Genomic DNA, 134,848 nt, shown 5'->3' on the forward strand with positions numbered 1-134,848 from the left:
GAGTCCACCCCAGCCTAGGAACTTCCATACACAGGGGGTGTGGGAGCAGATGAGCCCACTGGTGGGGGACAGGCTGGCGGTAGCGAGCCAGGTGGGGGAGCGACTGTGCGTCTGGAAGCTTCCACCGCCGCCGACGGATGGAGGCGATGCTGCACGGCGATGACGACGCTGGCTCCTCCGAGCTCCCGCCCTGGTGCACACATGCGTGGGTCCTTGCACCCTCAGCTCTTAGAAAGAAAGGAAAGCTCCCTGCATTCCCTCCTGCCCTCTTTTTCTTCAGCTTGTTACAGACTCGACTCTGCAGAAGATTTATAAACATTTTAGATCTTGTCAAAACTGTGGGAGGAAAATGAGAGAGAAACAGTCGCCCTTTTAATTTTTAGGGAAAAGACTCTGGAGAGCAAACAGTCACCAGCAGATGAAAGAAACGTACAGTCTACACGAGTGATACTATTACAAGTTCTCAGCCATAAAAATAAAGGCCTTTTATTTGGTTTTTCTATATGCCATTACAGGAACACGTGGCCACACTCCTGAACCCACGGTGACCCTGGCCACACCCACACCTGCCACGGCATCTGCTGAGGAGCTCAAGTGTCACGACGCAGGCCAGGCCCCGCCCGGGACGAAGCTCTACCTGGGTCACGGGGTCACCTTCTTGTAGGTGACGTGCAGGTGCTGAGTCATGGGCTGGGTAGTGGTTGCCATGGAGACTGTCTGTTCGAGCTTGCCTTCGGAATTCAGCCTGAATTTTCGGGTAATCTGAGCAGAACAAACAAGCACAGAGCACCTTAATTTTATCCGCCAAAGATTCAGCAACCGCTGAGGTCCTGCCACAGGCCAGGCGCTCCCGCGGGGGCCACAGCACATCCGCTGGTCATCGGAGGCCTGCGAGCCGGGCAGCGTCCCTGCTGTGGGTGACAGACACGGCCCGAGGCTGCGAAGGGGTGTCCTGACCGCTCGCTTGTGCCCACACGCCCCAAGGTGAGCAGGCCATTGGTCTCATCATAGACACCCTCCGAACAGAGCTGGCTGCCACAGCTCAAAGGACGGCCCGTGTGTTCTCAAAACCTCAGGAGCAGCACTTCAGGAACCCCGAGCCTCTAGGACAGACGGTGGCAGCCGCTTCTAAGGAGGATGCAGACCTGCAGCCGCTGGGCCCCGAGGAGAAAATCGATTTGCTGGGCGGCCACTGCAGGCGCCACCGCCACCCTCTGGCGCCCAGAGCTTGGGGTGGCAGGGACTCCGCGAGTTGTTCAGGCCACAGTCAGCTACTCTCTCTGACCAGCCCTCTGGCAGAGAGAGAAGACAGAAAAGCTGGACCCCCAAAGAGTCTGTTTAAAAAGGGCTGCAGATGGAGTTCCCGTCGTGGCGCAGTGGTTAACGAATCCGACTAGGAACCATGAGGTTGCGGGTTCGGTCCCTGCCCTTGCTCAGTGGGTTAACGATCCGGCGTTGCCGTGAGCTGTGGTGTAGGTTGCAGACGCGGCTCAGATCCCGCGTTGCTGTGGCTCTGGCGTAGGCCGATGGCTACAGCTCCGATTCAACCCCTAGCCTGGGAACCTCCATATGCCGAGGGAGCGGCCCAAGAAATAGCAACAACAACAACAACAACAAAAGACAAAAAATAAAAAAAATAAAAAGGGCTGCAGAGCCACGGTCTTGGGGAGAAGGGCGTAGGGCCTGGCCCAGGGCGCCGCCCGCCTGAGGCCTGCGCTGCCTGCAGGTCACGCAGAGGCTGGGGGCCAGGCTGGGGAGTGGGCGCCAGGCTGCCGCCCCCTGGGACCAAGAGTTACCCAGAAACAGACTGGGAAGCCCAGTTTCAAAAGAGCTCCGTCTCCAATAAACAGGCCTGCCCCCCGGCCCAGCCACCAGAAGCACAAGAACTGCTCTCTGGTGGAAGACAAGATCGAAGCCTCAAGTCACCTGTGGTTTTTCAAACGCGATACTTGGAATTCAAGAGCAAACATGAAAACTGGAAGACAACGGAATTCTATCTTCCAAGTAATTAAAATAAATAACGGTCACCCCAGCATTCTAGTTGCAGGGAAAATACCCTTCAAAAATGAAGGCAAAATAAAGACATTTTTAGACAAAAACATCCATGGAGAATTCAGCACCAGCAGGACCCCGACTCCTTTCTGGTTTGGAGAAGATGGGGCCTGACAGAAGCACCTCTCTCGGTGCTTCCATGCAGAGGCCACAAGGGGTGGCCCGTGGAGCCTGCAGAGTCTGGGGCAGGCGCAGGCCGTCACTCACGCATCTGGGGCTGCAGCGCGTGTGCCTTCCCCCCGCGCCCCCCGGGCCAGTGAAAGCAGAGGCAGCAGGAGGACTCGGAGCCGTGCTCCATGTCTGCCTCTCAGGGGCTCCGAGCACCCCCCGTGGCAGCACTGCCCAGAAAATGGCTGGAAATGCAGAGGCCCAGGCTGCCTGGGCCCGGTGCCCGGGTCCTGGGAGGCCCGTGGGACATGGTCTGAGCTCTATGTCCCGTCAAACTTCAGCCGACTGTACCGGCCAGGCCAACACGGAGGCCGGGACAGGACGGGACGGGCCCAAGCCAGTGAGGCGGGGCGGGGCAGGGGAGGCAGGAGGGGCACAGGGCCGGACAGGTGGACAGACCGGAGGTGGAAGTTCTCACGTGACGCCCACGTCTCCAAGTTACAGCATTCACGCCAGAACTTTCTTTAAAACGTCAAGGCTATTTTTTTTTTTTTTTGGTCTTTTTGCCTCTTCTAGGGCCGCTTCCTGCGGCATATGGAGGTTCCCAGGCTCGGGGTCTAATCCAAGCTGTAGCCGCCAGCCCACACCACAGCCACAGCCACAGCAATGCAGGATCCGAGCTGTGTCTGTGACTCACACCACAGCTCATGGCAACACCGGATCCTTAACCCACTGAGCAAGGCCAGGGATCGAACCCGCAAGCTCATGGTTCCTAGTTGGATTCGTTAACCACTGCGCCATGACAGGAACTCCAAGGCCGTTAACCTTGAAGCCACTTTGCAGACGAGACAGAAGGGGGAGAAACAAAGTCCCACGTGTCACTAGAGATCAAAGGGACAGTGGCCGCCTGTCCTCAGAGCCCATGGTCTGCAGGGCTGCTCCTTGGAAGGGACACGTGGCAGGTGACACTGGCTCTGGCCCACACGCTGGATGCCCTCCCCGTGAGCCCATCCTACCCAACGGCCCCCCCAAAGATGATACCCGAGGACAACCTGCCCCCGAGGCCTGTGACATCAGTGAGAGCCATCGGCCCGCAGAGCAGGCAACTGGGCCTGAAGAGGCAGCGGGAGTCCTGGGAGGGCCCTGGGTCCCAGCAGGGCAGGTGGGCACGGTGACGGCGGCTCAGCACCACAGCTGGAGGGATCCTTTGGGCTCCGAGGCCCCTTGGATGAAATTTCTCATGCCATTTTCCTCTCCAAATGAACGCTGTTTGGACGGCTGGTTAAAAGTTGAGGCCAGTGGCCCAGATCCGGCTCAGGCTCAAGAACGGACCCTGCCAGGGTCTGCAGCCACCAGCAGCCCAAGCTCTGGGGGCCTGTCTCAGGCCTGGCTGGCCCTGAGGTACAGAGGGGGCCCAGAAGCAACCGTGTGCCTCTGAAACGCCCAAGAGGAGCTTGTTCCGGCTACAGGGCCTCAGAAGCTGTGGGAGAGGAGCCTGGGGCCCCGGACACGACACATGCTCACTGCAGCCAAGCCATCCCGCTTCCCACGCTGCGGAGGCCACGAGAAGCACTGGGGCGAGGGGGTGGGATGCGAGAATTCCTTGCGGTTTCAATGCTTTTTCTCAAAGTGGTTTTCTTCTTGTTCCCATCTTGGCCTGTCCAACAGGGAAAGGTGGAGAAGGAAAGGCCGGGAGAAGCACCACAGCTGGGTGACTTCCTCTGGGCCACCCTGTGGCATTTGGAGGGCCCGGGCCAGGGACCAGATGGGCCGCAGCTGCAACCCACACCACAGCTATGGCCACACCGGATCCTTAACCCACTGTGCCAGGCTTAGGGAGCCAGCCCATTTCCTGGTGCTGAGGCACTCTGCTGATCCTGTTGTGCCACAGTGGCCACTCCAAGACGGCTTTGATTTTGTTTTAGGTCCCTAAGTAGAGAACCCAGAAACCGCCCACACAACATGCGAGGCGCCAAGGAGATGCCGAGTCAGGAAGAAAGGGGTTGAGTCTGACAAACAAGAAAACGAGCAGCTGTCTGGGAACCTGCGAACTCTGCAGGCCTCGGATGCCAGCCGCTGCGGTCAGGAATAGGACAGGCAGGCAAGTGCTGCAGATGCAGGCCCCTTCCTCCCGCCCCTGCCACGCTGAGATAAACTGATGGCAACAGCATCCAGACGTGAGGATCTGATAGGAGTGTATGTGGCGAAACCGCCACCACAGGGTTAGCTCGCGCTCCTGTCGCCTCGCTGCTGCCGTCTTTCCTGTGTGTGAGGAGGTCTCTTAAGGTCTGCTCTCCTCGCAAACTTCACCGATACAAGGCAGTGCTGTCACTAGAGGCCTCACGCTGGGCACGAGTCCCAGAGCCATCCCAACTCCTGGCCACGCGCAGGGGCGCCTTCTCCCCGATTCCCCGCCCGAGCCCCCGGGAACCACCTTTCTACTGTTTCTGTGAGTTTTCTTTTAATTTGAAAAAAATTTACAGGAGCTCCCATTGTGGCTCAGCGGTAATAAACCCGAATAGTACCCATGAGGACGCGCGTTGGATCCCTGGCCTCGCTCAGTGGGTTAAGGATCTGGCGTTGCCGTGAGCGGTGGTGTAGGTCGCAGATGCGGCTCGGATCTGGCGTTGCTGTGGCTCTGGTGTAGGGTGTCAGCTGCAACTCCGATTCGACCCCTAGCCTGGGAACCTCCACATGCTGTAGGTATGACCCTAAAAAGAAAAAATAAATGAGTTTCACATATAAATGAAATCATGCACTTAATTAACATAATGGCCTCGAGGTTTCTCCGCAGTGTTGCGAATGGCAGGACGTCCCTCTTTCTGCAGCTGCATCACGTCCCTCTGGGCACCTGCGCATCTCCCTGGGCATCTTGCTAAATGCAAGCTCCTGGCTCCTGACCCGGCTGAAGGTGGACCCCCGCCCCCGCAAGTCTAGTGAGGGGAACCTGGTCTATAGCTGCGGAGACAGCTCGTGGTTGTAAGCAACCCGCCTCCGAGCTCTGCATGGTGACACAGTCGGGTGGTCGCGAGAGGGGAGGGAGAGGAGCAGAGGGGGTAAACCAGGGGAAGGGCGCCTGAGTGACGCGCAGAGACAGGTGAGAAACTCACTTCATGGCTCAACAGCAACCTGGAGACGGAAGCAGACATGCAGTGGACCTGAAAACAAGTCCATTTTATAAGACACCCAAGTTGGATCATATGGGAAAAAAGATGGAGAAAAGTGAACAGAGTCCCAGGGACGTGGGGGACAAAAGGAAGCAGGCCCATGTGTGTTGTACAGGAATTCCAGAGGGAAAGGAGGAAAATCAAGGCAGAAAGGTAGTCAGAGAACTAAAAGTTAAACCCCCAAGTTAAATGAAAACATCTCACAGATGTTAGCGTCCTGAGCTCCGACCACCAGCTGCTGCTTTGGATCAGACGTGCTGGCGAAGGTGAGCAGCTGTTGTCACCCAGCCCCTCCAGCTCAAGTAACTGCCAGGGGCTTTATTTACTTTTATTTTTGTTTTTGTTTTTGTTTTTGTTTTGCTATTTCTTTGGGCCGCTCCCGCGGCATATGGAGGTTCCCCGGCTAGGGGTCTAATCAGAGCTGTAGCCACCGGCCTATGCCAGAGCCACAGCAACGCGGGATCCAAGCCACGTCTGCAACCTACACCACAGCTCACGGCAACGCCGGATCCTTAACCCACTGAGCAAGGGCAGGGACCAAACCCGCAACCTCATGGTTTCTAGTCGGATTCGTTAACCACTGTGCCACGACGGGAACTCCTACTTTTATTTTTATTTTTTTATGGCCACACCCACTGAATATGGAAGTTCCTGGGCTAGAGGTCAAATTTGAACTGCATCTGCAACCTACCCTGGGTCCTTAACCCACTGAACAAGGCCAGGAATCAAACCTGCAGCCTCATGGACGCTACATCAGGTTCTTAAGCCACTGAACCACGATGAGAACTCCTGCTGGGGGCTTTAAAGGGGCAACACCCTTTCCTCCCTTCATCCCCCTCCCCCTTTCGGGAGTCAGATGTGAAAGGCTAGGAGCCTCCTAAGCCGCTGAACTGAGGGAAACGCAAAAGCGACTGTGCTCAGGGGAAGCTCAGAAAGGGCTGCCAAGGCCTTAGGTTTGTGCCTCAGGCACCTGATGAGCAGCAAGAAAGCCAACAACGGTGAAGACAGACCCCAAACAACCAATAATAAAACTCACCAAACCTGGGAAGTTTGAGTCTCACTTCTAGAGTCATCTCACCATTAGGTCCAATGTCCAGTTTTTAGCAACAGAAACTGCCCCTCACACACCAACCAGTGAACTTTCTAGACCAAGACGTTATTTATTTTGTCTCCATATTCTATTTACCTCCTTAACTACTACTATTTTTTTTTTTTTTGGCCATGCCTGGGGCATGTAGAAGTTCCTGGGCCAGGGAACTAACCAGTGAAACAAAGAAGAAATCACAGGGAAATTATAAAATATTTGAGATGAATAAAAACAAAACCACAGAGCCCATCAAATTATATCATTTCCAGAGTTCCTGCTGTGGCACAGTAGGTTAAGGATCCGGTGTTGCTGCAGCTGTGGCTTGGATTCGATCCCTGGCCAGGGAACTTCCACATGCCATGAGTGTGGCAAAAAAGAAAAAAAAAATCATTTTCTTACAGCATGCAGCAAAAGCAGTGCTAAGTGGGAGATTTATACTTATGAATGCTTACCTTTTTTTTTTTTTTTTGTCTTTTTAGGGCACCAACCGCAGCACACGGAGGTTCCCAGGCTAGGGGTCTAATAGGAGCTATAGCTGCCGGCCTACACCACAGCCACAGCAGTGCTGGATCCGAGCCGTGTCTGAGACCTACACCACAGCTCATGGCAACGCCAGACCCTTAACCCACTGAGCGAGGCCAGGGATGGAACCTGTGTCCTCATGGATGCTAGTCGGGTTCATTAACCACTGAGCCACGACGGGAACTCCAACGCTTACATTTTTAAGAGGAAGAAAGATCTCAAACCAATAATCTAAGTTTGCAATTTAAGGAACTAGAAAAACAAACTAAATCTACAGCTAACAGAAGGAAGGAAACAATGAAGATTAGAGCGGAGATAAATCATTGAGAAATCAATAGTTGGTTCTTCAAAAAGATCAACAAAATTGACAAACCTTTTAGACAGACTAAAAATAGAAGACTCAAATTGCTAAACTCAGAAGTGGAAGTGGGAGCACTGCTCCTGGGATTATAAATGAGTGGTATGAACAAAGCTGACAACCTAAATGAAATGCAGAGTCCTAAAAACACAAAGCTACAAGAATGAATCATAAAAACAGAGAAAATCTGGGAGTTCCTGCTGTGGCCCAGCAGGTGTGGAATCCAAGGGCAGTGGCAGGTCGCTGTGGAAGCTCGGGTTCAACTCCCAGCCTGGTGGAGTGGGTTAAAGGACCTGGTGTAGGTGCCACAGCTGTGGTATAAGTCACTGCAGCTGTGGCATAGGTCGCAGCTGCAGCTGTGGGGTAGGTCACAGTGGTGGCTCAGATTCAGTCCCTGGCCTGGAAACTTCCACATGCCATAGGTACAGCCGTAAAGATTAAACAAACAAAGCTACTAAAACAAATAAGTGACTTTAAGAAGGTTACATGATATAAGATCAATTTAACTGTCAATTTATTTCTATATACTATCGACAAATAATTGGAAAATAGAAAAATCATTTGTATCAGTATCTAAAACCATGAAACAGAAAAAATAAAACAGATTATGTGTACCACCTATACACAGAAAACTCCAATAACTGCAGCGATCTGTCAAGATACTGGATCACAAGGCTCAGTTTGCTGAAGATGGCACTGCCTAAGTTGCTCTAGAAACTGAGGCAATCTCAACAAAATTTTTTCTAGAAATTCACAAACTGATTTTAAAACTCATATGAAAATGCACGAGATTCTTAGCTAGCCAAACAATTTTGGAAAAAGAGGAAGAAAAAAATCTGGGCAACGTATCCAATTTCGAGGACTCAGAAAAGCTACAGCAGCCACATCAGGCTTGGAGGCCAACAGAATGGACACTCCCAGAGCGAGCCACAGGACCACGACCCACCGTCACACAGGCAGGCCCCCACGCACGCCAGTGAGTCAAGGGCAGTTCTTTCCTGCTGGACACGCACACGGGAAACACGCTAGCATCCTGACCCAGCCCCACAGCGAACAAAGCATCAACTCCAAAGTCACCCTCCCCAGCATAAAGGGGACATGGATGGTTCTTGAAGAAAACGCAGGCGAAGGCCTCTGTCTGGGTCGGGCAAAAGCTAGGACGCCACCAGCGCCAACTCTACGAGAAAAACCTGGTAACAGAACTTCACCAGAAGTAAAACATTTTGCCAAGGAAGTGAAACGGCAGAAGTCTTAGGTTGAGAACTCACTCTTGACACGTTCTCCGACCAGGGGCCAGATCCAGAACACAGAACAAACCCTTCCAGCTCCGGGACAAGACAAACCACCCCTGGGGAAAAAGGGCCAAAGGATCTGAATGCTCGCTTCGCGAAACAAACAGCTCACTGAAGGGGTGAGCCCCCATCATCTGTCATCAGGAGACCCCATGATGAAATGCCACCTGGCAGACGCTGGGGCAGCTAGAGCTAGAGGACCAGCCTGGACAGGGTGTGGGATGGCTGGCCCCCTACGCTGCTGTGCACGGGGCAGCACAACTACGCAGCACGCGAGCCCTGGCCTTACCACGGAGTGTCCAAGTCCTGCAGGGTCAACACTACCGGAAGCACAAAACAAGACTGGAAGTCGCTACACAGACCACACGCTGTGATGTTTTACTTTTTTTTTTGTCTGTTTGTCTTTTCTAGGGCCACACCCGCAGCACATGGAGGTTCCCAGGCTCGGGGTCCAATTGGAGCTGTAGCCTCCGGCCTACACCACAGCCACAGCAATGCGGGATCCGAGCCGCGTCTGTGACCTACACCACAGCTCACGGCAACACCAGATCCTTAACCCACGGAGCGAGGCCAGGGATCGAACCCACAGCCTCATGGTTCCTAGTTGGATTCATTAACCACTGAGCCATGATGGGAACTCCTGATGTTTTACTTCTGATGAAATTCCGTTATCAGTTTTTTCTCTTACCATTGGTGCTTTTTGTGCCTTAACATTTTTTGTGTCAAATCTGAGGGTCTCTGGTCACCACTGAGAGAAAACTATCCAGTACCTCGTGTACAGACAAACCTGAGAGAGGCTAACCGTCTCAGTCTCCAAAGGAAAGCTTTAAGAACATGAGAAAATGGAAGAAGAGCCATCGTTCCAGAGCAGCACACTCCTCCCTGAGCCAGAAGCCACATTCAGAGAGCATGAAGGAGAAGACCCCCAGAGGCGGCTGCTGCGAAGTTTACAGCCTGTGCTGGAACATGGCATCAACCAGGCTGACAAAGCCACCAAACGCAGAAATGCTGTCACACGCACAGCAGACGACAGGCTAACATCCGCAGCACACGAAAATCTCCTAAGTAAGTCAGCGAGGGAAGACAACCTGCAGACAGACGCAGTGGCCTCGGACACCAAGTTTACCGAACAGGAGATGCTGAGGACCCGGGAGCATGGGGGACGCCCCCACCCCGTTCAAAAGTTAAATTTATTTATTTATTTATTTTTTGTCTTTTTGCCTCTTCTAGGGCCACTCCCACGGCATTGGGCGGTTCCCAGGCTAAGGGTCCCATCGGAGCTGTAGTCGCCAGCCTACGCCAGAGCCACAGCAACGCCAGATCCGAGCCGCATCTATGACCTACACCCCAGCTCATGGCAACGCCGGATCCTCAACCCACTGAGCAAGGCCAGGGACCGAACCTGCAACCTCATGGTTCCTAGTTGGAGTCGTTACCCACTGCGCCACGACGGGAACTCCCATAAGTTCAATTTAAAACACAAATGATAAAACACAAATGAGATACCATCTTTGACTTATCAGACTGAAAAGACCAGCCTGAACCGCCAGTGCTGGTAAAGGAGGAGAGGACCAGGCCTCCGCGTGCAATGAGGGTGGGAACGCGGCCGTCTGAACCCGCGGCCGCCAGTGCCTGCGAAGAAGGACCCAGGTCGGGCCAGGGGGGAGGGCGGACTCAGCCTGCCTCCGGGCGACTCACCTGCTCCACGTGGGGCTCCCTGGCGAAGGACATTCTGGCGACGGAGTGGGACGCAATGCACAGCTCCTGCCCGTTGACCTCGCCCTCCTCCACCTCCACGATGCCTGCAAGGGGCGCTGTCAGCACATCCTCTGGGGCTCCCGGCCTCCCCGGAGAGGACAGCTCTGACCTTTGCAGCCAGCGAAGCACTGTAGCCCCTTGCCTGCAGTCAGCCCCCAGGAGTCAGGAGGGAAGACACACCTCCTCCTATGGCCGGGCAGATGACACCCCTACCCCGGTGATCTGACGGGAGGGACACAGGGCCTGGCAGGTGGACGCCCCCTGCTGCCCAACCCACGGATTTCCAACCCCCCCCCCCCCCCCGCCACCCCGACCCCGGTGAGCTGGGCTCTTCTGGGAAGTGAGCCCTCCCGGAGCCAGGGAGCAGGATCGGGGGGCCCCTCCGAGGTCTGGGCAGTTTCTGATTCCTGAACCTGGTTAACTATTTCAGGATCGACTCCCCCCTGGGGGCAGAGTGGACTTGCCGGCAGAACTTTCGCTGGACAGCGGCTGGCTGGTCTCTCCCAGGGCCCCACCCACACAGGAAACCCCGAGGCAGTCAGCCTGCTCCGGCAGGGCGGCTCCCCTGGCCCGCCTGCCTGACGGCTCCTGGGAGAGGCGCCCATGGGACCACAGCCGAGGGGAGGGAGGCCACTAAGAAAGCGGGAGGCAGAGCCTGCCTCACCTGCGGCCACGCCCTGGCTGGCTCACAGACGTGCAGGTGGAGGGCAGGCCGGGCGGCCGGGCCAGGGCGTACCTGTGTTCTGGGCGCTGACAAAGGCCACCTTGTTGGTGTCAGGCTCCAGGCGGATGAAGCCACACTCCCTGTGCAGGGGCTTGTGGGTGTCTGGGTGGAAGGCGTTGAACCTGGACGGGCAAGCAGACAGGTGAGTTCCAGGCACCTGGTGCCAGGCTCTGCGGACGCTCTCTTCTCACCTGGCAAGTGTCCCAGCTGCTCAAACAGGGACACACAGGGGCCACTTCCCACCTCCCACCAGAAGCCCCTCCGCCCACCCGCCCTCCCCGTCCCCACTTCCTCCTGATCCTGGACCCGGGGCCTTGTTCTCTGCAACCCCGACCGGGACCAGGACACAGTAAAATCCCACCCAAACCCCAGGTCTTCCCTCTTTTTTTCTTTTTTTGGCCTCCCAGAGGCACACAGAGTGCTGGGACCAGGGATCGGCTCTGAACCACAGTTTCAGCCTTCACCACAGCTGCGGCATCGCCAGATCCTTGAACCCACGGTGCCAGGCCAGGCATCAAATCTGCATCCTGGCACCGCAAAGACACCCCCGATCCCGTTGAGCCCCAGCAGGAGCCCCAGGCCAGCCCTCTTCTGAGTTAGGATCTTGCCTAGGGGTCTGATCAATTCACATGGAGAGACGCAGGGCAAGCCAGCAGGCCAAAGGCAGTGTCTAGTCACCCGGCCATCCCTGCAAATGCCTGGTGGTGAACATGGAGCTGTGTCCCAACCTGGGAGCACTGGCTCACCACCTAGGGCCACCCTCCCGTGTCACCAGCACTGCGAGCTGAGGCAGGAGCTACAGCAGGAGCTAAGGCTGAACTTCTGGGAGTCTGGAGGAACAGGTGTCCTCTCTACCGGGACCTGTCCCCCACGTAATTATATCTACCAAAATGTATATTTTCTTTCTTTTTTTTTCTGCTTTTTATGGCTGCACTGCGACATATGGAGGTTCATAGGCTAGGAGTCAAATAAGAGCTATAGCTGCCAGCCTACACCACAGCCATAGCAATGCGGGATTCGAACTGCATCTGCGACCTACACCACAGCTCATGGCAACGTCGGATCCTTAACCCACTGAGGGAGGCCAGGGATCAAACCCATGTCCTCATGGATTCTAGGTGGATTAGTTACCTGCTGAGCAGGACGGGAACTCCCCAAAAGGTGTATGTTTTTATCCTATTTCACTTTTCTTTAATGTCAAGTCAAAAACCCAAGTGACAAGAGCTGAAATGAGATTAATACTAGTCACACATTTCTCTAATGGGGTATAACCCACACTTTAAAGACTACTTTATGTTGTGGGTTGCTTATTTTTTTATTTATTTTTTGCCCCTCCCCGCCCCGCCCCAAGGGCCACATCTGTGGCATATGGAAGGTCCCAGGCTAGGGGTCGAATCAGAGCTGCAACTGCTATCCTACAACAACACTGGACCCAAACCATGTCTGTTACCTACACCACAGCTCATGCTGGATCCTTAACCCACTGAGCGATGCCAGGGATCAAACCCACATCCTCATGGATCCTAGCTGAGTTCTTAACCTGCTGAGCCACAATGGGAACTCCCTATTGTGGGTTATTCTGCATTATCCAGAATTTTCCCTTTTGGTTTACATGCAGGATACGACTTTCCTCTCGTCCATTCAGTCAACAATAACACAAAACGGCATGAGGTAACAGACCCTCAGCGACCTGCCGAGCCCCAGCGGTGGCCCCTCCGTCTAAAAGCCTCAGGGAGTGGGACAGGGAGACACACCGAGGACCCTGCCTTCTGTACGGTAGGGATGGAACCACCGGCCTCAGCGGGGTCTTGGGGGTGGGGTGGGCAGGAGCCTAGAGGAAAGCCTGGCCTCCTATCTGCAGTAGACCTGGGGAGACTGGCTCCCACGCGGGAACACAGCGTGAGATGACGGTTTAATCGAGCACACGCACTTTTTTGGCTGTACCCGCATGTAGAGGTTCCCGGGCCAGGGATCAGAGCCTTGGCACCAGCTGCCCGAGCCGCTGCAGAAACAGTGCTGGACCCTGAACCCGACCGCGGGGGGCTCCACGCGCACTGACTTTTCTGTTTGGATCAACAAGCCTGATGCTCCGCGGTCAGCTCCAAGTTTCCAAAAGCATGAGGAAGGACCACTTTCACCTATAGCCTGTCTCAGGAACCTCCTGGAAGAGGCCCCCCCCGCCCCACCCCTCGTCGACCTGACTCTCGCTTGTCCTGTGGGGCAGGGGGCGGGCATTCTTACGAGAAGCTCAGCACGGGCTGGCCAGTGTGTGAGATGCACGCCTCCTCCAGGTACCGGAAGGGCTGCAGCGTTGGAAAGGTCCCGGCTCCCGGCGGGTCCGACAGCCAGGTGCCCAGCATCCAGGACAGCGGCTCCAGCACGGGGCTCATCTCGGGGGGCTCTGAGGACAGAGAGAGGAGGGTCAGCGCCCGGTGTCCCCTGCTCAGCCTCCAGTACCGGCAGAGCTCCGTGAGGACACGCACTCTTTCGAGCGGCTGTCACCTAATCCTGGGGACCATCAACCCACCACCAGCCACCTGTCAAGAGGAGAGAAAAAGGCCAAGCAATTAGCAACATCACCTTGCCAGACCCAGCTTGGGAACCCTCCCCGGAAAAGAGAACGAGCGGGCCTGGGGGACAGGGAGGCTGGCAGGGCCCCCCCAGGCCCGCCTGAGATGGGGAGGAAAGCAGGGCAGAGGGTTTCAGGGCAGGTAAAGCGCCAAGGGCACCCTCTGCAGACAGGCGAGATCCCACCGTGAACTCAGCTTCCCAGGGGAAGCCTGGGTCTTAGCCCACAGCACCAGGAAACCCCTTCAGCCTGGAAGGCACAAAGGCACCCACGGTCACTGAAGTGAGACAGACAGCAAGGCCTCGAAGAGAGAGGCGTCGGGGGAGCGCCCCAGCGACGGGACCTGGGACTGCAGGCCAGGGGCACCCAGGAGGCAAGCCCACGCCCACGGCTGAGCGTCAGGGTGGAGCCTGGCTGTGGACCACATGCTGCTGGGCGACTCTTCAGAAATTGGCTCAGGGGAACCTCATGTGTGCAGTGGACTTGTCTGGCGGGGCGGGGTGGGGGGTGCATTGGAACAGGAGGTCTGATTCCCCGATGCAGCCAAGACGCCCCTCCCAGCAGGGCCACTTCCCACGCCTTGTCACCCTCAAACCCAAGTGTGCCCATGTGAGCAGAGCAAACAACACGAAAGGGAAAGCATGAGAGGGAGGCAGGCGGCGGCTGACTCGTGCAGGAAGCCAAGCCGTGATGGGTGGGTTCTAGCAACAGACCCCCAAGTGCCGGGGCAAAGAGACCCGCTTTCCAGTCCATACAGCAATGGGACAGAGTTCCAGAAGCAGCCTGTCCTGAAATCCCTGAGCCCGCGCGCAGGGAGGAACACCGTCTGGGAGGACGACACCCCGAGGAGAGGAGCTCAAAGGCCCTGGAGGGAGGACCAGGGACCAGAGGGCGGAGACGCGGCTCCTCCAATGCTGGGCCCGGCCCCACCTGGGGCCCGAGGGGGTGTGAACTGGGTCGGAGTGGAGTGTGTGTGCAAACCCACTCCCTTCCCGACCCGATGCTCTCTTCCAACTGCCCGTGGAAAGTGCGGATGTGAGGCCGGCAGCCTTGGAGCTCCGATGCGGGAGACGGTCATAATTAGACTGCAAAAGAAACTGAAATCAGGACTTGAGTTACTCTCTTGTACAACAGAACAAAAGCTTCCAAATCTCAAGTCCCGGCTCCAGCAGATGCTGCTGCTGCTCCTGAGCCGCGCGGGTTACACGGAGTCCCAGCCATCACTGAGCCGGGGCCAGAGGCACACGGGCCAGGAGGGAGGCGGGCGCTCAGAGACATCAGGGGAGAAGCAGGAAGCGGGGTGGGCACAGGGAGCGCTTCCTCGGAGGGGCAGGGATGCCCTGGAGGGGGTGTGGAGACCACGGCGGCCACGAGAGCCTTGTGGGCCCTGGAAGGGCCGGGGCCTTGGCTGCAGGAAACAGCTGCTGGTGGCGGCAGGGCCTGGGCCCCACGCAGTGACGGAGGTGGAGAGGGCAGGAAGCAACACGGCGGCAGGCCCACCCGAGAGAGACGAAAACTCGGCCACACGAGGGCTGAATGTGATGCCCACAGCCGACACCCCAAAGGCCTCCAGCGATGAGGGGACCTCAGAAGGAGCAGATGGAGTGGAGCTCGGCCGAGAGAGAAGCTCTGACACAGCGACGTGGATGGCACTGAAAACGGGTGCAGCGAGAGGGAGGCGGCCACTAAAGGCCATGCACTGTGCCATCCACCTGAAGGGAATGCCAGAGGGGCAAGTGCACGGGCAGAGAGCAGGGCAGGGCCCCTGCCACACCGGGCGTCACCTCACTAGTGCACAGGGAAAGAACACAGGCGCCGAGGGCCCTTCTGGACGTACAGGCTGCCCACCTGCCCACCGCGGCCATGAGCGGCCTCACGTGCCCGGGAAACGGGGCTGCTCTGCTGACAGGTGCCACTAGTGTGACACGCGGGATTTCAGAAACTATCTCAGCAGCTTCTAGGTACTGCTGGTTACGTGTTCAAGTGACGACGCTCCACACGATACCGTTAAATGACTGACGTTAACGTCCCCTTCGACGCGCTGCTGTTGAAGACAAAAGGAGGCATGGGGGTCCCGTGACGCTCCCGCTGGACAGCCCTGGAAAGGAGTTTTCAAGGCTCAGGGCTGTCCCTGTGACTCCTCGCCGAGGATGTGATGGGGAAGAAGGACACCGAGGGTGGCAGGAAGGACTAAACGCCTTCCGGAGAAGCAGGTGCGAGCTCTGCGCACACGAACCGCATGAGGGGCGGGGGTCAGGGCGCAGGGCGGCCCGCCGGTCCCCGATAGCGGGCCCGTGTCCCCGAGGCTGACCAAGACCGTGCAGGGCAAGACACACAGCAGGCACACTATCGAACAGTCAGTCAGAACTCATCCCAGACACACGCGACAGCACGTATTCGGAGAAAGAGCTTTTCACCTGGATCACAAAGCAAGACCCCCAACCCTTGATGTGAAGAAGAGACGCGCGGACAATAACCTGGAAAAGGCATTTCGTACGTGGGGCAAACGCAGGCGGTAAGAAAGCAGGCTTCACATCCTCGCTTCAAGAAAAAGAAAGTTTAGGCCAAAACGCACTCAACTAGACAAAGAATAGATCTTCAGAAAGCTAAGGGTGCAGGAAGTCACAACGGAGACTCACAACTACGAACACACACACCAGACACGGGAGCAACACTAACACAGCACTGAAGACACACAAGTTGATGGAAAAAATCAAAGGAAAGCTCGAGGCACGTCCATGTCCAAGTGAGTAACGCTCACATCACGAAACGGAACACCCGCGCGACACACCTGCGCGACACACCTGCGCGACACATGGCAAACTCTGCAGCTGAAACGAGAGAATATTCCTGAAAGACTCATGAAAACCAACCTTGCAGGTGGTCAGACAGAACCTTTAAGCTCCCAAACGTGAGGAGCTCCCAGCACACCTCTGATCACAATGCAAGGGGACCAGGAATTCGAAGTGTCCCCTAAAAATACCGCTAAAGAGATGCTGCACACGAGTGCACAGTCCACGATTCCACCTGCACCAGTGTCTAGAAGCAGCCCGCGTCCGCCAGCCCGGCCGCCAGGGCATCAGAGGTGTAAACGCCGGCTCAGTGAAAACGTGAAGAGGCAGAACTTCCATAAAACAAGCAAGCATCAAGAGAAATGAGAGACACGGCCTTTCTCCGGATCCGCTGACACTCAGAGCAGCACAGGGCCTGGTGAGCGCGTCACCTCACCTCCTGGCCTCAGGGCTATGGGGACGGGCCCTCCTCTGGTGCAGATCTGGTATCCCGAGAAAAGCCAGAACACTCACCTGGAGGGTGGAATATCCACTTCCTACAGGTGTTCAAATTAAAACGATAGGCACAGGTGTAGGCCCCCATCCCTGGCTGTCCTGTCCACCAGCTGCCACAGCCTTGGCCTGGAGTCACAGGGCATGTGGAGGGACAGCGCTCTCCTGGCATCGTGAGCCCGGCTCCCAGGTCAGGAGGGCGAGGCTGGTGGCACACTGAACCCCTGCACTCTCAACCAGTGACTTCTAGAGCTGAAGAGAAATCTTTACTTTTTTTTAATTTTTTTTTTTTTTTTTTGGTCTTTTTAGGGCCGCACCTGGGGCATATGGAGGTTCCTAGGCTAGGGGCCGAATTAGAGCTACAGCTGCCGGCCTATGCCACAGCCACAGCCACACCGGATCCTGAACCCACTGAGCGAAGCCAGGGGTTGAACCCACAACCTCATGGTTCCTCGTCAGATTCGTTTCCGCTGCGCCATGACAGGAACTCCTCAAGAGAAATCTTAGCTGCCCCCCATCCCGGGGGTTTCTAAGCGAGTAGTTTCTGTGCTGAGATGCACAGGGAGCCGCCCTGGACGTGGAACCCCTGAGGATGAACCCCTGAGGACTCACACCTGAGGGCCACACCTGAGGGCTCTGCACACTGCTGGCCGCAGGGGACCTGCCTGTGCACAGACCATGGGGCATGAAGCCAGCAAAGTGCAGGTGGAAAGTGACAGCACCCTGGCTGCACAGATTTGCGAGCAGGGACAGTGGATCCAGCAGAAGAACCAGGCTCCCAGAGCCTGCGAAGTCCGCCTGGCCAATTCTCCCCCAGTCCCTCCAGGGCAGCTGGGACTGCTGGAAGCCCTGCACCCCGAAGGTGGTGGACATGGAGCAAAGACGGATTACAGATGGTCCTGGGGTTCCCTCGCACCCTCGCTCACCAGGAGGCCAGGGAGGATGTGTCTGTATCTGTAAGCGACTACAATCAGATGCAGAACACGTCAGGGGACAGAGGAGGACAGGATGAGCTGGGAGGAGCGGGGGAAGGGGCTCCTCGGAGGGTCCCAGCAGCTCTTGAACAGGAAGCTCAGGGCACAGGGGGTGACTGACGACAAATGCAGAGCCCAGCCGGTCCTGGTGGTTGGGGCTGGTGGGCCTGAGCCAGGCCTGGGCCATGCCTGTTACACCTCACGGGGTTAATCAACACAGGGCTTGGACCGGTCTGAGCGAAGGGGAGCAGGGGTTCAGGCAGGGGAACCAGGGTGCACAAACCATAGCTGGTGAGGTGCAAGGAAGGGCTGACCAGTCCTGGGCATGGGGACCAGGGAGGTGGCCCAGGGGACTGCAGGAGGATTCAGAAGCCAAAACCGTGGGAGTTCCCAGCGTGGCTCAGTGGTAACGAACCTGACTAGGATCCATGAGGATGTGGATTTGATCCCTGGCCTTGCTCAGTGGGTTGGGGATCCGGCGTTGCCGTGAGCTGTGGTGTAGGCTGCAGATGCAGCTTGGAGGTGGCGTGGCTGTGGTATAGGCCGGCGGCTGCAGCTCCAATTCAGCCCCTAGCCTGGGGACCTCCATGTGCTACAGGTACGGCCCTAAAAAAAGAGGCCAAAACCGGAACATGAGGAGGGAGGCTTAAGATGCGCCATAGATCAGCGAGGTGGGTGAGGACAGAAGGCAGGGCAGCAGGATGGGACAGGCGTCCCTGGGGGACCAGGGCCTCGAGGGTGACAGTGTGGGCCACACGGCCAAGGTGGACACTGCTGGCAGGACAGGTTGGAACATCGAAGAGAGGTGGACTCAGCCGGTCACAGGCCCTTGAACCGAGGGTGGAGGGCGCTTTGCGAAGGGCAGGGAAGGGCAGGCGGGCAGCGGCGAGGCGCTGAGGCCCAGTTCCCCGCCTCTAAGAGACCCAACCCCGCGCGGGTTTGTGCGCGGGCTCTGCAGGGGCCGGGCCCACCTGAGGCCACGCGGAGGCCTTTGGAAACAGAACCCCCAGCTGTTTCCGAGGCCCACAGGGCGCAGGCGTGCCAAACACTCTACCACAGTCAAGAAAGGGGAGGGGGACACCGTGTGTTTACTCGGCGGGATCTTAAAAAAGACGGGGAAATTCTGACGATGCTTCCTTTAAAAGCCAGAAGATTCTGACAGAAATGCAGCACTTGCTCCGGAAGGAGGAGCGGCTGTCCAACAAACACCAGGAGACCCTCGTGTCCCCGAGCGCCGGGTCTGGCGCCACAAGGCACCTGAGACGGCTGGCTCTGCTCTGAGAAACACGTCGGAGTCCGTCCTCCCGGCGCTGTCACTGCTCAGGACGCTGCCAAGGGCTTCAGTATGAACAAGAGCAGCGGAAAACAGTCGGGGTGGGCAGGTGCGGCCAGGCTGCCCCGCCTGGCAGAGCCCAGGGCCTGCAGGCGCTGGCTGGTGGCCCCCTTGCTGCACCTCTAGGCGGCACCCATCCTGGAACTGCTGTCAGCTCCACGGCCATTGGCCCCCTCGTCTGGCTGAAGTGCTGCTGGGGAAGGACCACGTTACTCCAAAACTCCTAACATCAAGCTACACGAGCCCATACCTACGCCACAGCCATCAAACCACATCCTTAAGACTGGGGTGTTTTACCCTATGCAAATCATGCCTCATTACGAAAACAAAAATAAAACACACGGAAAGCATAATAAATAAGAGATCTGACCTACTTGCCACTTTCAACCTCTTCAAGTAAATTAGACATGCTTTTTTTTCTTTCTTTTAAATGCATTTTTATTTATTTTTTTGGCTGCACCTATGGCATGTGGAAGTTCCTGGGTCAGGGGTCAAACCCAGGCCACTGCTATAACCAGATCCGCAGCAGTGACAATGCCAGATTCTTAACCAGCTGAGACAAGAGGGAACTTTTTCCCCTTCTGATTTCATTTTTCCTTTATGAAGATCTCAACCAAAATGCAAAAGCAAAAATTTAAATCTTCTCCAAGAAATTTAAATTTTCATTTTTTGGTTCCAGACAGTGAGTGCAGGCTTATCCATCCCTAAGCTTTCTAAACTCTGGACACCGTCAAGGTTCTTCAAGGTTGTTTTCTGCCAAAACACGGGAAATGTTTGCACCTGGCTGTTAACAGCTTGGCAGGAAGTGAACGCCAAACCTGCAGAATGCATTCTGGGAACTGTAGTTCCAGGCCAGGAGAGGCTTCCCAGGAAGACGTGGGAGACACAGCAGGCAGGAGGTGAGGGCGTCTTAGAGCTGGGAGGGACGTGGAGGTCAAGTCTGGCCCGAGTGTCTGCAGCAGAGCGAGGAGTGGGGCCTGCACCCGCTGCCACTCCTGCCAGCGACCCAAGAGAACCCACTTGCTCAACAGGGGCAGAGCACGGGGCTCGGCATAGCAAAGGCCTTTCTGGAACAGTCACTCTGGAAACTCCCGCCTCGGTCCCTTTGAGGCCTGCTGGCCGACACACCAGGACCCCATGGCAGGAAACAAGCAGACACGTCCACTGGGACCTGGGGCCAGCTCCCTCCCAGGCCACCCACCCACAAATTGCTTTCCACTGGGGACACAAAGTGTCCTCACCAGGCTCTGAGAATGACACCACCCGCACAGCACAGCGGGGTGGAGCACTTGGTCCCCTGCCTAGTGCTGGCACTGGGAGTCTGGCTGGCCCCGACTGACACACCAGAGGAAGCTCTTCCCTATTTTATTTGACTTTGGCTTTATAGAGCCGTGCGCGTGACATATGGAGGTCCCCAGGCTAGGGGTCCAGTCGGAGCTACAGCTGCCGGCCTACCCCACAGCCGCAGCCACAGCAACGCCAGGTCGGAGCCGTGTCTGCGACCTACACCACAGCTCACGGCAATGCCGGATCCTCAACCCACTGAGCGAGGCCAGGGATCAAACCCGCAACCTCATGGTTCCTAGTTGGATTCGTTTCCACTGCACCACAACAGGAACTCCAGGGAAGCTATTCTTTTAAAATGACAGCAAAGCCCTCACTTTATCACCCATGAAATGGAAAGGCACCCACGCACATCCTGGGAAAAAAGAGATGACAAAAAATAGAGCAAATTTTCTACAAAATACAAAAAGACATAAAAAGAGGCCAGTTACTATTTGCAGATAAATATTATCGTTGGTTATCTAGTTAATCTAAAAGTCTCAACTGAAAAAGTAAGTGAATTTATAAAATACAGCACAAATAAACCTACGTACAGAACAGAAGCAGGCTCAGAGAGAACACGCCTGCGGTTGCCAAGGGGGAGGGGGCTTGGGGTCAGTAGACGCCAACTATGACATTTAGGATGGAGAAGCACCGAGGTCCTGCCACACAGCACAGGGAACGGTACCCAATCTCCTGGATCAGACCACGATGGACGAGAATATAAACAAACAAAAAAGCTCACTGAAACAGAAGTGTATTTATGAAGGTGGGAGTTGCTAAAACTAGCAGCCTTCCTGCACCCCAGCCACAACCACGTTGATCCTCACAGGGAGGGGCTTCCACTCAGCCCTGATGCCCAGAGCTTAGAGGACTTAAGTCCTCCTTCACAGCAAGAAAAACACTGGAAGAAGTGCCCATAATGACTCCTCAGACCCCCCCAGGGAGGTGAGGCAAAGAGGTCTCCCGGGGAGAGGCTGACATCACAGGTCTGCTCACCTGGAGCAGAAACTGCTGGCGAGGCTGCTGTGGGAAGCCTGCTGGGACAGGAGGCTGGGGCTGAGCGGGCGAAGCCTGGGTGTGAGGGTCTCCGGGGGGCTGCAGTCCCAGGGGCCCCACACTTTCATGGGTTTCACTTCCAAGAACCCTACCACGTTCTCACCATGCAAAGCCAAGGAACAAAATCACCTCCAGCCCCTGGGAAGGGAGAGGAAGGAAAACTCCACAGAAATAAGCCCAGGGCTTTCTCCAAAACAAAGGCCTGTCCTCCGCAGCTTCGTCTCACCTGGGGGAGGGCCTTTCTCCAGTCCAGCCCGCCAGCCTTCCCTCACCCAAGGGAGGGGAAAGAAAGGGGGGAAACCCTCTGGAGGGCGCAGCCCAGGAACACAGGCTACTGAAAGACTGAAATTTAATTCTGATTATAAAAAGCTTCCCTCCCCCAGAGCACTCCTCAGGGCTCCCACATAACAGGAGGGTTAGAGGGGCAAATGGCCCAAGGCACAGACTCCATGAAAGGAGTCTTTTGAGAAACCCAAAGACAACAGGGGAGACAAAAAAAATAAGGACATCGGAGGAATCCGAAGCCCTGGCATGTACCGCTGCAGCTACAGAGGAGACTGGATGCAGCCCAACCACTTGTCAGGTGCACTGACACTTGGAGCAAAGGCCCACCTGCCTCAGCTTCTACGATGACACATGCCTGCCTTTCCAAAGAAATTACAAGGCTGAAAGGCAAGAAAAAGTGTCTGAAGAGACACAACCTCAGATACAGTGGAAATTCTGGAATGACCAGACTTGGGTTGGAAACAGCCGTGATCACAATGCCAAGGACTCTGATGGGAAAAGTGCAAGAAGAGACCCTAAGAGCGACGTAGGAAGAGAGGAAGTGTGGGCGAAGAACCGCGACACTGACGGCCAGCGCCGCTGGGAGGATCAGGGAACCTGGAGACAGAGGAACAGAGACGTTCCCGACGGAAACGCAAAGAGAAAAAAGAACAAGGGAAAACCCCCGTAACATCAGGGAATCGCACCCTAAAAGTGATACATATGCACAGTGAGAACAGAAGAAGGGAGGGGAGGGAAAGAAAAATATGTGAAGTAAGAATAGCTGAGAACATCTCACAATTACAGACAGACACCAAACCACAGATCCAGGAAGCTCAAAGACCATCAAGCACAATAAACACCAAAAAATCCACATCCAGGCATAGCCCACTCGACTACAGAGAACCAGAGACCAAGAGAGTCTTGAAAGAAGCCAGAGGGAAAACCCTCATCTGCAGTAGACCCTCTCAGAAGACATGCAAGCAGGAAACCAGAGTTCTACACCCCAAGAAATCACCCTTCAAAATAAAGGGGAAGGTACTGTGTCAGTGAGGCCGAGGAGCCCGCCAGCCTCATGCTCTACAGGGCCTGCAGCCCCCAACCCTCTGTCTCCATGGGCAAACTCATCAGCATCCTGCACTTAGAGGACTCACCAGTCTCCATGTATACACACACACACACACACACACACACACACACACACACACACACACCCCTACAGGCTTTATTTCTTAGAGAACCCCGACTAACACTACATCACACATTCTTCTCAAGCTCCAGCTCACAAGAAACATTCACCAAGACAGACCACATTCTGGGCCATAACACACACTTTAGCGAATTTAACAGAGCAGAAATCACATAAACTATGCTCTCAGACCACAGTGGAATTAAGCTAGAAATCAGTAACAGCAAGAGAGCTGAAACATCCCCAAATACTTGGAGATTAAACAAGACACTTCTAAGTAAAAAGTGGGTCAAGAAGAAAGCCTCAGGAGAGATAAAAAAAACCTACTTAAATCAAATGGAAATGAAAATACAACTTATCACATTTTGTGGGAATCAGTAAAAGCCCTGTTTAGAGAGAAATGCACAGCACTGAATGCACGTAAACTGGAAAAGAAAAAATATCTGCAATTAATCATCTAGGAGTTCTCATCGTGGCTCAGCCATTAGCGAACCCGACTAGCATCCATGAGGACGTGGGTTTGATCCCTGGCCTCGATCAGTGGGTTAAGGATCTGGCATTGCCGTGAGCTGTGGTGTAGGTCACAGACAAGGCTCAGATCCAGTGTTGCTGTGGCTGTGCTGTAAGCTGGAGGCTACAGCTCCGAATGGACCCCTAGCCTGGGAACCTCCATATGCCACGAGGGCAGTCCTAAAAAAAAACAAAAAACAAACAAACAAACAAACAAAAAATCTAGGTTTCCACCTTAAGGAAATAGAGTAAGAAGAGCATCAAGTTGGGAGCAAGCAGAAGAAAAGAAAAACTAAAATTCGAGCAGAAACTAGTGAAATTAAAACCAACAAAATCAAAGGTTCCCCCTTCCCCCAAAAAAGATCAATAGAACTGACAAATCTTTAGCTTAGCTAACTAAGAAAAAAAAAGGACCAAAAACACACATTACCAATGGCATGAATAAGAGGTTTATCACAGAGTTCCCACTGTAGCGCAGTGGAAACAAACCCGACTAGCATCCATGAGGACACAGGTTCAATCCCTGGCCTCACTGGTGGGTTAAGGATCTCGAATTGCCCTGAGCTGTAGGGTATGTTGCAGACTCGGCTCTGATCCTGCATTGCTGTGGCTGTGTAGGCCGGCAGCTAAGGTAGCTCCGATTCGACCCCTAGCCTGGGAGCCTCCGTATGCCTTGAGTGTGGCCCCCAAAAGCAAAAGCAAAAGAGGATCACCACTACTAATCCCACGGGCATTAAAAGGCTAATAAAGGAATACCATGAAACGCTCTACGCCTACAAATTTGCTACTTTAGGTGAAATAGATCACCGCCTTAAAAGACACAGACTACCAAACCTTAAGGAGAAATGGATAGCCTGAATAGACCTACATCAATTTGAGAAATGGGATTAACAGGCAATAACCTACCAAAACAGAAAACACCAGGCTTAGATGGGTTTCTAGAACATCAGTGAACTCTACCGAACATTTAAGGAATAAATTCCCCCTTTCTTTACAATCTTTTCTGGAAGGCAGAAGTAGAAGGAAGACATCCTAACTCAATCTACAAAGCCAGCATTATCCCAACACACCCCAAAACCAGAGACACTGCGAGAAAGGCAGAGCACAGATCAATCTCTCCCATGACCACAGACGCAAAACTCCTTCGCAGGAGCAAACGGCATCTAACACTGTAAAAAACAGAATATCACAACCAGGTGGGTTCACTCCAGACCGCAGGGCCAGTTCAGCTTTCTATACACTGCCACATCAACAGGCCAAAGAAAACCCCTGGGACCATATTAACAAATGCAGAAAAAGTGACAAAAATCCTACACCTATTCATGATAAAAAAACCTCTCCACAGGGAGTTCCGCTTGTGGCTCAGTGGGTTACAGACCCGGCTACGCGGTCCGATCCCTGGCCTCGCTCAGTGGGTTAAGGATCCGGCATTGCCGTGAGCTGTAGATCCTGCGTGGCTGTGGTGTAGGCCGGCAGCTGCAGCTCTGATTCGACCCCTCGCCCGGGAGCCTCCATATGCTTTGGGTGTGGCCCTAAGAAAACAAAACAAACGAATAAAAAACCCCAGTGCTAGTGCCAGCCCCATGGTGGGCAACTGCCAGCTTCCTTACTATGATCAGGAACAAGGCAAGGATGCCCCTTGCCACTCGCATCTTGCAATGAACTCAAGTCCCAGGTGGTGCTACAAGAAAAGGAAATAAAAGGTACACAGAGTGGGACCAAAAAATAAAACGGTCTCTGTTCTGTTCTCAGAGAAGATGGCCATCTAGAGGAAAACCCTACAGAAGCCACAGAAACTCTAGGAGTTGGTAAGTCCTCCCAGCAAGGCTGCAGGGCCCCAGGTGGAAGTACACGGCGGCTGTGTTCCTGAGGCCAGCACTAAACTTAAAAATGTAGCAACGTTTATACTTACACCAAAAAAGAAAGAACTGTTTAGATATAAATCTAACAATATGTAAAGATATATGAGGCAAACTACAGAATTCTGAGGAACAAAATTAGAAGGTCTAAATAAGTGGAAGGGTGTCCACGGCCCTAGACTGGAGGGTTCGACATCGTTACGATGTGCGCATCTTCCCCGCTTCTCCCGTGGATTTGGCACCATCTCCAGCAAAAGTCTCAGCACGGCCAGCACCGCCCTGATGGAAATGACCCTGCAGAGCTCCCAGTGCCCTATTTCAAGACGCACTAGGAGTTCCCTGGTGGCACAGCGGGTTAAGGACCTGGCACTGTCGCCGCAGCGGCTCGAGACTGATTCCTGGCCGGGCAACTTGCACGTGCCGCTGGCGTGGCCTAAAGAAGACTTGCTGAAAAAGCTACAATAATCAATAAGACATGGTACTGGTGAAAAAATGGATTCATCAATCAGTAGAACAGAACAGAGTCCAGAACCAAAGCAACACAGATACAGGCAACTGGTTTTTTTTACAAAGGAGCAAAGGCAACGCCAGAGAGAACAGTCTGTTCAACAGATGGAGTAGAAACCGTGGATGAGGAGACACCTTCCCCAAAGTTAACTCAAGATGGATCACAGACCTAAACGGAACGCTCTGGAGCACAAAACTCTGGGGCGACATCGGAGAAGATCTGTGTGACCTCACATCTGGCAGCGAGGTTGCAGACACGCCACCAAAAGCAGGAGCTGCGTGAGAAAAGAACTGATGGGTGGACGTCACTGAAAGTAAAAATGCCTGTTTTGCAAGATGCTGTTAACAGAACAGAGAGAGAATACATCAGGCACCCGTCTCCCTCCCCCACCTCCACAAGCCGCACCCCGTCTCCCTCCCCACCTCCTCTCCGCAACACATCTTTGAGTTTTCCTGGTTTTGGAAAAATTCATCTTCCTGAACCATTTCTATTTCACATTTATTACCTAAAGAATTAAAACAGGAAGTTCCCTCCCTGGCCTCGCACAGTGAGTTAAGGATCCACTGTTGCCGTGAGCTGCGGTGTAGGCTGTAGGCACAGCTCAGATCCTGCATGGCTGTGGCCAGCAGCTGCAGCTCCGATTCGACCCCTAGCTTGGCAACCACTGTATGGCACGGATGTGGCCCTAAAAAAAAAAAAAAAAAAGAAGAAGAAGAAATGACCCACTAGAGTTCCTCATGTGGCAAGGTGGGTTAAGAATCCTACTGCAGCAACTTGGGTCACAGCTGCGGCTCAGATTCAATCCCTGCCTGAATCCCTGGCCCAGGAACGTCCATATCCCTCGGGACAGCCAAAAAAAAGGGGAGGGGGGAGGAAAGAAGGAAGGAAGGAGGAGAGGAAGGAAGGAATAAAGAAAGAAATAAGCTTTAAAAAGACAGAGGAACTTAAATACACGTGGCCAAGTGAAAGAAGCCACCTGCAAAGGCCACTTGTTCTAGTCCACGGTCCACACTGCCAATCGTGAGACACTCTAGAAGAGGCGAAACTACACAGAGAGTCTAAACATCACTGGCTGCCAGGGGCTGGGGGGAGGCATGCACTGGTAGAGCAGAGCAATTCTCAGGGCAGTGAAACTGCTACAGAAATGTCTATTTCTAAGGGATACTGTAACGAGTGTAAGGTAGGAACTTAGCTGACACATCAGCATGGGTTCACAACTTGTAACCAACACAAGTGGTAACAGTCCCTGAAGGAAACTGGGGGCGGGGGAGGGTACACTCCCCATTCTACCTGCTGAACTTTCTGTCCACCTAAAACTTTCCTTAGGAGTTCCCGACGTGGCGTAGTGGTTAACGAATCCGACTAGGAACCATGAGGTTGCGGGTTCCATCCCTGCCCTTGCTCAGTGGGTTAACGATCCAGCATTGCCTTGAGCTGTGGTGTAGGCCGCAGACTCGGCTCAGATCCCGCGTTGCTGTGGCTCTGGTGTAGGCCGGTGGCTACAGCTCCGATTGGACCCCTAGCCTGGGAACCTCCATATGCCGCGGAAGTGGCCCAAAGAAATAGCAAAAAGACAAAAAAAAAAAACAAACTTTCCTTAAAAAAAAATCCATTCATCAAAAAATACTGTGGAAGGTAGGGAGTCGGCAAAAATACAGATGAAACGAGAGCATCAGGACATTGATAAACGCTGAAGGTGTGGCCCTAAAAAGAAAACTTTTGTGTGTGCGTGCTTTTTAGAGCCCCACCCGTGGCACATGGAGGCTCCCAGGCTAGGGTTCAAATTGGAACTGTAGCCACCGGCCTACACCACAGCCACAGCAATGCAGGATCTGAGCCCTGTCTGCAATCTGCACTGCAGTTTATAGCAATGACAGATCCTTAAGCCACTGAGTGAGGCCAGGGATCAAACCCAGGTCCCTCATGAATCCTAGTCGGGTTCATTAACCTATGAGCCACAAAGGGAACTCCTAAAAAGAAAAAAAAAATTTTAATTAAAAAAAAAAAAAAAAAAAAAAGGCTGCACTGAGGGAATGGCTGAATCACAGGTGACAGTGGACAGCCTCGTTACATCAAGAAGGGAGGTGGCAACAACAGGCAGGGGACAGGGAGGGTACACTGAAGCCTTTGTCCTCAGTGGCTCCCAGGTGGGCCAGCCCTGTCTCTGGGCAGAGCTGACCCAGGATTGAAATCAGAGAACCCCACCCGTGGGGACGCCAACAAGCACCAGCTTTCTGGAGGCCACTGGCCCAGATGCTGTTGCAGGGTTTCTGTCCCCCAAAAAGGGGACTGAATAAACATGGGCACAGTCCCTTCCACATAAAGTCCCTGAAAACAACCAAAAGATTCCTTCACTGACGACCGAAAAGTCATAAGCACACTAGGAACCTTCCTGAGGGCCGTCATTCTGAGGAAGACATCACAGGGCCCTCGGGTGGGGCTGTGGCGCCCCCTCCCTCCACTGGGAGCCCGGAGCAGAGGGCCGGCACCTGCCTCTGACGTGCCTCTGGCCCGATGGCTCAGCTCCTCTGGGCCACCCCAGCAGATGGCTGCTCCCCGGTCCCCACCCTACACACCCACTCTCCCTGCCGGCTATGCCCACTTTGCCAACACCCCTGACCACAGCTGTGCCTCCTGAACAGGGCGCCTTGTCCCCGGCCACCCTCACGGCCCCCTCCCTTCACACGCTCTCCCTCCAGCTCCAGTCCCGCTCCAAGGAAACGGGTCACCAGTGACCCCATGTGGCTGCGTGCAGCCATCTTCCTCCACAATCAAAGTGTTGCAGCCCAGCCGCCCCATCCCTGCCTTTCCCTGCCCCCGCTGTGGCTCCAAGAGCTGGGCACCCCCTTTCCCCTCCTCTCCTGGATCCCTCCAGCTGCATGTCTTACAACCTGGCCTGCGCCCGAGCCCAGCACGCTCCCAGGAAAACTCACTCAAGTCCGTGGCTTCCAACAGCTCTCCCCTACCTGACACTGCAAACGCACAGCCCCAAGAGCCCAGGTGCCGACATCTCAAACCCCATCCTCTCAAACTGCACTGTCATGAGTCCCCCCAATTCATTAAAAATTTCCCAAAAGGAGGGGAAATGTGGATGTAGTCAATAGTGCTAAATAAAGAAACCAATCAACAGATGCGTACGGCTAACTATGGTTGGTTGATGGGAAAAGCCTTAGAGCTAAGATCAGAGACGCTCTAGACTGGGCAGCAGGGGGGCAGCACAGAACTGATCACCTCCAACATTTGCTGAAAGACAAGACGAAGCAGATTGTTTTTAAAAGCTGAAAGTGGAGTTCCTGCTGTGGCACGGTGGGTTTGGGTTAAGAATCCAACTGCAGCAGCTCAGGGTACTACTGCAGAGGTGTAGACTGGACCCCTGGCCTAACGCAGTGCGTTCAAAAGGAGCCGGCGTTGCTGCAGCTGCCACTCGGCTTCAATCCCTGGCCCGGGACCACCACGTACCACGGGTGCGGCCACTAAAACACGTACACACAGGTCAGTGGCTACGAGAAGTTAGGAAACAGATGTGTTGACTAATAAAATGAATGAGACCCAGCCTCAGCCAGGATGGGAGCCACCAGTAAGAGACGAGTCCTCCGAGGTCGCAGTCAGACTGGCAGGGACAGTGCGCTAGGCCACGACGAAGCCTGGAAAGAGGCCACAAAGCAGGCACCTTTAAGTTACCGTGTCACTCTGCCTTAAAACAATGACAATTAGCTCCCTTTCCCCAATCTAATTCACTTGAAAACCAGTCACCACCCTTGAAAATAGCTCAGGTTCAAGGGGGGGAGTCAAGACGGAAGCCACAGACCCTTTAGCCACGAGCAGCAAGAGGCAGAGCTGTGATGTGGAGCCAGAGGGGCAGGAGGAGGGGATCCAGTCACACCGTGGGGACCAGGAAACACCCACCACACCCACCGAGGCTGAGCACGTCCCCCCAGGAGCCAGAAAGACCACAAAGGCCAAGAGCGCAGAGAGAAATGAGGATGAATGAAAAAGCAGCAACCTCTGAGACCAAGGCAGGCCGTCTGCAAAGATCTGCAAGAGGGACAGACTCCGGGGCGTCGGACCGAGAGGGAGAGAGAAGGAAGCAACAAGTTAACATCAGCAGCGAGAAACGCAAGAACAGCTTCGAGATAACAGGAGAATGGAGCACGGACTTCCAACCATCGTGCGTCAGGATGGGCTTTGGTTCTGCCTTGTGTCTGGAGTGCTGACGGTGGCTGTCCTGGGGTCCACGAGGTCCTGAGCAGCCTGTCACACAGGAGCCTCTTCTCACCAGAAGTGAAAATTATAACCCGGAAGACCATCCCTGATTCAGACCAAGTGAACGATGAGCTGGAAAACGGTTTCCACCTCCACACACAAGACGCGTGAGAAATACCACCCTCAAGGCGTAAAGAGATGACGCTTACAAGAAGCAGCACGCTAGGAAGAAGAGCAAAAACAAAAGCAGTAACGCATAAAACACACACTCAACCTATCTCTGTACAGACGCACAAGAAACAGTCTAAGGTCACACACCAAACGTCAACAGCAACAAGGAATAAAAGTTCGCAGGTGAGGAAGAAGTAGGAATCTTCACCACTTCTTGGCCTACGTATCCCTGCAGTGTTTTTACAGAAAGCATACGCCACTTAAACAGACGTTGAAACCTTTAAAGAAAGCGTTATTAATGCTGGAGATCATTTAGCTTCAAAGACGTTCATTAAAACACAAATGGAAAGAACTGCCTCATGACTTTAAGGGGCTCCTACAATTTTTCTGAAGGCCCACCCTGTCATCCTCCCCAACCTGCCAGGAACCTGCAGGCGAGGGAGGGCACTAGCCCCGGTGGCTGTGGCTTTCCCAGGGTATGTGAAACGCTTCCTTTCTCAGCAGCTAAACCCCCACAGCCACAGCCCCTTCCCGAGTGCGAGGGACCGGCCGGGGAAGCTTGCCACCCCAGCTCCCCTCTCCCGAGAGGTGGGGGTAGGGCCCCCTCGCGATGCCCAGGCTGCGTGGGAGCCGGGGCTCGGGTACTGACCGCGGCCGGGGGGCAGCAGGCTGCCCAGGTGGGGGAGGCTCAGTCTCCGCAGCTGGTCCAGCTTCTCCCGCAGCTGGCGAACCTGGCTGTCCGCGCGGCTGACCCTCTGGCGCAGGGTCCTCAGCTCCCCGTTCTTCTTCTCCACCTGCTCGCGCAGGCAGCACACCTGGCTCTTGCTCTGGCGGGAGGAGAAGCAGTAGGAGTGCAGCGAGTCGATGAGCTTGCAGGCCCCTGACGCCGACAGGATGACTTCGTTGATGGACATGGGGCTGGCGTCGCTGTGCTCGCTCTGCACAGCCTCGGACGCCGGCTTTGGGGTGACGTCTGTTGGGGGTGCCGAGGGGCTCTGCGAAGGCTTCTGTGGCGTGGCCGTGAGGGATGAGCTCGGGGGGCTCTGTGCCAGGCCCTTATCGGGCCCCAGGCTGCTCCCACTGCAGCCAGGCTCCACGTCCCTCTTCGGCCTCTTGCGGTCGACAGGCTCGCGGGGCACTGACGGCCTCTCGCGGGTGTGCTTGGAGGAGAAACTGTAGGAATGAAGCGAGCCGATAAACCTGCAGGCCCCCGACCCAGGGGGAGTAAAGTCATCCACGGAAATGCCACTCTTGTCTACCACGTCCCCATCGGGGGAGGTGGCGCGCTCGTCGCCAGCATCCACAGCGGATGCATTCGATTCTGCCTGGCTGCCAGACACTGTGGCCAGACCGTCCTCCGGACTCCCTTCCAGGCGCTGCCGGGCCTGCTCCGGACCCTCAGGGCTGGCGGCTTCCTGGGCAGCCCTGGGGGCCGGTCTGCCCTGCAGCACTGCCCGCTTTAGCTTGCGGGACTCTGGCTGGGCCATCGGGTTTTCGCTCGAGGACGATGACGACCCTGCCGCTGCCTTCCCGTCCGCGTCACCTGCCTGTGCCCTCAGGCTCCCTGAGGCCTTCCTGGCGTCCTTTCTCCTGCTGCGGCCATGGCCTCCGGCCCCCCTCTTCTTCTCCGCTAGGTGGAAGATAGAGGGCACGGCCGTGGGCTTCAGCAGGCGGTGCTGGTCCTCCAACCTCTTGGAGAAGCTGTCTTTGGTGAAATGTTCACTGCAGAGGAAAGAGTACTTCGTGGGGGTCCAGTTATCCCTCTGAACAGCCTTTAACCACTGGATCAGACGCTTTGAGTCCTTTAGGGGGAATCTGCAGGACAAATGACAAGTAAAGAAGATATAATTAAACACCTGCTCCTAAGACTCTTAGCTATAAAAGCACGACACCCAAATCTGTGTTGGCTTTACCTGTTTGATAACCTAGTAGACACCTGAGGAACCCCTACTGAAGAGTTACTACCAGAACAGAAAGCCGGGAGATGCACTGCCTGCCCCTGAGAAGCTTACGGTCTGCAGGGTAGGAAGGAAGGAAGGAAGTGCCTGCTCCAGGCGGGGGGAAATGCTCCAGACGCTGGCACCTTGGGCCTCACCGCACCAAGGTTTGGGGAAGCCCTGGAAAGACCTCTAGAAGCTCCCAGATGGACAACCTCCCGACGTGCCTGGATGCGCAGGACTCTGGGTGCTAAAAGCGCATGTCAGGCCAGGTGTCAGTCAGCAGAGATGGGAGCAAGAAGCCAGGAGAGCACCCCAGACACCACACGTGCCCAGCTGCGGCTCAAGCAGCTGAAGTGAGACCAGCTCTAAAGGAGCTGAGTCTCAAGGGCTGTAGTCCTGCGTTCCCCAGGGCACGTCCACCTTCAAAGAACAGTCAGCCCCAGAATATACTGAATAAGATTCTTAGTAATCATTTTTTTTCTCATTTTTCTCATTCAGGCAAGCTCTGTATTTAAAGAACCCCCACAACACCGCACCTGCAGGGGTGGGGTGGTCATTCTGGAGGGCTGTTTGCTCCACCTGGGGTCACCAATCTAACCCACTGGGGCTGCTGTGACCCAGGACAGGCGGATGCCAACTCCTCAGAACATGCCCCTAAATTTCCTCACTGCTTTGGGAGCCCATTTCATCATGACTCCCCAGTTTCCACCTCCCCTGCCCCAAACCGGTTTGACCTTAGGAAGGAACGAAAGAACCCAAGAGCTCTTCTGTACAACACTCTGCTTCCATTTTCAGAAACAGTAACAAAACGACTGGCTCTGAAGGAAACTCTAGAAAACTTGGTGGAGGATCTGAAATACACGATATCACTACTGGGAAAGATTGTAACAACTTAACGACCCAGAGCAAACCACTGTGAACCTTCAATAAGACTATATGGAACGACTGCCAGCCACTTCTTTAAAACTTCAAAAACATCCTGCAACATAGGAAACGTATCCCCAAGAAGTTTTTTAAAGCAGACCTCCTTCTCTCTCCTGTTCTGGTACCTCCAGCGCCGAAGATGCAGAAAAGGATTTGCTGAAATGGGCTGGATTCCAGAGCTTTCACGAAGCGGGCCAGGCCAGAGAGGCGACGACCGACCCCCCCCGCCGCGCCCTTCCCCGGGCCAGTTTCCGCGGGCGCCCACGGAAGGAGGCCCTTCCACGACTCGCAGGTGAGCCCCCGGTGAGGCGCGCGCCGGGCGGACGACGCAGGAGGCTGTCAGACGCCTCCTCGGACTCACCTCCACGCGGCAAGGCTACCTTCCCTGGGGCTGACCGCGAGGCCCCTTCTAGCGAGAGGGCGTCGGGAGCGCGTGTTAATCCACGAAGCACAAGTTGCATTTGCACGGCCACATCCCCGATCGCAGAGACCAAGGCAGGCTCCCCCAGGACGAAAGGAGCAGACAGAAGAGTCACAGCAAACGCAAGACAACAACTGACCTAAGGAAGAGCGTTTCCCGAACACACCGTTTCTGGAAATTGGCGGCGCCCACCCGAATCAATGGAGAGCAGGGCGGCCGCGCGGTGGGGGAAAAGGCGGCGGAGGCCACGGGCGGCCGCCGGCGGCCGGGGGTCGTGGGGGACGGGTGGCCGCGGGGCGGAGGCCGCCGGCCGCGGTGGCCCGAGGCGCCCGGCCCAGAGACGGCGGCCCGGCCAAGGTCACACAGCGCCCGCGCTGACTCACTCCCAGGACCGGCCCGAGGCCCGGCGCCCCGAGCGTCCCCGCGTCCGGCCGAGCCGCGCGGCCTCAGTCTCCCCGCGGGGCCGGGCCGGGCGGGGGCGTGGCCCGCGGGCCGCGCGGGCGGCGAGCAGGCGGCGGCGGGCGGGGCCCGGTTACCTGTGGAAGGAGACGGCGCGCTTCTCCCCCTTGCCCTGCCGGTTGGAGCAGTTCGCGGCCGCGCAGCAGATCACCATCTCGGGCCTCGGGCCGCCGCGCCGCCGCTAGACTCCGGCCCTCGCCTCGCCGCGCCGAGCCCCGAGCGGGACCGCCCCGAGGGGAGGGCGCGCGGCGACACGGCTGCGGGACGTGGGAGCCGGCCCCGCGGCTCCCGCCGTACGGCAAGATGGCGGCGCCCGGCCGCCCGTCGCCCCGCAGCCCAGCCCGGCGCTCGGTGCCCCCGGGGTCCCTGGCACTCTGCGGCGCGCAACCCACGGCTCGCCGCGTCGGTGGTGGGGGCGGGCGTCCCGGGCCGGAGGCGCCTTGCAGTGACATGACGCGCGGGGCGCATCCGTACGGCAAGATGGCCGCGCTGGCGGGCCGGCGCGGACAACGGGCTCACGCGACCGCCCCGGGGCCCTGCTGCTCGGCCGCGTCTGTTTCCGCTTCCCCGACGGGTGGCTGCCGGGGTCCTGGGAGGCACAACGCAGGCCTCCCGGGAGTGGAGCGCGCGGGCCCCGGCCTCCGTGCTGGGTCCGCCGTACGCCAAGATGGCGGCGGCGCACTTCCGTCGCGTACTTCTGGCCCCGCCCACGCCCGCGCCTGCTCGGCCCGGATTGGCCCCGGTGGCGGCCCGTCGCGTCGCGCTGCGGACCCGTCGGAGCGACGCCGCGCTCAGTCGGCAGCCCTAGAGGGAAGATGGACGCAGGTGAGGGCTCGGCCCGGCGCGGGAGGAACCCGGGCGGTGCTCGCCGGTCCCCTCGTAGCTGGGGACTCGTCTGAGGCCTCTCCCGGCGCGGCCTGGCCGCGGGGCGGAGCGGGGCCGCGGGGCGGAGCGGGAGCGGGCGGCGTCCGTGGGAGGCCGGCGCGGGTCTGACAGCCAGTATTTGCGCGTCTCGCGCTTTTAAGGGCCGCCCGCTGCGCGCAGGCGGCAGGTCCCCCGGTCATGAGGCCGGCTCCGACGACCCGGGGGGCAGCCTGGTGGCCGGGACGGGAGGAGGGGCACCAGACGGTGCCGAGGCTCGGCGTAGCCGGTCCGAAAGGGCGGTGGGAGGATGCTTTTGTGTCCCCCGCGAGGAGTTGAGGAAACTAACTCTTGTAAAGTTATGCGGGCAGGCTGGAGGCGAGCGGTGAACTCCAGCACACCAAGGACACGCATATGTATATATATTTTTTTAATTCAGTAACCCGTAGGTGATCCAAGCTGTTTCTCTTTTGTGATTGAATAGGCAGGCTGGATCCATCTCGTCATCCCTTAACTTCCCGGGGTCTTAATACAAAGAGCGGGGACCAGGGTGGGCAAGTGTGTGTATAGAAAGTGTACAAGTGTATATACCTGTATATGTGCTCTTTTGGTCTGTTCCATCATGCTGCTGCTCCAGAGCAGACAGTTGCTTAATTTTTGCTGGCACTGTAATTCGGATCTTTGTCCAGTAGCCTTGAGACCATACTTACACTGTGAAAAGCTCTCTTTTTCACCCACAGCAGAGGTAGTTCTTTCATACCTTGTAAGGAGTGATTTGTCTTCAGGTATCTTCTCATCTGTAAATACTTCCGCTGCTTTAATTTTATCCTTCATCCTGGATGGCATTGTTTTTGCTTCATTTTTCTTTTTCTGGCAGCTGCAATGTAAGTTTATTGACCTCTCAGTTTGAAAATTGGAAACTGTAGTAGGGATCTGTATGGCCAATACTTTGACAATTTGTGGCATCTTGTCCCTTAAGTATGTTGGATAGCAGAAAGAAATGGTAGTCTCGGCTCCTGGAAGGTGATGTATTGTGCAGTTGTTTAAAACAGATGAAGGAGTTCCCGTCGTGAGGCAGCAGAAACGAATCCGACTAGGAACCATTAGGTTTCGGGTTCGATCCCTGGCCCTGCTCAGTGGGTTAAGGATCTGGCATTGCCGTGAGCTGTGGTGTAGGTTGCAGACATGGCTCGGATCCCGCGTGGCTGTGGCTGTGGTGTAGGCCAGCAGCTACAGCTCTGATTAGACTCCTAGGCTGGGAACCTCCATATGCCGAGGGTGCGGCCCTAAAGAGACAAAAGGCAGGGAAAAAAAAAAAAAGATAAAGAGTTTGGCAGAGGTGGGGGAAGGAATAGAATTATGTATTTTTTTAGGTTGCTACCATTTTAGTGCCCAGGACCATTCATTCGAGAGACTTGGCTAAGGTAGAACGCACAGTGTAAAGTTGGTCATGTTACCTTAAACATGAAGTTCTCATGTTAAAATTGGGAGTTCTCACATGATGATACTCTGTCGGGACACTGATCACTGCTTCAAAGCAGAAAAGTGTTTGAAGGCCTCTGCTGATGCTAATAAAATGTGTGTGACATTTGCAGGGTGTTGTCAAGAGCTTTTTTGATGTGCTGTGCCCTTTGGGGTGACTCATGGCCCAGCCGCCCTGATCCCTGAGTCCTAGAGGCTCTGCCTTCCTCACCAAATGTTAGGAAGTTCCTGGTGGTTTTCATGGTCATTCGTTCAATAACTACATTTATTATTCAGTGCAGGCTTGTGCCTGGCATCGTTCTGACCTGGGGCTAGGGATGTGAACAAAATGGATACAAACCATGTCCTGGGGGAGGTGCCGTCGTGGCTCAGGGGTAAGGAACCTGACTAGGATCCATGAGGGCATGGACTCTATCCCTGGCCTCACTTGGTTAAGGATCCCATGTTGCTGTGGCTGTGGTGTAGGCCGGCAGCTGCAGCTCCCATTTGACCCCTAGTCTGGGCACCTCCATATGCCACAGGTGCGGCCTTAAAAAAAAAAAAGCAAAAACAAAACAAAAAACTTTGTCTTGGCTGACGCACTGAACATGACACCCATGGTGTGTTTGGTGGGAGAGTGATGTGGGCAAAGCAGGAGGGGTTGGAGTTGCCAGGATGGCCAGGAAAAGTCTCAGCACAGAGGTGAGTTTGGAACAAGACTCAAAAACAGTGCGGGTGGCCTGTTCCCAGAGCAGCCAATGGCCACTGTGGCCAGGAGGAGACCCTGAAGGCACAGCAGCAACATGGCCCAATCGTGGGCCTTGTTGCCTCTCGCTGAGGGCATCTGAATGAGATGGGTGCTTCCAGAGGTTTTGAGAGGAGGAAGGACCTGGCCAGCAGGCTTACTCTGGCTGCTTTACTGAGGCTACAGCTGCAGAGGGGCAGCAAATGGTGAGGCCGGGAGACCAGTAAGGAGGCTGTACAGTGCTCCAGGCATGAGTCCTCCAAGGCCCAGGTCAGCGTGGGGATGAATTCTGGGTGTGTTTGAAGGTGGAGACAATAGGACCATACAGATGGGAAGTGTTGAGGGCTGGGGGTGGATAGGGACGAGTTTGAGGTGGTGCTGAGGTTCGTGGCTTGAGCCGAGAAGCTCAGACCGGGAGGCTTGGAGAGTCTGCTTGGTGGGGAGCTGTTGGGAGTTTGGTCTTGCACGTGGTGACTGTGAGGTCCCAGTTAGACGTCCCCGTTGTGTTGTCCAGGGCGCCTTTGAGTCTGTAGGCCTGGCCGAGGAAGCGCCTGGACCACAGGTAGAGGAGTGCGGGGGCCACTCCGAGTCAGGTCACTGAGGGTCTGAGTGGGGGGAGAAGAGGGCCGGGCTGGGGCCCAGGGCTGCCGGCGTGTAGAGGTTGGAAGGCCTTAGGCCGCCCCCCAGACACTGTCCCTCAGAACATGCTGCGGTTGACACTCAGGCACACTGTCTGCTCCCCGGGGACAGAACGAGTGTCTTGTCCTGTGTCACCAGTGTTTTACACTGTGTCTGGCTCGTGGTTGATCGTGGAAGAAGCAGAACTTGAATAGTGATGACTTAGGCATTTCTGAGTTGTAGGATTCGTGTCGCGTGGAAATCCGGTCTCTGGTGTAAAGTGTACCCACGGTAGGGGCAGTGGGGTTCTGGGGGCCTTCTTTCCAGTGTGTTCACCACAGCAGTGTGTTCTGCTGTCCTGATGCTGCTCAAGGGCTGGCTCTTCTTCCCTTTCCCTCTCCTTCCTCTCCTCCTTTTTTCCACTGAGAACTGAGCCACCAGCATCTTCACATAAACTTGTTGGGTTTTGAAAAAAACGGCTTGCGGACCTGTTACCTATGTTTAAACATAAGCTTTTTCTGAGGAAGGGAAGATTCTTCCTTTTGATTTTACTTATAAAGTATATATACGTGTAGACGTTTATAAAGTGTAATCTCAGAAAATAGGAGCATTTTAGGGAAGGATGTTTGAAGTGTGGCACATTACAGTAAGCTCTAGAAGAAATGTAACACTGCTTGTTTTTTGCAGTTCTCTCTGTTGAGTTATATTTTTTTTCTTTTGTTTTTTTTTGTTTTTTTGTTTTTTTTTGTTTTTTTGAGGGTCACACTCATGGCATGTGGAGGTTCCCAGGCTAGGGGTTGAATGGGAGCTACACTTGTCAGCCTACACCACAGCCACAGCAACATCAGATCTGAGCCATGTCTGTGACCTAGCTCATGGCAACGCCAGATCCTTAACCCAATGAGCGAGACCAGGGATTGAACTCGCAACCTCATGGTTCCTAGTTGGATTTGTTTCCTCTGCTCCACAACGGGAACTCCTTCTCTGGTTGAGTTATGGTGTAATTGAGACTAAGTTATCTGATGACGTTTGTTGAGTACAGCTCACCATTTTTCTGTCATATTAATAACATTAAATTGAAACATTTTGTAAAAAGGAATTGCCAGCAGTTCCCGTCATGGCACAGTGGTTAATGAATCCGACTAGAAACCATGAGGTTGCAGGTTCGATCCCTGGCTTTCCTCGGTGGGTTAAGGATCCCGCGTTGCTGTGGCCGTGGCATAGGCCGGCAGCTGTAGCTCCGATTTGAGCCCCAGTCTGGGAACCTCTATATGCCGAGGGCGCGGCCCTGGAGAAGACAAAAAAAACGAGAAGGGTGAAAAGGAATTGCCATGCTGTTAAAGGGCCTCTGCTTCCTCTTCTGGGTGTGACCAGGGACGTCATAGGGAGCAAGACATGGAAAATCAAGCGTCTGGAACCCGGGTGACCAGATGGGAAAGGCACTTCTAAAAGGTGGACCGTGCTGTCTGTCCTGCTTCTCCGGGCTGTTGTCTTATTTCAAATTAAAATCATTACCTGGGGGTCTAAGGACCGGCGTTCTTTGGGAGTTTGGAGTCCTTTTAACCCAGGAGGTGTGTAAACTTCAGAAACGAAATGCCAGCGGATGTGGATTGGAGCTGGTCACTCCGAGGACGGGGTCAGCAAAGGATCCTCAGAGGGGGTCTCCTCAGCCTCATGAACCTTAGTGGTTGTGAACCTGGTTTGGGGGGTTTTTATTTTTATTTTAATTTTTTATTATTCATGTATTTTCTTGGCTGCACTCGCAGCCTGCAGAAGTTCCCAGGCCAGGGATCAGACCCGAGCCACAGCAGTGACAGCGTGGATCCTCAGCGCCTGGGTCCCTGTCGCCCAGCCGGCCAGGGCTTCTCTGGTCTGAGCACAGTGGTCACGGGGACGGCAGGCGCGGGCTGTGGGGGGCCGTCTTCCCTTCCTCCCGGCCGTCAGCGCTGAAAACCAGGGGCCGGGCCGGCCCCCACCCCTGGCCCGGAGACGGGCCTGTCCTTGGGGCTTGGCGTGAGGAGAGTCAGTTCCCAGTTGTCTCCGCCAAGTAGCTCCTGCGTTGGGTCCTCCCCGGGTCACACCTCCCTGGGTGCTGCACCTGTCTGGTTCTACAGTGTGGGGTCTGTGTCTCCTGCGCTGTGCGTCCTGCTGTCACCCGTTTCACCGGCCCCGAAACGTGCTGTCACCACCCAGTAAGGATCCAGGTTGTTCACATTATTGACGTGTTTCTTCCTCCCGAGGGACCCCCTGCCTCATTGGGGGGCGTGGCTGGGCAGGTCCAGACCCCTGGCTCCCGGCAGCGACAGGGAGCAGGGTGCCATCCCAGGACGGGCCTCTGGAGGCGTGCGGGCGCTGCTTCCTGCTGGCTCCATCCCCTTGGACGCTCGCCCAGTAAAGAGTCTGAGGCTGCACGAGATGGGCACTGCTCTAACTTAGTAGCGGCTGTGGCTGCCTTCCCTCCGAAGCTGGCTTTGCTGCCTGGAAAGCTTGCTCGTTAACCTGGGAAATGGCCTGCCTTCCGCTTGGCCTTCAGGAGGGCCGCGCTCCTCTTCTGTCCTCATCAGCTTGTCTCCATCGTCACTGTCGTGTCCTGCGCAGAGTCCTGAGGCAGGACAGGGCCTGCGGGCTCAGCCTTCCAGCGTTTAGAAGGCGCGTTTGCCTTCAGTGAGGAGCTGTGGCCTTAGAGGGTCTCAGTCCAGGGGGATGCACATTGTTGTCGGTTGAAATCAGACAGTCCTGCTTACATGCTTTTCTTGGGGAGTGAGCTCTGTGGGTGTGCGTGTAAATACTGGTTTAGGCCTCGAGGGCAGTGCTTTCTGAAGAGGTGGTGGCTTTGGAGAGGTGGCGCCAGCACAGGATGCTCAGCTCCTTGAAAAGATAGAAGCTCGATTCATCCCAGCTCCGTTTTTATAATCACGTGCGGAGAAGAGTAATCTTATGTTGAGAGGGGAGAGGGAAGTTTGGGTGTTAAATCACTTCCCCCCGACCCCAAGGCAGCTTGGGAGTCAGCTGGGTGTGGAAATCTGGACAAGGCAGACAGGGTCCCTGCCTCATACCCAGGCACTCCGGGGGCTCAGGACAACTCTGACCCTTAGGGCTTCAGGGGGAAAGAAGGGAGAGCTGGCTCAGGGTTCCCAGCAGCTCGACTCGCTAAGTGGCAGCCTCGGGCCTCTGCTGCAGTGGGCCTGTTAGTGCAGTGAGCGCTGCTTTCCTGGCGCTGCAGCTGGGAATTTGCTGTGCACCCAGTTAGGCCTTTTGGATGCCGTGGAACTGCTCGCCTTTGAGCTGCCGTCCTGCGTTCTTGACATTGGTGACCCCGGCTGACCCGGAGCCCTCTGTCTGCAGCGTCCTGGTGAGCACCTTGGGGGAGGGTCTCAGGGGCACAAGCTGTGCTGCAAAGAACATCCTGTTATGTGTCCCTTACTTTAGGTGGGGGCTTTCCACACCCAGAGGTCAGGGTCCAAGCTGGGGTTTGAGCCCCGGGCTTGTGAAGAGCCGGCCCCCTCCCGGGGGTTGTATGGGAACCCCCAGGCGCATCTCGGGCCCTGGAGCAAGTGCTGGCGGCAGAATGCTGGGCCTTTCGCCGTTGGGCGGAGAAGAATGAGGCGCGCCACGGGGCGGGGTGATCCCATCACAGGTCGGCACTTAGAGACCTTGTTGGGCGCGAGGCTGTGAATGGTTCGTACATCGTGTCGCCTTCGGGGTTTTGAAGTAAGGAGCATATGCTGTTTTTACTTTTTTATGTGCCATGTGATAAGGTAGGGTTATTGTTGAAACATAAACTCAGATGTGGGAGAAACTCATGATATTTTTGATTTTCCCAAGAGTTGAGTGGAATTGCAGGTGAGGGGCTGGGGCGCTGTGGAAGCTGGAGAGGTGGAGTCCCTGGAACACAGCGTGTGCCCCTGGCCTCGCGGGCGGCGTGTGGGGCCTGTTGTGGGGGGATGGGGGGGTTCCTCAGCTGTGGCCCCTCCCTCCAGCTTCTTGGTGGAAGCAACACGAGAAGATGGTGCTTGAGTCCTGGCGGGCCCGGGAGCTGGCCGTGGCCCTCGGGATGCAGCCCTTGATCTCCAGTTCTCAGTCCCTGGGGACTTTGCACTGCAGTTTGTCCTCCCGTTTCTGGAGGTCCATGTGCCACCCAGGAGTAGCACCCCGCCCCTCTGCAGCTCACCACTCCTAACCAAGAAATGGGGGGAGCTGGAACCCCCACTGTCCAGTGTTCCTGGGCCCTGAAGCATCCGGCTCTAGCACGGCGGCTGTGAGACCTTGTGTGGCCTCCTTGTCCCAAGATAAAGCTGGTGGGTTCCTCTCTCTCTGCCCTTCAGGTTTTAGTCTGACACGGTTAAAGGTGTCTTTTTGTTCTCCTCTCTGTCCCCTGGGCCTGGCCCCCAGCTGGGCTCTCAGCCTCGGGTCTGCAGATACTCTGGCTTCGACCCTGAAGGGGCACAGGAAGCTGGTGCAGAGCTGCTGCTGCCCTGCCCGAGTCTGGCGTTGCGAGTGTCGTGTTGAGGCAGCTCTGAAACGCAGAATGCCCTGGGGGGCCTTTGTGCAGAGATGCTGGCAGCGCTCTGTGGCGTGGGCAGGTGAAGTTACAGGCCTGTCGTTGGTCCACAGCTACTCTGACCTACGACACCCTCCGATTTGCCGAGTTTGAAGACTTCCCCGAGACCTCGGAACCTGTTTGGATCCTGGGCAGAAAGTACAGCATCTTCACAGGTAGCGACCCCGCACGCGGCCGCAGCGAGGCTGGGTGGTGATGGATTGTCTGCTCGCTGTCACGTGGTCCCTCAAGACTTAGGGCTGCGTGTGCCCTTGTTTGTTCTCTCGTGCGCCCTCCAGAAAAGGACGAGATCTTGGCTGATGTGGCGTCAAGACTGTGGTTTACGTACAGGAAGAACTTCCCGGCCATTGGTGAGTAGCGTCGTTACAGCGAGGAAGGCTCAGGCTGTAGTTTTCACTCAGTGGGTCAGGCCCCGGCACTTGGTTTGGCCCTCAAGAAACCCTAGTTAAGTCGGCCAGCTGATGGCAGCTGCTGGGGGCCTCATGGCTAGGAGCCAGCATTGTCCCTGGCTCGAGGACTTCCACATGCCTAAGGTGCAGCCAAAAAACCAAAACACCGGGTGGGGGTCTGGGCCCTGGTTGTGGCAGAGCTGGAGGCCCCATCCCGGCTCCCGAGTTGCACTGAGGGCGGTGCTTTTTCTGACTCTAAGTGGCAGCTTATTGGGGGCCTAAAAGGAGGAGCTGCAGGAGGTTGCCGTGTCCCGAGGTGCCGACCCGGGCAAGGCTGCTGGGCGCACTTGCACTGCGGGCCATCGCTCTGTATCTTTGTCCTGCCCTTAGTCCAGGGGGCTGGAGGGCAGGATGGCAGGGAGGCGCATCCCCTTGAAGTGGCTCTCCCTGCTGTATCCAGGCAGGGCATGGCGGGGACCCGCTCTGGGCCTCACCTGTGCTAGTTGGAGGACTCAGGACCAAGAGAAGTGGCCCCTCCTTGGTGGCTGGTTCGGCCTCTCCTGGAAGTGGTTCTGTCTGTCGCCAGCATGCGACATTCGGGAACACAAAGGCAGGGATGTGGTCCCTGTCACCAGGGTTGGCATTGGGGGATGGGGCTTGTCGGGCTGCTTGTGGAACAGGCAGGTGGCTTGGCCAGCGGGGCGGGCTGTGCGGTGCCGGAAGGTCAGATTCTGAGCTGCGGGAGGTGGACGAGCCGGAGGGCAGCGCTCTGTGGGTCCCTGTTTTGTCCCAGGCCCCGGAGACAGCCGTGTGAGGGCCCTTTCTGCAATCAGCTCTGCGGGCTTCCCTGGTCCCACTGCTGCCCAGGGGCAGCGCGGCTGGAGCCCTGGCCACCAGGGAGGGGGCTGGCCTCGGGTCTTCCTGGTCGCAGCCTGGGGGCTGGAGGTGCTGCCATTTCTGCCCTTACTCGACCTGGCATTTTCTGCCTTAAGAGGCTGAGCATCTTTTCACTTGTCCGGACATTCGCATCCCTGTGCCTCGTTCACAGAAGTGACTCGTTTTGTGGGGTTGGGCGGTCCGCCTCCCCGCAGACGCAGCTGGGGGTGTGTGGGTTCCAATGGTGTGTGTTGCCTGGGATGGAGGTGACGCCTGCAGTGTGGCACTGCCTCTGGCATGTCCCGTGATGCCTCCTGCTGGCCGGCTCCTGGCCTTGGTTGGCCTTGGTCTGACACCGAGGGCCTCTCTCTATCACGACAGGGGGGACGGGCCCCACCTCGGACACAGGCTGGGGCTGCATGCTGCGCTGCGGCCAGATGATCTTCGCCCAGGCCCTGCTGTGCAGACACCTGGGCCGAGGTGAGTCCTTGCCGGGGATGCCCACATTCTCGGGGACAGAGAGCCAGCAGGGCGAGGGGTCAGGGAAGGTGAATCACCGTCCAGCACTTTGGGACTCAGGGCTTTCTTGAGTAATGATCCAGCGGTTTGTATTGATTTTAAAAAGTGACTTTAAGAAGTTCCCGTTGTGGCTCAGTGGTAACGAATCTAACTTGTATCTGTGAGGATGCAGGTTCGATCCCTGGCCTTGCTCAGTGGGTTAAGAATCTGGCTTTGCCGTGAGCTGTGGTGTAGATTGCAGATGCGGCTCAGATCCTGTGTTGCTGTGACTGTGGTGTAGGCCGGCGATTACAGTGCCGATTAGCCCCTTGGCCTGGGAACCTCCATGTGCTGCAGGTGCAGCCCTGAAAAAAAAAAAAAATAGTAACTTTAATGAAATACCAATAAGTGTTTTGTCTTTTAGAAATTATTTATAAACTCCTTTCTGGGCGGATTTTTTGATGTGTTGGGGTGTGTGTGTGTTTGAAATCTTGAAGAACTTGGGGTTTTTGGAAGGGTCGCAGAAGGCGTGGGTGCATCTGTCTTAAGCATCTTAGAGACGCGAAGGCTTCTTTCTTGTATCTTGGTGACACTGACCTCGCGCATCTGTCTCTGACAGGTTGGAGGTGGACGCAGTGGGAGAGGCAGCCGGACAGCTACTTCAGTGTCCTGCACGCGTTCATGGACAGGAAGGACAGCTACTACTCCATCCACCAGATAGGTGTGTGCCCAGGTGGCTGGGGTGGGCCAGGCCCTGTCAGCCCGGCCTCGCTCGCCCACGGGCTGTGCTGCTCCGCGTGGCATCTGAACGCCAGCGTGGCGGCCTTGAAGGTCGGTGCTCCCCGGGCTCTGGCGGGGGTCTGAAGGCGCCTGGGTCAGAGTCCAGCTTCTGACGTCACGGTTCATCCGCTGGCCGGAAGTGCGGGGTGGACCGAGTTGGCTGACCCAGGCCACGTGCTCAGTCCTGCTGCTCTTTGTCCGTGGGTTGGTGAGGAGGAGTCTGTCCCTCCCGGGGGCCCCTGCCCGAGGCGGGCGCTCTGTGCCGCGTCCCTCTGCCCCGTGCTGCCGGGACGGCTCCTGTACCAGGTGGTGGGATGGGGAGCAGGAGGGCGGCCGCACACGTGTCCCTCACGGCTCTGTTTCCTGCAGCGCAAATGGGAGTCGGCGAGGGCAAGTCTATCGGCCAGTGGTACGGGCCCAACACCGTCGCCCAGGTTCTCAAGTACGTGCCCGGCCCATCCCGCCCCTTCCCTGGCCAGCAGGGGCCTCTCCCTCCTCAGCGCCCTCAGGGTGCTCCTCGCAGCTGACCAGGCCCAGGGGAGCGGCTGGCTGCTTTCTGTTTGCTCGTTGTATCCGAGCGCAGTTGAGTTCCCGTATCGTGTTCCTTGCGGGTGCCCGGCGAGGTGCGTCGGTTGTGCGCAGACGCTCCTGTTCTTTCTCAGACCCTTTTCCCGTCTAGGTGGTCAGGCGGTCGGGTCGGTCTCGCCGGGCTGTGCAGCAGGTCCTCGTCAGCGTCCGCCTCCTGCGCCGTAGCGTGTGCGCGTCCGTCCCAGCCTCCCAATGTACCCCCCCCCCGCCCCCCGCATTTCCCCTTTGGTAACAGCGTAAGTTTGTTTTCTGTGTCTGTGAGTTTGTCTCTTTTGTAAGTAAGTTTACTTGTATCCTTTTTTTAGGTTCCACGTGTGAGTTATATCACATTTACCTTTCTCTGATCTGCTTCGCTCGGTATGATGATCTCTAGGTCCATCCGTGCTGCTGCAGGTGGCATTCTTTGGTTTTTATGGCTGAGCAGTAGTCCGTCGTATACACACGTGCTAGATCTTTTATCCACTCGTCTGTCGATGGACGTTTCGGTTGTTCCCGTGTCTTGGCTGTGAATAGTGCCGCAGTGAACATAGGGGTGCATGTATCTATCTCCTGGGCTAGATGCCCAGGAGTGGGATTGCTGGGTCACATGGTACTTCTACAGTCAGTTTTTCGAGGCATTTCCGTACTGCTTTCCATAGCTGCCTGTCGTACCAATTCACAGTCCCACCAGCAGTGCAGGAGGCTCCCTTTCCTCCACAGCCTCTCCAGCATTCGCTCTCCGTAGCCTTTTGACGCCGGCCCTTCTGGCTGGTGTGAGGCGGTGGTGGTTTCGACTTGCGTTTCTCCACTGGTCGCAGCGCTGAACGTCTTTCCGCAACGGCCCCGTGAGGCAGAGCTTGTGTCTGAGGAGATGAGCACCCTTGCTGTGCGTGTGTCCGGACGGCGCCCCGGGTTGTGCCTCTGCTGCTTGTCTGTCCCTTCCCATCCCTTAGGGGCGAGTCCGATGGCCTGGGCGGTGGAGCCTGAGCAGGGGGGGCAGGCCGCCTTCCTGTCCCTCCTGCCCCCCCTGTCCCCGTTGCCAGTGCCTCCTCCCGTGTGGGAGCACAGTGTGCTGGGCGCGGCCTTGGTTGTGGCTTCGGCCCTTGTCCATCCAGATGCTCCTCACGGTGCCCCTCAGACGTCCAAGGCCCAGGTGACCGAGCCCAAGCCCGTCTCCCACCGCAGCCTGTGGGTCCTCGGGGCACAGCAGTGCCACCCTTCCCAGAGCTCAGTCCCCTCGCAGGTCATGCCAGACTCCCACGGGTGCCCAGACTCTGCCCAGTACTGCTCGCCCCGCGCCCCGCCCTGGTCCAGGCCGCCCCTGGCCTCCTCCTTGGCCTGCCTTCTCTCCTTTCCATCCTAGCGTCTTTCCACAGCAGCAAGGTCATCTTTGTAGAATACAGGTGGGCCTCTGTTCCTCTTCTGCTCGGAGCTGTCCTGGGGCCTCCCCACTGGCACCAGGGAGTGCTACAGGCACGCGCCGTGCTGTCCCCTGGAGCCTCTTCCCCCAGCACTCCTGGCACTTACTGTCCCATGAGATCACTTCCCTGGAACGTCAGCCTCTCCAGGGACTGCTTTGTGTCCCGGCGCTGGGAATGGTCCTGGCCCTCGGACAGCTTGAGGTGGGGGGCCGGGGGGCCTGTGCAGCCCCGCAAGGGCGGGGGGGCAGCTGCTCAGGCCTTCCCTCCAGGAGGTCCACTCTCACCAGGGGAGCCCCTCCTTCCCATCCCGTTCCCGGAGTCCCCCTCCGGGGCCCTCCCGTCCTGCTTTCGGGTGCATCTGCTCTTCTTTAAGGACCTTACTGCTGGGCACAGTTGCTCACTGCCATGGTGACTTCCAGCTGTGCCATCTGTCGACTGCTGTGGGTCCTAGGGGATGAGCTGGGGCCGCGCCTGCCTCAGAGTCCACGGAAGTGCCGGGGACCTGGCTCGCGTTCTGATGCCCACCCGCGTGCCAGCCCGATCAGGAAGGGATGCCCCCGAGCAGCTGCCGTGGCAGCCTCTCTGTCCACAGCGGCGGCCGGGGGTCGGGCCTGAGGCGTGGGGCTCACCGCCGTCCTCTGTCTCCCTAGGAAGCTTGCCGCCTTCGACACCTGGAGCGCCTTGGCCGTGCACGTCGCCATGGACAACACGGTGGTGATGGAGGAGATCAGTAAGTGCCTCCAGGGGCGGCCCGTCTCCGCAGCTGCGCCACCCGGTGCCCTGCACGTGCCGTCTTGGCGTCTGCTGCACACCACTGGCGCAGGTGTGGTGGCTCAGGCCAGGGGGTGGGGGGCACTGGTGCCCGCACAGGCGAGGCCGTGGAGCGGTACCACCGCACACGGTGTGGGGTGGACAAGGACCCCCCCCCCATCCTCTTTCTGGCGGGTCCCTGAAGCCCTGATGGCATCGGGCAGGTGCACAGCAGGGCTCCTGTGGCCAGCAGCCTGCAGTGAGTGGGTGTCGAATCCATGCTTTGTGTTGCGTGATGCCCCCAAGCTGACAGAACTCGCTTCATACATCATTAAATTATTGCTCAGCAGCACCTTTTCCCAGAGACGTCTCCAGAGCTGCCTCCCCTCCGCTTCCATCGACGTTCCACCCAGAGGCGGTTGCCCGGGACCCTGTTTTGCCTAAGGGAGCCCTTGAGAGCGGGCCTGGAGTGCAGCCTGCGGCTCCCTGGGGCGATGCGGCCAGAGTGCCCCTCCCTTTTCTTCATCGCGGGGATGTAGGGTGACAGCATAAAAGCTGGGTGCCAGGGTGTGACCCCTTGATGCAGAGCCCCATGGATTCGGCGGCTGTGGGCGCCCGCACGGGCTCCCAGCGCTGGGACTCCTGCCCCCTGAGCTGACTGGCTTGGGACTGCGGCTGGGAGGGTGTGTTTCTTCTTTCTGCCTTTTCCATGCTCTGTTTCATGAAGTTTTTGTAAAACGTTGGAAACTTGCAGAGCATACAGCAAAGGGAGAAAAATGGTTTGATTTTCTGCTCAGAAATAACTCATGTTAACTTTTATGTGTACTTCCTTTCAGTGCTTTTTGTTTTTTAAAAAATACTTCGTGGGGTTCCCATAACGGCTCGGAGGAAACAAACCCAGCTAGGAACCATGAGGTTACAGGTTCGATCCCTGGCCTCGCCCAGTGGGTTAAGGATCCGGCATTGCCGTGAGCTGTGGTGTAGGTCACAGATGTGGCTCGGATCTGGCGTTGCTGTGGCTGTGGTGTAGGCCAGCGGCTGTAGCTCTGATTTGACCCCTAGCCTGGGAACCTCCATGTGCCATGGGTGCGGCCCTAAAAAGCAAAAACAAAAACAAAACGAAATAAAAACCACTTGGCGTCATAAGCATTTTCCCGTCTGTGGAAACATTTGGCTGTTTCACCTCCGGCTACACAGCGCTCTTTCTCTCTCAGCTCCTTTTCTCCTATCTTTCCTCACCCGCCTCAGGGGCTGGTCCAGGCACTTGTCCAGCCCTGGCTTTAGCCTGGAGGGCTGGTTGCCCGTTGCTGTGGCCAGGAGGGGCGAGGGGCAGCTCCTTTCCAGAACCTCCAGCCCCCTGGAGGGCGTGGTGCTGTCGGGGGCCCTGGAGGCACCTGGACGTGGGCTCCTTCTGTTCTGGGGGTCCCGGGGCCATCGGAGGCAGCGCTGCTGGAGCTGTGACAAGACGTGAACTTGGGGGGCTTGTCTGGGGAGGATGTGGGTCTGGCTCTGGGGAGAGGCCCTTGGCTGTGGCCATCATGCTCCTTCCCCAAGGCAGGAGGGTGTGTGCCCGTCACAGGTACAAGCGGGGTGTCTGACGCCCAGGTTTAGGATAAAGAGCTTTGCAACACGACCCACAGAGGCTCTGGGGCTGCGAACGGTGCCCGAGGTCTCACATTCGGCTTGGGGAGGTGTCAGAGCCTGTCGTTAGGCTTTTGGCTTCAAGGCCCAGGAACGGCACCGAGGGCTGCAGTAAGCACAAGCCAGCAGGCTTTCTGGTCCACGTCGGAGGTGTCCACGCTCGCGGGCTTAGCGGGGAGGTGAATGGTAGACGGGCAGGGGCTTTCCTCCCTGGTTTTCTCAGCTGCTTGCGGGCACTGGGTCAGGGAGAGACCCCTCCTGTCAGATCTCTCCAAAGCCCCCTGGGAGCGCCGCCTGCTCCTTGGGACGCCCCCCTGCCCCGACCAGGACCAGCCGGGCCTCAGTGTCCGTAGGCTTAGTCCTGCATCAGCCCCATGGACAACAGGAGCCAGGGAGCCGGGCAGAGGTTGCAGGCAAGGAGGGCAGTCTGACCCAGTCAGGCAGGCGCGGGAGCCACGAGTGCTGAGAGCAGAAAGGGAAACCTGGGGAAGCCGAGCAAAGCGCAGGCCACTGTGGGTCCCGGTTCATGAGGGCAGGACAGGTGGACGGTGGCAGCACAGGAGGAAGCCCGCGAGCCGGAGGAAGAGCTCCGTCTGCAGGACCAAGCCCTCCGGGTTGTTGGGTGGCAAATGCGTAAATGTCCCTGGTGCCGCTTCCACAAAGATAAAGACTTGGATGGCGTCCAGTGTAGTGATAGTAGCACACGGCCTTGAGGAAGGGCGGGCACACTGGCCCCAGCCACCTCCTCCTCCGGCCGTGCCTGGTGTGGCCAGAAGTGTTCGGAATTCTGCGAGGGACCGGGGTTTGTGAGGCTGGAGGTGAAGACACTGTTTGGTTGTCACTGCTGGAAAAGTAGAGAATTCAGACACGTGAACAGTGTCAAGGGGGCCTGAGACTACAAATAGGGGCCCGATTCTGTAGCCAGAAACCCACCCCTGGTTAACAAGATGCTGTGTGGGACGGCACACGAGGACCCCGGCCCACGCTCGGCCAAGACAGCTCTGACCCCAGAGGGGCCGTGCTTGCAAAGAGCCCCCGCGTACGTGAGGCGAAACTGTAGTAAGTTAAGAGAGTATACGGCAGACGAGATATGGAAAAAATCAAGTTACAGGAACCCAGGTAACAGTAAGAGTCTTTTAAAGGGTTCATGGGACATTTATATAAACCAGTGCAGAACGGTAGGAAACAGGACAAAATCCTATTACCTAGACATTTCAAACTTGTCTTAGCTTCTGGGTCCAAAAAAGTCAAGGTTGTGGATTACATACCAGAATCTGCTGTGTACTGGACTCAGGAGAAAGCCCATACTGTTCATCCTGGTGCACAGATGATAAAAAGGGAAGACGAATGAAAGAGCAGTACTCCCCAAGAAGTTAGGAAAACAACAGCAAAATTAACTGAAGACATCGAACAAGGATGGCGTTAAGACAGACAAACGCAGAGAACAGTGGGTTTTTTGTTGGTTTGTTTTTCTCCTTTTTTGGCCACCCTGCCCCTGCGGCAGGTGGAGTTCCTGGGCCAGGGTCAGATCCCCGCCGCTGTTGTCACCTAAGCCTCAGCTTTGGCAGCGCCTGAGCCTTAACCCACTGAGCAAGGCCAGGGATCGAACCCACATCCTCAGGAATACTAGTTGGGTTCATAACCTGCTGAGCCACAAGGGGAACTCCTAGAGAACAATGGTTTAAAAGAAAAAATGGTAGAACGAGTACATTCTAGACTGGCTCTTTGAAACAATAATGGGCAGGTTGCCAAAATGGAGAAATGAAAAAACCCAGAAATCTGTGTTTAGAAGTTAGAAGTATCCAAACCTGGGGGTGGGTAGCTTCAGATCCGCGGTTAGGGCGGAGCCGCAGGTCCCTCCCCCTCCCAGCTCGAGGCCCCAGTCACAAGGCCGGGTTGTCGTCCCCTGTGCTCCTGACAGACGAGGTGGGAGGCTCCGTCGGCCCTCTCCACAGCGGTCTTGGAGGACTCGCAACACGTGGCAGCTTTCAGGCGTGTTTTCAAGGAGCGGCCAGCTGGAGGGCGCCAGGACAAGGCGTGCGGGGGGGGGGCGCCCGGTCCTTGCGGGTTCATGGAGGGCTGAGGGCCAGGTCATCGGCCATCGGCGATGGAACGCAGCCTGGAGGTTGTGGGGGGGGCTCTCCCGGCCTCCAGCCCACAGGCCGCCCCGTTGACACAGCAAAAGACGCGCCTGTGGTGCCGATCACTCGGGGAGCCCGGGGTCTTAGGCCCTGTGCCGGGGTGGGGAGGAAGACCGGATGCCTTTCTTCTCGGGACGTCGTGGGAAGGTTAGGTGGCTCTCCCGCACGCCGGCTCCCTCGCCACTCCTCCCTGTGGAGCGGCGCGCCTGGCGCTCTGGCGGGACAGGGTGGGTGATGGCAGCTAGTCACCCACCTCGGCAGCCTCCCTTAGTCTGGAACATTCTCCCTGCGTTTTTCCTGGCTTTCCGCCGTGTTGGCATTTGTAGACAGTTGGGTAGACGGTCCCGCACTCGGTGGGCTTGTTTCTCGCGATGAGGTCCAGGTTAGACGTGACCCAGAGTGAGAGTGCCTGGTAGCCGAGTCCCCCTCAGGGAGTCCAGCAAACTGCTCGGGTCCCCTTGTGCTCCGGGAGTGGCCGAGGGCGAGACGTGCTGCCTGGGGCTGAAGGGCGGTGTCTGGGGTGGCTGTCCCGGCCAGGCTGTCTCCCGGCCCTCTTCTCCTCTTGTTTCCTTTGAAAAACCCATCTTGAGAGCCAGTGAATTCACGGGTTCGTTGTGTTTCCCTCCCAGGTGTTAGCCCTCATGGTCCCATCACCTGTCCCGAGTCTGCTGGTTCTCTGACACGCTCCTGTCGCTTCTGTGGTTTTCACGTGTCCTCTCTGGCACTAAGTAGACGTGGACTCACCCTGGCCTTCCCGCCTGCGGTGGACTCACGGCTTCCCAGGGAGCCCAGTTCTTTCCATGGGAGGGCTTTGAGGAACCACAGGTGGCAGCTGTGTGCTTGGAGCCCCCGGGGCCCCCAGGGCCCCTGAACCCTGTCGTTAGTCCGCTTCCTGAAGGTCCACAGTGTGCTTGGGTAGACGGAAAAGGAAGGAGAAGCGTTGCAAATCCCTGATGCTGTCCTTGCTGAGCGGGACCCGGGAACCCGGCCCCCGGGGTCAGTGCTGCATCTCGCTCGGCTGGCGGCTCCCAGGTGCCCTTTTCCTTATTGCCGCTGAGGTGCGTCATTGTGCCCACCTGCTTTATTTCACAGCAAAAACTTAAAGTTGAACACACATGAGGAATGTGTGGGTTTTTTTTTTTTCCCTGCAGTTGTCAGGATTAGTGTTTTTTGGTTTTGGTTTTGGTGTTTGTTTTTTTTTTTGTCTTTTGAGGGCTGCACTCACAGCATATGGAGGTTCCCAGGCTAGGGGTCTAATCGCAGCTATAGCCACCAGCCTACACCACAGCCACAGCAATGCCAGATCCAAGCCATGTCTGCGACCTACATCACAGCTCACAGCCAATGCCAGATCCTTAAGCTGCTGAGAGGCCAGGGATTGAACCCGCAACCTCATGATTCCCAGTTGGATTCTTTTCCACTGTGCCATGATGGGAACTCCTCCTTTCCACGTTTGATTATAGGTCAAGCACTTGCTTTTTCCTCCCCGTTTCCTGTTACGGTGTAAGTCCGTCCCCGTTTCTTTGGGGTGAACTTGCGCCTGCTCTGTTCAGCCCGTGAACGCGTGTCTCCCTTTCTCAGGAAGACTGTGCAGGAGCAGCCTTCCTCGTGCGGGGGCTGCAGCCTTTCCCGCAGATTCCGACCGGCACTGCAACGGCTTTCCTGCCGAGGCCGAGGTCGGCCCCAGGCCGGCGCCCTGGAGACCCCTGGTGCTGCTCATCCCGCTCCGCTTGGGGCTCACAGACATCAACGCAGCCTACACAGAGACCCTGAAGGTGGGTCTGCATGGCCCGCTGTGCCCGCCCGTCCCCCCCACCCCGACTGCCCTGCCAACTCCTGGCCTCAACCTGGGCAGGTCCGGCTGGCCCTCCAGGGGCCGCTGTGCTCCCACCAGCGGGCCCTTCCCTGCCACCACCTCGTGGGCCCCTCTGCTCCTCCTGCGGCCCTGGGGGTCCTGCTGGCCTTCCGTCTCCGCATCCGGTCTGCGCTGTGCCACCACCTCTTCGTGCCCCACTCTGGGTTTCTAGTCCTTGCCTGCCTGAGCCGTCAGGACCCCGTCTTCACACCCCTCCTCCCCCGGCCCCAGTTGTGCTGTCTGTCCCTGAGCCTGCGGGGTGCCCCGCGAGCCCTGCAGCCCACGCCTCTCTTCGCAGCACTGTTTCATGATGCCCCAGTCTCTGGGGGTGATCGGAGGGAAGCCCAACAGCGCCCACTACTTCATCGGCTACGTCGGTGAGTGGGGGGTCGGCAGGGCCGGCGGCTGCAGCCGAGGAGGAGGGGGGTGGTCTGGGGCGGCCCCCCGCCAGCGCGTGGCTTTGGGTGCGGCCGCTCTGGCCCCCGCTGACCTGCTGCCACCCACCCAGGTGAGGAGCTCATCTATCTGGACCCCCACACCACGCAGCCGGCCGTGCAGGTTACTGACAGCTGCCTGATCCCGGACGAGAGCTTCCACTGCCAGCACCCGCCCCACAGGATGAGCATCGCAGAGCTTGACCCGTCCATCGCCGTGGTGCGTCCTGCCCCGCCGCCCTGGACGCGTGTGCCCACTTCAGCATCCTGGCACTGGTGTGGCATTCACGTGGCTGGGAGTCAAAGCATGCCCAGAAGGGTGGGGGGCGTTGGCCTGGGCGTGGCCCCCGCCTGCACCACGTCTCCTGGGCGTCTCGGGCGTCGCAACTTTTCGGACCTAATGTGTCTGCAAGGTGGTCCCTGAGAATGAGCTTCCTTGCTCTCTGATGACTGGGCTGGAGGTTTGGGTTGTGATTTATGTAAAACTGCCTGTCAAGATGCATTGGAAAGAGGCCAGAAGCACCCAGGCCTCGTGATGTCCCTGGGGCCGTGTTAACCGAGCCCCGGCCTCAGCGAGGCATTCGGGCCTGAGAAGGGACGTCCCCAAGCCCACTGCCTGAGGGTCTCACGTCACATTCTGAGGTGGGGGGCTGCTCTCAGGAGCCCATGCGTGAGCTTGTAAGAGTGAGGTCACATCAGAGGGCCAGCAGGGAGCACGGCCCGAGCGCTGCAAGCGCCATGACCTGCTGTCCTTTCCTGTCCCCGCTTCCCTGTGTCTCTTCTCTTCGCGTGGACATTGCTGCTGGCGGGCTGGGCACCCCAGCGCTCACTCACCACAGATGGCAGCCCTGCGGGGTGTCCCCTCAGCGGCGGGAGGCCGCGCCTCCTATTAGGCCACAAGCGGTGGGCCTGGAGCTGCTAGGGGGCGGAGGTCAAGGTGGAGCCTCAGACCCCCATCCCAGCCCCAGGGGCAGAGGCAGGGGTGGAGCGGTGGTGGGGGCATGGATGGCGGTCCTGGGGGCGCTTGCGGGGGGAGGTCACGGCTCGGGTCCCTGCTTCACCTCTGGTTTTTGTCCCAGGGCTTTTTCTGTCAGACTGAGGAAGACTTTAACGACTGGTGCCAGCAGGTCAGAAAGGTGGGTGGGGGTTCCCGTCGCCCTCGTAGGGCAGCAGCTGAAGGCTGGTGGGTGGGTGTCTTGGGTTTGGGGTCCCTGCTCATCTGGTCTCACCTGGTCCTTGCTTCTGATGCCGCCCTTTTGATCAGAGAGAGCGTGGGAGCCAGACCCTGCTGGGACTCAGCCTGGGACTTCCAGCCCCTGGTCTCGGGGTGGGGTGGTCAGCCTTCTGCGCGCCCCCTCCATGCTCAGGCGGGTCCCTCTGGGCCCAACGGCCCACTTCCCTGTGCGGCCCCTGGGCTCTGCGGGACCCCCTGACAGCTGTGTCTTGCTGGCAGCTATCCCTGCTCGGAGGTGCCCTGCCCATGTTTGAACTGGTGGAGCAGCAACCTTCCCACCTGGCCTGCCCAGACGTCCTCAACCTGTCCTTAGGTGAGTCCCATGCCTGGGGCCACATCTCACTGGGGGGGGGGGGGGCCCACATCTCACTGCGGCGGGGATTGTGGCCTGGGTCAGGCTTCGTCCTCCCTGTGCCTCCCCCAGGGCCCCCGTCAGTTGCTTTGAGCTGTAACGTTTCCTTGAACCCAAGACGTGGTGCCTGTGGTCACTTGCGGGGACCAGGAGCGCTGCTGAGTGTCACCCTCCTCCTGGGCACGTTCCCCCCACGAGTGCCACCTGCCAGGCTTTGCAGCGCTGCAGCCCGGGAGCCAGGCGGCTGAGGCAGGCTGTGGCCGCAGGCGGGCTCCACTGCCGAGCCCCACGGCTCAGTGGCTCTGGTCTCACTGAAGGCCACCGTGGGGAGGACGATGACAGACACTGCCTCACGGGGTCAGGGTCAGGTGCCGCCCAGGACTCAGCACAGGTGCCAAGCAGAGGCAGGTGGTTGGGACGGGTCTGGCCAGCGATGTCTGCCCTCTCCCTCTTTCTTGCTCCGCCAGCCCTCACCCGCCAAGGCCCTCGTCCTGGGCTCTGGTCTCCCAGCTTAGACCCCCAGCCCTGGAGCGGGCACCTCAGCTGGGCAGTTCTGGCACCCTCTGGCCTCCCTCCCCACCGAGGATGCCCAGACTGCTGGGTGCCAGGCAGCCCTGCTCCGGGGGGCGGGGGGCGGAGGGGGTGCACACGGGGTCCCTGTCCTTTGGCCTGCCCGCCCCATAGTGGCCCTTGCCAGGTGAGACTGGCGAGCTTCTATCTTGTTCCTTCCAGATTCTTCTGACGTGGAGCGACTGGAAAGATTCTTTGACTCAGAAGATGAAGACTTTGAAATCTTGTCCCTTTGAAAATGTGGCAGTTGGGGACAGTCCCACTGGCCCTGCCGGGCGCCTTCAGAGCCCAGCCCCGCCTCGGGGTGCGGCCACCACATCCCGTCGGCCCGGACAGAGCCCGCGCTGCTGGAGGTCTGACCAGGAGCAGGGCTGTGCACCCACGAGGGGCCGCCGGCAGGAGCTCCAGCGCGGGCCCCGGCCTCTTGCCACGCGGCCAGCCCTGCGCCAGCGCGCCTCCGCCCTGCTTCCTCCTGGGCGCCAGCCTGGGTTTGCTTTGGAATTAAAGTCCTGTTTGAAGTTCCGTGACGGACATGAATTTCTGCGGGGCGAGTCCCCGGCCAGGCTCAGAAGATGCGTGGAACGCTGGCCTTGCCACGGTGAAGCCCCGGCGGGCGCCTCCTGGCTTTGGGAGGAGAGGAGCGGGGCGCCGAAGGCCAAAGATGTGCCCAAGCACGAGACACGGGACGGCGCTGGCCTGGAGCCGCAGGTGAGGCCCATGTGCTGCTTGCTCCTCGCCCCGGCTTGCAGGCTGGGGCTCCTGCCACCCCGTCCTCAGAACCGCCTGCTGCTGGCAAGGTTTCACCCGAGGGTCGGGTGGTTTGGGGCCAGAGGGCAAAGCTGAGCTGTGTGTGGGCCGGGCCACTGCTCCCACTCGGGTGCTTCTTGGCACCGGGAACCCAGCCCCCACGCAGGCTCGCATAAAGGGAAGCACATACCGGGCTCCGGGGAGGTGGTGGCCTTCCCTGTAGAGGGACCGCAGCCCCCCGGGGCTGCCCACAGAAGTTACTTCCCCCGGCTCCGCCCGCCCCTCGTCCCTCGGGGAGTTGGGTCAGGGAGGTGGCCTGGGACACTCTCATTCCTTCCGCTGCGCCACCGCCGCTGGTGGGGCGGGGTCTCACTGCAGCTCCTGCTGGTGCAAGTGGGTGACGTGGACCAGAGGGCTGTCTCGTGTGTTGGAAGCGGCTCGCTGAAGAGCGTTCGTCCTTAGTCGTGTAGTTTGCAATTCTTAACAGCAAATAACAAGTTTCAATAGAAAACAAAGTCAGTCTGTGTCTGATTGTTCCCGGAGCTGTGGTTGGACATGGGAGGAACAGAGCAAGTGTTTCCTCGTCTCGTGGACGGTCTGAGGAGGGACTTGGCAAGCGGGGCCCGTCCTCCTCGGACCTGGCTTGGAACTCGATTTTACGGAGACCTGTAGCTCCCTTTCCTCAGCCTCGGTCGGGGGCCGCCCACCCTGCCCAGGAAGCCCTGGTGACCCACTCGGCTCCCCGCTTCCTCTCTTTGCCAGCCCAACCCTCCAGGCTGGGTGCAAGGGGGCCAAAGCCAGGAAGACCGGGTACGGCAGCCCGGAGCCGCAGTGGTGGCCTCTAGAAACAGCCATCTCGGCTTCTTGAGCTCTGACAAACCCCAAATGGTGGCTTGAGACAGCAGGCTGACCCTCTCGGGACCTTGGAGGGCAGAGGTCAGCACAGCTGTCCCCCTGGAGGGCTCACCTTCCTCGGCCCCAGAGGCGCGTGCATCCTCTGGCTCAGCCAGCACCCATCCCTGCTGACCAGGCCCCTCCCACCCCATCGAGGGTGATCTGCTTCCCTGTCCCTTCTGCCAGCAGGCACCCTCTTCGCAGGGTCCAGAATCAGGACCAGGGGGTCTTTGGGGGCCGTTATTCTACTGGTCAGTGCCCAGCAGGCTTGACGGGGAGGCCAGTGGGTCCAGGCACAGGGACAAGTGTTCCCCAGGCCATTCCTGCTGCCACAGTGCTGGCTGGACGCTCAAAAACATGCTGGGTTCACTGAAGGAAGTTTAAGTGGCCTTTGAGGCCTCCTGGACCGTTTCTGCCTCCGCCCTGTCCAGCTGCTGTCACCTGGGGGCCCCGTGTGGCTCTCCCTTGCTCCCCGGCTCAAGCGGCCCCTGACCTGGGCCACGGCAAGCTTACGTCCAGTCCCGGCTCCAGCCTCTGGCCTGGGCCCGGCCGGCTGGCTCCCGACACCCACAGGGGCGTGACAGCGCCAAGCAGAGGCTCGCTCACCTGGCTGCCCGCAGCAACCCTGATGCCCTCCAGACCCTGTCTGGTTCTGTTTGCCTCCTGCAGCCATGGCCCTGCTTGTGGGAGAAACCAAAAGGCAGGTTGATGGGCGGGTGCCTGGGACTCGGGGTGCAAGCGGTTGACTCCACGAACACCTGCCGTGAGGTCTCTGGGTGGGAGCCAGGCCCTCTTGGGGTGGGGCCGGGGCTGGGCTGCAGCGAGTCCTGTGAATTGACCCTCTTGTCCCTGTCCAAGCACACAGCCACCAGCTCTCCCCGCCCCCCACCGCTGCTTCCCTCTGTCCTTCCTCAAGGCCCAGCTGTGCCCGCCTGCTACCTGTGGACACCGGACCAGAAGGGACCCTGCCTGCGGTAGGGAGCCCGGCCCAGGCACCACCGCCACACAGGACACTCCCGGGCACATAGGTGTCCCCAGGTCCCAGTCCAACTGTCCTGTGACAGTCACTTCAAACGTGTCGACGCAGACATGGAACCCTCTCGTTCTGCTTGGAATCCAGTCTCCTGGGCTCAGGGGGCCGAGACCCCCGGTTCTGCAGACAGGGGACCTTCTGTGGCAGCGTCGACAAGGCACTGTGCCTGAATGGCTGAGCGTGTTCAGATGAGGCTGCACCTGGCGGAGACCCGCCCAGCCCCTGGCGGATCCACACTGAGCGTGGGGGGCCTGGCCCCACGCTGAGCCCGCCAGCCCCGGGATGTCAGTGGAACCCACTGGACGCAGAATGAAATTTCAGTGAGAAGAGCAATAATTTATTAGTATCTCCAGAGCCCAGCAGAGAGCAAGGAGCCCAGGCCTGGCCCTCTACGCCCACAGCTCCCCCAGCGGCTTCTGCGCAGCGGCCCGGATGGTGTCCTCAGACAGCGCTCGGATTTCCCTGTGGACGTCCTCAATGCTTCGGGAAGCGTCGACCACCTGTTCGGTGGGAGAGATCAAGTCTGGTTAGCGCCCGGCACCTAGTCACCGCGCTTGGGTGCTGGGCGGGCTCTTGGGGGCGCTGCGGAGGCTCCTCTGGGGTCCTTCACCTGCACCCTTCTCTGACCCACCACCCTGACTAGCAGCAGCCTTGGACCCAAGCCACCCCATGCCTCTGCCTCATCTGTGTACCAAGCGCTCAGCCCCCGTGACCCCTGCGGTGGAGAGGAGCGCCACGCCTGCTGGCCCGCATCCCCCTCTGTGCAGAAGACCCATTGGGCATTGGCCTGCGTGCCCCCCAAGCCCTGGTGGGGCCCAGAGCTTCTAGGCAGCCCCCCCACGCACCCGGCAGTAAGTCCCAGACAAGCTTGGGGGTGGGGACACACATGGGCATGTGACCCCAGGGCAACGGCCATCTGGAGCCTGGGGTCTGGGTGGAGACTGCACGCCCCGCAGGGGCTGGAGCTGCAGGCTGAGGGTCGGCAGGGAGGCGGCCCTGACCCTAAGGGGCTGAAGGGACTGCAGGCCGAGGGATGACCGCCAGTGGGCCGGGTCGAACCCGCTGTCTGGGCCCAGGTGAGCTGACGCCCCCGGCTCACCTTCCAGGGCAGGGCCACGTCCCCCATGAGCTGCTGGAAGCGCTGCAGCACCCGCCGCTGAAAGGCCCCGCTCTCGTAGCGCTCCAGGCCAAAGCCGCCCCGGGCAGCCGCCTCTGCCAGCTGCAGCTCCAGGAAGACCACCAGGTCCGGCTTGGGGAGGCCCGCGTCTGGCTGCTTGCACCAGTCCAGGGAAAAGTTCTGGCAACACAGACCCCGCCGTCAGTAGAGCCTCAGGGGGCCCCATTTGTGGCTTCAGCACTCACTCCAAAGGGGGAAAGTGAGTGGCTCTGCAGCTCTTAGGTCTCAGCAGTTTCTGCTCCCTCCCTCCCTCCCCCTCCTCCGATGACCTTGTGAACACATCCAAAAGCAGACCTGTCACTTAGGGCGGAACTGAGGGGCTGCGTGGATGTGCCCGGCCCTCCGCCAGGCAGAAGACATGGCCCAGGAACAGAGACCCTGGGGTCCCGGGTCCTTGGCCGTGTCCCCTCAGGCACACACCGCCAGGCAGTGGCCCTCCCGCAGACCGGGCGGGACACCCACACTCCCGGAGACCCCCCCCATTCTTTCTAGACCCGAAAATGGTGCCCCCACTTCTGGAGGAAACGTCAGCGTCAGGAAGACCGTGACCCAAGGCCACAGAGCTCTGAAGACGTGGGGGGCGCTTGCACGAGGGTCCCCAGGCCCGCGTGGCTTTCACCAACAGAGAACATGACTGGTACCTTGGAGGAGAGTCCTTTGAGGAAGGACCCAGCCAGCTTGTGTGGAATGAAAAGGCTCTAGGAACTCCTGTGGGGGCTCAGCGGTTAACCAACCCAGCTAGCATCCATGAGGATGCAGGTTCGAGCCCTGGCCTCGCTCAGTGGGTTAAGGATCTGGCGTTGCCATGAGCTGTAGTGTAGGTTGGTGGCTATAGCTCAGATTTGACCCCGGGCCTGGGAACCTCCACATGCCGTGGGTGCAGCCCTAAAAAGCAAAAAAAAAAAAAAGAAAGAAAAGAAAAGGCTATGGTTTTGTGACCACTCCTCAATTAACCAGGATCCGGGGCTGTCACTACAAAAAGGAGGTAACCAGGCATCTTGTCTCTTGATAGGACAAAAAAAATTTTTTTGTAATTTTAACGGGAGGAAAAAGAGCAATGCAGGAACCTAAACGTTAAGAGATTTAAGAGACATTTCCAGAATGGATTTTAGGGAGTTCCCCTCATGGCTCAACGGTTAACAAACCCGACTAGTATCCATGAAGACGCGGGTTTGATCCCTGGCCCCACTCAGTGGGTTAAGGACCCGCTGTGGCTGTGGTGTAGGCCATCGGTACAGCTCTGATTCGAACACTAGCCTGGGGAACCTCAAAAGACAAAAAAACAAAAAAGAATAGATCTTACTTGGTTGGATTCTGACTCTAACTATAAAACACAAGACGAGCTGAAGAGCTTCTGAGAGCACTGGGAATCTGAACACCGACTGAACAGTAACTGCAGAAGGGCCGCTAGCTACGGGGGCTGAAGGGCCTGACAAGGTGGGTCACAGACACTGCAGGTTCAGAGGTGGGTGGCTTGTTTTCTGCTAGATTGTCTTTGGAAGTCCCTAAATAAAGAGCCGGAACAAAGGCCACGTTCTTGGGCCACCACAGCTCCCTGGAACGCAGAGGTCAGAAGAGCACAGAAGCGCCCAGACACTCCCACGACTTTTCTAAAAACAAGACGCTGGATGAAACCAGCCTGCAGACGCACCGCATGTAAATGGTTGATGTGAGACATGTTATCCAAATAATGCTTGAGTCCGTGAGAACCACCTGTAGCCACAAAAAAAGCTGCTCTTCCTGCTGAGGGACTAAATCAGACTGGCCAGTGTGGGGTCCAAACCCCCCGAGGCAGTGAGGTGACAGACTGGTGCCGTGACTGCTGTGCTAGCAAGGACGGAGCCCTTGTCCTCCGAGTCCACACTGGGCACAGACCCTGCCGGGTCCGAGCGACACTCACCTCCTTGGCGCTGGTGAAGGCGACCCCAGAAAAGGCGTATCTGTCCACGACCAGGGTGATACCCTGGCTCAACTTCTCCTTAATTAATGGCCTAAAAAGAGAGAGTGCCCGTGAGTGATGATCTCGGCTGCACAGGCCCTGAACACTCACGCTTAAATCATCCTGAGGATGCAAGTCAATCTGGAAGGCAACACGATGCAGGGATCGCGGGCGGCACCTGCAACCTTACTCCCACCCCCCAGGCTCTGGGTCCTCTCTTTAGGAGCAGCTCCCTGGGCAAAGCCAGCCTGAAGAGACACGTCCACTCCTGGGTAAGAACACAGCTCTGGAAGTTCCCGTTGTGGCTCAGCCATTAAGGAACCCGACTGGTATCCAGGAGGACGCAGGTTCCATCCCTGGCCCCACTCAGTGGGTTAAGGACCCAGCATTGCTGCAAGCTGCAGTGTAGGTCACAGATGCAGCTTGGATCCCACATTGCTGTGGCTGTGGTGTAGGCCGGCAGCTGCAGCTCCTAGTTTGACCCCAGCCCAGGAACTTTCATATGCTGCCAGACCCTAAAAATAAAAAGGAAAAATTAAAAAACCCCTAAAAATCAGCAAGAATGGAAAAAGAAAACTGTAAAATTGTATGTAAGATCAAATGAACTTAACTGCATCCCAGATGAACAAATTGAAGGGAGAAGCGTCCCCTTGTTCCAAGGACAGGGCTGCACCAGCCTTGACCTGCGCACAGGCTTTACAGACCGGGGGCAACCGTTCTTTTGTGGCGGGGGCACACCACAGCATGCAGAAGCTCCTGGGCTAGGGATCAGACCCGCATCATAGCTATGATCTGAGCCACTGCAGTGGCGAGGCCACGTCCTTAACCTGCTGTGCCACCAGGGAACCCCTGGGGCAGTCCCTGGTGATTCTAAAACCACCTTGTTGGGGGGGGGGGGCACGGGACTGAGCAGATGAACAGGAGCCAAGAGCTTGCAGTGCGGGACTGGAGCAGCGGCGTCAGAAGCCTAGAAGCAGGACACCCCGCCAGCAGCAGGCACCCCCAGCCCCGACTGTTGGCCTCCAAACGCTGCTCCGCGAAGAGGAAAGAACGGCTGGTCCCGCTAAAGCAGAAGAGAGCTCGAGAGAAGCTGGACACCTCGTCACACCACAACCATGAAGCCCGGGACGTGGCGAGCGGACAGAGGAGCCAGCCAAGGGGGCTCCCACAGGCCAGGCTTGGAACAATCTGAACAGCACTACAGCCCGTGACCCTGAGTGCACACTGATGGTGGAGGTGGGGGAGGCAGGAACGTGCCTCCTTACATGGAATGCCGGCTAGCCGATGTGGGATTAGAAAACCCCAGGAGCTGAAAAAAAAGAAAAAAAGGAAATCCCAACAGCTGACTCGGGCGGGATGCTTAACGCGCGCCAACCAGGAGGTCACGGTCTCCTGGGGAAGGGATGTTGGTAGTTTTACAGCGTGTCCCCTCTTGACCATTTATTACGGGAACGAGTTACCCGGTGGGCGAGCCTGGCAGCCCCTCACAGGGGACTCGGGGAAGGCGCCACAGCCGGCCCCTTAGCCCCACCTCCTGCCCTCAAGCGACCCCAAGGTCACTTCGGTGGGGCTCCTGCCAAAAGGCAAAGCCAAAGCTCCTAGTGAGGAAGCATGAGATAAATGCAGCATTTTATAAAATAAACAGCCTGGGATTCGGAGGAGGGGAGCAGTGTGACCTGGAGGTGGGCACTGGGCAGGTCCTGGTGCTCCTCCTGCAACTGCTCAGCTTGACGGAGACAGTTTCAAAATAGTCTTAAAACAGGGAGAGAAAAAGACGCTGAGCTAGAGAAGCAAGCATTTCCATTTGGAAGAATTCCTGAGTGCCCCTGAGGATGCGGAGACAGGAGGGAACCCCTGTATGGGGAAACCTCAGAGGGCGAAGGCAAGGTAACTTGGTGACCAGGCTAAGCTGGAAGGAGGAGCCGGGCCAGGCGCAGGCACACAGCTCAGCCCAGAGCTGGGAGGGGAAGAGGCCGAGATGGCAGGCAGCTGGGGAGCAAGTCCAGTGCCTGTGGCAGGACCCCATTTACCCATCTTAAAGGGACACACACGTGTGTGAATGTTAACAAAAGCATCTGAGCGCTCACGCCACAGGCACTGCCTAAAGCTGCGCTGGGAAGAGGGGACGTCACAGAAAGGGGATGGGAGAGGTCGCACAAGGTCAGCTCCCCCTAACAAAGGTTCACGACCGACATGCATAAACGGGGACGAGCTGCTTTTTCAATCAGCTTTTCTGTGTTATCTAAAACCACCTGAAAATAAAGTCTATGAATTACAAGGGGGGAGAGCACTGACGAGTGCTCGCTGGGATGTGGGAGTCAAAGGACCTTGTGAAGGTACCGCCTCCAGCGTCACTCTCAACGCCGTTCAGAAACAAGACCTGCATCCACTGACTCCTAAGGAGGCACCACAGGGGGAGGGCAGCCAAGGGCAAGGTGTTTACACGTGTTCCCAGCGGTTTGCGGAGAAAAGCAGGTGCACGGAGTGATCCTCCACCTCGCTTTTCTTTTCCAAGTAGGAAGCCAGGAGCTTGCCAATTTCAGTTGACCTCTCTAAAATAAAAAACACAAAAAAGTGAGGTTAGGCTTTCCATCTGCTTGAACAGTTTGTGCCAAACTTCCAGCCCTGAACCAAGAGGGAACTGAGTTCCTAGTTTGTTGTTGTTGTTGTTGTTTTTTGCTTTTTAGGGCCAAAGGTGTGGCATATGGGTTCCCAGGCTAGGGGTCAAATTGGAGCTGTAGCCGCTGGCCTACACCATAGCCACAGCAATGTGGCATCTGAGCTACGTCTGCGACCTACACCACAGCTCACGGCAACACCAGATTCTTAACCCACTGAGCAAGGCCAGGGATGGAACCTGCATCCTCATGGATACTAGTCAGGTTCATTTCCACTGAGCCACAATGGAAACTCTGAACTTAGTTTCATTTTACAGCTTTAGATTCAGACTCAGACCTCAAGAAAGGGCAGCAGTGGGCAGATACGCTGGGCTGAAAGATGCTTTAGGAAGAAGGAACTCAGGCAGAAAGGAGCAACTGCAAAGGAAGTGCCAATTCAAGGGGAGCTGATTCCAGGACCTGGCTGGATACCAAAACGCCAGAATGGTCAAATCCCATAGTTGGCCTCCATATCCGAGGGCCTGTATTTTTCATTTCAACCAACACAGGACTGTGTGGCACTGTATGTACTGATTGAAAAAAATCTGTAAGTGGACCAGCACAGTTCAAACCTCTGTTGTTCAAGAGTAAACTGGGTAAGATTTGCAGACTGGCTGGCCTAAAGATTAAAATGATAAGTATCTATAGTTCTCCTGTGGTGCAGTGGCTTAGAGATCTGGTGTTGTCACTGTAGCAGCTTGGGTGGCTGCTGTGGTGCAGGTTCCATCCTTGGTCTTAGTCTTTCCACAGGCCATGAAAACCAAAAAAAAAAAAAAATCAGTAAATAGAAAAAAATGATAAATACTCAAAAAGCATTTTCAGAGTTCCCATTGTGGCTCAGAGTGTTAAGAACATGACAGTGTTGGTGAGGGTGCAGGTTCGATCCCTAGCCTTGCTCAGTGGATAAAGGATCTGGTGTTGCTGCAAACTGCAAACTGCAGCATAGGCTACAAATGTGCAGCTCAGATCCGGTGTCCATGTGGCTGTGGCCCAGGTCGCAGATGCGGCTCAGATGCCGTGTGGCTGTGGTGTAAGCCATGGCTACAGCTCCAATTTGACCCCTAGCCAGGGAACTTCCATATGCCACAGGTGCAACCCTAAAACATATATATATATATACATACATATGGGCAAACAAAGCTAGTCAAACAAAACAGAGACTTGGATTACAGACAGCACCAGGAGACTTCTAGGGGTGACGGATACAGTCATTATCTTGACTGTAAAGATGCTTTCCTGGGTGTGCACGTGTATCAAGACCCACTAAACACGTGGCTTACACACGCCCACCGTGGAGCATCAGAGCTACGCAAAAATAGAAGCACAGATGCATCCCGCTGAATGACAGGAACCAGGGCCGGCTCACAAGGCGCACATAGACGGCAGCCCCCGCGCTCGGAGCTCCCCACCAGCAGACGGACAGCGAGCGCGTGTGCAGCAGCACTAGACTTCGCTCCTCCGTCCTCGGGTGCCCGCGAAGCCCGCGGCCCCCGCCCCCACCCAGGGTTCTCCCTTGGCCCCCGGCCTCCCGGAGCCCGGCGCGCCCACCCGGGAAACGCAGGAGCTCGGCGCGGTGGCCCGCGGCGCACAGCGCGTCCACCAGCTTGCGGCTCTGCGTGCTCTTCCCCGCGCGGTCCACACCCTCCAGTACGATGAGCGCCCCGCGCCGGCCCGCCATCTCCGCGCCTTCCCGCCGCCGCCGCCTCGCGTCGCCGCGTCGCCGCATCGCCCGGACCTCCCATTGGCTGGCGTCCGCGGTGCGCGCCGGGATTGGCTCAGGTGGCCCAGGACGTGCGTTGCGATTGGCTGAGATTTTCTGGCGTCCCCGGCGCGCATTGGGATTGGCTCAGGTAGGACGGCGTCCGGGACGCGCTCTAGGATTGGCTGAAATGTTCTGGCGTCTGAAGCGCGCGCTGGGATTGGCTGAGATCTTCTGGCGTGCGGGGCGCGCGCTGGGATTGGCTGGGACAAGTCCTGAAGAGGCGGGGCGCCGTGTCGTGGTCGTGGGCGCTGGGTGGCGGGAACCCGGCGTGTGCGTTTGACCACGCTACGCTCGGAGCCTGCCTGTCGCCCTCAGGAATTGGCACCTGGGGGGCGGAAAGTTTGAGGGCGCGTGGTCCCGCGCCCAGAAGGCGCCCGGGAAGTCTTGCCCCTGTGGTCTTCAGGCCGTGTCTGTTTCCCTCCCGTCAGGCCGGTCCCTTGTACCCTCGGAACCTCGCGGCCGCCCGGCGGCGCCTCCCCGAATGCCGTCCCAGTGGGGGGGGGGGGGTCCTTTCCTCAAGGTGGGGCTTTGGGGCGGAAAGCAACTTGAGGCCCGTAAGAAGCTAGAACGGCCTTTCCCGGAACGTGGAACGTCTGAGTTTGCCACGGAGAGGCGCTCGTGTGGAACTGGGAGGCGGTAGAAACTTGGCAGCCCTGGAATTCTGGGCTCTGCCCTCCAGGGAGCCTTTGAGAACCTCCTGACCTACCCTCCCCAGTGCATCCCGTGCTTGTGCAACGCCCTATGTCGCCGCGACCCACCATACCCTTGGTAGCTTTATGCTTTCCCGGTTGACCCTTTCTTGAATTTAGTTTGAGGTTCTGGAAGGGCGATAGAATCTGTTACTCCCGGTTAATTGGCTTCCTTCTTTGATGTGGAGCTTGGCGGTGTAACCAGAGCTGACTTTCAAGCACAACTTTTAAAATCGTCTCTGAGGTTCCCTGCACCCCCTCCTAACCCCAGTGAGAGAACAGCATGTGCACAATTAGGTTACTATTTCATCCCAGATCCTGGAATGAAGAAGACGCACCGCCAAGCTGCAGCCACAGTAAGAAATAAGCAGCTGTGATTCTGAGTCTCCTGAGATGCAGTGCTTTTTGTTACTGCGGTGTAACCTGGTGGAAGATCAAGATACTGATGTTGCTTTTGTCTGGTCAATATATCTTGTTCTAAAATGTCCATCTCCTTGCCTTCAAGAGGAGGAAGGGATTAAGTGCTGGAGATGGGCACTTGCCATCTGCCTGTACAAGGAGTGACTGGTGAGTCACTGCACCTGCTGACCCTCATCACCCCCTGGAAGAGCTCGGGGTGGAGAGCAGGAGCGAGGCACTCAGTGCTCTAGGGAAACTGGCAGAACAGGCCTTCAGACAGTTACTTTCAGGAGAGGATTTTATGAGCCCAGTCATTGTATCTGGAAAAGCACTGAAATCCTTCATGGTGGTGACTGCTCCTCATGACAAGCAGTGACCTTCACGACGCTGGCAGTTAACTTCTGTAAAATGTGTGTGTGCTTGTACCTCCCCCTTCGCCCAAATCGCATGTATACTGACATTCCGCCTACCTCTCGAGTGGTATTTCAGAACTTTCTGAAATGCTGCCTCCTGGGCTATAGTCCTCGTTTTGCCCCAAATAAAACTGAACTGTCAACTTTTAAGTTGTGCATGTCTTTAAGTCGACAGAATACTGTGGAAGAGAAGCCCCGTGGGGTTGGGCAAATCATCTGTGGGATGAGCCTACCAGGAAGAAAAGGAAACAGGTGCAGTACATCAGCTTGTAACTGCACAGCCTTCCTGGTCACCCCTGGAAATGGGGGGAGCCCGGCTGACAGTCCTGGTATGCCAGAGAGGGGTAGATGTCCTTTTGGTGGCAGAAATGGCTAAATAAGTACAAGGACAGAGAAATTTGTTATTAAGATAAAACCAGCAATTTTGCTTCCACCTCTTCCAACATGGCATGCCTCTTTTCTCTCTCTCTCTCTCTTTTTTTTTTTTTTCTTTTTAGGGCCGCACTTGTGGCATATGGAAGTTCCTAGGCTAGGGGTCAAATTAGAGCTACAGCTGCCAGCCTACACCACAGCCACAGCAACATGGGAGCCGAGCCGAATCTGCAACCTACATCACAGCTCACAGCAACACCAGATCCTTAACCCACTGAGCAAGGCCAGGAATCACTCCTGCGTCCTCATGGATACTAGTGTTCATTAACCCCTGAGCCACGAAGGGAACTCCCACGCCATGCCTCTTTTTTATTGGGATACCTTTGACTACAAGTACCCAGAATGCCAGCCTAGCTTTGGCTTAAATCATTGCATAACCTAACATCCAGAGTCAGGCAGGCCCAGAGCTACTTTTGCTGCTCCGTGACATTAAATGCTGGGTCAACAATTTGGCAGTTCTCCTGTCCCTCACAGTCGCAGGGTCCATGCAGCACCCCCAGGCATCCAGTCCTGACCTCACGTCTCTGACGCAAGCCTAGGAGAGCCCTTGCATCTAACATCCTTCTCCTTCGTGCCCCACTACACTGACAGTTGGGTCTCAGGTCTGATTTTCAGCCCAGTTGGCCCTGGAGCAGTGTGAGTCTACACTGCCGTGGAGGCCTGATCGGCGGCACAAGGGCATCTGCTTCATGGAGGAAATTTCTGATGGGACTCTGGGCCTGAGTGTGCTCGGAGACAGAGCTGAAATAAAGTTGACTGGAAATGGGGGATTGCTGAACCTGGTTGATGGGCAGGTCGAGTTTGTTAGGTTTTCTTTGCCTTCGTGTGTTTTGAGATGCTCCCTTTTTTAAAAAAGAGGCACTACAGGAGTTCCTTGGTGCCCTAGTGGTTAGGACTTAGCACTTCTATTGCTGCAACTCGGGTTCAAGCCCTGGCCTGGGATCAGAGCCCCCCTCAAGCTGCTTGCTGCACGTTGCAGCACATTGCTTCACAAGAGGCACGACCTTTAACTGCCGCCAAGTGTGTCACTGTGTTGCATGTTCCATCTCTCGTCTACCATCCAGCAAAGCCTTGCTCCCTGTCCTCACGGGGTTGCCAGAAAACACCACAGACCGGGTGCCTTAAACAGCAGGATTTTTTTTTTTTTTTGTCTTTTTGCTATTTCTAGGGCTGCTCCCATGGCATATGGAGGTTCCCAGGCTAGGGGTCCAATCGGATCTGTAGCCACCAGCCTACACTAGAGCCACAGCAACGCAGGAGCCGAGCCGCGTCTGTGACCTATACCACAGCTCGTGGCAATGCCAGATCCCCAACCCACCGAGCAAGGCCAGGGATCGAACCCACAACCTCATGGTTCCTAGTCGGATTCGTTAACCACTGCGCCACAAAGAGAACTCCAAACAGCAGGAAATTTTTCCCACAGTTCTGGAAGATGGACGTCCAAGTTCCAGGCGGCCAGGAAGGTTCATGTTCCCCCTTGGATTGCAAATGGCCACTTTCTTGCAGTGTCCTCACGTGGCCTTCCCACAGGACGGGAGAGGAGAGCTAGGTCTCAATTCTCTCGCCAAATATGGTCCCTTTGGGAGTTAGGGATTCACCCTCTGGATGTGGGGGGTATTCAGCCCGTAGCCCTCGCCTGCTTCCATGTGCCCTCTTGGATGCCGTCCCTGCCCCTCCCCACAGTAGTTGAGGCCAGAGGGCGGCTAAGTCCCTGCTGGGGAGATGTGAGCAGAAGGGGTGGGTGCCCCTCTGGACAGGGGACTGAACGCTCTCCCTCCCGCCTCATCCCACCTTGCAACCCAGCCTTGACCACGAAGGCTGGGAGGAGTCCGGGTTCCTGCGTGACCCACCAGCATGACTGCCCGCCCCCTGGACTGTTAGGTAAGACATAAGATTCTGTCTTTCTGAGCCACTGGGTTTTGGTTGGGCTTCTTTGTTAGTGTAGCTTAGCTTTGCCCTAAAGCACTTGTTCTGAATTGGGAGACATTTTGATCTGCACACCTTGTGGGGGGGTAGTAACAGCACCCAGTGGGCGAGGCCGGTGCTGCTTGGCATCCTACCAGCACAGGAGAGCCCCCCAGAGAGGTTTTGGGCCCAAATATCCATTGTCCCAAGATTGGGAAACCCTTCTCTAAAGTACGTAGAAGTAAGTAAGGGCTCATCTCTCATTTTTGATTTTTTTTTTTTTTTTTGCTTTTTAGGGTGGTACACTTGGCATATGGAGGTTCCCAGGCTAGGGGTCCAATCAGAGCTGTAGCTGCCGGCCTACACCACAGCCACAACAACGTGGTAGCCAAGCCGTGTCTGTGATCTACATCACAGCTCACGGCAACACGGGATCCTTAACCCACTGAGTGAGTCCAGGGATCGAACCCCAGTCCTCGTGCATGCCAGATTCGTTAACCGCTGAGCCATGACGGGAACTCTAGGAGTCATCTCTCATTTTTGCAGTGACCAAAAGCATCTTTGTAAGAAAATTCATCAATTCTTATGTGAACAAAAGAAGACAAACTGCTCTCTGAATGGAGTCGTTTTCATCACGTGATCCATGACAAAGGCCGCTGCAATCACAAAGGATTCTCTTTCAGATGAAAGGCGTGCAGACCAGTTTGCCCACAGTCGATAGTAAAGGACCTAAAAATGAGGGAAGAGGAGGTCCCGTCGTGGCGCAGTGGTTAACGAATCTGACTAGGGACCATAAGGTTGCAGGTTTGATCCCTGGCCTCGCTCAGTGGGTTAAGGATCCGGCATTGCCGTGAGCTGTGGTGTAGGTCACAGACGTGGCTCGGGTCCCGAGTGGCTGTGGCTGTTATGTAGGCCAGCGGCTACAGCTCCGATTGGACCCCTAGCCTGGGAACCTCCATATGCCACGGATGCAGCCCTAGAAAAGGAAAAAAAAAAAAAAAAAGAGGGAAGAACTGCAAACAGCCAACAAAGCTGTGCAAATCTGTTTAGTCTCGCTTAAAATCAAAGAAACACAAAACACTGAAGTTTTTTTGCAATCACATTGAGAAAGCCTGATGAAATCTAGGGTTAGCAAAAGTGAAAACCCACTCAGTCAAGTGTCAGTCTTAGCTTCCCTCAGGCAATGCGTTTAGAAGACTGGCACTTAGAACCTGACCTTTGGGCCAGCAATACAGTTTTCAAGAATTTATCTAAAGAGCTGCTCCTCCCATTGAGAGGCGTGGTCTAACCTTCCTCCCCTCGAATCTGGGTTGGCTCCTCGGACTCACTTGATCAATAGCATGTGGTCAGGTGATGTCTTGGGGTGACCAAGATGAGGTCTTGCGGCTTCCACCAGGGCCTCTCAGAACTTTCTGGAAGCCCTGAGTAGCCACCTAAGAGGTACCATTGGGCTGGAGAGGCCACGTGCGTGTGCTCTGGTCCATGGTACCAGTCAAATGCAGCCTTCCAGCCACCCCAGCCATCTCCATTGTATCACTTAGAAGAGTCACCCAAGTGAGCCTTGCTGGAACGCCGGACTCATGAAAATTGTGAGCTATGAGAAAATGCTTCTTTTAACCACTATGTTTTAAAGGTAGTTTAGGAGTTCCCACAGTGGCGCAGTGGTTAACGAATCCGAGGAGAAACCATGAGGGTGCGAGGTCGATCTCTGGCCTCGCTCTGTGGGTTAAGCATCCGGCATTGCCGTGAGCTGTGGGGTAGGCCGCCAGTTGTAGCTCTGATTCGACCCCTAGCCTGGGAGCCTCCATATGCCGTGGGTGTGGCCCTCGAAAAGACGAAAAATGAATAAAAATAGAGGTCGTTTACTCCGAGGCGATGGGTATGTGCAGATCTATGAACAAATGTTACCTGGAGCACTGTTTAAGGTGATGAAAAATTGGAGACAATCGACATGCGTTCACCCGTGCGGTTTGCTGAGCTACGGCCACCGGCGGCCCGCGCTGTAACACCGAGGGAAACTCAGCCAGGACGCCTGAGGCACATCGGGAGAATTAATTTAAAGATGTAAGTGGTATAGGAGTTCCCGTCGGCTGAGCCGTTAAGAACCCTCAAGTATCCAGGAGGGTGCAGTTTCTAGCCCGGGCCTGCTCAGTGGGTTAAGGATCTGGTGTTGCCCTGTGCTTCGGTGTAGGTTGCAGATGGGGGTCGGATCCCACGTTGCTGTGGCTGTGGTGTAGGCTCAGCCCCTAGCCTGGGAACCTCCATATGCTGCGGGTGTGGCCCTAAAAGACAAAAAAAAAAAGAAGAAAGAAAGTAAATAGTTGCAAAGTGGATTGTGTGACTCACCAATTAAGAAAAGCAATAGCTCAGTTTTAAAAGTGGGCAAAAGAGGAGTTCCCACCATGGCTCAGCGGTAATGAAACTGACTAGTATTCCTGAGGATTTGGATTCAATCTCTGGCCTTGTTCAGTGGGTTAAGGATCTGGTGTCCGGTGGCTACAGCTCTGATTAGACCCCTAGCCTGGGAACCTCCATAGGCCGGGGGCGGAGGCACTAAAAAGACAAAAAGACAAACAAAACAAAACGAAAAAACCTGAAATAGTACAGCTTATTCTGAAAGACAGTTTGGAAAAAAGAAAAAAGGCGTTCCCGTCCTGGCGCAACAGAAAGGATTCTGACTAGGAACATGCTGTGGTGAAGGTCACAGACTCAGATCTGGCGTTGCTGATGCTTGCGGTGTAGGCCGGCAGCTGTAGCTCCAATTAGACCCCCCCCCCACCCCCGGGAAACTCCATATGCCGTGGGTGCGGCCCTAAAAATACAAAAAGACAAAAAAGACAGTTTGGCAGTTTCTTACAAAACTAAATATAATCTTACAGTATGATCCAGCCGTCATGGTTCTTGGTATGAACCCAAAGGAATTGAAAACTATGTCCGCACAAAAATATGTACAGAAATAATTATAGCAGCTTTATTCATAATTGACAAAACTTAGATGCAACCAAGATGTCTAATAGATGAATGGATAAACCGTGGGACAAAAAGACAATGAAATATTCTTCAGCATTAAGAAGACACCATCCTAGGAGTTCTGGTCATGGCTCAGTGGTAATGAACCCCACTAGGATCCATGAGGATGCAGGTTTGATCCCTGGCTTCACTCAGTGGGTTAAGGATCCGGTGTTGCCATGAGCTGTGTTGTAGGTCACAGATGCGGTTTGGACCTTGTGTGGCTGTGGCCGTGGCCGGCAGCATATGCCTTGAGTGCGGCCCTAAAGAGAAAAACAAAAGAAAAAGAAGATGCCATTCAGTCACGAAAAGGCGTGGAGAAACCTTAAAATGCATATTACTGGAGTTCCTGCTGTGGCTGTGGTGCAGTGGGTTGAGAGTCCAGGGTTAGCTCTGTGGCAGCTCTGGGTTTGACTCCTGGCCCAGCACAGTGGATTAAGGATATGGAATTGCTGCAGCTGTGGCCATAGGTGGTGCAGGTCACAGCTGCAGCTCAGATTTGATCCCTGGCCTGGGAACTTCCACATGCTGTGGGTGTGCCGCCCCCCCCCCCCAAAAGCTTATTACTAAAAGAAAGAAGTCAATCTGAAAGGGCTACATGCTGTTTGATTTCAACTACATGACAGTCTGGAAAAGGCAGAACCAGAGACCAAGCCAGGGGCTGGGGCAGGGAGAGGGATGCATGGGTGGAGCAGGCCATTTTAAAGGCAGAACAACTATTTTGTATGAAACTGTATTGGTGGATACTTAACATAGTCTTACAACACAGAATGACTCCTAATGGAAACTGCGGCCTTCAGTTAATAACGTATCGATATGGTTTCATCAGTTGTAGTTAGTAAATGTACCCCAGAAATGGAAAATGTTTATTTTTTTAGGGCCACACCTGTGGCTTTTGGAGGTTCCCAGGCTAGGGGTTCAATTGGAGCTACAGCTGCCGGCCTACACCACAGCCACAGAAACATGGGATCTGAACCACGGCTGCGACCTACACCACAGCTCACGGCAACGCCAGATCCTGCACCCACAGAGCGAGGCCAGGGATCGAACCCACAACCTCATGGTTCCTAGTCGGATTCGTTTCCTCTGAGCCATGACAGGAACTCCGAAAATGTTTACAATAAGGGAAACTGTGTGTGTGTGTGTGTGTGTGTGTGTGTGTGTGCGCGGAGGGGGTATATAAGAACTGTTTCCTTCTCAATTTTTCTGATAACCAAAAACTACTCTAAAAAATAAAGTTATTAATAAAAACACCTACTTAATAAAGAAAGTGGGTAGTATGCAATTAGCTCCGCCAGCGTGTGTGTGCAGCTTCACATCAAGCATTGAATCGGGCCAGAACAGTTGCATGGAAACTGCAAACATTTGGTTGAAAGGTGAGCAACATAATCACAGTTCTGTTCCTTGGGGAGGTTGGAAATTTTCCTTTCCCTGAACAGCTTGAATTTCTATAACGAAGGTAAAATTGACAAAACAATGAATGTGCTTCCACTTTTAAATATCTGCCTGGGGTTTACGGAAGAGTTCAACAGAAGGGGTATATCTTTACACCGGCATTTTCGCTGATGAAACGGCGCCACCCGCCACCCCCACCAGCCCCCACCAGCCCCCGAAAACCTCCAGAGGCCGAGCGTGCTCGCGCACCTCGCAGCCCCGCACCTGCTCCGACCGCCCCGCCGCGACCCCGACCGGAAGCCGGGGGGCGTGCCCAGAGGAGCCCCGCCCCGGCACCCGCCCAATCAGCGCGCTGGGCTCATTAATAGTGACCACGCCGGCCCCGCCTCCGCCTCCCGCGGCGCCACCGCCCGCGCAGACCCAGAGCGCGGCCGCGGACGAAGATGGCGACCGCCATGTACTTGGAGCACTACCTGGACAGTAAGCGTCCCCCGCCCCACCCAGTCCCGCCACCCACGCCGGGCCGCCCCCGCCGCGCCTCCTTCGCGCGTCAGGCTCCGCACACGGACCCCGGGGCTCGTGGGGGCGGCGGGGCGGCCCGGCGGCAAAGGCAGCGGGGGCGCGCGCGGGGCAGGCGGGGCCACGGGGGAGGGGCGCGCAGGGGGCGCGGCACGGGGTCCCGCCGTCACGGCCGCGCCAATTCCAGATGCGTCACGGCGGGGAGGGGCCGGCGCGGCCGGGGCGGGGCCGGCGCGGCCCGGCCCTACCCTCCCGACCCGACCACGCCCACTCACCGGCAGGCTCCGCCCGCGACCAGGTACCGCCCACCGCCTGCTAGGCACCGCCCGCTTCGACGTATGCCCCGCCCTCTCCACCGGGCCTCGCTCCTTCCCCGCTGGGCCTTGCCCTACCTGGTTCCCTGCTCTTCCCCATCGAGGTGGCCCACTAAGGTGGTTGAGACCCAGTCCTCTTGGACTCTGGGCCGGGTTTGGGGGTCCCAGGGCCTGGCGAGCTTGGAGGGCCTGGATTTCTTGCCTACTTGTGCTGTGACCTGGGAATTGCTTTCGAGTCCCAGTTTGTGCATCTGCTAGGCATACTGATGTGGAGGGTCCCCCAGGGCACCTGTCTTTGTGCAGGGGGTTTGGGGGCGCAGCTTCCAGGGCTGGGTAGGGTGTTCAGGGCAGTGGTCATCACCACTGAGCCATAGCCGTCTCTGGAGGACTCCTGAGCAGGTGGTTGTTCACGCTTTTCACAGAGGGGGTGGTGTTGCCTGCAGAGGCTTAGTAGCTTGTCACAGTTGAGCACTGGAGAGTGGAGACCTTAGCTTTAAACCCTGCTGCCTGGCTCTGGCTGGGAGTTGGCCTGGGTGGGGGCTGGGTCAGGGGGCTCTGGAGCACTGGGTGTTCAGAGTCACTCTGGGCTGGGAGCTCCACCCGAGGTTGCTGAGAGTAGGGCGTGACCCCCTGCTCTGGGGAAGATGGCGAGGATCCAGCTCTCCCAGGGGGTTGCTCAGTCCTGGCTGTTCATTCTGCTCACCTGGCCCCCCCCCGAGCACAGGGTCCTGGGTGGGAGAACACAGTGGAGGGAGAGGTTTCCCCAGCAGTGTCATTAGGGGGCCCGCCCTAGGTGTCTGCTGGGTGGCACTGCGGCTTGCCCTTCTCTGGCCTGGAGCCTGCCTGGTGGGCCCCTGCGGAGGGACTCAGGGACTTGAGTTCTGTCCTGTGTGGGGCTCCTGTGTGAAGGCTTGGGACCTTGAGCGCCGGCTGTGTTCCAGGAAGGCAGACACGATTCTTCCTTTTCCTGAAACTCACTATTGAGTGGGGCAAATAGAAGTTTGCAGGCCATGGAGGAGCCCAGGAGATCATGACAGTGCAGGGGTGGCACTGTTCTGGCAGCCGCACTAGGATAGCAGGTGGTCCACTTGAGGGCGTGGTGGGCCTAGAGGCCAGGATGGCATCTGTGCTGCTCCCTGGGTGAGCTGGGAGTGGGGCTTTGAGCAGCTGCTTTGTAAGAGCAGATGTAGCTCCTAAAGTTGATCAGCTGTGGCGGGGCCGAGGCTGCACTGAGAGTGCTGCGTGCAGGTGTGAGAGCAGCGGGGGCAGGGCCCTCCACCTATGCTGTCCATTGCCATCTGTTTAATTTTAAATAACCCTGAGTAAGAGGAGAACTTGAGTCCCTCTGCGTACTTGCCCGTTTCAGGGGCTTGGTAGCTCCACGTGGCTCCATCCTCATAAAGTCCCACGTGCAGCACTGGCCGGCCCCCCCTGATGCCCTGGAGTTCAGAGTCAAGTGGAGGGAGATGGGGGGGCCCCAGGGTTTGGGACATGTTCCCTGGGAAGAGGTGTCTGCCGGGGAGGGGTGACCTGGGCCTTGGGGTGGAAGAGTCCCACGGCATCTTCCTGCCTCTGCTTGCACCTCGTTTCTGCTTTCACCTCTACCTTCTCCAGCTTCTGACAGCCTCTGGAGCGTGTCAGCCTCTTGCCAGCATGTTCAGAGTTTGGCACAAGTCGCTCAAAAAGGATATCTTAATCCTGTCTTTGTGTTTTAGGTATCGAGAACCTTCCCTGTGAACTTCAGAGGAACTTCCAGCTGATGCGAGAGCTGGACCAGAGGACGGAAGGTGGGTTCGGGCCTCTCAGCACAGCTAGAGCTGGGCCCTGATACCCCGGGGACTGGAGCACCAGGATCCTGGGGTGGCACCGGTCCTGCAGGGGACCTGGTGTGGGGCTGCTGTCCAGGCCCGTGCCCTGGGTGGTGTCTCAGAGAGACTGCTGATTCTCTTTTCTTTGCCTTTCTTTAAGGGCTGCACCCACAGCATATGGAAGTTCCCAGGCTAGGGGTTGAATTGGAGCTGCAGTTGCTGGCCTACACCCCAGCTCACGGCAAAGCCAGATCCCCGAGCAAGGCCAGGGATCAAACCCGCATCCTCATCGATACATTGGATTCGTTTCTGCTGCGCCGCAGTGGGCACACCATGATTCTTTAAAATCAAACTTAGGGAGTTCCTCTCGTGGCTCAGTGGTTAGTGAACCTGACTAGCATCCATGAGGATGCAGTTTTGATTCCTGGCCTCCCTCAGTGGGTTAAGGATCGGGTGTTGCTGTGAGCTATGGTGGAGATCGCAGATGCGGCTCGGGTCTGGCATTGCTGTGGCTGTGGTGTAGGTCGGCGGCTACAGCTCCGATTAGACCTCCACATGCCGCGGGTGCAGCCTTAAAAAAGCAAAAAAACCAAAACCCAAACCAAAAAAGTCAAACTTGGTCTTTTGCCTTTTTATGCACTTTTATGTCATATCTTGTTTTTTCTTTTTTTTTGCCGTGCCCTGTGTTTTCACCTGCAGCACGTTTCTTCGCCTGTTAACCAAACGGTTGAGTTGGGTCTGTTCCCACCCTCAGCGTCAACAGCGTCATCCTGCGTGTGTTCCTTTGCGTCTCGCTTTTCTCTCTCAGTGTCACCTCTCGTGGGGTCAACCCTTGCTTGGTCCTTTTGCGGCTGGGCAGTGTCCGGTGGTGTGACCGGACCACGGCTTGTTTATCTCCTTTGGGTGGTCTCCTGTTTTCTGCAGTTGGGAGTGTGTGCCCCGGGGTGTCCTGGACTCAGCCTTCAGGGTACACGCCTGTGCACAGGACACCGGCTCACGGGTGGGGCAGGCGTCACGCGCCAGGACCGTCCCGGGCACGTGGTCGTGGTGTCTGGGAGGGCTGTGCCCACCACCCCGCAGTGGCTGCTCCTTTGCTGGAACTCGCTCTGGTCGGGCTGTATCGGCTGCCGGTCCGGTGAGCGCGGGCCGGCCTCCGGGCACGAGGACGAGCTCAGAACCGTCTCTCTCAGATAAGAAAGCCGAGATCGACATCCTGGCTGCCGAGTACATCGCCACGGTGAAGACCCTCTCGCCCGACCAGCGCGTGGAGCACCTGCAGAAGATCCAGAGCGCCTACAGCAAGTGCAAGGAGTACAGCGACGACAAGGTGCAGCTGGCCATGCAGACCTACGAGATGGTGAGCCCGGCCTCTGCCGCCCCTCCCTCCTCGGCTCCGTCCCCTCCTCGCGGCGGGCAGCCGGTCAGCGCTTCTGGAGGGAGTGTCCGAGGGAGGGGTGCCCCCCGGGCCGCGGGCCGCGGCTGCCCTCCGGTCTTCTCTGCCCCTTCTGCTTGTTGACTGGGTTGCAGAAGCCGTTCATTTACGTCCATGCTGAATGCTTTGCCTTTGTCAGCGGTAGGGAAAGTTCCGTCCTGTTCCTGCTCAAGTCAGCGTCGCCCAGGGCTCACAGGGCGCACAGAGCCATTGTCCTGAGATGTGCGCGAGGCTATAGGGCAGCGCCAGTGAGACAGACAGGATTCTTTGTTTTTGTTTTTTTTCTTTCTAGGGCTGCATCCGCAGCATATGGAGGTTCCCAGGCTAGGGGTCTAGTCGGAACTGTAGCCACTGGCTTACACCACAGCCACAGCCACGCCAGATCCAAGCTGCGTCTGTGACTTACACCACAGCTCACGGCAACGCCAGATCCTTAACCCACCGAGTGAGGCCAGGGATCGAATCCGCAACCTCATGGTTCCTAGTCGGATTCATTAACCGCTGAGCCACGATGGGTCCTCGCAGGCAGGATTCTCAAAGCCCTCGTCCCGCGGCATTCGAGGAGGGCCCTGCAGGGCGTGGGGCGCTTATAGCGGTGTTGATGCTGCGTGCTTGAGCTGGTAGCAGCGTTTCCAGGAGCTGGGCTTCCCCTGCTGTCACGAGGTCACTGTGCTCTGAGACGGTGGTCATCTCCAGACCGGAGGGCTGTGGTCTCTCCTGCGGGCTGTGGCTGCTGCGACGGTGAAGTTTCTTGGGACGTCGAAGGACCGTCTCTGCCGCGGCATGGTCCCGTGCGCCGTGGGCACCAGGCTGCGTCCTCCTTCGCCCGTCGGGCTCCATCCTGTACCAGAAGCTTCAGAGTCATTTTCTGTGGAGGAACCTATGTGTTCTTCCCATTTTTAAGTTTGGATTCAGCAGCAAAGGTCCTCGCCCCGATTCCGTTGCACTTCCCCGCGTCGTTCCCCTGTGGCCTGCCTTCCCGGCCCTTGGCTGAGTGGGATTGGCTCTGCTGGTGTGTCAGGTATGCGGGGGAAAGAGCCCCTTGCATCAGCGCTGAAAGAGAGGGCCTTGTTCCGGCGGAGCTTCGTTGATTCTACCCTCAGTCACAGGCGGGCGGGGCTGCTGGTGGACTCGGGCCCTTGTGAGTCCCGAGGCGCGTCGCCTCTTGCTTGACTGCAATGTGTGAGCATCCTCCTGTGTAGGTGGATAAACACATCCGAAGGCTGGACGCGGACCTGGCTCGCTTCGAGGCGGACCTGAAGGACAAGATGGAGGGCAGCGACTTTGAAAGCTCCGGAGGACGGGGCCTAAAAAGCAAGTCATAATTTTTCTTTATTTTGTTGTTGTTAACTATGGCGTCCTGAAGAATTTTGTCTAAGTGTATTAGGAACATTACGGTAAATGTCATATTTGGGTAAATCTTGTCCTGCTTCAGTGAGTTCTGTGAACAAAGCTGGGGTCTTTGTTGTTTCAGAAGGTCGAGGTCAGAAAGAAAAGAGGGGCTCCCGGGGCCGTGGCAGGAGGACCTCAGAAGAAGACACCCCAAAGAAGAAGAAGCATAAAGGAGGGTGAGATGCACTTTTTTCCTCTTTCCCCCAAAGAACACCAGTGGCAGCGACTCAGGATCTGGAAAGGCCAGTGACTGTGAGGCTGAGGGGGTGCTTTACTTGTGCCAGGTGCGCCACAGCTTCTGCTTTAGCTGTGCCAGGTGTGCCACAGCTCCTGCTTTACCTGTGCCAGGTGTGCTGCGGCCTCTGGTGCTTTTCCTGTGCCAGGTGTGCTGCGGCTCCTGGTGCTTTTACCAGCGGCTCCTCCTGCTTTAGCTGTGTCAGGTCGGTTGGTCCTCGCAGCAGTCTGAGGGAGCACTGTTGTTCCTAGTGGTGAGCCCAGTTCAAGCTTAGAGCTGGTGCGTGAGGGCTGGGTTTGCACCAGGTGGTCTGATTCCAGAACCTGTTCTTTTAACCATTGTTTGCCCTGCCTCTTGAGCGACACAATGATGTTTGGTGCCATTCAAGCCAAGCTGCTTTCCAGCTGCCTGTGTTTCAGTTGATGGTTTCATATATGAATACGTATTTCAGATAGATTCACTATTAAATTGTGTGACTGCAATTATTAAATGCATGTGTCATTTAACTTGAACTTCAGAATGTTTCATTTAAAACACTCTCCCACTTACTAACTCCTGTCCCCGAGGTGTTACAGCCTTTTTGCTTCGTAGGCGTGATGAGTAGACAGCAGAGGAGATGGCAGCACGCGCCACACGACCTCTGCGGGGGTGATTCTGACAGTTACGGGAATGCTCAGGAGAGTTAGTTCCTGATAAAACAAGGGAGAATTTCAGTTCTTAAACCTGGCCTTTGAACTTTTATCTTAAAAAAACCTCAGACAGCACCTTTGTGTTATAAAGTAATACACGGACGCAGGAGGCGACAGAAAACAAGCGTGTAGTTTAAGAATGCCTGTAAGAGGCGCGTCTTCGTGACTGGCTCCTGGGCAGTGACCGCCGGCCCGGGGCCCTTCCCTGGGCCTCGCCAGCATCTCCGCTTGCTCCTCAGCCCCAGACGCACGTGACCCAGGAGGACAGGGTGTGTACTTCCCGTCTCTCTTTGTAGTTTTGTCCCCAGCACGTGCTCCCCTGGACACTGTAGTTGAGTCTTGTTTTGAGTTTTGTTTTTTGGTTTTGCGTTTTTCTTTAACGGCTGTACCTGCGGCACACGGACATTGCTGGGCTGGGGACTGAATCTGAGTTACAGCTGACACCTGAGCTGTAGCTGTGGTAAGCCGGATCCTTTCACCCACTGTGCTGGGCTGGGGATTGAACCCTTGCCTCCTCAGCGACCCAAGCGACGGCAGTCAGATTCTTAACCTACTGCGCCGTGGCAGGAACCCCATTGCTGGTGTTTTTTTTAAACCTTGTTTTTCCTTCCATACCAATTAGACAACTTGAGAAAGCTACATTTAAAGTGTGCTTTGAAACAAGATGGAATTAGAAAAAAGACATATGCGTTTGAAAGAATTTTGCGCTGTACTGGAAATCAAATCTTGCAGTAATATGATATGCCAGTTCCTGAAGCATAAGTTAACAGAATTTTCAATTTAGGTTAGCTTTATTAAGAGATAATTCACATACAATAAAATGTTCTCATTTAAGTATACAGGTTGAGTCTGGAATCAGCTTTAAAGCCTTTCTCTTTGTTCTTGAGTCAGTTTTGGTGATCTCTGTCTTTCAAGGAATTGGTAGTTTTGTGTAAGTCGTCAGGTTTCTTGGCATCAGGTTATTCATAATGTGACGTTATTGTCTCTCTGATGTCGGATCTGGACTGATGCTCAATCTTTCAGACCTGATGTTGGTGATTTTTACTCTCTCTCGTTTTGCCTTGAACTTTTCAGAAAACTGACTTTTTATTTTTTACTCATTGTTTTTTCTATTTCTTTTAAAAAATTATCATGATTTATTATTATTTTTTTTTATGGCCACACCTGCTACATATGGCGGTTCCTGGGCTAGGGGTCGAATCGGAGCTGTGGCCGCAGGCTTCCCCCACAGCCACAGCCACAAGGGGGTGTGAGCGGCATCTGAGACTCACACTGCAGCTCGCGGCAGGGCTGGGTCCTAACCCGATGAGTGAGGCCAGGGTAGACCCTGCGTCTTCACGGACACTGTGTCGAGTTTTCACTCTGCCCAGCCACGATGTGAACACCTCCATTTCGTTTATTTCTGCTCAGATGTTTATTACTTCCTCCTGCTACTTAGCTGGGATTTACTTGACTCTTTCAGTCTTGCTTTCTGCCGTGGAAGTAGTTTAGACCATTGATTTTCGTACCTTCCTCCTTTTCTAATATAAATACTTACTGTTTTAGTTGCATCCCACAGATTTTGATGTGTTTTGGTTTTACTTTTGTTTTGTCTTTTGTCTTTTTAGGGTCATACCTGCAGCATATGGAGGTTCCCAGGCTAGGGGTCCAATCGGAGCTGTTGCCTACACCAGAGCCACAGCAACACCAGATCCGAGCCGCGTCTGCCACCTACACCACAGCTCAGGCAACGCCGGATCCTTAACCCAGTGAGCGAGGCCAGAGATCGAACCCGCAACCTCATGGTTCCTAGTCAGATTCGTTTCCACTGAGCCACAATGGGAAGTCCTGCTTTATATATTTTAAAGCTCTGGTATTTGGAGGTGTATACAGAGTTTTTGGGTTTTTTTTAAGTGACTCTTTTATCATTATTTATTTTGCTATTCCCCACAATGTTCTTTGTTTTGAGGTCTGTCTGGTCTAATGTTACCATAGCCATTCTGAGTGTCTTATGGTGAGTTTTACAAGGTATGTTGTTTTTCCCTTTTGCTTTCTGTTACTTTCGCATGTTTGTGTTTTGTGTTTTAGAGTGAGTTTCTTGAAAGCAGCACATAGTTGAGTCTTGTTTTTTTATCTAGTTTGACAATGTCTGCCTTTTCATTGCAATGTTTAGATTATTCTGATTTGAAGTAATTAATGTTACGGGCGGATTTAAATTTTCTGTCTTGCTGTTAGTTGTCTCTTGGTCCCATCTGTTCTTTTCCCGTCTTCTTTTGGATTAACCGTGTTTTTTCAGTATATTCCATTTTAAGGACTATTCTAGTGTGTACACCAGTTTCATTAACTTACCGCAGTGAATTTCAAACAGTATTATATGATTTCATGTTTAATGTAAGAGTCTACGTAGATTTTCTTTTGTTTTCTGTCTTCTGGCTTTTGTGCTATTATCAAAAATTTTACGTCTTCATATGACATAAGCCTCAGAATATATTATTATTATTTTAGGTATAAGCCATTGCTTACTTTAGACACATTTTTTTTTTGTCTTTTTGCTATTTCTTGGGCCGCTCCTTCGGCATATGGAGGTTCCCAGGCTAGGGGTCGAATCGGAGCTGTAGCCACTGGCCTACGCCAGAGCCACAGCAACGCAGGATCGTTAACCCACTGAGCAAGCGCAGGGACCAAACCCGCAACCTCATGGTTCCTAGTCGGATTCGTTAACCACTGTGCCATGATGAGAACTCCTAGACACATTTTAAACTATGAGAAAAAGTGGGTTTTTTTTTTGTCTTTTTATTTTTAGGGCTGCACCTGCAGCGTATGGAAGTTCCCAGGTTAGGGGTCGAGTCAGAGCTGCAGCTGCCGGCCTCCACCACAGCCATAGCAACAAGGGATCTGAGCCACATCTGCGACCTGTGCCATGGCTCAGGGCAATGCAGGATCCTTAACCCACTGAGTGAGGCCAGGGATTGAACCTGTGTCCTCATGGATACTAGTTGTGTTCCTAACCCACTGGGCCACAATGGGAACTCCTACAACTTGATTTTTAGAATTTAATTATGATGTGTTCTGGTATGGGTTTCTTTTCTGTTTGGAGCTCATCAAGCTTCTGGGAACTGTTAGTTTATAGTTTGCATCAGATTTGGAATTTTTCCGCCAGATGTTCCATTTTTTTCTGTTCTCCCTTGTCCTTTTCATGGTGCTCCCGGCATGAGAGTAGAGCTCACACGACAGCCAGGGGCTGCGCGGAAGGGCGGGCTGCGCGGAAGGGCGGGCTGCGCGGAAGGGCGGGAAGCCCTCGGAAGAGGGTGCATGGCTCCTGCGGGGGTCCACAGTGTCCCCCAGGGTGAGCGCAGGCGGGTGAGTCACAGAGCCCGGGATGGTGACAGCATGCCCGCCTGGAGGCCTGCCTGAATCATAGACGACGAGACGGTCCCGTCCCCAGAGACGGGGAGCAGAGTCCCCACAGAGGGAGAGACTTGCCCCGACCCCGGGGACCTCCTGGGGGGGTGGGGGCAGTTCGTACTCGTGTCAGGGGACAGTGGCGGCCAGGACGCAGGTCACAGAGGCACAGAGCGTTTCTGGGGAACAGAAACGCTCCCTTTCACCCGCCCGCCGCCCGACTCGGCTCCCCTTGCCGTGTCCCTGTCCCCGTGGGACTCTCGGTGTTCGCTTAGCACGCGTGTTTGCACATGCGCCTGTCTCCTGGCTTGGGGGGGGGGTGTTCTTTCTGTACCAGTGGGGATACGCCGTCTACACTGGTCTGCAGCGTCTGTGCAGGTCTGCAGGTCTGCAGCTCTGATGTTTATCAAAAGCAGTGAAACGTGTGTCGATCCCCCGGCCCCCTCCCTTCACATGGATGGACGCTGCAGGGCCAAGCAGCGATTTGGCGGAGGCGTGGATGGTGGGGGGTTCTGGCTGGGCTGCTGGGTGGGGACCAGAGGGGAGCTGCAGGGACGAGGGGGACTGGCTGCCGCCCTGGGCTGGGCAGGTGCTGGGCTCCTGAGGTTAGAGTCCATGAGGGAGGAGGGAGCCAGTGGCTTCTGCGGGTTGGGGTGAAGGTGAAGGTGCTATAGGGACATGCTGGCTGATCTTGAGAGAGGACCTGCAGGGTCAACTGGTGGCGGCAGGGCCGTCTCTGCCCCTGGACCCTCTGGATGGGCCTGTGGGTCTCGGGTGTTGCTGAGTGTCCACTGGTGGGAGGTGACACGTGCCTCCTGGGACAGGCTTGGAGCAGGTCCGGTGGGTGGGAGTCGGGCATGGGTCCTGTCCCCAGGGACTGGCCAGTGCCGGGTGCTGAGCGCCCTCCTGGTGTGTCTTTGTCTGGCGCCCTTGGGAACTTGTGCCCCTGCTCACAGCTGTTGTCCCCCTGCAGGTCTGAGTTCAGCGACACTGTGCTGTCTGTGCACCCGTCCGACGTGCTGGATATGCCCGTGGACCCAAACGAGCCCACCTACTGCCTGTGCCACCAGGTGTCCTACGGGGAGATGATCGGCTGCGACAACCCGGACGTGCGTGTCAGGCCCCGGGCAGGGGCTTGCATGGGCGGGGTGCTGATGGGAGGGCGGGCACGCGGGGTGCTGATGGCGCCGCCTTGCCTTGCAGTGTCCCATCGAGTGGTTTCACTTCGCCTGCGTGGACCTGACCACGAAGCCCAAGGGAAAATGGTCAGTACGGTGCCAGCTCCCCTGCCGCTGGTCCTGGTCTGCAGCGGGGCTGCCTTTTCCCGTGTTCCCCTCAGTGGTGGCTGTCACTTCAGTAAAGCTGGCCAGTCCCCAGGGACAGGACCCTTTGTTGACCTGTGCTGAGTGACAGCCTGGACCGCTGCCCTCCTTGTCTCTGTGTGTGGCGCCTGGTTTTCCGCGTTGCGTGTGCAGAGGGCGGGAGCAGCCCCCGAGGCACAGTCTTCAGTGGGTGACTGGGGGGCGAGGTGCAGGAGGCTGGGAGGGCAGCGGGAGCCGTTTGTGGGACTTCCGGGGGGAGGGGCTCTGCAGGCGAGGGTCATCCCCCGTGTTCGGGGAAAGGGCGGGACAGGCAGAGCCTGGGAACCTGGGTGACCTACCCTTGTTGCCCATCCCTGGGTCCGCTGTGCTCCCACGGAGATGGCAGAGCCCAGAGTGTGGGCGCTCACTGACCAGTGTCGCTCCTCTGCGGTCTGGCAAGGATGTGCCTGCTTGGGGGCCTGGATTGATGCTGGTGAATGGTGGCCTGGGGCCTGGCAGCTGCGTCGCATGCACGTCAGCCGTCTCCCTTGTGTCTCTGGGCCGAGTCTCAGGCTCTGGAACCTGCTCGCCGGGGTCGTCAGGGGGTGCCTGTTCATCATGCAGTTTCCAGGGCCGCTCAGCCTGGCTTATCCCGGGGCAGGGCCAGGGTCTGCGCCTGCCTGCTTGGGGTGCGCCAGCGGGGGGGGGGTCACCTCCATTTTGGTCTCGGTGGCCCTGTCATCACACAGGGAGGGCCGGTGACCCTGACTGAGAGGACACCTGCTCGTTGATCTGTGTCTCCTCCACCGAGTTCAGGGCAGACGTGCCAGATGGAGCAGCCACATGGGTTTCCCTGGTGGGAGACACATGCCCTGTGGGTCTCTTGTCTGGCGCCGTGTCGCCAGCATCCAGCCGTCCTGGGAGATGCCAGGCACAGGGCCTGGGCCTCCCAAGTGCAGGGCCCTCACTGCACCTCTCCTGTTGCAGGTTCTGCCCACGGTGCGTCCAGGAGAGGAGGAAGAAGAAGTAAGGGCGAGGCCGACGCCTGGGCTGAGGCCAGCGCCCACGTTTCTGCAGTTCTTGTTGCAATATTTTATCTTCATTTTAAAACTACCTTGTTCTGAACGATCTTTAATAACCCAATGGCCAGTTGTCATTCTGGATGTTTCCTGAAACAGTCACCTGAGCCCTGTTCGCACAGAGGTGTGATCTCATGGGGACTTGCCCCAGTGACTTTTCCTTGTGACTCTGTACAGCCCCAGTGCCAGGGGCCCCGTGGGGACGTGACGCGGCCGTCGCCCTTGCTGGAGGTGTGAGCCTGGCCTTGGCTGCCTGTGTTTCCAGGGGCTGCTCCCCCGGGGCCCGGCCCCCGGGCACATCTGCCGTGGAGAGCGCGGGTGTGCGGAGCCCGGGAGGGGTCGGCCACACTGCCTTTCCATCTGGACCCCCGGTTCCCTCTGTGAGGGGTTGACTTTCTGGAGCACATGGCTCTCCATCAGCCCACAGGCTGTCGGTCCCTGTGACCAGGGCCAGCGAGGTGGCCGCCGTTCTCCTTCTCCGGGGGCTGCTGACGTTCTTACTGTGAAGATGCGTCGTCGTCGTCGTCGTCGTGACAGCGTGAGGACAGTGTCTGTGTCGAAGCTGGTCCAGGTTCCTGGGAGGCGGTCAGCTTCTTAGAGCCAAGGGGACGACGGTTCTGTGCTGTGATTTGTGAAGTTCTGGAATGAAGCTGGGCACCTGGAGCGCACTACGTCTTTGGTCAGCTTTCGCAGGCTGGCTTGGAGCCGTCTGGGGCGTCGCGGGGAGACGGCGCGCGTTTGGTGCACTGTCGTCCGTGTGTCGTGGTTCAGAGAGTGTGACTGAGACCCTCTGGCGTGGGTCAGCAGCGGCCAGAGGCCTCCGCGGGAGGAAGGGCTTCCAGCCGGAGGTGTGCGGGTCAGACGGGAAGTGCCCAGCCAGGAAGAGGCGCACCTGCCACGGCCGCCGCTCCGCCTGTTGCCTCGTGTCGCCGTGGAGGCGGTCGGGCAGGAAGGACTGTGAGGCCGCGGCCCGGCTCCAGGGTCAGTGCAGCGTGCGTGGCCCCCTGTCCCGGGCTGCGTGGTGGGGCTGGGGGCTTCCCGGGCAGACAGCGCTCCGGAACCGATTCCTTCCTGCCCCAGAGAAGGGGCCGCCTCTGAGCGAGTGCCAGCCGCAGCCTCGGGCTCCACCTCGGCCCGGACCCAGGGGCCTTTGTATTTAGAAACCTAGCTTGTTGTCACCACAGGTATTTAAAGCTTGTGGGGAATAAACTGTGGAAAAATGTTGTCCTTCACTCTTTGACCAGTTTCTGCGGAGAAGACAGGTAAGTACAGGGAGCCTGTGCTGTTCCTTGAAAAGCCCATTTGGTTTTTGCACTTCGTCTCTGAACACTTCCCACTTGCTGTTATCACAGAAAACGATGGTGTTTGTGGGCCTGGGCTGGTGGCTGTGCTTTCTGATTGTCACCTGGTTTCCTGAGGCCTTGGTCACTTGCCAGGAAGGGTGACTGACCTCTCTCGCGCTTCTGGTTGGACTTCGATGGTGTCAGCCTGCTGCTCACCATGCCTAAACACCCCACGTGTGGGTCTTGTCTTTTTTTTTTTTTTTTTGAACTTTCTGTGCTTACGTGTTTCTAGTGTTTACTTTTGCTGGTTATAATAATATCAACCAAAATAATGCGCACGTAGCTTTGGAGAAAACGGAAAACCCGAGCAGATAGGCTGAGTCCCTGGAGTGCTGTTTGGAGCACGACCGAACCTCCCTGGCGCCTGGTGCCGCGCCACTCGGAGGACATGGGGGTGGCGGGGGTGGCTCAAGGCCTGGCTGCCTTCCTCCTGGGGTGATCAGGCCAGACCCTACGGGCCAGCTGGGCTGCTCTGGCTCTGCTGCTGCCGGGGGCCTGGGTTTGGCTGTGAGGGAGGGCGTCCTGGCCGAGGCAGAGTGGCCAGCCCTCAGGCGGGTGACACCCCTACTTCCCCCCCTGGAGACCTCGCGCTGCTCTAATGAAAACAGCTCACTCAACTCAGGCAGAGCTAGTGCAGCTCACGGCCAGGATACAGGCGCTGAGGCTCATGTGACTGCACCCGCCGTGCAGGCAACGTAAAACTGGTACTGCCATGACCATGTGAGCAGGTGGCCTCCTGTCTGCCTGGGGCAGCAAGTGGGGGACACAGCCGTGGGCAGCAGAGGTGGCGGGTTGCAGGGCTGCATGGGGACGGTGGCCAGCTGTGTGTCAGTGCTGTCTGCTGACTGTCACTGGCAGCCGTCGGCAGGGACTGTTTCAAGCAATAACGCTCCCCAAGAGCAGCTTCCCACGTGGCCACAGCCGGGGCCTGTTGCAGGGCTGGGCGTTGAGGGTGCAAGGCTGCCCTCAGTTTCCGTGAATGCTGGTCGGTGTTCATTCCTGTGCTGGGAGGAATTTTAAAACGGGGAGTCTCAGAAAAATGTCCTCATTCAGAAGGGAGTTCTGTGAAATTTCTTTCTTGTGTTCACCTTACCACACTTCATCCCAAAAGATGATGCAGCTTTAACATGAATGTTACATCTTATTTTCCAGGAGTTGTTATCGATGTCCTCTTTGTAAAGGAAAGATGCTACTGTAAATCTTTTTATTAAATGATGTAAAGATGTATATCTGTATTTTTGGATCATGTTATAGAGTATGGATATATTGTTTAATGAATAAAGTATTTTTTTGGAACAAACATTTGAGGATGCATCATTTCAGGAAATGCTGAAACTTCAGCGAGAAGCGCACCCTGTGCTGAATTTCGACGGCAACGGCAGGGGACTGGAGGGGGCGGTGTCACTGCCGGGGGCCTCGCCCTGCTCAGTGGAGAGCTCTGGGCCTCAGCCGAGTGTGCTGTCGGGCTCACAAGGAAGATGTGTGCTCAGAGGGCTTCTCGTCGTGGCTCAGTGGTTAATAAATTTGACTGGCATCCACGAGGACACAGGTTCAATCCCTGGCCTCGCTCAGTGGGTGAAGGATCCAGTGTTGCCGTCCGCTGTGGCTTAGGTCACAGATGTGGCTCGGATCCCATGCTGCTGTGGCTGTGGTGTAGGCTGGTGGCTGCAGCTCCGATTCGACCCCTAGCCTAGGAACTTCAACATGCCGCGGGTACAGCCCTAAAAAGCCAAAAAAAAAAAAAAAAAAGTGTGTGCTCAGAGTGATGCGGAGGGCTGGCCTGCAGAGCATGGGTGCTTCCTCAGGAACAGGAGGATCCCCCCACCCCTGCCTGCATGGGTGCCAGGGCCCCTGGGGGCTCAGCAGCTCTCAGCACATACCCCTGAGGAGACTTAACGGGGGCGGGAGTTCCTGCTGTGGTGCAGCAGGTTAAGGACCTGGCATTGTCTCTGGCTACTCAGATTCCATCCCTGGACAGGTAACTTCCACATGCCATGGTTGTGGCCGGAAAAAATGTAAGGGCCAGAAAGCCAACATGGTCAGAAGGTAAGAGCACCCCAACACCCACCTTCCAGATGAAGCCCAGGTCACAGACCCGAGTCCTGCAGGGCTGCTCTGGTAGTGCTGCAGCCTTTTGTCGGGGTGACAGCCCGGGAGAAGGAAACCAGCTCTTTGCTTTGAGGTGGGCGGCAACTGGCATCTTCGGTTCAGACCTGTGCTCGTTCCCAGAGCTCCAGGACGCCCCTGTCCTGCTCTCAGAGTGAGGGCCCACGGCGACAAGGTAAAGACGGGGTACACTTGTCTGAGCGGGTCCACAGGCCCTCTGGTTATCTTCCCAGTGTCTGAACGTGGCCTTGAAATAGAACTGACAGCTGCCAGGATCCCCACACTGACCTATGGAGCGAGGGTCCCCACAGGAGGAAGGGCCAGGTAGAGTCTGGGGTGGCTTCTCCCAGGAGGCAGGACGCATCCCTGACACGAAGGTGCACTGCTGTTCCTCACACGCCCCTGCTAATGTTTTTCTTTTTTTAAGGCCGCACTCGAGGCGTATGGAGGTTCCCAAGCCAAGGGTCGAGTCAGAGCTGCAGCCGCCAGCCTCCACCACAGCTCACGGCAACACCAAATGGATGCAGGGATGGAACCTGCATCCTCGTGGGTGCTGGTCAAGTTCATAACCTGCTGAGCCATGAAGGGAACTCCACCGGCTGTTAATTTACCCGTGAAGAGGTGGGCAGACCTTAGGAACATGGGTTATTATTATGTTTTTATTACTTTAAAAATTTATTTTAATATTTATTTTTAAAAATTAAAGTACGGTTGATTTACAGTGTTTCTCCAATTTCTGTTGTGCAGCAAAGTGACCCAAATCCACCCAGTTCCCTGTGCTGTACAGAAGGAGTCCCTGGCCCATCCATTCCAAATGTGAGAGTTTTTGTCCACCAACCCCAAACTCCCGTCCATCCCATGCCCACCTCCCCACCAAGGAGGAACAGGGGTTACTGAAGGTTAGGTGAGACCTCAGCTGCAGCCCATTGTTGGCGGGTGGGCATTGCTCTTGGCACATGGCATGTAGCACTGGTCCAGGAGTGCTATTCTCTGGGCCAGTCTGCAGGGACTGCCAGAATCCGTTTGTTCTCAGCAGAGACAGCAGCGCATGCCTGCAGCCTCGCCTCCCTACACACACACTGCTGCTCCCTGCAGGGTTCTGGGCCCCGGGGCCCCAGCATCTCACATCCCACCGAAGGCCCTCCTGCCTGCCTTGCTGAGGCCACATGGACAGAGGAGGCCTCAGGAGAGCAGGAGGGGCCGAGGGTGGGAGATGGACTCTCCACTGGGACCCAGGTACAGGATTCCAGCGCTGACAAGGCAAAAAGGGAGCCCTAAGTAGCAGAGTAACTGGAGGAGGCAGCTGCCACCCCAGGTCGGGGTGGGGGGAAAGGGAGGGCGGCGGGGTGCGCAGACTTGGCCGGCTGGGGGACAGGACACCCTTGAGGGGTGTAAGGAGGGTCCGCGCACAGCCGCCCGGAGCGGGTGTTACTTGGCGGGCCCTGTGCCTCAGGAGCTCCGGGAAGGGGGTGCCCCCACGGAGCTTCGCGGCTGCTGCAGGCCCCCTGGGGGGAAGATGAGGCTGGGAACTGGCACCAGGGCTCGGGACTGCAGGAACCTCTCTCAGGCCAGAAGCTTTCTTGCCGGGGTTTGTCTCTCTTGGACAGGGTGAGCGGAGCCTGCTCTCCTGGGCACCCTCCCCGCCTCCCCAGCAGGGCCTGGGGAGGAGCCTAGCACTGGGCAGGCGCAGACCTGAAGGGGCCCGGAGGAGGCGGGGTCTGCTTCCCTCCCGGTGTGGTTCTGGCCTTCCTGCAGCCCGGTCTCCGAGCCCGGCCCAGCGCCTCTGAGGCTCCCAGTCCCGAGACTGGGCGTTTGTTTAGGAAAACGCTTGGGCAGCAGCTTCTGGAGTTTCCTCCTTCCCGCTGGCAATGCATTGCTGACCCGCAGGAAGGTCTGCCCTTTGGCCGGAGTGGGGGCCAGGGCACTAGGGCTTTGGGAGCCACAGTTCCCTGGGGCAGAGACTCCCTGGGGAGCCAGTGTCCCCTGGAAGAGCCACGGACCGTCGGGGACCCCGCAGTAGGACGAAAGAGTGGGCAGTTACGCTCTGAGGCCAGGCAGGACGCGCACGTGGGGCCAGCCCTCGGGGTGGGGTGGGAGGGTGCGCTGGGATCCCCGCTAGCTAGGTTCTGCCCGCGCAGGTGAGGCCAGCAGTCCCCGCGGTGGCAGCTGGGCTACGCCGCGCTCGAAGCCTCCAGAGGACTGAAGGCAGCGGGGGCGGGGCCCGGAGGGGGCGGGGCCCCGGAGGGCTGGGGGCGGGCTCGGAGGGTCTCCAGCGCGCAGGCGCCTCCCTCCCGCCTTCCCCGCCCCGGCTCTGGGGCGCGAGGCCTGCGGCGGGGACGCGGACGTGAGTGCGCGCGCGCGGCCGCCCGGGGTCGCGGCTGAGGGGCCGCGGCCTGCGAGTTGGGGGCGCCGGGCGGGTGGGGCCGGTGAGACCGCTGCGTCGGCGGGCGCCCGCCGGGTCCTCGGGTCCGACCCAGCCCGGTGATCCCGTCACGTGATCGCGCAGGCCTCGCGCTCCGGGGACGAGCCTGAGTGCGCTCCGCGTCCCCGGCGTGAGCTGGGGGCCACCGCGAGGAGCCCTGGCTTCCGGGCAGGGGGCGGCCCCTCCTGACCTCTGGTGGTCCCGCCCAGCGCCCTGTGTCTCTCGTGGGCTGGTCCGACAGCCATGGCCCCAAGCTCTTGTCCCGGGTCGGGGTCTGGCGGGGTCCTGGCCTGAGCTGGCTCGGCGAGGGTCACCGTCTGTGCTTCTTTTAATCCTCAACCCGACCAGTGAGGCCCGTGCTGCATCAAGGCACAGAGAGGCGCGTTCGTTTTCTCGAGGACACACAGCGGGTGTGAGCCCACGCGAGAACGCAGCCCGCGGTGCTGATTCCGGTTGTCTGAGCGCCAGGTGAGGTGGAAGCGTCCGGAAGCCGGTGCTCCGCCCCTCCCCCAGTCGTCCCCCCCCCCGTCCCCCCCGCCGTGGGGGTGGAGAGGCCGGGCTCCGCGGCCTACTGTGTGAACCCCACCTCCCCCAGGGTGGGCAGCCAGAAAAGCTCCGTTTTTTTGATTCTGCGGTTTTTGAACTTGTGGTAAGCTGTGCACAAAACATGACATTCACCATTTGAACCTTTTTTTTTTTTGTCTTTTTGTCTTTTCCAGGGCACACCCCTGACATATGGAGGTTCCCAGGCTAGGGGTCTAATCGGAGCTGTAGCCGCCTGCCTACTCCACAGCCACAGCAACGCCGGATCCTTAACCCACTGAGCAAGGCCAGGGATCCAACCTGAAACCTCATGGTTCCTAGTTGGATCCGTTAATCACTGAGCCATGACGGGAACTCCTTGAACCATTTTTAAGTGTGCAAGACAGTGGCATCTGTCCCTTTCCTTTGACCACCTTAAACCCTGGTTTTGTTCTGAAAGAAGGGCCGAAAGGAAGGTGGGTTGTCGCTGATGTTAAAAGCTAATACCCAGGGGCGGCCTCGCCAGGGTGCAACAGCTCGGTCACGTCTCAGGAGGGCACTCCTGCTGAGGGACCACACAGGGTCAGGGTGAAGCCTCGTGTCCCTTGTCCCCTCCAGCCCACCTCTCCCCCCATGGTCCCAGTCTCACTCTGCCACCACCACTACCACCACCATGGTGGAAGCTGCCACCCTGCCACGCTTCCCTTCTTACGGATGTGCCGTATTCCAGAGTTACAGGTCCAGTCGTCTGCCTTCAGGACAAGCACCATCATGCCCCTTCTGGTGCCCAGGTGGCTCTGCTGGTGGCGGGCAGCCTGCACTCGGAGAGCCTTCGTGCAGCAGAGGATGTGGGAAGGGGCGACCAGGATCTCTGGGCTGGGCGGCCCCGCGGGGGCCCTGGGCACCAGCCCCCTGGTCCGAAGAGGCAGTTCCTCTGCTTCCTCCGGTGCTCCTGGGGTGAGGCTAACTCGGGACCGCTACCCCGTGCAGCGGCTGCCGTTCTCCGTGGTGTCTGAGGACGACCTGGCCGCCCTGGAGCGCATCATCCCTGGCAGGGTCATCACAGACCCAGAGGAGCTGGAGGCTCCGAACGTAGACTGGCTGAGGACGGTCCGAGGTGAGTGAGGGTCTGCTCGCGCCTGGCGCTTGCGGGGGTGGGTGGGGGGAGCTTGGGAAGCAGGGCAAGGTGAGGTGGGGCCGGCCTGAGTGTTGGGGGGAGAAGCCCCGTGCGTGGCGCACAGATGCTTTCTTGTTGTCAACAGAAGCGGCACCGGGGTGACTTTCAAGGCTCTGAGGTCAGAATTGGTGGCAGTTTATTGGTGTTGCATGACACCTGCAACCTGGAAGATGAAACAGCCCTCCGCTGCCCCCCGCTGCCCCGAGGGTGTGTTAACTGTACCCCTCGCTTCCTCTCGGCCCCCTGGGTTAGCCTCCTGGGGCCACGCGGTGGGAGGAGAACCACAGACAGTTTGTCCTCTCAGTTGCCAAGCGTTCGGGACGTGAGGCCGGGGGCGGGGCTCCCTCGAGGGGGGTCCTTCCTGCCTCTTCCGGCTCCTGGGGCTCCAGGTGGCCTCAGCTTGTGACACATCTCTCCAGTCCTGGCCTGGTTGTCACATGGCTTCTCCCTCATGCGCCCTTCTCTGTCTCCTATGAAGACACATGTTCTCGGTGTCTTTCTCGAACCTGGGAAGGGCGGCCGGGAGCCTCCGCGCGGGGCTGCGCGGGCGCGAGGGAGGAGCCCCGGGACCCCAGGTGTGGCCAGCGTGGAGGGACGTCGGAGTGGGGGCCATTGAGGGCTCGAAGGCCGGGTGAATCCTGCCTTCCTCTCAGCGGCTGAGGGCTGTGGCGGGAGAGGCTTCCGTGGTCCAGCAGGGAGCCCGGGCTGTGGGCCGGCAGCTGCCATAGGGTGGGTCCCAGCAGTGTCCCTTTGGCTGGGGACTGGACGAGGGTGTGAGCCAGAGGGCAGAAGTACAGGGACAGCGGCAAAACCAGACTCCATCTGCCGAGTGGAGGAAAGTGTTGGGGAGGGTGGGTCTGGGAGGGGGGCAGGCGTTTGGGTTTGGACGTGTCTGGATGGTCACTCGAGGTGGCTTGTGGGCTGTGGAGCAAGCGAATCTGAGGTCCAGGGCAGGGTCCATGTGGGGACTGGGTAGGGCCGTGCCAGTGTCCGAGGAGGCTGGTGAGGCTGTGGTCAGCCGGGGAGGCCAGCTCGGGGGTGGGGCACCGAGGGGGGGGGCACCGAGGGGGGGTGTCCTAGAGCCACGCGGGGAAGGCAGGGTCGCAGGGTCACGCAGCTGCTGGGACAGGGCAAGACGGGACCAATGGGCGTCCGGGGGGTGGGGGCGGGGGCGCGGAGGGTTTCCATGGAGAGAAAGGGACAGATGTGCTCCTGGCGCTGGTCTCAGGGACAGAGAAGTGGGTGGGGTCACAGGGATGAGGGGTCAGAGGGTTAGGACGAGAGCACCCTTCTGGCAGGTTTGTGGTGTCGACGGGAGTGAGCGGGTGGAGAGGGAAAGGCTGAGGGATGTCCTTGAGGCCCGAGTCGGGCCGCAGTCCTGCGGGTGGTGCGGGCCCTGGGGCAGCTTTTCTGAGGCCACCGGGGGTGCGGAGGCCAGATCCGACGCTTAGGCCTCAGCTCTGCCCTGTCCCAGGAAAGTGGTCGCAGACACAGAGAGGTGGCGGCCAGGACTGCATGCTCACCCCCAGGTGGGTGGACACTGATGGCCTCTGACTCGGCCGGGGCACAGCGAGCGAAGTGGCAGCCAGATCTGTGGGGAGGAGGGTGCTCCAGGGAGGCTGAGAGCGCAGGGGAGGCAGGGCCGGGAGGCCGGAGGGCTCAGCGGGCAGCTGCTCCAGGGCCGCAGCGCAGGGTTGGGGGAGTTGACAGACTGGCCTCCTTGCGGGTGAGGAAGCGCGGGTGCTTTGCATTTTCTGATGCAGCTGGCACGTGGTGGGCAGCTTGCTGAGAGCTGGGCGGGGGACAGTCCACCCGCAGGGCCGGCCACCAGACCACCCCGAGGGTGTTCAGAGAGGGAGGAGAGCTACAGGTGGGGTTGTCCTGACCCTGTGCAGCTGGCCCTCCTGCCTGTCCCCTTGTCGCCTGTCCCCTTGCTGCCTGCACGCTCTCCTGTGCTGGCAGCCGCCCCTGACGATTCCTCCGCTCTGTGCTCTGCTCTCACCTGGGCTTCCCTTAGAGGGACACGTGGCCATTTCCCCCATGAGAAAGTAAACTTCACGGGAGCGGGAGTCACATTCTGTCCCCTGTGCCTGCGACAGACAGGGAACCGGGGTGGGCGCTCAGACATTGTCAAGAAATGCCACAGTGCATGAGTGAACCGACCGGAGCCTGGCAGGTGCCCGGGGTCCCTGCCCTGTGCCATCTCAATGGATCTAGGTGCCCGACACCCAATCACCTGGTAGACGTGGTTCATTGGACCAAAGGCGAATGAGAAACGGCTTTTCAGATAAAGAAGTGAGGAAGAAGCTGCAGCCTGATCTCAGAGCTCCGTGGAAAGTCTCTGACTTAGCAATACCCTCTGCCCTCCGGCAGCCTCTTATCTGCTTAGAGGACTTTCAGCACGTTGAAAGGGTGGGAGGAAGCTCATCTCGTGGAGGCAGTGGTTAGGAATGCCGAGGGATGCGGCAGAGCTGGGCATCAGGTACATCGTGATGGGGCACTTGTGACCCAGGGGAGGTCATAAGCCAGGAGCCCGCACTGACCTGATGAAATGGCCAAGTAGACAAGAACAGAGTGAGGAGGAAAGGCCTCTCCGTCAGGTGGAAGGTGGACTGATAACCTCAGGTGGACGGATGGCTTTGGACCCATCACCTTTGGCACCTGCCCAGAGAGCCCATTCAGGTAAGTCAGCAGGTGCTGAGAGTCGTGGGTGGCAGGATAGTTCCATGGTCTCAGGTGTCTCCCCACAAGACACGTATTCCTTCTGGGAGAGGCCAGGCAGGCGCCCTTCCTGGGGTCCGGCTGCCGTTCTCGACCAGCCCAGAACCGCAGACACCGCCCGGCTGGCGCTCCGCCTCCCTCCAGCTAGAGACCAGCCTCTGGCATCCGCTCTTGTCCTTGAGGCTCTTGGGCCTGCATTGCCAGGAGGCGGGACATGCCCCTTCCATGGGTGACAGTGGGTGACAGTGCAGCTTCTGTTTTGCAGGCTCCAGCAAGGTGCTCCTCCGGCCCCGGACATCCCAGGAGGTGGCTCAAATCCTCAGGTAGTGTGGCACCGGCTCCCTGCCCCCCGCTTCCCTCTCGTTCACCAGTCGTTTCCTTGTACACGGGGCACACAGACCCCACGACAGGGGCACTGACCAGGGCTGGGGAGGCAGGACTCGGTCCGGAATATGGGTTCTTGGGGTGCTGGGTGGGGTGAGCCTCAGATGGGAGCAGCTGCGCAGGGCAGGGAAGGAAACAGACCTTTTCTAGAAAAATGCTTCTTTGGTGTTTTATATCAATATACTCACGTTTATTATAGACAAATGAGAAAACATACAAAACCATAAAGAAGAAAAATGCAAAAGCAAACAATAATTTCCTCTCCAAAGATAACCACTGATGACACTTTGGTTTGTTATCTCAGCATCTTTGTCGCATGTGTGTGATTTTTAAATGTTACACGTTGTATCTGTGTGTCATCTTTTTTTCCTTTCCACTGGGCAGTACCCCTGTCCGTTTCCTGGTGCTGGTTCTTCCTCCACCCCGCTGTTAATGCACGGGAGGTGCCCCTCCTCGACTGTTCTGCACGTGCCACCCAGTGCCTCAGAATAGCTTTGCAGGTGGGCGGGGCCCCGTGCACCTGCTCTGCCAGAGCCTCTGCTGGAGGGCTTTTTTTTTTTTGCTTTTTAGGGCTGCACCCATGGCATATGGAGGTTCCCAGGCTAGGGGTCAAATTGGAACTACAGCTGCCGGCCTACACCACAGCCACGGCAACGTGGGATCAGAGCCACATCTGTGAGCTACACCACAGCTCATGGCAACGCCGGATCCTGAACCCACCGAGCGAGGCCAGGGATGGAACCCGCAACCTCATGGTTCCTAGTTGGGTTCGTTTCTATTGTGCCACGACGGGAGCTCCTGGAGGGCTTTTCTGATGCACGTGGGCAGCCTGCCTCTCAGGCGGCTTCGTGCTGCCCAAGCCCTTACCCACTGGTGCCGGAGTCCTGCTTCGGCTGGACCAGGGCTTCCCGAAGGATGGGCGGCGTCAGCGAGGGAATGGACACAGGCCTGGGGTCGTGCAGGACTGCTCCTTTATTGTTTGTACAGGCTTAGCTTGTATACATTTTCCGTTTCCTTATGTTATGCGTCATACGTCTTTTGACATTTTTTATCTTTCCAATCCGTTGAATATTTCTCCGTGATTTTATGTATCAGGGGGACGTGTGCACGTGCTTTTCCTTGTACTTTCCTCTTGGCTACTTAGAATCACGTCCTCATGGCTATGACCTAGTTCTCATGGAGCAGAAAAGCGCAAGCTTATCAACTACCTGAGTGTAGGTATCTCTTTGTTCAGTCTAGACTTAAACCTAACTACTTTCCATTAGCAAAGGTAAGCTGTGTTTGTCCAAGGTTACTTAATTCTCATAGAACCGAGGGCCCTGACGTTTACACTCTTTGGGGTTGGGCCACTGGGCCTGACATACCAGCTCACAACGGATTGGCCGTCTGCAGCAGCCCTGTATTTCCCTGACCTGTTTCCAGTTGCTAGGTACAAACCGGACCACCTCTCCACGTGTCAGTGCCCAATACCCATTATGTTTATCGGTCATTCCCTGGCAAGGAAGATGAGATCCTGGTGGTAAATTGAATGGCCTGTGCCCGGCCGATTGTCAGACTTCCGTTGAGAGCACGCCCACTGCGAAAGCACCCTAGTAGGGACTTTTTTAGAGCCGGGCAGTCCCCGGAGTAGAGAGCGGCCGGAGAAAGAGGGAATCGTAGGGACGGTAGGGACTCGTGGCGGCTTGTGCGTAAGCACCAATCCCCGGCGTTTACCCTCCCTGGGGTCTTTTTTTGGGAGGTTCGATTTGGCAGCAATTCCCCAGCTCCCGCAGTTTGTATAAACAGCACAAGCAGACAGAGGAGAAGCAGCAGGACCGTCGCTCTTCCAGACACGCTGTGCAGTCTGTGTCCTTGGGTCTCCCTGACTTTGTCAAAAGGCAGACCCTCAGGAGCGGCTCCCGGCACACTGGGGCCCGTGTTGCTTCGGGTCTCGGCCACGTGGGAGCCGGGTGGGGACGAGGAGGGAGAGGGAGGATTAAAGGGGAGCGGGCGCCAGGGTGGGAGGGAGCCCCGAGTTCTTTAGGTGAACAGGAGGGGCTGCAGCTGGCGCTTGGACGTCCTACCTTGGCCGAGCGCCTCTCAGGGCTGCTGGAGCCTCATCTGAGATCCGGGGGGGCGGGGATGTCAGCCTCCTCCTCCTGGTGCAGCTCCGCGAGGACACTTGTCCTCTCAGACCCCGTCATGCACGGGGCGGAGTGGCCTGGCCTGGGCCTGGGAAGAGGGGTGCTGAGGCCTGTCCTGTCCCTGGCCCAGGTACTGTCACGAGAGGAACCTGGCGGTGAACCCACAGGGCGGCAACACAGGCCTGGTGGGGGGCAGCACCCCCGTCTTTGACGAGATCGTCCTGTCCACAGCCCTCATGAGCCAGGTCCTCAGCTTCCACGACGTGTCAGGTAAAGCTGTGCCGCGTGGTCGGACCTCCCTGCTCGGCCTCGGGGAGCCTGCGGCCACACTCTGCCCGCCCTGGGCCCCCGGGTGTGTCTGCGCCGGTGGGGGCGGGGGTGTTATTTAGTTGGCCACTGAGGTGACTTGTACCCTGGGCTCGAGCTGTCACTGTGGCTCCTTTCGACTCTGACACTTCCTGACCGCGATGGCTCCTGCCAGGGGCGTGCGAGGTCGTCGGGCGGGTCCTTCTCTGTGGCGAGAGTACCTACACCGCTGGGTGTCAGGCAGCACCCCTGGCCTCCACCCACTCAGTGCCAGCAGCACCCCTGGCCCAGATGTCTCCAGGCATGTCCCACGTCCCCTGGGGCAGAGTTACCCCAGGCGAGGGCCGCCACCTCACCGCAGCCTCTCCGTGGTGCCGCCGCGTGTGAGCGTGTGAGCACCGTGTGGTGGGTGTGAGGGGTTTTCTCCGCTTTGGCATCACGGGTGTTTCTTCTTTTCTGGGGGAGAGTGGGGACCGCGGCCCTTTTTCTCACCAGGGTCCCGGGTGCACTGTCCTGCTGGTGGCCTGGCTCTGAGCCGGGAGCACCCTCTGTAGCTCTGGTTGCTGGGTAGGGGTTCTGGTTTGCCAGGCGGGGTGCGTCCTGGAGGAGCTGAGCCGGTACGTGGAGGAGCGGGGCTTCGTCATGCCGCTGGACCTGGGGGCTAAGGGCAGCTGCCACATTGGGGGCAACGTGGCGACCAACGCGGGTGGCCTGCGGTTTCTGCGATACGGCTCACTGCGCGGGACCGTCTTGGGCCTGGAAGTGGTGAGCAGGGGCACCGCTGTGGCTGTGTGTCTGAGGGCTGGCCTGGCTCGCTCTGGTCCTCGGGTCAGCCCCAGAGTGGCTGGCTCTTCCAGCCTCCCCAGGGGTTTGTGTGCGCGGTGTGGGAGAGAGACCTTGGCTCGGCTCTGTCAGGCCCACCCTTCCTACCGGCAGACATGGGGTGGCACAGGTGCATGAGGCCCCCTCGATGGGTGAGGGCCTCGTCCCAGACTGGAGATCCTGCTCCCAGCCTAGCCAGCCCCAGGTTCTGCTCGGTCTTCTCCGGGAACATGTGGGCACCGCCCTGTGGCTTCTCCCGAGACCACGGTGTGTCCGCTGCTGTGGGAACATGCTTCTGGACCGGTGGCCTTCCACTGTGCTGGGCTTCCTGGTGGCTTTTGCTCAGGGGACCCCCGGTCACACCGCTGTCGCTGCCCCCAAGACAGTCCAAGCCTGCAGAGCCCGCCCTGGGTTTCCTAAAGCTCGGACCCCCTGTCGTTCCCCCGAGGGTGGAACGAGCCCAAAGCCGTGTTGGCTCCTGTCTCCGACATCGTGGGGTTGCTGTGGCCTTGTTCTCTGGTTGCAGCTCATTTTTATTGTGTGTCATTTTCTAATGTTTACAAGCTGTTTCACTAAACTTCTGACTAAACACACCAAACAAGACTCAGATGTGCTTACAGAGCAGAACGGAGGTGCCTTTGGATGAAGAGTCCAGGGGCGGGGGGCTGCCGTGCTGCCATTCTTTGCTCTCTCGTAGCTCCCCCCAGCTGTGCCCTGCTCCACCCCAGGTGTGCCCTGCTGCACCCCAGGTGTGCCCTGCTTTGGGTCAGCTTCCCTTGAATGGGCCCTGAGCTTCCTGGTCGTGGTGGCAGTGGGGGCTCCTCACTGGGGAGACACCCCTTCTGTCAGCCTTGTGGGGCGACTTCAGGCCTGGTGCCACCCCAGGGCCCTCTGCGTCTCTAGACTGAACAGGGGTGGTGGGCTGATGACTGTGTCGGCTCTCTCAGGGGGCTCTTGCCGGGTCAGCGGCCCCAGGTGGCGGCCGGAGCTGGCGTCTGGGACTGTGGGCCGGTGCAGCAGGCCCCGCTCCTCGGCTCCCTCGGCAGGTCCTGGCCGACGGCACCCTCCTGAACTGCCTGACGTCACTGCGGAAGGACAACACGGGCTATGACCTGAAGCAGCTCTTCATCGGCTCAGAGGGCACCCTGGGGGTCATCACCGCTGTGTCCATCCTGTGTCCGCCCAAGCCCAGCGCCGTGAACGTGGCCTTCCTTGGTAGGTGCCCTCCGTCTGCCTCCGGGGCGGGTCCTCGGGCCGCTCAGCCTCGCGCTGGGAGGGGACGCCAGCGGCTCACAGGTGGGCCGTCCCAGAGGGACCAGGCCGGGGCAGAGCACGCTGCATCCTGCAGCAGAACCCGGGCTCCAGGCTTCTCCGTCCTCCGGTTCGTAACTGAAGCAGCTTGTGTCGTAGGGTTCAAAGGGCAATGACGTCACATGGCGCAAGATTAGGGATGACCAAGGGGTCTTCGTCAGGGTGGGTCACTCGTACCCACCCCCCCAGGGCCAGCCAGCTCGCTCTGCACCGCCCCTCCCTCTCCTGGACCCCCCAGCCCGCGAGGAGCCCTCCTGACCCGCCCTCCTCTGCCCCCGGCCTGGCCTGCGTCCCGCCGGTCAGGTTGATCCTGTCCCCGCTGCTGGTTCAGAAGTTACGTGGTGACCCGCCTCTGCGAGGTCCCTGCTGGTGTCTCCACTGGCCAGCGGGAGGCTCCCTGGGGCCCGACCGGGCTGCAGGCCTCGCCGCGGTGCGCGTGTCCCGTCGTGCGTCTTCGTGCCGCCTGGCTCTTCAGTCGCCCTGGTCGTCACCATCATGGTCGTGTCAGAACCACGCGGTTTCCTTGGCCCTGTTCGTGGCGCATCAGGCCCTTGGCGGGTGGGGGTGGGAGTCCTCTTGAGCCTGTCCCTGTCACTCCTGCGGTGGGCAGGCGCCTGCTGCTGTGGGTGCGCCTGGGTCCCCCTTTCAGCCCGTGCTGGGAGGTTGGCATTCTCTCTCTTTCATCCACTGACAGTGTCACTCGTCGTGGCCCTGGCCGTCAGCGGGAGTCTGCGGTCCTCGCAGCTGCTCTGAGGCTCGGCCTCCTCTCTGGTCCAATTCACGGTTTTCTCGTTACTTTTGCCCTTCACGGTTCTGCTCTCTGGCTTTTCTGAGCCTCTGGGACCCGCGTCTTGGTGTCCCCCCACCTCCGGACGCTCCTCCGCCTGCCCGTCCTCCCGGGCCTGTGATGAGAAGTCCGGTAGGGCGCTCCGGCTGTCCTCCGCTTCGCGTCCGCTCCTTGCCACGTGTCCACCCTTTGCCACTCTGGGCATTGCGTTCCGTTTCCCTCCGGCTTCCCACGAAGCCTCCCTCCGGCTGTGGTTCACGTGCCACTGAAACCGTCCTGTTCGGCCCCGCGTCCTCTGTCCCAAGAGGCCATGTGCGCCCACCCCACGCTGCTGGGGGTCTTCCGGGACCGTCCCCCTGCTGACACGTCCACTTGTCCCCTGTCTCCGGCCGTGTGACACCCAGAGCTCGGTGTCCACTAGGTGCGCCTTGTATGGCTTGCCGAGGACTGTGCACCCGAACCCCGCTTGTAGTCAGGGGGCCCCAGCTGAGTCCGTCCAGGGGTGGCCCTCTCTGGCCCTGTGTTTGCGACTTTCCCAAGCACATGGTTCTCAGCGTTTTCTCTTCCTCTTCCCCCTGGGCCCACGTGGCAGTGGCCAGTGGGTATTTCCTGGGGTGGCACCTGTCCCGCCCTGGAGGCTGCCCGCTCAGCCCTGCCATCCGCCCGGCTGGGTCTGCGGGCAGGCCCTGTGTCCGCGTGGCAGCCTCCTTGCTCTTGTGCGTGTCTGTCTCAGGTTGTCCTGGCTTCGCGGAGGTGCTGCAGACCTTCAGCACCGGCAGGAGGCTGCTGGGCGAGATCCTGTCGGCGTTCGAGTTCATGGACGCCGAGTGCCTGCAGCTGGTCGGGCGCCACCTGCATCTCACCAGCCCCGTGCAAGGTACTGGCCCCGCCTGCCGGCAGCGCCCACCGCTCCCCCTGTGCCTGTCGCGTGTGGGATGGTGGGAGGCGGAGGTGTCAGGCCTCTGTCCTGTCCGCGAAGGAGGAGGCGGCAGGGAGCAGGGCAGTGCCCGGCGTTCTAGTGTCGCCATGGTTGTTGAGTGCACGGTTCTCTCTTGAATTTGTTTAAATACTGCCCCCCAAGTCAGTTCTTGGCCTGGTCGGTTGTGCCTTAGCTCTGGGGTCCTTGGAACAGCCAGACCACAGCTGGGCTGCTTTCCTTCCTGGCTGGTCGGCCAGGAGGAGCCTCGTCCGCGGAGCTCAGCTGGTGCGCTCCGCGCCCTCGAGCTTTGGTCAGTGTGCAGTGTCCTGGTACCACCGGGTACCTGGAGACAAGAATGAGCTGGCGCGCTCGGCATTGCACTTCTGAGGGGGAGCCGGGAGCAACGACGGTCGTCCTGGCCCAGGCTGCCCTCCCAGGACCGCAGCCTGAACAAGGACAGCCCTCCCCAGACCGGGGCTGCAGGGCCGAGTCCAGGTCCAGCGGGGCTGGATCCTGGCGGAGGGTGTGCGTCCCCACGTGGGTCCTCCCTGCCATCTCTTCTTATGAGGACACCGGCCTGCAAGGCCAGGGCCACCCTGATGATCTCTGTTCACCCCGATCCCCTCCCTCAAGGCCCCGTGTCCAGATGCTGTCGCAGTGGGGACAGGGTTAGGGCCTCACTGCAGGAGTTTGTCGGGGGGACACAGTTGTAAATGTGGAAAGATCTTTATGCGCTAAGTTATTTTTTATTCTTTGTTTTTGCGCTCCCCACCCCCACCCCGCGCTGTGGACGTGCCGGGTCGGGGAAGGAGCGTGTGCTGCCGTCGCCGCAACACCGCATCTCCAGCCTACTGTGCCACGGGGGGGCTGAACCTCCCAGCTTTTTTGGGGTGGGGACTGCTCTAAGTTTTTTTTATTTTTTTTAATTTTTTTTGTCTTTTTCTAGGGCTGCACCTGCGGCATATGGAGGTTCCCAGGCTAGGAGTCGAATTGGAGCTGCAGCTGCCAGCCTACACCACAGCCACAGCAAGGTGGGATCTCAGCCGCATCTGTGACCTACACCACAGTTCACAGCAACGCTGGATCCTTAACCCACGGAGCGAGGCAAGGGATTGAACCTGCAACCTCGTGGTTCCTACTAGTCAGATTCGTTAACCACTGAGCCAGGATGGGAACTCGTGCTCTAAGTTTTTAGACCGATACTTTTTAGTATAAACAGGAAAATTCTTCATGTCTAGTGGTAGAGAAATAGGACATGTAGACCATTGGAAGACGGAGGCCCTTTGGGAAATGGAGGGTCCCGGGGGGTGGGGGAGTCCCTTGCGAGGGTGGAGGGTCCTGGGGGGGCACTGTGGGGAGTGGAGGGTCCCTGGGGGGGGTCTCTGGAAGGACAGAGGGTCCTTCAGAGAGTGGAGGGTCCTGGGGGGGAGGGTCCCTGGGGGGTGGGGGGTCCCTGGCAGGGGTGGAGGGTCCTGGGGGGGAGGGTCCCTGGGGAGTGGGGGGGTCCTGGGGGGGTGGAGGGTCCCTGGGGTGTGGGGGGTCCCTGGCAGGGGTGGAGGGTCCCTCAGAGGGTGGAGGGTCCTGGGGGGAGGGTCCCTGGGGAGTGGGGGGGTCCTGGGGGGGTGGAGGGTCCCTGGGGTGTGGGGACCCTGGGGGGGGGGTGGAGGGTCCTGGGCGGGGGGAGGGTCCCTGGATGGACGGAGGGTCCCTGGGGGAGCACTGTGTGGTCTTGGTGTCTCTCGTGTGAGAAAGCTGCTCTGAACATCATGTTTAGGGCGAAGGCCGGGCCTGTGATTATGCTTATCCTCAGGCGACACTGTGGGAATGTCAGCTGGGTTATATCTGGCAAGCAGGGAGGTTTTTCTCCGTCTTTTCTATTTTCCTTGTTTTCCAGATCTCCTTTTATTAGCATGCTTTCCTTTTATAAAGGGGAAAGAGCCAATAAAAAATTTAAACATTCCAGGATTTCCCATTGTGGCGCAGTGGTTAACACTCCAACTAAGAACCATGAGGTTGCGGGTTTGATCCCTGGCCTCGCTCGGTGGGTTCAGGTTCTGGCCTTGCCACGAGCTGTGGTGTAGGTTGCAGACGTGGCTCGGATCCTGCGTTGCTGTGGCTGTGGTGTAGGCCGGCGGCTACAGCTCCGGTTGGACCCCTAGCCTGGGAACCTCCATATGCTTCGGGAGCAGCCCTAGAAAAGGCAAAAAGACAAAAAAAAGAAAAAAAAATTTAAATGTTCCAAAAGCAGACTCTTCACTTCTGCGCTGAAAGGGGCCAGCAGCTGAAAAATGCTCCTCTTTGTAGAACGATGAAGTTGTAGTATTTTTTTGGAAGAAACGGAATACAGTGTTAGAAGAGAGAACAGAGCATTCAGTGAGTTTTCATGTATTGATTTTAAGGAACGTAAAATTGCGTAGCCTTGGGAAAAAAAGCTTGACATTTTCCTAAGTAAGTTAGTAATGCATATCTTTTTTTAAATTTCTAAAAGAAAGACACTTGTGGTGAAAAGCACACGCCTCTTGCCCCAGCCCTCCAGCCTTGCAGGTCATTGGCAGCCCGGGCCTCTTAGCAGTAAGAGCTGCCCCGGACGCCCGGCCCATCTGGGCTACCTCTTCTGTCACCAGGGGGCGCAGTCTCTCCTATGGTGAAGGGTTATTATTATTATTTTTTTTTTTACAGTCGCACTTGGGGCATGTGGAAGTTCTTGGGCTGGGGTCAAATTGCGGTGATGGCTGAGGCTTACGCCGGATCCTTAACCCACTGAGCGAGGCCAGGGGTCAAACTCACATCCTCGCAGAGACAGCTTCGGGTCCTTAACCTCTGCGCCACGACAGGAGCTCCGAAAGACCTATTTTTAAACTGCAGTCCAGCCGGAGTAGCCAGTGCCTGCTGGGCGGGCAGCGGGAGGCTGCGTTGCCCGGACCTGACGTGACTGTCGGCCGGCCCACCCCTCCCCTCTGCTCATCCTGCCTTCTGCCCCTTCCAGAAAGTCCATTCTATGTTCTCATTGAGACCTCGGGCTCTGGAGCAGATCACGATGCTGAGAAGCTGAGCAGCTTCCTGGAGCAGGTCCAGGACTCCGGGCTGGTGACCGACGGGACCCTGGCCACCGATCAGAGGAGAATCCAGGTGTGTGTGGGCCGCGGGGTCTCAGCCTCCCTGACTCTCCCTCCTCCTTGCAGCGGACTTTTGCTGATGTTAAATACCCCACAAAAGGAGTGGAGCCTCCCTGGTCAGTCAGACGCAGCAAAAGCCTGCTCCGTCTGCCAGCACCCCTGCCCCTCCCTGTGTCCCTCAGCAGCCTGGGCACCGTGTCTGCGCTGCTCACCCCGCACCTGCCCTGCCTCCGCCTCACTCAGGCCCCTGTCACCACAGTCACAAGCGGTGCCCCGAGTCTCTGCTCCATGGGCTGCTGGGCCAGCCCTCTCCCTGTGGGAAGCCCCGCGCCGGCACGGTGCAGGATGTTTGTGCCCAGAGGGTCCCCGAGACCCCGCAGCAGGTGACTGCAGGTGCCTGTCCCCTCGATTCCAGGCGCTATGGGCCCTGCGGGAGAGGATCTCAGAGGCCCTGAGCCACGATGGCTACGTGTACAAATACGACCTGTCCCTGCCCCTGGACCGGCTCTACGACCTTGTGGACGACCTGCGTGCCCGCCTCGGCCCGAGCGCAAAGCACGTGGTGGGCTACGGCCACCTGGGTGAGCGCAGCTGGCGGGCTGGGGGCCTGAAGGTGGGGTTCCTGCCCCTTTGCGGTCTCCGGGGAGTGTGGGTCTCAGGCAGAGTGTGGGCTCCGGGCTGGCTGGGACATGGGACGTGAGACGTGGGTCCTGGGCCTGGGTCTCGAGCCCCGTCCTGGCCACGCGGCCTTCTCAGTGTTTGGTCAGAAGCTCTCCCTCTCTGTCCTCCAGGTGGAGATCATTTTTTGCAGAGAAATCTCCCTTTGTGAGATGTTAATTCACAGGAAGGAAACGTTTTATTGTCCTCGATTCTCTGCTGCCTTTGGGTCAGACAGCGGGGGTGGGGCACCTGCTTAGACCCCCATCCTCTGTGAGATGGTTCGGAATGGCCTCTGGGGTTGGGAAGGGAGCTCTGTGAAGGGCTCGCCCTGGCCTGGCACGTGCTCCAAATGCTTGATGTGGTGGAATCCCAGCCTTAAAAATGGAGGAGGAGGCGTTCCCTCGTGGTGCAGTGGGTTAAGGATCTGGCGTTGTCAGCTGCCGTGGGGGTTTGATCCCTGGCCCAGGAACTTCCACCTGCCTTAGGGCGGCCCGAAAAGAAAAAAATCGAGGATGAGTGTTGACTTGCTTTTTCTGGGTCTGCCCAGGTGCCTGGTGCTGGTTTTCTCTGACCAACCAGAGCTGCTCCGTGCTCACCTCTGGGGACGGGTGGGGCTGTCCTGGGTGCAGCCTGCGTGGCCGCCACCCTTTCTGTGTCTCTCGCACTCACCCCGGGGGGACTTTCTCCGTTCTGTGCTCTTGGGGTCCCTTCCGTCCGGGCTGGACGTTGATCTCAACACCATGAAATGATTTGGGACTTCTCTTTTTTTTTTTTTGGTCTTTTGTCCTTTTAGGACTGCACCCTCGGCATATGGAGGTTCCCAGGCTAGGGGTCAAATCAGAGCTACAACTGCCAGCCTACACCACAGCCACAGCAACGCGGGATCCGAGCTGTGTCTGCGACCTACACCACAGCTTATGGCAACACCAGATCCTTAACCCACTGAGCAAGGCCAGGGGTCGGACCCACAACCTCGTGGTTCCTAGTTGGATTCATTTCCGCTGCACCACGACGAGAATTCCTGGGGCTTTTCTTTAGAAGAGTGTCACGTTGGAGTTACCTCTTTGAATGTTTGCTAGAACTTGCAGATGAGGGTGTTTGGGCCTGAAATCTTTTGTGGATATTTGCTGGGGGGATTGGCTGCAGAGCAGTTTCTTTGATAACTTCATAACCATCCTAGCTTCCCTTTTCTTCAGAATAGGATTTGGTAAGGTTTTTTTTGGCTGTATTCACAGCATGCAGAAGTTCCGGGCGGGGGATCAACCTCACACCACAGCAGTGCCAGTGCCAGAGCCTTAACTCCTAGGCCACCAAGAAACTCCCATGGTTTGGGTAGTATTTTTCTCTAGGAATTTGTTCGTTTCTTCTAAGATTTCGAGAATACGGGCATCTCGTGTCCAGGGTTTGTGGGGGGCTGTTTCACTCCTGATTTAGTTTGTCTTGTCTTAGAGTTGTGAGTTAAGTTTTATTCGGGGACTGTCCCGGGGGCTGTAGCGGGCTTTGAGGAGGCTGTGAGCTGGGAGTGGGATTGATAGGCGTTTTCCTGGGTGAAAACCAGCAAGTATCAAGTATTGAAAGATGATTGCCCATCACAGAATATCAAATATCAGAAGATTATTGCTGATCACAAAATGCAGACGTCTCGAGGGCAGGACCTCAGCGCCGCTCTGTGTGTGGGGAGGTCGGGGCAGGGCCACGGCTCAGCAACCCCTTTCCTGAGGTCTGCGCCCTGGAGTCCCCTCTGTGGCGCGGCTGGTGACCTGAGGTGCGTGCCCTAGCGGTCCAGGCCAGCGTCCAGAGCACGCGACGCTGCCCGTTTCTGTCCCCACTACCCTGTGGGGAGAGGGTGTGGCTGAGGGCCTGATCCTTGCTGAGGGGCCGGGACAGAACCTGCCCGCAGCTTTTGTTCCAGTTTCTCAGGTGTCGGTCGCTTCACCGTCTCTTCAGAGACTCAGCCTGGGCTTCGCTGGCCCTGCTGCTCTGCGTTTGCTGTTTCTTTTCTGCTGTCGCCTTTCTTGTTTTCTCTCCTTTTCCGCTTGTAGGTGGACGCACACTCCGGCTTCTGGGACTTTAGCTCGTTGCTTCGGCCTTTCTGCTTTTCTGCCCAAGGCATGGGTGTCCCGGGGGAGAGGGAGTCCCTCCCCCCGCCGGCCTCCGGGCTGAGCTGCTGGAGATTCCGGGTGTGCCAGCCCCCGCCCCACCCGTCGCGGGGGCTCTTTGTCCCTCTGTCCACGGGGTCCTCTCCCACTTTCTTTGCCGTGTGCATCTGAATGCGGCCCGCCAGTCCTGTGAGTGCCGCTGGGCCTTGACCAAGGACCCTGGGGCAGCCTCACGCGGTGTCCCGGCCGTCCTGCGGGGAGGGCTTTTAGCCCCGTCTTGTTTGCAGTGGGAGCTGCAGTGCTGTGCGCATCGCCCTGGGGGCCCTGCCTTTGGGATCCCCTGGTGTGGGGAGGCCAGACGGCAGCGCAGCGTGCCTGGGGTTTCTGGGGAGTGGTTTGCATTTGGTGCTGGGGGTTCCTGAGGATCTCACGGCTCCGGGTTGACAGCTGTGTGCTCTCTGCCCTGTGTCGCCGCTGTGGCTGCAGACTTCGCGGCCACCAGCACGGCCCGTGGGGGGCTCCATGCCCCGTTTGGCTGCCCTCCGACGACTCTCCTTGGCCCCTGTTGCCTGGGCTTCCCTTGCTTGGCTGAGGCGGCGGCGTGTCCTGCTGGGGTCTGGTGGGCTTGGGTCCCAGGAGGTGGCCGCCGCGTGGGCCCCGGCGCTGTCCCCTGCCCTCCTCTCTGGCGCCACAGCCCCAGGCCCTCCCCCCGTCTCCCGTCCCGAGGCTCCGGCTCCCTCTGCCTGACTCACTTCTGTTCATTAGACTCCTTGCCTGTTGACCGTGCACTAGTCGTACTTTTCATTCAGGAAGATCAATCTGGAAATTTAAACGCTTTGCCTGGTCCAGTATGTTTTTTTTTAAACACATGAAACATGATTTCCTGTTTCTGGAAACCACGCTGGCTCGTGGTGGTGCCTCTCTGCCGTGCCCTCCTGCCCCTGGCCTGGCGCTGCAGCCCGACGCCGTCTATTCTCGCCCTGCCCGGCTGTCCGGCCTCTGGCCCCGTTGTCCAGCCCCCAGAGGAGGGGGCGGGCGTTGGGAGCCGGAGCCCTGGGGGTCTCCGCGAGGGGGGCTTGAGGACCGGAGGGTGGGGTGGGGTCTGCAGGTGCGGCTGTCCTGGGCTCTGGGAGACCTGGCTCTGTGCACATCAGGGGTCCTTCTCGGAGCTCTCACGGGTCCCTCTCAGTCCAGAGCCTTTGGTGTGTGTTGGGGGGAGGGGAGAACTTGGAGAGAAGAGTATGCAGAAGCTGAGGGGCTGCGACCCCAGAGGAGGGAGGGTCACCAGCAGGTCAGTGTCCAGTGCATGTGAGGGGGTGGGGGCCAGTCCTCCCCCAGGCGGTCTTCAGGCAGGGCAGGGAGCCTGGGAGGGGCCCAGCCTGACCCGTGTCCCTGTCCCCCAGGGGACGGCAACCTGCACCTCAATGTGACGGCGGAGGCCTTCTGCGAGTCGCTGCTGGGGGCCCTGGAGCCCTACGTGTACGAGTGGACGGCCCGGCAGCGGGGCAGCGTCAGTGCCGAGCACGGCCTGGGCTTCAAGAAGAGGGATGTCCTCGGCTACAGCAAGCCCCCCGAGGCCCTGCGGCTCATGCAGCAGCTCAAGGCCCTCCTGGACCCCAAAGGCATCCTGAACCCCTACAAGATGCTGCCCACCCGCGCCTGATGGCCGCTGGGGTCAGCGGGAGGCTGGGGCAGCGGGGCCCTGGTGCGGTCTCGGTTTTGCTGGGGGGGGGCCTGCTGGGCTGGCATGGGCTCAGAGGGCTTCCGTCCGATGGAGCCAGCAGCTGGCCAGGTGACCGGCCGGGCGACTCAGGGCAGGATTCCTCTGCTGGCTCTGTCGAGTGGGTCCTCTCTGCCCGTGCTCTGGGTGGGCTCTGGGCAGGCTGGCGGGTGAGCTGTGCTGCCCGAGCAGAGTCAAGCAGGTGGCCCGGCCTTGCTGTGGTCCTGGGATCCTGTGGGAAGGGACACGGGGGTCCTGCCCCTGGGCTTCCACACGGCGCGAGCCTCTGAGGGCCTTGTGCAGAGGTGATGAAGGCTGCGTGGGTGGTGCGGTGCCGTGAGGCTGGTCTACCCGGGCTCTGATGGACCGAGCCTGGGCCACCCGGCACTTTACAGGCAACTGCTGGTCACCTTTGGATGCCCCGCCCCGGGGGTGTCCCTTCCCTCGCTTTTTAGAAGGCCCCTTGGTGGGCAGGATCGTTGTCAGAGCCAGGTGTCATTCATTCCCTGGTGCTCTCTGGGACGTGTCCCTGGAGACGAGTTCTTGGGCTCTGCCACCAGGTGCTGGGTGGCGGAGCCGCCGGGTGCGAGCTTGGCATCAGTTACCCGAGCGGTCGTCCTGCGGGCCTTGGCCTCTGGGCCAGTTGCTGGGGCTGCGGATGGATGCACGCGGGCGGGGAGCGTGGACACGTCCTCTTTTTCTGGCTGCCACGAACTTCCAGTAAAATGGGAATTAGTCACGACTGTCTTTCCTCCTGTCACTTGAAAAACAGTCTCGTGAGAGCCCCCCGGAAGTGCCTATGTGCTGCATTCCTCAAGCGTGCAGACATTGGGGCCTGAACATGTGGATGGGGGGGTGCCCCGTCCCCACGCCATGTCCCCTGTCCCCCACTTGTCAGAGGTGGTCAGGTCTTGTTTGCGATGCACAGGGAGGCGTTTGTGCTGCACAGTTGCGTCCCTGAAAAGATTTTGGGACCCAGCGAGCTTGTCTTGGGTAATTACAGTAATGCCTGAATTATTAAAAACTTGATATTTTGAGGCATTTTCTGCTAGAGTAAATGCTTGGAGAAGGTGGCCTGGTGCCTGGGGTGGTAGGGAGCCCGGGGCAGGGGGACCCCGCTTCCATGAAGGACATGCTGTCCCCCAAAATGTCAAGAAGTGAAGTGGCAGCTACTGGCCCTGCTGTTCGCTTGGGTTTGGCCCTCAGAATCCACACATGCACACATGCATGCAGAGGGACAGCACACGTGCACGTACACAGCACACGTGCGCACACGCCCGCCAGGTGTCCCCAGGCCGCACACGGAGTGCTGTCTGCGTGGTGTCAGTCACTGGCCAGGTCGCCGGCCGTGTGCCTGTTGCACAAGAGGGTGCCTCCGAGACCCCAGGGCAGAGCGGGCAGTGCGCCACCTGCTTCTGAGAATGTGGACTCGGGAGCCGGCGTGAACAGGAGGCTCCGGTGTGGCCATGTCAGGAGTTCAGGGGGAGGGCGCCTGCAGTCGGGGTCAGGTGGGGAGATGGCGCCTTCTGTGTTTGGGGGATGCCTTGCCCTTTTTCTCTTTGCGAAGGGCACGTTCACATTTGTAAAAGCTGAACACACTGGCATGGGGCTGCTTCTCAGGTCTCAGGGAGCCGCTGCTGCTGGGCTGGGTGGGTGCAGCCGGGCGTGGGCTGCATCCACGTCCCCTCCCGTTAGCTGGGAGGGGGCAGCCCGAGCAGAGCCTGCTCCGCAGGGGCCACAAGCCCCGGTCCCCGCTGACTTGCTGGCTCCCGAGGCTCCCTCCCCAGCCTGGGTCTTCTGGCTGCACATGGGCCACAGCCTGGCGGAGTGGTGTCCTGGGGGTGTCTTGGTTGTGGCCAGATTTCAGGGCATGAGTCAGGGGCCATTTCAAACCCCCATGTGGGCCCAGCAGGGTGGGTGTGTCCCTGCCTGTGACTGCCTCCCTGGCCTGGTGACCCTCGTGTCTCTGTCACCGAGTGCTCCCTCCTGCTCTCTGCCACTTTGTAAAGTAGGGCTACCCTCCCCACCTGCTGCCCGCGGCCCATGGCCTTGCTTGGTTCCAGCGCCTGACTGGGCCTGGTGCCGTGGGCCTACCCGGCTGCGGGCCCTGCTACCTCACTGGCCCCAGTGGCTGGCTCTGTCCCCTGTTCCACTCGGCACATTGGAGCTGCCCGTGGCCTGGCAGCCGTCCTGCAGACATCTGCTGGGGCTCAGCCTCTGACCTCTGGGAGTCAGGTTTGAGGCCAGCCTTTCCCTGGCTGGTTCTGGACGGGAGACGGGGCTGCCCGCCCAGGGCCTGGTGGGAGGAGGTGGCAGTGCTTGGACTGGGGGAGGCAGACCTGTACCAGGCATTTCTGCCAGGGTGCCCCTGAGAGCAGTGGGCACCATGAGGGGCCTTGTTCAGGATGCACGGCGGCAGGGGCGGGACATGCCGTTTTGCCTGCTCCCCTCTTCTGCCCCGAAACCCCCTCTCCGGCTTGTCCTTGTGCCTTTTGGTCAGTGGAAGAACACAGCCTGGCAGAGCAGGCAGGCAGAGGGCCACTGCCCAGCCCCGTGTGTGGTGATGCAGCAAGGACTCTGCAAGGATACATATCCAGAAAAACCTGCTGGGATGGCAGGAAACCAGGGGAGCCTTGGCCACATCTGCAGGAGAGAACCCGCGGGGACACAGATGGCCTGGATAGCACCACCCGTGCCCGCAGAAACACGCTTCTGGACGACTCGGGATCCTGAAGTGCACGCGAGAGCCGAGTCCAGTGAATCCCACCTGTCCAGAGCCTCATGACTGCACGGGCACACCAAACGTCCCAGGCCGAGGAGACCAGGCGGGCCAGGACCGGACCCCGTGGGGGTGGGAGCATGGGGCAGACCCCAGAGACAATCTCCCAGTGTGCCTGGAGGTGGCCGGGGGGTGCGGGTGCCATTGTGTTCGGATTAGAAGCAGCTTAGGATTTTTACCTTAAAACTGCTAAGCTGCTGCAACGTGAGCAGGGATTAGGTAAGAGGGCTGTTCTTAGCGGCGGGAGGTGGGGGGGGCCCGTCTGGAGGGGCCAGGGAGAAGCCAGGAAGGGGCTGCAGTCATTCTCCAGGCGGGAGGGAGCCCCAGGCAGGGGTTGGAGCAGGCTGCTGGGGAGTGTGGGGGAGCAGGAAGCCTTCCCCCGCAACCCCAGGGTGGGCTGTGGCTGGCGGGGGGCCTGTCTCCCTCTCCTCTCCCAAGGCGGTCCAGTCGAAGCTGTGACATGGTGGCTGGGAAATCAGCTGATGGCCCTTTGTTTCTGGGCAGAGTGTGCAGCGCCTGGAGCTATCTTCCAGGTTCCACGGCCCTGGGCCCTGGGGACAGCGAGGGGGACAGGTGGCAGGTGGATCCAAGGGAGTTCTCAGCTCCTGGCCCCAGAAGCAGAGAGCTGGGGGCCCCAGATGGGGGGCCGCGGCACCCCTGTGCTGGGGTCTGACCCTCTCCTGACGTTCACATGTACCCGCCAGAGCCGGAGCTCAGGGGGCTGCTGCCCACAGGGCCCTTGGTGGATTCTGGCTGGCAGGCGGGCGTCAGTGGGCAGAGGTCCTGGCTGTGGCTCCCCTGGTCTCTGGGGCAGGGAGCCCCCCTGCCTGCGGGCCCTGCCAGCCTCTCCCCAACAACCACCCGCCCTCCGGATAAGGCTGTGCAGAGCGGGTGTTGGGGGCGTGGGGGGGACACACCTGCTCACGGGCCCTCGCTCCCCTGGGGCCTGATCTAGCGCTGCCCACCGCTGCAGGACTCAGGCCCCGTGCCCGTCAGAGTGCGCCAGAGTGCGCGTGTGACCGTGCACACATGGTTGTGTCCCTCACACACAGGGGACCCACAGGGCCGGGTGGTCGTGGGCTGCCAGCCAGGCAGGCACAGGGAGGCCTCTCCGTCGGACCCTCGGGATGGCTCTGCTGGCATGGCGCTGCTCCCACTCCCAGACCTGGCTGGCATCCTTGTGTGTCTATCTGCCATGGGGGCTGCCGGGGTGAGCAGGAGCCCCCAGACCCTGGCCTGGTGCCACCCCGGCCAGGAATCATGGGTCACGGTGGCACCCTTGCTTGGGCCCACCTGAGGCTGGGCTGCCTGTGCCCCACGTCATGTTCCTTAGACTTGTTTGCGCCCAGCCCCAGTCTGAGCCGGGGACGTGGTGAATGTCCCCTGGGTCTCTCACCTCGACCCACTCTTCCTGCCCGGATTTGGGAGCTGGGGCCCCAGCTGGGGTTCGGTGCCGCAGGCCCACCACGGTGAATGCGGAGTGCCGGGAGGGCAGAGGGTCGGGTGGGAAGGGAGTGTCCTGGCTGAGGGCACCCGAGCATATCTGGGTGGAAAGCTGCCCCTGCACCCCCCAGCACCGTGGACGCCACAGAAGCAGGAAGGGAGACGGGCCATCTGGCCTCTTGCTGGCAGCTGGGTGCTCTGGGTGAGGAGAGGGCTGTAGCTGCTTGGCCAAGGGCTCTGATGCCAGCGAGGCCAGGCCTGTGATGCGGGACACGGCTGTCTTCTGTCCTGGCCCTTCTCAGAGTGGACGCCGGGCCCAGGGTGCGTCAGAGGGGAGGGCAGCTGGCCTCCCTCCAAGACTGATCGTCTCATTCCGGCTGCTGGGAAGTCCTGGGGTCCTGCCTGCAGGTCACTGGCCACAGTGCAGAGGGCACAGGAAGACGTCCACCCACGTGGGGCCTCTGTGGCTGCTGAACCAGAGCCCCTGAGTCAGCTCCCAGGTCTGAGCTGCCAAAGACCCCAGTCCACTCCTGAGCCTTGATGGGTTGGAGAAGGGGCATTTCCCCAGACCGAGCCCCCAGCCTCAGGGGCCCGGGGAGGGGCCCACAGGGTCCAAGGTTGGCTCCATGGCGGGGGGGGGGGTTGACGGGGGTGGGGGCGGACAGTGGCAGGGCTTCTGCCCCCTCCGGGGACCCTGACTCTGTGAGGGGGTGTGAGTGGGGCAGGTGCCTGGTGAAGGGACCTGGCTCAGCTCCTGGCTCAGAGTGAGCCAAAGCCATATGTCCTGTGTGTCCAGCAACCAGTGGACGGGTCTGCGGGCGACCGTGAGGGCCTCGAGGCGGGTTGTGTTCTTGCCGGTGCTGGCAGGTCCGCTCTGACCAGTCACTGTGGGAACACCGATTTGCTTAGGAGAAAGGCGGGCCAACGCCCAAGCCCGGCCACCCACAGCCGCTGTCAGGGCTGTGCCGTGGTGGTGTCCCCTCCCTGCCCGCATCCCCCTGTGCCCCCTGCAGGTGGCCAGCTGGGCATCTGCCCTCCGGGAGCCCCCTCCCCCGTCCTGGGCCGCCCCCACTGCCAGTGGCACCGGACTGGCCCTGCAGACCCGGACAGCTGGGCCCTTGGGCCGCATCTCTCTGCTGCTGGCTACGCCTGCTGGGCCCTCCTGGACAGCAGGTGCCGCGGCTGCTGCTGTGGCCTCCCTCGCCCAGGCCCGGGGCACAGCCGTCAGCTATCTCTGCAGCCGGTGCCCACCCTGTCACCCGGAGCCAACTCCCTGGGACCCTGTTGTACCTTCAGGGCTGGCGGCTCTGTGGCTCTCCTGTCCCCTCAGGGTGGGCCCCGGGGTGCGTCTCAGGGTCTTGGCTCAGCAGCCCGTCTCCCCCCCCCGCCCCTGCCCCCGGTCCCTCACCAAGTGTGCAATGGTCTGGGACACATTTGCAGGAAAGTAAATGAACGCGGTCTGAGGCCCCCATGGGTGGGGGTGGGGTCTGCACTTTGGCCCTAGACGTCCCCACGTGTGGCTCTCGGTGCCCTCCCACCCCCGTGCTGGAGGGTCCCGGCCTTGTGCTTAGGAGGAGCCAGGGGCCAGGCGAGGCCTTGCTGACATCTGGAGGGATGGCTCTTAGAAGCCAGAGGATCCCGCCGGTGGGGGGAGGGGGGCTGAGGAGGCCCCCACCCTGCAGGGGGAGGACCAGCTGTCTCTGGATGGAGCTGCCTGTGCGGGGGTGGGGGGACAGGACCAGGGGACCCCAGGACAGAGGGGAGTACACTCAGGCTGCCCGGAGCCACGGGCCGGTCACTGTGACGCCCTGTCTCCACCAGTGACCACGTCTCTCACTGGGTGGGGTCCGGGCTGGGGCAGCACCTCAGACCCAGCCGCTTCCGGGGGTGGCTGCTCTGGCAGACATCACCCCAAGTGCCCAACTTGATGTCATCCCATGCAGGCCCCTGGAGGGGAGCTGCCGCTGTGTGGGGTGCGGCTTCGAGGTGGCCAGTGCCCTTGACCCTGGGCTCCACTGTGTGACTTTGTTGGCCAGTGAAGTGCGAGGGGCGGCCATGCAGCAGGCGGGAGGTGCCCTTGTCCCCTGTGTACCCAGGTGGCTGCTGACGCTGGAGGCGTTCTCTGGTTTGTCCCAGTGTCATTGGGGGTTGACGGGGTGTCAGTTGGATCAGTGTTGGGGTCATTGGGGGAATCGATTGGGGGTCAGTGGGAGTCAGTGGGGTTATTGGGGGTCAGTGGGGTTATTGGGGGTCATTGGGAGTTGATGGGGGTCATTGGGGTCAGTGGGGGTGTCAGGAGATGTGGGGGTGTCAGTGGAGGTGTCAGTGGGGTTGAGGAGGCGGGGAGTCCCTGGTGCGCGTGTGCTGTGCTCGCAGGGCTTCTGTCTTGCCCTGGCCGGGGGTCTTCCTCTCCTTTCACCCCCGCCCCCCACATGGACGTGAAATACAAGGTGCTGGGCTCCAGCCCCCAGAGCGAAGACCCTTCCGGAACCTCCACTGGGACCGCAGGCCGGGCCTCCGCCTTCTCGCCCACACTTTCAGGCCCGGGTCGGGGGCTCCCTGCACTGTGAGTGGCACCCCCAGTGCCCCCCGACTCCTGTGGTCGAGAGGTGCCTGTGGAAGGAACGTGCCAGCCCAGAGTCCTGTCCGCCAGGCTCCCCAGAGGCCGTGGCCAGGCCGGGCCGAGCCGAGCCCACCCCTGAGCACCCCGAGGCCAGTCACGGGTGGCCGGGCCCGAGCTGGGAGTCGAGGCTAGCTGGTGCAGAGGGGGCCCCAAAGCGCCCCGCTGCGGTGAAGCCCAGGTGTAGCTGGGGGGGGGCGACATCCTGCCCCGGCTGGCAAAGACGCCAGGGCTGCCCAGGTGGGGAGGGGCCTCCGCGGTGGCCGCCTCCTGGGCTGTGGGATCTTTGTCTTCCTATGAATCAACACTTGGTAAAAATGCTGCAAACATTTCCCTCCGTCTCTTGTTGGTCTTTGAATTATGTTTACTCCTTTCCCAAAGAAAGAAATGTACTTTCATGGAGTGAAGTCTACGAAAATTTTTTTCTTCTGAGGTGTCCTCTTCCGAAAGTTCTTGGACCAGCCCAAGGTGTAAAACTAGCTGAATTTTCTCCTGGTAGAAAGCCAGCCTGAGGGGAGGGAGAGGAACGCTTTTCAAAGGGCCTGCTTTCCTTCCTCATCCTCGGAGCTGCCGGCCGACCCCCCCGCGTGTCACGGCATGTCCTCAGTTCTGGACGAATGTGCCCCACAGCCCCCGGTAAGCCCACCTGGGCCGACTGCGCCGGGCGGGCGCGGGGCGGGCAGGTGGCCCCCCGACGGGGCAGGCCCTGCAAGGTGCCCGCTTCCAGTCTGGAGGGAGCCAGTCTCCCCAGGCGGCGCCAGCCAGGCCGCAGGGAAGGTCTGGTTCTCTCTCAGAACCAAGGTTGAGCCCCGGGGTTGGGGTGAGGGTGGAGGGCGTGGCCTCACACCTGGGCTGGCAGGTGAGCTTCTCTGGGCGTCAGGTTCCTACTCCGCCGGCACCACACCCAGCCTGGTGCCTGTGCCCTGGGCCACCTGCCGGGGCAGCGGGGCCAGCCTGAACTGCCGCCTGCCCGCTCGCTGAGGCCGCAGACCCTGGAAACATGCTGTCTGCTCTGGGCGGCTTGCAGAGGTAAAGGGGGGTCTGGGCCACGGGGGCCACGGGGTGCTTCAGTCCTTCAGGTTGCTGGGCCAGGGCCTTGGGGAAAAAGGTCAAGGCCGCAGACCCCACCTCACAGCAGAGCACGCATGCTGGGCGTCAGGCTGCCCAGAGGCTGCTGAGCGGTTTAGGAAGAGTGACAAACATCTCATGGGTTAGAGGAAGAATCACAATTACAGGTCTTTAAGTCAATGCTTTAAGAAAAGGGTGAGGGGGGGAGTCCTTTTTCTTTTTTGTACCAGGGAGAATTAAATTTATTTTAAAAAATTTAGAGTTCGTCTCCGCACCGGCCAGAGCGAGCTGGGTGGGGACCAGAGGAGGGAGGACAGGCCAGAGGCCACTGTTTCCCCCTCAGGCAGGGCACGGCGTGCAGGGCTGGCTGAGCCAGGACAGTGGCTGCAATGGGCAGAGGGTAGGCAGGGAGCATCCTGGAGACAGACCCTCCATCGCTGTGTGTCAGAACGCATGGCCGGTGCCTTTCTCACCCGGTCTCCGATGCCTGGGCCCGCGGCTGCCAACTTCTCCGTGGATGAGGGACCTCCTTGGCCTGGGCACGAGACGCACAGAGGCAGGACGGCACCTGATGGATGTGGAAGCGTGGCCGTGTTTCCGTGGCGACCGGGTGGCGAGCATCACTGTTGGGGCCCCGCACTGAATCTCCGGGCGTGTCTGTCTAAAACTGGTCTCCCGCAGCTGCCGCGCCCGGGTGCCCAGCTCCTCGGTGGTCGGTCCTCTTCTGCTGGCGTCCAGCCTGCTCCGTGTTCTTCTCTCTCCTGTACCCCCTCCATCCCGTTCTCGTCTACCCGCTTCTTTCCGTTCTGATCTGCATGAAGAGTGTCGTTGGGAGTTCCCCTTGTGGCTGAGCGGGTTAAGAACTCAACATGGTGTCTGTGAGGATGCCGGTTCGATCCCTGGCCTTGCTTAGTGGGTTAAGGATCCGGCATGGTCACAAACTGTGGTGTAGGTCACAGATGTGGCTCGGATCTGGTATGGCTGTGGCTGTGGTGTGTGCCAGCAGCTACAGCTCCAAATTGACCCCCGGCCCGGGAACTTCCATATGCCACTGGCATGGCCCTACAAAGAAGGGGGAGAAAAAGCAGAGTGTTGGCTGTAACCCCAGGACTGACGTGTGACCCGCTGAACTGATCATGTAGCAAATCCATGCAGCCCAGAGTTGAGAAAACACCCATTTAGCCGTTGAGCCTGATGCAGCGGGGTCTGGGAGGATTCCGGGGTCCGGGTAGGGTGGTGGGGGTGTGGACGGCAGTGGGGCTGGAAGGCCCTAGACAGCTTCTTGCCCCCTGGCTCTGGCTGGGGCACCTCAGTTTCCCCCGGGAAGCTGCAGAGCAGCTTCTGTGTGGCTGTGTCAGGATGGTGCTTCAGGGAAGCAGAAGCACGAGCCGCAGGTGTCTGAAGGCCAGTCTGAGGAATCTCGCTTTTGGTCGAAGCCAGGCCTTGTCATTCCTGGTTTGACGGCAGAGTGGCTGGTGGGGAGTGGAGACGGGCAGGCAGTGATGGGGTGACTTTCTCTCCTTTTGTAGAAGGAGCCCCGGGTGCAGGGCGGTGACTTGTTCTCTTTCCTCTCAGCGTTTGGGGCTTGTTGGCTCTGGACGTCCAGCCCAACCCCTGTCTGTTTGGTTTGGCCTTCACACGAGGGCTCTGTGCTTCGGACTCAGCAGCCCACGGCCTCCACCCACCCTGTGCTGAGACCAGCTCAGCAGGATAGGGCTGAAGAACGGGTGCTGTGAAACTTACGGAAAAAAGTTAACATAAAACAAGACACAGAGACATTTAAGTAAAAGTGGGAACCAGGGGACTCAAGGTCTCAGGGACCAAGAGCACCGCCTTAAGAAACCACACTGCTTCTATTGTGCTTTTTAGGATTATGTCACGTGAGAAGGGGGTTGTAGGTGCAGGATGTAGGATTTTTTAAGTTATTTTAAGTCACATAGCCGGTTGCTGATTAAGCTTTTACTCTGACCTTTAGGCAGTTGACAATCATTAGCATTTGAGGAAGCTTGGCGTCAGCTGTCTATGCAGAGCATCTAGAGAACCACCACTGTGCTTCTGCAGACGTCTGACTATCTGCAGCAACCCGGATGCACCTCGGTTCTGCTTTGCTAATGCATATCCAGCTAACGACCCCTCATAAACCCCTTGGGGCTATGGGGCTCCTCCTTTATTCTTTTTTTTTTGTCTTTTTTTGCCTTTTCTTGAGCCGCTTCCCCAGCATATGGAGGTTCCCAGGCTAGGGGTCTAATTGGAGCTGTAGCTGCCGGCCTACACTAGAGCCACAGCAACGTGGGATCCGAGCTGCGCCTGCAACCCATAACACAGCTCACGGCAACGCCGGATCCTTAACCCACTGAGCAAGGCCGGGGATCGAACCCGCAACCTCTTGGTTCCTAGTCGGATTCGTTAACCACTGCGCCACAATGGGAACTCCAGTCCTCCTTTATTCTTAAGAGGACGTATCATGCTGGGCAAACGGCGTGCCAATCTGCACAGGCCTGGCGTGCCTGGACCAACGCATTAAGTCCTCATTCCGCTGACCCTGTGAATAACTTATGCCTTTAGGTCTTCGTTCTTAAGCTTAAGTCCGTCACCGTCACTGCGACTGTTTTTCAAGCAGGAAGATGGGGTAAAGTGAAGCAGGACAAGATGGAGTTTTCAGCAAAGAGGCTGAGAACACATTGTAGAAACACGTCTCGCGACAACGCTGATCACGCAGCTCCCAGCCCCAAGGAGGCCCAGGGCAGCACCGTGCCCGGCGGCCGGCACCTCCCGGCTCTTCTCAGACGCTGAGCCGGGGAGGGGCCTGGTTCCTGTCCTCCTCCCCTGCTGATTAAATGCTCCCGCTGCACCCAGGTCCTCAGCCTGTCGCCATGTCCTGCAGTGCACTTGGGGTTCCACAAGGACCCGCTGAAGGGACGAAGGATGAACGAGGGGAAGTGGCCACTGTGGGGGCTGCTTTATCCGGTGACTGAGGATCCTGCTCATGAGCCCTGGGCGGGGACCCTGGGTCAGCTGAGGGAGTTTGTTCTCTGTGTGGGTCCGGAGGCCCCGAGGAGATGGAGAGCTTTGTGAGCTTCACTGGTGTGTGTGTGTGTGTGTGTGTGTGTGTGTGTTGGGGGGGGAGCCCTTTACAGTCCATGATTTTTTTTTTAGGGCCACAAGTGTGGTGTATGGAAGTTCAAAGGCTAGGGGTCAAATTGGAGCTGCAGCTACTGGCCTACGCTACAGCCACAGCCGCTACAGCCACAGCCACCACAGCCACGCCAGATCTGAGCCGCGTCTGTGACCTACACCACGGCTCATGGCAACGCTGGGCCCTTAACCCACTGAGGGAGGCCAGGGATCGCGCCCTCGTCCTCGCAGATGCTAGGTGGATTCATTTCCAATGGGCCACATGGGGCCTCCCTTCAGTCCGTTCTTCTGCTTCCCTGCGGCTGTGAGACCAGAGAGAGAGAGGAAGCGGGGAGCGGGGAGGGGGGCCATCAGGCTCAGGCCTGTGTGTCTAGATTCTGGCTGAAGCTGACCGATTGCTGAAGCCGGTCAGAGACTCGCTCCGGGTCTTCTGCAGCCCCACCAGGTGGAAGTTTGCCCACACCCAAGGGTTGGCTGGATGGGACCGCAGGGGTGTGTGTGTATAATCCTGGACATAAAAACCCAGTTCCATAAAACCTCCGTGTGTGTCCCTCACGGTCAACACCCCACTAGAATTTCCTGAGCTGGGGGGCGGGGGGATGTCTCTACGACTGTATATTACCCATAATTTTAGATCCTTTAGTGGTTCTTACTCAGAGGCCTGGGAATTCTCTCTGAGCGGCCTGGGCACCGCCCCTCCTGGGGGCTGGGGCCTCGAGCTCCTCATTGGCCCGTGGCCGGGAGCAGCGCCTCGTCCACCGGCGCCTAGGCCGTCTGCTTCGGGGTTTGCTGGTGCCACTCGTGGGCCACAGTGCAGGACCTTAGCAGCTGGGCCTGACCCAGAGGTGACTGGTGACCTCGGCAACCAGCCCTGTTCCTGTGCAGGGCAGGGGGCCCCCGCTGGGAGCCCCTTGGGTTCCAAAGTTTGAGGCTCTTTGGAGCTTATCTGTTGCTGCGACCAGGCCGGCCCGGAGGGGAGCCTCACAGAGAACCCTGAGAGGGTGGCAGCTCCTCGGGGCGCGTGGGAAGCAGTGCTACAGGGCTTGTCGTTTTCAGCTATATTTACTTGTTTCCCCACATTTCTTGGTTTTCAAAAGTTTTCTAGCACCGAACTCTTTAAAAATATTTTCTAGTTCGTTTTCCTTTCTAAAAAGAGTTTTATTGGCATGTAACTCACATAACAAACCATCTCCCCAAAGTCGTGCCACCACCGGGCTTGCCTTCGGAAGAGCCTCTGTGAGTGACGGTGTGAGGCGGACGCAGGAGGCCGGGCCCCCCAACTCCCTGCTGCGTAGAAGGCGAGCTGCACGGCCTCCGAAGTGGCTCTGTGTGGCCCCGAGGGTAGGGCTGAGCACCTGGCCGTCTGGCACCCGCACCCACCCACCACTCTGCTGACCCCATGGTCCTTGGGACTAGAGGGGCTTTTGCAAAAGACAGAGGGCTTCCTCTGAAAGCATCATTGTTCCCGAGCAGCAGGGAGAGTTTGTCGCCTTAAGGCCAAAGTGTTACTGTGAAAGTTAAAGCTGAAACTTTAAACAGATGGTCAGTGTGTGTTGGAATTTCATTAAACTCCTCAGCAGGGGCCAGTAAAAGCACAGTGTTTGTGGAAGGGCGTTTTATGTGGCAGATAAAGTGGGGCCGGGGTGAGGCCCCGGGGAGAAACGAGCCTGGGGCACGTCCCATGGGCCTCGTCCGGGAGGGGGCGGGGTTAAACCCTAACTCTATGGAGCTGTTAAAACTGCTGTGCTCATTGCTCCAGCTCCGGGGGACAACCCACCGCCCTCCCTGGGAGGGCCTCGTGAATTAGCAGAAGTGGCCCCACGAGAGCCAGGGATCCTGTGACCCCGCGAGCCAGGTGGCCTTCTGGAAGTTCACCCCTGGGCTTTGTTCCTTCTGCCTTGGTGCAGGCGCCCAGGCCCCGGGACCCGCCTCCAGCTGGGACCCAGTCCTGTGCCGGCGCCCTTGGCAGCCAGGCCCTAGCGGGTGTGAGCATGTAGGCCGGACTGCAGTGCAGCATAGTTCTTAGGCTTCTTAAGGCTTGGCCTGTGCACCTTTTGGCCTCAGGGAGACCCTCTGAGGTGGGTCCCGGGCTCTGTTCTGGGTCCGGGGAGGAGGGCGTGAAGGCGGGCTGGGGAAAGCTTGCACCTGCCTGCAGCTGGAGTGGGAGCTGGAAGCCGTGGGCGAGGCAGTGGCTGGCACCACAAATGCTTCCAGCCTGCAGATGCGCGTGTGTGGTGTGGACGCAGGCGGGAAACCCAGCGTCCTATGTCCCCCGAGGTCGTACCCTGTGGGAGAGAGAAGGCAGGGCCCAGTGGGAGGGGTGTTTGCAAGCTGCAGTCCCATATCGGCATTGGTGCTGGACTGGGATGTGAACTTGTGGGGGGCGAATGTGGCGGTTCCCAGGTTTGCCACCCAGGAGGCTCCGAAGTCACAAGCTTCTCGGAGTGGTGAGACCCAGGCCCCAGGGGACGATCCCTTGAGACCATTTCTTACCAATAAGACCCTCTTGGAGATGTGGCTCCTCCCTGGCTGGGTTCACAGGTGTATGGGACAAGCTGGGAGCACCCTGTTAGCCCAAACAGCAGGGGTGTCGCCAAGACTGGGGCCCTGGGCTGCCAGAATTCTACCAGAGCAGGCCTGTGAAGTGGCTGGAAGTGGCCAGATACAATGTACCTTAAAAAACGGGGGGGAGAAGTTCCTTTGTAGCTCAGTGGGGTTAAGAGCCTGACATAGTGTCTGTGAGGATTGCGGGTTCGATCCCTGGCCTCCATCAGTGGATTAAGGATCTGGCGTTGCCACAGCTGCTGTGGGTCACAGATGCGGTTTGGATCGGTGTGGCCGTGGCTGTGGCGTGGGCCTCAGATTAAGCACCGATTTGATCCTTGGCCCGGGATCTTTCATATGCTGTGTGTGCGACTGTGAGAAGAAAAAAAATTTTTTCAACGCTCCCGTTGTGGTCCAGTGGGTTAAAGATCTGGTTTGTCCAGGTTCAATCCCTGGCCTTGCTTAGCGGGCTAAGGATCTGGCGTTGCCATGAGCTGTGGTGTAGGTTGCAGATGTGGCATGGATTTGATCCCTAGTCTGGGAGCTTCCATATGCCGAGGATGTGGCCTAAAAAGAAAAGCATTTTTTTCTGCTCTAGTACTGTGCACTAGCACACGGAAAGTGAACATGCATTTCCTTTACAATGACAGCGACTCAGGATGGGCCGCTGGGTCCTGGCCTGACTCCCGCTGCTCGCACTCTGCTGGCAGGGCGTTTGATTGTCAAATGCCTAAAGGTCAGAGTAAAAGCTTAATCAGCAACCGGCTATGTGACTTTTAAAATAACTTAAAAAATCCTACATCCTGCACCTACAACCCCCTTCTCACGTGACATAATCCTAAAAAACACAATAGAAGCAGTGTGGTTTCTTAAGGCGGTGCTCTTGGTCCCTGAGACCTTGAGTCCCCTGGCCCCACTAGTGACCCCTCCTCCCACCCTGTCTTCCTCTGCTTCTTCCCCGACCCGGCTGGCTGCAGGGGACACTGCGAGTGGGTCGGCGTGGCTGCTGGTTAACTCGGCCTGGGCCACAGGCGTGTGGCCTCCCTGTGCTCGGGGGGACTCCCTGGGGTGAGCCTGGGGGTTGTCGAGATCAGGAAGCATGTGGTGACGTGGGGTAAACCCCCACACATCCTTGCTAGGCAAAGGCCCTGCGGTCCCAAGAGGCAGCGCCGTCAGAGCAGCGGCGATGGTGAGGACAGCCCGGGCGCCACACCCTTGACCAATGTGTCCTGACCGATGGGGTCAGGTGGAAACCCAGCAGCAGGTGGGTGACCCACCTGTGCCCACGCTGGAAAGCTCTGCTTTGTCACCGGCCACCCTCCGCGCCCAGGTCACCTCTGGGTCGCATGGACACCGAGCAGCTCAGAGGCTGGGACTTCCCGCGCCGTCCAGCACCTAGCAGGCGTTTTCCTCAACGGGGTTTGGAAGCTTCTTGCTATTACTGTAGTGTTTGTGTCTGCTGGAATTTTAGAATTGACTGGTTATTGAACGTTCTTTTTGGGGGGTTGCGTTCAACTTTGGCACTGCTTTATGCAGAAGTTGGAGAGCAGAGGAGCTGCGGCGGTGGCCGAGGGCTGGGGGCCAGCAGGGTCTGACAGGGCAGCGCATGAATAGCCATTTCCTGCCCAGCAATGCGGCCAGTGTGAATCCTCTTCCACGCTTCAGTTTCGGGAGGGTTAGGGGAGGCTCGTGGAAGGCCTGAGCCTGAGTCTCCCTGCTCAGGAGGTGCCACGCTTTGCCCTTTCCTTCCAGGCTTCTTCTCCCTCCTGCTTCCCCTGGTTAACCTGCTCTCTCTCCATTTGCCTGTCACACTCCTATGCACCCTGTAAAGCCCTATATAGAAGCCCCCGTCCAATTGGGAAGCTCGTCCCTGTGTAAGCTCTTTGAGTGCAGGTGTGACATCTGGTCCCCTCGCCCCTGACTTGACCTTCTGCACTGAGAGTCTGTGGCCCATGTGGCATAGTCCCCTTGTCCCCTCTAGCCCCTGCCAGAGACCCCTTCACCTGCTCAGAGGCCTGTTGGTACCAGCTGCCCCTCCACGTTGCTGGAGCCCGAGGGCCTGGGCGCCCTGCCAAGCAGAGCCTGTGTGGAGACGCAGCCGGTGTGGGCTGTGGGCGAGACCCCTCTCGCGTCCTCTTCTCCTTCTCCTTCAGATGTGGGCAGCCTGATGCTCACCTCTGACCTCACCTTTGCTAAGGAGCGGCTGGGGCGCTGGCTCGGATGCGTCGGCGGGAAGCAGGTGGGTGGGGAAGGTGTCTGGGGACAAGGCTGTGATGCTCAGAACCAACCTGGGAAGGGCAGGTGTGTCTGGGAACAGGTGATTGGCACCGGCCGGTCCTGGCGATAGGGGCCTGGGCTGGGGGCTCCTCGCAAGTTGCCCCCTTGAGAGCTCAGGGTCCAAGGTTCATGTTGTTACTGGTGGAGTCAAGGTGAGCACGTGCAGGTCTGTGCAGGCGCCTCCCATCTCCAAGAAGTCAGGATGCCCAGCCGCCAGTGCCACACACTGACTGGACGGCCAGGCCATGCGCAGGGCGTGAGGAGGCAGGGGAGCTCAGAAAAGGCCATGGGTGAGATGTGTTGGGGGCAGTGCCCTCCCAGCAGGGAGGGCCCCCGATGATTCTCTGCCCAGCAGCCACCCAGCGGTCTGCTCGCTGGAAAATCAGGGCCCAAATACCTGGACGCAGAGGGCGCTGTCCCTGTGCACGGGCCACAGCAGTGGATGAGGCCACAAGGTGATGGGCGTTCATCAGTCAGATGCCAGGAAAACAACGGAGGCCCCGCAGACGGCGGTTTGCCAGCCCAGCACGCCAGCTGCCTCAGGCCCAGGGGTGGGCGTGGGGGCTGTGCTAGGGTAGCACCGTGCTGCTTGGTGGCTCTGTGTCCAGGGCCACCTGGTTCATGAACTCTGTATGCAGAGCCCAACCTGGGAAGTGCCTGCAGCCTGAGCATCAGGACTAAACAGAGGCCTGACTTCCAGGTTGTTCTGGGCTATGAGGGGCCTCCTGCTGCTGGCTGGACCACTGGGTCCTGGGCCACCAGCCTGGCCACGTGTGAAACGAGCGGCCGCTTGTACTTGTTTCAGAGACGCGTGTGCCTCCCCCACAAGCCCAGCTCCGGTCCAGGCTGCAGCCCCTGCTCCCACAGGCTGCCGCCCACCCCTCGCTCCCTCCATAGGGGCAGCAATTGCATGGCTCTCTCAGCGCACGCTTGGGTGGGTGGGCATGGGACCACAGGTCCGAATTTTGGTCAATAAGACGGAAGTTTGCTAGAGGCTTCTAAAAGGCTTTTGATTCCTTCTCGTGGTGGGGGAGTCCCCTGAGCTGGTCACGCCTCCACCTGCCAGCTCCACCCTCTCTGTGCCACCCCCCAGGAACGGGTCCCCATCTTGGCTTCTCCTGGCTTCTGAGCAGTGGATGTGGGGTTGAGGGACCCACTGGGGGTGGGGCCTGATGATTCAGGCCCACTGGGTTTTGTCCCCTCACCCCAGAGCCCCCCGTGCACAGCAGATATTGGATATAAGCTGTCCCACGACGAGGGGGTGTGGAGGGGTCGGGGTGGGTGGCACTGGCTCCTCCTGAGCCCAGACTCAGGGTGGAGGGGCCCTGTTCCCCACAGGTGCTTCTGGGCCATCCTCCTCCTGGCCCTGACCGTGTCCCTGCTGGCCGGCTTCCTACACAAGGACGTCAGGCTGCTCATGCCGTGAGTCTTGCGTGGTGTGGGCTGAGGTCCTGGCACGGCCCCTCCCAGAGCAGCACCAGGACCCCAGCCTACCCCCTCTGGGCGGCCCCGGCCCCGGCCGAGACTGCAGCCGTGCCTCTGCTCGGTGCCTTGGGCTCCCCTCTGCAGTAGAGGAGTGGGCCCTTCCTTGGGGTCCCCCAGCCCCTCAAGCTGCCCAGGCCCCCTGGGAGGGCAACTAGAGGGTGGGATCTGGGCCTGGGCAGAGCTGTTGGCGGCAGAGGGTGACTGGGTGATGGGAGGAGGGCTGGGGAGGCCATGACCTCTGCTTCCCTGTTTGTCGGTGGTGTGACCTGTGAGGCCCAGGGTCCACACGGATGGCCACCTGGCCCAGTGCCTTAGCCTGGCTGCTGGGAGGGTCCTGTGGTCCCCGGCTACCTCCCACCCCCTAGTTGCTGTCCACAAGAGTCGGGGGAATGCCACAGCCCTCTGGGTATCTTTGCCTGCCCCGATTGTCCCCAGGGTGGGTACAGGCCTCTGCATTGTCCCCCACCATCCTGGGTCACTCTTACCAGCCCTGGGCTCTGCATTGGGGCAGGAAGGCCACCTACTGCTCCAGGCTGGAGTCCACGGCTGGGGGCTGCCACCGTGGGTCACAGGCCTGGGCACCAGGGTCCACTCTGACCAGTCCCAGCATGAAGGGTCAACCGAGAAATGCCAGCCCCGGGGCCAAGGTCACAGGGCTAGAGCCAGTCTGGGTGCTCTGAGACCCAGGACAGGGCAGATGGCGGAGCCACTGAGGGAGCAATGGTGTCTGGGCCAGCGGTCCCCTGGGGCTGCGGGGTTGGGGGCTCCAGGTCAAGGGGAGCCCAGTGATGCGGTTGGGTTTGGGGTGTCACCGGGTCAGGGAGTCTCGACTGGGGGAGCATGGTGATGGGAGAAGGTCCAAGGGCCTCCCGTTTCGGGGGTTGCTGGGGTGGGGTGTCTGGGGGGGGCCGCGGGGGCTCCCACGCCGACTGTGCTCTCCCCCAGCCTGCTCAAGGGCCAGGCTGAAGGGCCCCCCATCACCAACGTCATGTTCCTCAAGACGCACAAGACGGCCAGCAGCACGGTGCTCAACATCCTCTTCCGCTTCGCCGAGACGCACAACCTGTCGGTGGCACTGCCCGCGGGCCAGCGCGTCCACCTGGGCTACCCCTGGCTCTTCCTGGCGCGCTACGTGGAGGGCATCGAGGAGGGCAGCCCCGAGCAGCGCTTCAACATCATGTGCAACCACCTGAGGTTCAACCTGCCGGAGGTGCGTGGCGGAGGCGGGGGGCCCTCCGTGGGGTGCGGGGCCAGGGCTCAGGCCGAGGCCTAGCGTGGGGGCTGGTGGAGGCTCCTGCCGGGCCTGCAGCCCCCTGCCCGGCTGCCAGTCGCCTGCGCTTGCTCCTGGAGTCGGGCCCTGCTGCTCTCCCCTCTCCCACCTCCTGCCGGTTCCCAAGGCCGCCACTCTTCCCACCTGTGGACGTTGGCACGTGCTGTCTGTCCCCTTTGGCGGGAAAGCTCTTCACAGCTTCTTCTCGGAGTCTGGTCTCAGCTTAGAGGTCACCTAAGGCACCTGGGTGGGGGGTGCTTCTCCCACCTCCTTTCTAAAGGCTTGGCCAGGGCGGGTGGGGAAGGGTGAGGGAGTTGGGGGGAGGAGCATGGCCCGGTTCAGGTGTTTCGAGGTCACTCTGGATGCTGGTGGAGAGAGGTGGGCAGGGGAGCAAGGTGGCCCGGCTGGATGTAGGAGGGCCAGGTGGCGGAGGCAGTGGGGCGGAGGGCAGGTTGGGGTGCGCTGCCCGGTGGGGAAGAAGACGCCACCTGCCGCCAGGGCCGCCCGAAGGAGCCCGGAGAGTCACCGCCCTCCTTGTTCTGTCTCCAAACAGGTGCGGAAAGTCATGCCCAACGACACTTTCTACTTTTCCATCCTCAGAAACCCTGTCTTCCAGCTCGAGTCCTCCTTCATCTATTACAAGCGCTACGTCCCGGCCTTTAGGGACGTCGTCAGCCTGGAGGCCTTTCTGGCCTCCCCGGGGACCTACTACAACGAGAGCCAGGGCTTGCGCAACGCCTACGCCAGGAACGGCATGTGGTTCGACCTGGGCTTCGACAACAACGCGCCTGCGGAGGACGCCTACGTGCGCGCGCGCCTGGCCGAGGTGGAGCGGCGCTTCCAGCTGGTGCTCATCGCCGAGCACTTCGACGAGTCCATGGTGCTGCTGCGGCACCTGCTGCGCTGGCGGCTGGACGACGTCGTCTCCTTCCCGCTCAACTTGCGCAGCCCGGGCAGCATCACCAGCCTGACGCCCGAGGGTCAGGAGCGCGCCAAGCGCTGGTGCGCCCTGGACTGGCGCCTCTACCAGCACTTCAACCGCACCTTCTGGGCGCGGCTGCGTACCGAGCTGGGCCCGCGGCGGCTGCGCTCCGAGGTGGCGCAGCTGCAGGCGCGGCAGCGCGAGCTCCAGGCCCTCTGCGTGCAGGACGGCGCCCCCAAGAACAAGTCGCAGATCACTGACCTCAGGCTGCGTCCTTACCAGTCGGGCGAGGCCGACATTCTGGGCTACAGCCTGAGGCCTGGCCTGGACAAGGAGATGGTGCAGCTGTGTCAGAGGATGGTCACGCCGGAACTCCAGTACACGGCCCGCCTGTACACGCAGCAGTTCCCAGAAAAGCCCCCCAAGAACATACCCTTCCTGGGGGCGTAGCGGCCATCGGTGCTGCCTCAGGCTCAGAGGGGGCTTCCAGGGGCAGCCAGGAGACCCAGGCCCCCCAGGCCCCCCAGACCCCCCCCCCCCCCAGACCACAGGGCGAAGACGCCTGTGAAGGAACCCCCTGTGGTCTGTCCTCTTGGAGGCCTCCCTCTTTCGTGGGTGCCTCAAATGCAGGACAACAGGCCCAGCTGGTCTGACGGCGTGAACCCATTCATTCATCAAATAGAAAAGTCTCACCCGGTAGGCAAGTTAGTTACATGTCAGCACACTGTCCACCCAAAGGCCAGGAGCCCAGGGAATCGGGAGGGCCTGGGTCCCTGATGAGCACGCGCTGGTCACCGAGTCCGGTTTAGCACCCACAGGCAGCACTTTGAAGGTGGGCCTGGGGAGCAGGGACAGGGAGTGGGGTCTGGAACATCCCGCTTCCCATCTTTGGCTGTGTGAGGCGTGCTTCCAACCGAAAAACTTGAGAAATCTTAGAATTGCTTACGAGACAAATGCTTCAGTCAGAACACAGGTCGAGGGTCAGGGCTGCAATTCTGCTTTGGGGTAGCCCCCCTCCCCGAATGTCCAGTGAAGGAGGAAGCCTGCTGGAGAGGATGGGCAGCTGCAACCTCGGTTACCATGGAGACCATGCTGGATGCCATCCCAGAGGAGGGAGGCTTCCAGGCAGCCCTCTTTGTGGTCTGTGGGGAGGGAGTGAGGATGCCCTGCCTGGCAGGACGTGACCTCTGGCTGCCTAGGACGGGGCGCACACATCCAGCACCATGTCCCTGTGCCCTTAGAAAATTAGGCACCCGGAGCACCCAAGAAGCAGAGTCACTCTTCCACACTGAGCCGCCTGTCCACCTGGTGCGGGGTCCCCTTCGTTGCCTGAAGGCCCTCATCTCTGAAGACCCCAGCACGTGCTCAAGGTGCTCCTCCGTCAGGGTGTGTCCTCACTTCTTAGGGGAATCAGCCTCTCAAAGAAGGGAGACCCCCCCCCACACACACACACTGGAACAGGCAGCAGCTCCCTTGGGCATCAACTTAATGGAGGAGCTTCCAGAAGAATGAATTTTCAGTAAGATTAGAGGACATTTTGCAGTGAATTTGAGAGGGAAAGAGAATATTTGGAAAGGGGATAAATGACTTCCAAAAAAAGCGGAATAGGGATAGTGAAGGATAGACGGACACGGAGCCAGGGTCAGCTGGTGGACCCTCCAGAGGCTCCCCCATCCTCTGCCGAGAGGAAAATGCAAAGAAGGAACTTCCACGGGAGGGTGCAGAAGGGAAGGCAGATCCAGGATGAGCCGGCCTGCGAACGCTGGGTGTCCCTGAGAGTAAGGCCGTGGATAAGTCCCACAGAGAATGAGAGAGTTTACCTCCACTTAAAGGCGGATGAAATCTGTGCCCTGAACTTGGGCAGCTGCACCAACCCCCGGAAAAAAACAAGACATCCACCACCGCCCCGCCCCAGCCAGTGTGGGCAAGCAGAACGCGCTGCTGCTCGGCGGAGAGGGTGGGCAGCGTCCACCACCCCGCCAGTGGGGCTGGGACCGCGGATGTGGCGAGCAGCCGAGGACACGGAATTACCATAGAAATCCAGCAGCATTTGCATTTACCTTTGTGGCCGGCAGGAGTGTAAACCAGCTCTGTCTTTGTAGAGGAAAATTTGTGGGTATTTGTCACACCGCAATAAAGCACACGCGGTTTGTAACAGAGCTGTGGTTGTCCACCAGAAGGGGTGTTTAAAACGCTAAGGTCTAGGTGGCCAAGAAAGCTGGGAGTGACCTGTGCCTCTCCTTTGTGACGCTTGGGTCAGGGCTGGTGAGCGGGGCCGCAAGTGACCAGGATGGGGTGTGACTGTCCCAGCCAGCGGAGTCCGTGGGGGCGCGGGAAGCTGGGAGGGCAGACTGTGTAGTTTTCAAGAGAAGCTTTGTAATACAGGTTTTTATGTGAAACCTTCATGTTTAAAATGCTGGCATCTAACTACATCATTAAAACTCGGGAGAGAGAACAAGATGTGTCGGATGCCCTGTGAGCGCTCTGCGGCCCTTCATGCCACAACCTGGGGGCCAGACTGTCCCTCCCTTGCCCCCTGGAGGCTGGCCCTCTGGCTTCTCGTGGGCGGCATCTCCGGAGGAGGCCTGGGGGCAGCGGATGCCCATGTCCCCCACGGAGGTCAGTCGTGGCTCCTGGCAGTGGCCCTCCCCCTGCACAGCGTTGCTGGAGCCTGAGCCTCAGGGAGGAACCAGTCAAACAGCAGAGAGGAGCCCCATGTGGCCCTGTCCTGGTATTGCCCCCTTCTGGCTGCCCTTCTGCCCCTCTGTGTTGCACCAAAGTCGCATGGCTGGTGGGATGGTCCTGAGTCCTGATGCAGCCCTGGGGTGCGGCCAGCTCTGCCTCCCAGCCCCACAGTGGGCCCTTGTCTGCCTGCTCTCAGGTCCGAGAGGCAAGTGCTCCTGCGGCCGCCCCACAGCCAGCTCTGTGGCTACCCTTCGGTGCCCGGTGAGTCCCCTCCCTGCCCTCGGGGGCCAGCTCCTGCCCCTCATTGGGCTGAGGGCCCTCCAGCCAGAAGTGCCAACAAGGACTCCCCCGCCATGGGACAATTTCCTGAAGGGCCCCAGGGATAGATTTAGGGGCTGGGATGGAGGCAGACTGGGCCCTGCCTGGCGAGCACGCTCGGTCCGGCCTGTGGGTGAGGCTCCACCAGGCCGAAGTGTCTCTGTCATTGGGTCCTTGCCCTGGGCAGGGCTCAGAACACTCGGGTTGGGCTGGAGACCTTCTCGAGGTGACAGCCAAGTCTGCGGACCTGAGTGCAAAGGGCTTTTGCCCTCCGTACCCCTGCGTTTCACTGCCCCCAGCATCACCAGGCCCAGAGGGCAAACCTGTGCTGACCTGGAGTGTGGAGCAGGTGACCTGGGCTGGCTTGTGTTTCAGGGCAGAGTCCAGGCAGGCTGGCTGCAGGGGTGTGGGACAGGCCCTGCAGAGGCACAGTGACCCCCGATAGCTTGCCTGGGCCCAGGGCCAGTGGCCCAGACCTTCTTGGAGGTCTCATCTCCTCCCCAGGCCCCACTTCCCCTCTTGTGATCAACACCCCAAGGGGGGCCCCCACTGATGAGGATGGATGGGCTGGCTCCACTTCAGGCTGGGACACAGCCATCCTGGTCAAGCCAAACCCCTGCCGCCTTGGCCAAATTGGACGGGGCCAGCTCAGGAGGCTGCTCCTCCTTTTAGACTAGGGGGCCCCCCGAGCCTCTGAGGCCCCGCAGAGACCTGGAGCCTGGCCTGGGCACGGGTGCTCTGAGTGCCCGGCAGCCCTGTCCTGCTCTGTGCAGGGAGCAGACTGACTAGCTGGTCTCTGGAGCCTCCAGCTTGGCCGCTCTGCCCCACGGCGGGGGCTGGGCCTGGCCCCCTGCTGCTGCTGGCACCAGCTCCCGGTGGTCCCAGGCCCTGTGGAGCAAGCCAAGTGCGGAGAATGTCCCACTTGTGTCCGTTCAGGCTGGAGGGACACGTGGCATGCGCACCTGCTTCCTACTTGGGTACAATCGCCCTTTGGATGCAGAGCGGGGCTGGGGGCGGGCCGGCTTCCAGGACTCGGCAGGCCTCTCTCAGAAGCCCTGGAGGGAGGCGCAGTGGGGTGGGCGGACCTGCAGTTAGGCAGGGGTCTTCCTGGCTCAGTGGGGTAGGGCTGCTGTGCCGCTGGAGAGCCTTCTGGGAGCCTGCTGTCCTGGGCAGAGAGGACCGAGGCAGGTGCGTCCGAGGGACCTCGGGTGTGGAGGTGTGTGCGTGCGTTCATCCTGGCCACTCCTCTCTGCATCCTGACGATGTCCCTGGGCCTGTGCTGGCCTCGCCCTGCAGGGACTTGATCCTCTGTCCAGGCTGACCCGAAGGCTCTGCACCTCCAGGACCGCCC

The 134,848-nt window shown here is 58.4% G+C and overlaps 6 protein-coding genes across 15 annotated transcripts; 4 read left to right on the plus strand and 2 right to left on the minus strand.

The window, feature by feature from the left end:
* Nucleotides 1-463: 463 nt before the first annotated feature.
* Nucleotides 464-34,713, minus strand: THAP4 (THAP domain containing 4). 3 transcript variants are annotated; one of them, XM_047774023.1, is made up of 6 exons: nt 34,136-34,713; nt 30,964-32,129; nt 13,310-13,469; nt 11,081-11,190; nt 10,285-10,388; nt 464-762 (listed from the first exon to the last, which is right to left on the minus strand). In XM_047774023.1, exons 1-6 carry the CDS (start codon nt 34,210-34,212, stop codon nt 643-645), a joined length of 1,737 nt encoding a protein of 578 aa, XP_047629979.1. In that variant the 5' UTR covers nt 34,213-34,713; the 3' UTR covers nt 464-642. The 3 variants fall into 3 exon arrangements, with proteins under 3 accessions (XP_047629979.1, XP_047629980.1, XP_047629981.1); XM_047774024.1 differs by lacking the exon at nt 34,136-34,713 and adding an exon at nt 33,739-33,848; XM_047774025.1 differs by lacking the exon at nt 34,136-34,713 and adding an exon at nt 33,540-33,722.
* Nucleotides 34,714-34,795: 82 nt separating this feature from the next.
* Nucleotides 34,796-57,074, plus strand: ATG4B (autophagy related 4B cysteine peptidase). Of its 2 annotated transcripts, XR_007134125.1 has the most exons (14): nt 34,826-34,883; nt 42,358-42,459; nt 42,583-42,654; nt 43,951-44,049; nt 44,687-44,788; nt 45,217-45,289; nt 47,486-47,565; nt 52,949-53,142; nt 53,521-53,599; nt 53,731-53,876; nt 54,736-54,792; nt 55,110-55,203; nt 55,975-56,520; nt 56,938-57,074. XR_007134125.1 is itself a non-coding variant. In XM_047774026.1 (13 exons), the coding sequence occupies exons 1-13, from the start codon at nt 34,874-34,876 to the stop codon at nt 56,046-56,048; spliced, it is 1,182 nt and encodes a 393-aa protein (XP_047629982.1). In that variant the 5' UTR covers nt 34,796-34,873; the 3' UTR covers nt 56,049-57,074. The 2 variants fall into 2 exon arrangements, 1 of the variants encoding a protein (XP_047629982.1); XM_047774026.1 differs by having other exon boundaries at nt 34,796-34,883; nt 55,975-57,074.
* A 1,733-nt stretch (nt 57,075-58,807) lies between these two features.
* Nucleotides 58,808-65,968, minus strand: DTYMK (deoxythymidylate kinase). The gene is made up of 5 exons (XM_047774027.1): nt 65,808-65,968; nt 64,046-64,154; nt 61,564-61,654; nt 59,586-59,783; nt 58,808-58,986 (listed from the first exon to the last, which is right to left on the minus strand). Exons 1-5 carry the CDS (start codon nt 65,935-65,937, stop codon nt 58,876-58,878), a joined length of 639 nt encoding a protein of 212 aa, XP_047629983.1. The 5' UTR covers nt 65,938-65,968; the 3' UTR covers nt 58,808-58,875.
* An 8,682-nt stretch (nt 65,969-74,650) lies between these two features.
* Nucleotides 74,651-87,645, plus strand: ING5 (inhibitor of growth family member 5). Of its 2 annotated transcripts, XM_047774029.1 has the most exons (8): nt 74,651-74,743; nt 76,812-76,883; nt 78,095-78,261; nt 79,539-79,650; nt 79,811-79,904; nt 85,007-85,142; nt 85,237-85,298; nt 86,322-87,645. In XM_047774029.1, exons 1-8 carry the CDS (start codon nt 74,707-74,709, stop codon nt 86,362-86,364), a joined length of 723 nt encoding a protein of 240 aa, XP_047629985.1. In that variant the 5' UTR covers nt 74,651-74,706; the 3' UTR covers nt 86,365-87,645. The 2 variants fall into 2 exon arrangements, with proteins under 2 accessions (XP_047629985.1, XP_047629984.1); XM_047774028.1 differs by having other exon boundaries at nt 85,237-87,645.
* A 3,960-nt stretch (nt 87,646-91,605) lies between these two features.
* On the plus strand, nt 91,606-111,693 carry D2HGDH (D-2-hydroxyglutarate dehydrogenase). 6 transcript variants are annotated; one of them, XM_047774034.1, is made up of 11 exons: nt 91,606-91,753; nt 92,633-92,752; nt 93,537-93,923; nt 96,970-97,027; nt 99,342-99,481; nt 100,089-100,282; nt 101,386-101,554; nt 103,171-103,314; nt 106,343-106,485; nt 106,888-107,053; nt 110,635-111,693. In XM_047774034.1, exons 3-11 carry the CDS (start codon nt 93,578-93,580, stop codon nt 110,892-110,894), a joined length of 1,620 nt encoding a protein of 539 aa, XP_047629990.1. In that variant the 5' UTR covers nt 91,606-91,753; nt 92,633-92,752; nt 93,537-93,577; the 3' UTR covers nt 110,895-111,693. The 6 variants fall into 6 exon arrangements, with proteins under 6 accessions (XP_047629990.1, XP_047629987.1, XP_047629988.1 ...); XM_047774031.1 differs by lacking the exon at nt 91,606-91,753 and adding an exon at nt 92,136-92,206; XM_047774036.1 differs by lacking the exon at nt 91,606-91,753 and adding an exon at nt 96,584-96,665 and having other exon boundaries at nt 92,284-92,752; nt 93,797-93,923.
* A 2,728-nt stretch (nt 111,694-114,421) lies between these two features.
* On the plus strand, nt 114,422-131,030 carry GAL3ST2 (galactose-3-O-sulfotransferase 2). Its single transcript, XM_047770273.1, has 9 exons — nt 114,422-114,496; nt 114,704-114,940; nt 116,187-116,346; nt 117,550-117,739; nt 118,674-118,822; nt 126,522-126,695; nt 127,951-128,239; nt 129,248-129,512; nt 130,126-131,030. The coding sequence occupies exons 1-9, from the start codon at nt 114,422-114,424 to the stop codon at nt 130,942-130,944; spliced, it is 2,358 nt and encodes a 785-aa protein (XP_047626229.1). The 3' UTR covers nt 130,945-131,030.
* Nucleotides 131,031-134,848: the final 3,818 nt, after the last annotated feature.

Source organism: Phacochoerus africanus, chromosome 3 (assembly GCF_016906955.1).
Source record: "Phacochoerus africanus isolate WHEZ1 chromosome 3, ROS_Pafr_v1, whole genome shotgun sequence".
Classification (NCBI taxonomy): Eukaryota; Metazoa; Chordata; class Mammalia; order Artiodactyla; family Suidae; genus Phacochoerus; species Phacochoerus africanus.

What these genes read in the sequence shown, in the direction of transcription:
- THAP4 (XM_047774023.1), bottom strand. Translation starts at nt 34,212, where the DNA reads ATGGTGATCTGCTGCGCGGCCGCGAACTGCTCCAACCGGCAGGGCAAG. An exon ending in CCTGCTGCCCCCCGGCCGCG is followed by an intron (nt 13,470 to 30,963) that starts GTCAGTACCCGA and finishes CTCTGTCCTCAG; the next exon opens with AGCCCCCCGAGATGAGCCCC. An exon ending in CAGCCCGTGCTGAGCTTCTC is followed by an intron (nt 11,191 to 13,309) that starts GTAAGAATGCCC and finishes TTGCCCGTCCAG; the next exon opens with GTTCAACGCCTTCCACCCAG.
- ATG4B (XM_047774026.1), top strand. An exon ending in AAAGTACAGCATCTTCACAG is followed by an intron (nt 42,460 to 42,582) that starts GTAGCGACCCCG and finishes TGCGCCCTCCAG; the next exon opens with AAAAGGACGAGATCTTGGCT. An exon ending in GGTGGTGATGGAGGAGATCA is followed by an intron (nt 47,566 to 52,948) that starts GTAAGTGCCTCC and finishes TCCCTTTCTCAG; the next exon opens with GAAGACTGTGCAGGAGCAGC.
- DTYMK (XM_047774027.1), bottom strand. Translation starts at nt 65,937, where the DNA reads ATGGCGGGCCGGCGCGGGGCGCTCATCGTACTGGAGGGTGTGGACCGC. An exon ending in GCAAACCGCTGGGAACACGT is followed by an intron (nt 61,655 to 64,045) that starts GTAAACACCTTG and finishes CTCTCTTTTTAG; the next exon opens with GCCATTAATTAAGGAGAAGT. An exon ending in CCTTCACCAGCGCCAAGGAG is followed by an intron (nt 59,784 to 61,563) that starts GTGAGTGTCGCT and finishes CTGTGTTGCCAG; the next exon opens with AACTTTTCCCTGGACTGGTG.
- ING5 (XM_047774028.1), top strand. Translation starts at nt 74,707, where the DNA reads ATGGCGACCGCCATGTACTTGGAGCACTACCTGGACA. An exon ending in GCTGGACCAGAGGACGGAAG is followed by an intron (nt 76,884 to 78,094) that starts GTGGGTTCGGGC and finishes CGTCTCTCTCAG; the next exon opens with ATAAGAAAGCCGAGATCGAC. An exon ending in AAGAAGAAGCATAAAGGAGG is followed by an intron (nt 79,905 to 85,006) that starts GTGAGATGCACT and finishes GTCCCCCTGCAG; the next exon opens with GTCTGAGTTCAGCGACACTG.
- D2HGDH (XM_047774030.1), top strand. Translation starts at nt 93,440, where the DNA reads ATGGTCCCAGTCTCACTCTGCCACCACCACTACCACCACCATGGTGGA. An exon ending in CAGCTTCCACGACGTGTCAG is followed by an intron (nt 99,482 to 100,088) that starts GTAAAGCTGTGC and finishes GTTGCTGGGTAG; the next exon opens with GGGTTCTGGTTTGCCAGGCG. An exon ending in CCGTCTTGGGCCTGGAAGTG is followed by an intron (nt 100,283 to 101,385) that starts GTGAGCAGGGGC and finishes CTCCCTCGGCAG; the next exon opens with GTCCTGGCCGACGGCACCCT.
- GAL3ST2 (XM_047770273.1), top strand. Translation starts at nt 114,422, where the DNA reads ATGTACCCGCCAGAGCCGGAGCTCAGGGGGCTGCTGCCCACAGGGCCC. An exon ending in GGTCGGGGGCTCCCTGCACT is followed by an intron (nt 117,740 to 118,673) that starts GTGAGTGGCACC and finishes TCTGGGCGTCAG; the next exon opens with GTTCCTACTCCGCCGGCACC. An exon ending in GCTCTGGGCGGCTTGCAGAG is followed by an intron (nt 118,823 to 126,521) that starts GTAAAGGGGGGT and finishes TGTCCCCTCTAG; the next exon opens with CCCCTGCCAGAGACCCCTTC.